Raw genomic sequence first — 120,433 nt, forward strand, 5'->3', positions numbered from 1 at the left:
ACTTCTATCTCACCTATTCATCATTGAGCTAGTTGTTATAGCAACTTTGCTTCCCGTTGCTGCGATAAAACCCTATGACCAAAAGGAGTGTGTGCTTGAGGAAAGGTTTTTTTTTTTTTTTAATTTTATTTTATTTTATATTTTTGGCTTACAGGCCATAGTTAATCTTCAGGAGAAGCCAAGCCAAGAACACAAAGCAGGACTCTAGAGACAATAACTGAGGCAGAGACCATGGAGGAAGGCTGCTTACTGGCTTGCTTTCAGCATTCTTATTTTCTGAACTCCCACAACATCTCGTCCTTTGAGTACTCCACAGCTTTTCCAGCCTGTAGTTCCAGAACTTTCACACAGGGTAAAATGTGTTTGGCACTATGTGGATAGGTAGCGTCAGGGCCCAGATATAATAAAGCACCAGCCAGCACCCAGGCGTTCTAAGGCACCTGCCTCCACATGCAGCGGCTGACCGTCAGTCTCCATTTGGCACAGGGCACCAGAAAATGTTTAAGGATGAATCCGTTCTTAGACAGAAAGTCACAGGAGAACTACAGGTCATTTTGTAAGTCATTAGGAAGCACTCTCACCTTCAGACTCGTGAGCTGTGTACTTGGGTCCTGCGACTGCTATAACACTGTGTATTAAAGGTGAATTATTTAAAGAAAAGAAATTAACTAACCTTTGGACTATTTTCAGCTACCTGAAATAGACAAGTCACGAACATATTTATATTTCTCCTTATAATCCCCTTTTAGCAACTACTTCACACGCCTGAGATCTTCTCTGTGTCCATGAGATCGGGCATGATTAGTCTGCGAGTGGCAGTAGAGCGGAAAGTGAGGACATCAAGATTATGCAGGAAGATCTGAAGAGAGCTAGAACTGTGTTGTGGGCATTCTTACTTTGTTACCAAGGACATCATATGTGTCCTCTGCAAAGATGCCATACATGCCCTTGGCTAACATGACCTAAAGTATTGTATTAGCAAATAGACTAACAGACACAAGGGAGAAAGACTGTTTCCACCACTAGGCAAACTGCAGGAGAGAGACTCATGATGGGCTTGACCTTAGCACTACAGTCTGAGCAACACGGAGTTGGCCTGAGTCCAGAGCATCGTTAACTCACTACAAGACAATTAGAGCTGAAAATCCCCCACATGCCAGGAATGGTGGTCCACCCCGCAATCTCAGCACTTGAGTGGCCCAGGCAAGAGGGTCACATTGGGTCCAAGACTGGCCTGAGCTAAATAGAAAATGCTGTCACAGCCTGGGTTACAGAGTGAGACTGTTTCAAACAATAATAACAGAGTGTATTAAATACGTATATTTGTTTTATAGGTCACGTCTCATTCACCCAATTGTCGGATTTCCCCTAGAAATCTCTTAGTTGCTCTCGACACTGGCAACATCTCCATTTAGTGAAGAATCCTGGATCCTTGTAATTAGTTTAGCATTTCTCATCAGAAATGATGACCTCACTGTCACACCGGATGTTTCCGCAGTCCTCAAGCACCAACTTCCTACTCCCAGCCCCTGTGGTTTTTAAGACTATACCTCATAAATCTATGTCCCTTCTCTCTGCCCACACAGAACAGAGATTATGTCTTTCAAACCTCCACCACAAGATGTATTTGTCTTGCTGATTGTACAGAACCTGAGGCCCAGGGAGGCAGCTCAGTTGGTAAGACGCTTGCCATGCAAGGGCGAGGACTGTGGACTTAGGATTCCCAGAGCACACGTAAACTGGCAGCCAGGGCAGCCTCCGAGGTAGGGAATCACAGGGTCAGGCTGGATAGCTGAATGGGCACTGTCCAGTTTCATTGAGAGACCCCAGCCTCAAGACACATGCTGGGGAGAGATTGAGGAAGATGCCTGATGTCAACCTTGGGTGTCCACATGTACACATACACATGTAACAACACACGTATGTGCCCTTACATGTGAAAATGCATGCATCACACATACCACACTAAAGCCAAACTCAGCTGTCCTTTGTCAGGAGCCGTCTGCTTCCCTTTGAAACAGGATCTCTGATTGGATGTCTGAGGCTCACCAAGTAGGCGAGGCCAGCTGGCTAGTGAACCTCAGGGATCCCCCTGTCTCCACCTCCCAGTGCTACAGCTACCATGTTACTGCTGTGCCTGGGTTGTGTCACAGTGCTAGGGATTGAACCCGGGTCCCTGTGTGTACGTCGCAAGCCACCTCCTTAGCTCCGGCTTCACTTTTGATGTGTGAGGTGGTCATTACCGCAAACAGGGTCTCCTACTCTGCTTCCTGTTGCTGGAAACATTTTTCTTTTTAAACTAGAAAAAAAAATCAAACTTGCTTTGATCTAATGAGAGAACCACAATTAACCATCAAAAAAAAAAAAAAAAAGAGAAATATGTCATATCCGTATGTCTAAAACACATGGGTACCACATAGGTGACTTTCTCACTAACAAGTTCACTTTCAATTCTGAATTAAATAAAATTATTAAATAACAAAAAATGGCTATTCCTCAGTAAGCACCTAGCTTGGCAAAGAGAGACAGTTGTGAGGTTCGATTTGGTCTTCTCTGACGGATGGAGCATGTACTCCACCGACAGCTGTGGGATAAGTCCAGTCAGGCCTCCTCTGACCTCCGGCTTCTATCCATGTGCCACCATTACCTAGCCAGTGCTATGTACACAGAGAGCAAGACCTGCTGAGTTCTAATCAGTGCTTTCATTTTTTGTCACACAGAAAAGTTTGAGGAACCTTTTACACAGTGATGACTTTAAAAAAAATTATTTCTTCACTTTACATCCCCTCCTCCCAGTTCCCCTCTCACACTCCTTTCCCTGTCCCCCCCTCCCCTTCACCTGAAAGAGGGTGGTCCCTCCCGGGGAACCAACCCACCCTGGTACCTCAAGTCACTGCAGTACTAGGCACTCGTCTCTCCCACTGAGGCCAGACAAGGCAGCCCAGTTAGGAGAGCAGGATCCACAGGCAGGCAGCAGAATCAGGGTAAGTCCTTGCTCCAGCTGTTGGGGGACTCCTACAAAGACCAAGTCACACATCTGCTACACATGTGTAGGAGGCCTCAGTCCAGGAGGGCTATTTTTATAAAAGAATATCAAGAACTTTAAGAGTACACACCACATACATAAGCATATATACATACATATATGCACATATATACATATGCACCTGTGCACACATATATAAGCACATGTACCCACATGCATACATTCACACACACATACATATACATGCACACACATGTACATTTGGACACATACACATATATACACACACATATATACATATACACATGGACACACACATACACCCTTCTGGTTTTAGATCCAGCACAGTGACTTGCATAGCTGAGCCCTTAATGGTTTCCACAGGTGACAGCAAAGGTCCTAATGTAAGCCAAAGAAGCATTTCCGTCAGCTTCTTTTCTGGTGCCTGTTTCTACTTCATATCAAATGCACAGAAGGGGAGTCCTGCAGGAGGCCTCTTCTTTCTGAGAGACTTATTGCCAGTCCTTGAGGCAAGAGTCGAAATGTTACTTCTGACTCAACAAAGCTACCCAGGGGACTAGATGAGGGGCCAAGCCAGCAGGGACAGCTGCCACCCTTGACCTTTCTGCCTGAGCTGCTGTCTTTGCTTGCATTAGGTGGGGACTTGTCTCCTCCAGCACCATTCCGTGCTCTCAGGAGAGGAAACCCATTGCTTAGCCCTGGCATGCTGCTGGGGGTGCCAGCCCAGGGCATCCTGACAGCTTCCACCAGACGCTGTCACCACCCTGGGAGGACAAAGTTCCTCCTGTGGCATGCGAGGGGACCAGCCCAGCGAGGAACTGAGTTGCAGTCTTGCTCTTTGGAACACAAGGCCTGCTCTTCTTTTTTATACCAATCTCCCACACTGTCCTTGTCTCAGGCAGGGCTGATGGAAGGCCAGGCCCCAGAGGTAGGAGGCTGATGCTCAGGCCTCCTAATGGAGCTTGACAGCGGCAAGATTAAAAAGCAGGAGCGCAGCACCCCAAGCAGCGCAGGAAAGCACCCACTCACCTCACCCCTCTCTGCTACCAGCACTTTCCTTCAGAGAGCTGAACCATAAAGATTAATCTTTTCATAGAAACGGAGGTTGGAAGAAAATGCTCTGAGAACAGGGAAGGAGCACAAAGGTGAACTTTGCTGGGCACTTCCAGAAGCTGTGAGCTCAGATTGTCTCTGCAGCAAATCCCTGTTGGAGGCAGAGATCTCTGCATGCAGTGGCAGTGGTGTTATGACACCAGTCAGACCCATCTGTTAAACCAGGCCAGCTCAGGAAGAAGCTACTGGCTTATGTTCTATGACAAGAAACAAACGTTAAAGGCGGGAAGACACCTCAGACTGGCTCAGCCTGGTGACCCTCTCTCCATTGATGTCCTCAGCCCAGTGGCCCCCACCTCCCCATGCCCACTGCTTGCATGACACTGGATTATGACTACTTTGTCTTTTGTACTGAGTGACCTTTCACCTGGCTGACTCTTGTGACCCATGCAGTGATGGATGAGGATGAAACCAGAATGTCTACATCCCATACCCAACGGATGGGAATTTGGAGAAGATATGAGTGTGGAGATCCAAATGCAGTTGGCTGAGTAAGCCACACCCACTTGAAACAACTACGTATCAATGCAAAGCAGTGACAGATGGGAAGGTGTATTGAACACACACACTAGTGCACACAGACACACACCTTAGAGCATTCCATTAGCAAAGATCACAGGAGGGGTTTGAGGATCAAATATATTTCAAGGATGAGAAACCTCTGGATCGCAGGATGCTGGCAGGAAGAAAAACAGAGACTCCACCCCCTCCCCCATGCCAGCCCTCGTACCCTGGAGATGAGAAGGAATGTCCTGGAACTACAGCTGGCCAACTGTACACAAACATGCATTTATTGGTAAGCATCTGAGAGGACTTGTTAGTGTGCCTTGTGTTTTGAGACGGGGCCTAACTGTGTCCCAGACTGCCTGAGAACTTGGAATCCTCCAGCCTCATTCATCTATCAGGAGTACTGGGATTACGGATATAAACCCATATGGCTGGCATTCTAATTCAAGTCTCCAACAGATCTTCCATACTACACAAAAGTCCAGGTCTTGAAACACCAGTGACTTGAAGACAAAAGTCATTTAACTCTGCCCTCCACTGGAGCAGCTGACCTCAACTGTAAGTTACCCTGACTATTTTGTCATTCTGTCCTTGTGGCAAATATTTGGCCACCTATGTGCTCACAGGTAGTGACATCTCGCAGACAAAGGAGCAAAAGCAAACAACTACACAAGTTTGTCTCTCTAAAATTGTCACAGGATGGATAGAAATGCAAAAAAACAAAACAAAACAAAAAAACAAACAAAAAACCAAAAAACAAAAATACCAAAAAACCTGTCTGGACACCAGGAATCCCCTGAGTGCTCTCACGTGGGTCCTGAGATGGCCTGAAGATGGGTCAGATGCAGCAGAGAGAAGAGAGGCTGGGTCCTGCCGGGAATCTGGTCCACGGCAGCCACCTCCAAAGCATTCTTCAGGCTAAAGAAGCTTTATCCAACCTCATCTTGTCAGCAACAGATACATCTGATAGGGCTCTCCAGTAGTAATTCCTGGAAGAGAAACAGTCTATCTTGGCTAAAGGTACCACGGGAAGTGTGAATGTGTGGCACTGTACACTTGTAGAATAGTATGGCAGGCACTGGGCTCAGGAGTTCTCTGTGCTATTTCAGCAGACCTGCATAGCAACACTCCAGCACCTGTCTCGTTGTCTTATCTACCCCTGGGAAAAGCTGTGGAGTCAGTTCCTTGACACCATGTCATTTCCAATCCCTTATTCTAACTCTCACCCTCCAGTTCCTATCTCCACCTTCCGTCCCAGGTCCCCAGTATTTTTCATGCAGGGTTCACATGTCACACTGCCGTGTATCATTTAGTCTGAATTTCACATTTTGTAAAGGGTTTGATGAAGTTGGTTGTGGTCTCTGTTCTAGATGGCCTAGAGAGTGACAAATGATAGCCATTTATCTTAAGTTTCTATTGATAAAACACCATGTCCTGTTGGGGAGGAAAGAGAGTATTTCTTTTATAACTCTCTCAGGCCATAATCCATCACTGAGGGAAATCAGGCAGGAACTCAAGGAGAGAAGGAACATGGAGGCAGGGACTGACATGGAGGTGTGCTGCATACTGGCTTCCTCCCCAAGGCTTGCTCAGCCTGCTTTCTTACATACCTCAGTGAGCTAAGTACTTCCACGCCATGCACTAGTTATGAAAAGGTACCATAGGCTTGCCCACTGGCTGATCTGGTGGGGAATCTTCTAAGTTGAGATGATTCTCTCTTCCCAAATGATTCTAAGTTGTGTCAAGTTGACACAATTTCACAACTGTTTTATTAGAAATTGTCATTCAAGAATCCAAAAAATGTTTTTCTTGTAAAACCTGATGTTTTCCAACAATTCTATAGTCTTGGAGAAATCCAGGTTTTATTATACCTACCCCCAGTTCCTGGCCACAGATGCAAACCTCTTTTCTACAATTAAGCAGATGAAAACTTTGCAGGGAAGAAAGATGATTTGTGATCCCTGTGTTCTGTTTGAGCCCAAGACAGACTGTGGAAGGTAATTTGCCACATGCCTCTGCTGAGGTGCCTTGTGAGCCTGGACCAAATACTGGGAGTCATTACAGAGGAAAGGAGACCATAAATCATGGGAGCAAATTGAGGCTCTCCTCAGAGTTCCTGTCACAAGTCATTATTCTGTTTCTGGGACCCACTGTTCTTGAGACAACTCTGGAGATTCGTTTTCTAGTTCTTGCCAAGACTTATGCTGTGCTGTGAGCACCAGACTTACATAATGCTTTTTGGGGCGGGAGAGTTCTAGGGTTCACTGGGATTCACGGTCATTTGTAGATGAACATTTTTAGTCTTTTCCTCTCTGATGTGTGTGTTTCAAATCAGAGAAAGCCATGCATCCTTGGTTAGGGGGCTCAGGCATAATTGATTGATACAGTAAAGGGAGATAGAACAACATTTATGAATCAGCTCTGTGTGCCTGACACAGTCAAGTGTTGGCTGACATGAGTCTGTGGGAAAGTATCAATAATCAACAACTTGTGAACGTTCTTCATGAGACATGAAGGCTGCTTTGCAGCTTTTGGTAAACATACCTTAGTCATTTCCCTTACATTTGCTCCTGTTTCGTTTTTCTTGATGTTATGGCAAATGGATTTTTTTCTAAATTTATTTTCATATAAAATTTTCCTAGCATGTAGGAATGCAATTGACATTTGTGTATTGTGGTTTGAATAGGTATAACTCCCATAGATTCATGTGTTTCAATGCTTGGCCCACAGGGAGTGGCACTGTTAGGAGGTGTGGCCTTGTTGGAAGAAGTGTGTCACTGTGGGGGTGGGCTTGGAGGTGTCTAATGCTCGGGTTTCACCCAGTGCAGAACAGGAGAACCTCAGCTCCTCTAGCACCGTGTTTGCCTGCAGGCTGTCATGCTTCCCACCACGATGATGGACTGAACCTCTGAAACTGTAAATCAGCTCCAATTAAATGTTTGCCTTTATAAGAGTCACTGTGGTCAGGTGTCTCTGCACAGCAATTAAACCCTAACTAAGACATATGATAATTTTGAGCCCTCAACTCTATATAGTTGCATGCCTTTTATATCCTATTTGGAGCCATCAGCATAATGCTGAGTATAAGCTACACAGATGTATACCTCTGCCTTGTTGCTGGTCTTAGGAGGTGAGTATCAGCCCTTCACATTACTCACAATAAAACATTACTAGTGATTTTTAATCAGTTTATGAAGTTTTTCCTTCTATTAGTTTGTTGATGTAGTTTGTTTTGTTTTGTTTGTAGTGAAAGGGTGCTGGATTTTTGTCAAATACATTTTTAAATATCTATGGGGATAGTTATATTGTTTCTGAGTTATTGCTTTAATGGTTACTATTGGGGTTAAAAATGACATCTTAAGCCAGGATAGTCCAGATTAGTGCCAATTTAGCTTCAGTCCCAGGATGGTTAATGCTATGTGTAAATTCCCTGGGACATCGGGTGCTGTGATAGTCATTTTCTGTTGTTTTCAAAAGTTACACTTTATTTTGGCTTCCACTTTACTTTGGCTTCCAGCTCCAGAGAGCCAGGTATCCATGGCAGCAGGGAGGGCATGTAAGACGGAGCGGAGATGAGAGAACACATCTCTACCACGCACAGCAAACAGAGGAAGCAGGCAGTGGTGAGGTCATGAATCCTCAAAGCTCGACGGGACTTCCTTCAGCAGGACCACACCTCCTAAAGGTTCCAAACCTCCCCAGTGCTGCCACATATTCAAAAACATGAACCTATAGGAACATTTCTTAAATCACCACAGGTGCTTAGACATTTAGGCCAATATTCTGGGTGTTTCTATGAGGATACTTTTGGGTGGCTTCAACTTTTTTATAAACTACCAAATTATTATTACTATTAATAATAATAGTAACAATTATTAATTATTATTAATAGTAATAATTAATAATAGTAATAATACTGATGCATGACACTATGATTATATCATTGTTTGATTCTTCCTTTTAATATATTCAATTCTAAGTTAAAGCGCATAGAGGAAATCTCCACAAGCTGTAACTACTACACATCACTACTGGGTTCCACTGATGTCAGACATACACACCTGAAAGCAGACTACGTAAGAACAACTGCCAGGGCTGTAAATAAGGAGCACACGTGAGCACAGCTGTACCAAAGCCTTGGGACATATGTGATGGCACAGAAACACACCTGACACTTCTCTCTGTAAGCCGCCTTCCACCAGTTTATGAAGCTGTAGCTTGACAATTCTTTTGGAAAGGAAATGTTTTCCATTCCTTTGTGTTTGAAAAAAATACTTAAAATCTTTCTTTTACTTATTTTTCTTTTATGGTTTGCTTGTATGGATGTCGGTATACCATATGCATGCCTGCTTTCCCCAGAGGCCTGAAGAAGGTGTTGGATCTCCAGATCTGAAATTACAGATGCTTGTGAGCTGTCCTGTGGGTACTGGGAATTAAGCCCAGGTCCCAGGAGAAGCGTCCCCAGTTCCCCTAACCACTGAGCTATCTGCCCAGGCCCCAGTAAGCACTTTCTTCACTACAATGTTTGTCATGTCTTATCAGGACTCTAGAAAATCTGTCTGTCATGTCTTCTTCAGCCTTTACTGCTTCAGCAGCTCTGTAAAGCTCTTTAGTAATCAGCGACAAAGCTGCTGGGTTAACTCATTGTTCCCAAAGATGCACACACATTTCACTGCAAAACTCATAGTCAGAATTCTTGAAATCTTAAGCAGAGCTTTCATGGTCCCCTTCATCACCTTCAGAGTCACGGCTACAACAGCAGCCAGTGCTACTTCCCAGAAATCTCCAACCTTGTATTGCTGAGAGTGGTCAATGGAGGTGGGAGAAGAGCTTGATCCTGAACTTGGCGTTAGCCTTAAATCAATAGATTGAGAACAGTACATTGCCCTCCCTAAGGGAGGTATGGCTCATTCCAAAGACTAACACTTTTCTAGCTAAAAGGGAATCTGTCCAAATCAGCCAAGGGAACCCGAACACTCAGAAGATTCTCCTCATTAAGTAGGCACACTGCTGGAAACTAGAGCAGTTGGACAGAAGTACTAGTGTTCCATGAGAAAGAACTTTTGAAGGCACAGGGAAGAGGTCTCAGTGACCCCAGAAGGTCTCGAGTACCACGAGAAAGCTCTATAAGAAAAGAAGCCACATCTAGGGTCAGCCACTGACACAGGCCTGGATTCTACTTCCTTAGCACAATCCGGTGCTAGCAAGTGGGGAGGGCTTGTGAGGGACAGGGTCATGCTGGCTGTGACCTTCCTGCCACAGACCTCTTGGATGAAGAAGGAGGAAAGTTTTCAATAAAACGACATTTGAAGTTTCTAGCTGACCCTGGATAAGACTCACTGCTACCTAGAATAGAGAGACTATTTTAAAAGTACTGATAAGAATAAAAATGATAAGACCCAGGAGAGCCTGGGAAAGCTGCAAATTTTATCCAAATCTAGGGAAGAATATCTCATGATAGCTGGTTTGTGGAACCATGTGTGAGAAATTGAAGGTTGCATCTATGTCCCCTTGGCTGTGTACTCTGGTGCTCGAGTCACTCAGCTCAGGCTATGGCTGTTTGAATTGATGAGGGGAGACATTCCCTCAGAAGAGGTTTATCATTTTATCATAACATATACTGGACTGGGTTTGAAAATGATTATTACTATTATTTGTGTGGGGGAGGGGTGTTATTTGAGCCTATTCTTGAATGTGGAGGCCAGAAGAAGACATTGTGTATCCTCCATCACTCTCCGCATTTCCCTTTGAGGCACAGTCTCTCCCTGCACCTGGGACGTACATTTTTGTGGCTAGGCTGGTAGACATCAATTCTTAACCATCTTCATGTCCCAGCGCCCCTCAGAGCTGAGGTAATAGACATGCATGGGATACCCAGCTTGTTGGACGGGTGCTGGGATCTGACCTGCCCAAGGAAATGCTCTCAGCCACCGAGCCATCTTTCCAGCCCTAGACTGGACTTCTTACAAACAAAACACTGGCATTTCCTGAGAAAGCTGGGTCAACCACCTCCAATTTTTAGCTGGAGAGGAAGAAATCCCTGGGATGCTTGCAGTGTAACTGAGAGAAGGAATGTTGTCTCAGTCAGGGTTTTTATCACCATGATGAAACACCATGACCAAAATCAACTTGGGAAGGAAAGGAAATGGTTTATTTGGCTTAACTTCCATATTACAGTTCATCACTGAAGGCAGTCAGGCAGGAACTCAAACAGTACAGGAACCTGGAGGTAGGAGCTGATGCGGAGGCCATGGAGGGGTGCTGCTTTCTGGCTTGCTCTCCATGGTTTGCTCAGCCTGCTTTCTTATAAAACCCAGGATCCCAGCCCAGGGGTGGCCCCACCCATAATGGGCTGGGCTCTCCCACATTAATCACTAATTAAGAAACTGCTCCACAGGCCTGCCTACAGCCCAGTCTTACAGAAGCGTGTGTGAAGTTGAAATAGAAAGTAGCCATTGTAAATCCTCTGTGTACTTACAGCTAACAGACCAGTCTGTTAATAGTCATATTTCCCCTGAGCATCGTATCCTTCAGATTAAATGACCTCATCAGTGAGATTGCTTCAGTTAAGAGACCTTAGCTGGTCGTTGTTGCTCACACCTGTGGTTTCAAGGCTTGGGAGGCTGAAGCAAGAGACTCTCCAAGACTTGGAGGCAAGCCTGAGCAACAAAGTGAGTCTAGGCCACCCTGGGCTATAGAGTGACACCCTGTTTAAAAAACTAAAATTAACGAATTGAAAAGCAGAACTCTGATTCATTGTGGAAACTGCTACATGTTGGGGAATAGCCACAAAGTTCTCACCCACAGAGTCGACCAGGGTAAAATTGCCTGGTTTTCTCCCCCCCCCCCACACACCCCACCCCGAGACAAACATTGATTGATCCTTCCTTTGCTGATGCAGAGTGGTCTGGGCAGCCAGCCTTTACCTTTACCTCTTTGTAGGCCATGGAACATTCACAGGAAGAAAAACTCTAGAAACTTCATTCCTCACATTCTCTGCCTTCAGCGTCCTGGATGTGATTCTTTCTGCCCGTCTCCAGTGGGAAGGCAAGGCCGAGTTCTTGTCTGCTTGGCAGCACCTGGTCAAGGTGGAGGGTGTGGTAGACTTAACATGGTCTCTAAGCTGTGAACCCAGCTCTCCTCCCTCCAATGTCAGGGCTGCCGAGTTCACCCAGAAGACGGCCTGTGGTTTTCTGCCTTGGGTAACAGAAAGCAACCAAGCTCCTACACTTCTACATGATATGTGACAGAAGATGTCCCCTAGTCCTTACTCCAGCAGTCCTCTGACAGCATCCTGGGTATCGAAGTCCGTATTTAGCTCCTTCCTGCCTCAGAGGTCTGTGGTGGGAAATGAACATACTTAGTGGGGTTTTTGTTTTTGTTTTTTTCAGTTAAAGGGGTTCTTTTCCAACTATAAATGAGATATTAACTGCCATTTTATTTTATTATTATTTCTATTTATTTGTATGCTTGTATGCATGAATGCACAGAACTCCGGAACACTCGTGGAGGTCAGAGGACCACTTGTAGGAGACCCTTTTCTTCTCACATTATGTGGGTTGTGCTAATTGAACATAGGCTGTTGGGCTTTGTGGCAAGTACCTTTACCCTCTGGCCACCTCGGCACTCACTTGCATCTCTCTTGTTAAACATTTTTCTTTTTCTTTTGCACACATGGATACAATGAAGTATGATCCTAGAGCTGGCATTGCAGCCACTGGGTCATCTCTCCAGCAGTAACTTTAAAAGAAACTTAGGAAGAAATTTGAAAATGGATGTTGAGGTCCATTTTAAATCACATAAGGATCTATGTGATTTAAAATGTTCATACAAATTCCCACGTGTTAGACATTCTCTTATAGCTATCATGGTCTGAAGAAAAGGGAAGCCTGTGTCAAACAGAGACACCTTAGAACTCCCAGCCCTAAAGTTCCAAAGAGAACTCTTGCTCTCTAGTTCCAATGAGAACTCTCGCTCTCTCCTACGTTTTCCATGAGTTGGAAGATGACCTCCAAGTTTCTGACTAGTCCATCTGGAGCCCATCTGGAATTTGAGGGCCATTTAGATGAGAAAAGACCTCTGTAAACACCTGACTCCAAAGGTCTGTTCTCTACTCTCTGTGTTTTAGCTGTCTTCTGCAAACTGCAATTATGTATCAAGATGGGAATCTCTCTAATCTTACTTCAGAAACATACAATGATGCAGATAAGGTGCGTTAAGAATTCAAACAAAGCTTTTGAGTAAACAATTATCCCAGCTGGAATGGCTTCCTGGACCTCTTGGGACTTTTGGAGGGTGGGAAATGACTGTCAGCCGCAAATCTGCTTCTGAGCTCCTCCTTCCTGCTGGCGTCACTGGAGACTGACGCCAATGGCTTCATCGCCTTAATTCATCTCCCCAGCTACGGCACCAGGGTCACACAGAGGTTAGAGCAGATGCGCTTCTTGCTGCTCCTGCTTAGTATTCAGGTTGCTTTTCTCTTGGGGGTTACCAAAGTAGGAAATAACCGAGAGGGAGATTATAGGATATAGAGGATTGTGGCTTGTACAGAGAATTCTAAATTTTATCAGACCAGACAAGAGCCTTGCCTCACTGTAAAGTCCTTCCGTGTAGAAATTATCCCTGGCTCCTTAGCCTTGAAGTTCAGTGCGGGGTCTGGAACCAAGAAGATAAAAATGAGGTTTGTTGTCATTCTTGCTGTCCGTGCTTGCTGATTTTATGTCAACTTGACACAAGCTAGAGTCATCTGAGAGGAGGGAACCCCGACTGATAAAATGCCTCTATAAGACTGGGCTGTAGGCAAACCTGTAAGGCATTTTCTTAATTAGTGATTGATGGGGGTGGGCCTAACCCATGTGGGTGGTACCATCTTTAGGCACCTGGGTTCTATAAGAGAGCAGGCTGGACAAGCCGTGGGGAGCGAGCCAGTAAGCAGCACTGCTCTGTGACCTCTGTATCAGCTTCTGCCTCCAGGTTCCCGTCCTGTTTAAGTTCCTGTCCTACCTCCCTTCAGTGATGGATACTGACATGGAAACACAAGGTAAATAAATCCTTTCCTCCCCAACTTGCTTTCGGTCATGGTGTTTCAATAGAAACCCTAACTATGACAAATTGGTACCAAGATAGTGGGATATGACTGTGACAGGCCTGGCCATGCCGCTTTGGGGAGGATCATGAGGGACTTTGGAACTTTGGGCTGGAAAAGCCATGAGTGTTGAGAGTTCAGTAGGCTTGGACGGAGCTTGGAAGATGAGAGTGGTAAGGGCAGTGCAGAAAACCGAGCCTGGCTTGTGAGGTTTCAGCCAGAGGCAAAGACTCTACTGGGATCTTTGTGTGAGGGCTCTGTGGTTCTGGTCAGCAGGAGATGAAGAATCAGCTGTGATAACAAGAGACCAGAACCACTAAAGGAAAACCTCTCCTGGCACAATGGATGCTAGTCAGCTGGGGTTGAAGAATCAGCGGTGATTAAGAAAAGTCCAGCATCACAGTCTCACACACACACACACACACACACATGCACACATACACTCCTTCTCAGACACTGGACATTGAGTTATTTACACTGTCGGAGTTGGAGTTGCTCTGTTCAGATGGGTCCGACTCTTCCCTCTTGCAGTAAGAAAGCATTTAGCTTATTTTTGAGTTTATAGGAGCCCACAATTGAGAGACTTTGAATTTTTGAGATTTTGGATTTTACTTTTTCTCTTATGAAAGGTATATTTCCACATTATATTTCTGGATTATTGTTTCCCTTTCCTCTGCCCCTGCCCAAGTTCCTCTCCTCCTTCCCCTCCCATTTGGTACACTCTCTTACTCTCTCCCACTAGAAAACAACAGGCTTCTACGGGATAGTGATATGATATGATAGATATATGATATAACAAAAGTTAACATGACAGAATTGGACAAAACAAACAGAAGGAAAAGAGCCCAAGAAAAGACATAAGAGTCAGAGACCCATTTGTTCCCAAACATAGGAATCCCATCTAAACATGAAGGTTGAAGCTGTAATACACATAGACCCTGCAGAGCCCGGTAAGCCCTGTGTGTGCTGCACAGTCTCTGTGATTACATATGAGGCTGGGCCGTGTTGATCTAGAGGGCCTCATTTTTTTTTTTTTTTTTTTTTTGGTGTTTCTTGTCTTCTCTGGCTCTTTCAATCTTTCTACTCCTCTTTGGCGAGGTTTTCTGAGCCCCGAGGGAAGGCATTTGGTGGAGACATCCCCTTTAGGGCTGGGAGTTCTCAGGTCTCTCGCTCTCTGCACACTGTCTGGCTGTGGTTCTCTGTGTTTGTCCCCATCTGCTGCGGGAGGAAGCTTCTTTGATGATGGCTGATCAAGGTGCTGATGCATGATGGTGGCAGAGTGTCATTAGGAGTCATTTTATTACAACTTTTTTTTAAAGGAGCAGTAGTGTTTGGTTTTACCCTAGGTCCCTCTGAACTATCCAATTCTCAGCCACTCAAGCAGTCCAGTATGGGTTCTATCTTGTGGAGTTGTCTTGAGCCAAACCAGACATTGGTTGGTCACTCCCACAAGCTTTGTGCCACCATTGTCCCAGCATACCTTACAGGCAGGGACAGGTAGAGCAAAGAGTATGTGGCTAAGTTGGTGTTCTCTTTCTGTCTTGTAGTGTGCAGAGTGCCTTCCTGCACCAAAGACTCTAGAGCGTAGGGGTGAAGGCTCATGTAGGTTCAGTTCATTATCATTAAGGTAGGAACATGGCAGCATCCAGGCAGGCATGGTGCAGGAGGAGCTGAGAGTTCTACATCTTCATCTGAAGGCTGCTAGCAAAAGACTGGCTTCCAGGCAGCTAGGATGAGGGTCCTAAATCCCATGCCTACAAGGCCACACCGTCTAACAGTGCCACTCTCTGGGCTAAGCATATACAAACCATCACAGTTAGCTTACATTTATGTATTTACATATGCTGAACCATCCCTAGATCTCTGAGATGAAGCCTACTTGATCATGGTGGATGATCTTTTTGATGTGTTTGTAGGATTTGGTTTGCAAGTGTTTTATTGAGTATTTTTGCATTTTTGTTCTTAAGGGAAATTGGTCTACAATTTTCTTTGTTCATTGGTTCTTTATGTAGTTTGGGTATCAAGGTAATTATGGCCTTATAATGAGAAGTCTTCAAGGAATGTTGGCTTTAGCTCTTTAAAAGTTTGGTAGAATTCCGCACTAAAACCATTTGGTCCTGGCTTTGTTTGTTTGTTTTGTTGTTGTTGGAAATTTTTAAAGTCCTCTTCTTTTTTTTTTTTTTTTTTTTTACTAGAACTTATAGGTCTGTTTAAATAGCTTTTCTTTTCTTGATCTTTGGGAGGTGGTATCTACTGAAAAAAATTATCCACTTATTTTAGATTTTCCAATTTGGTGGAGAACAGGTTTTTAAAGTATGTCAGGATTCTCTGGATTTCCTTGGTATCTGCAGTTATGTCCCCCTTTCACTTCTGATTTTGTTATTTTTAGATATTTTCCCTGCCTTTTAGTTAATTTGAATACGGGTTTTTCAATCTGAGTTATTTATTAATTGTATTGATTTTTTATTTCTATTTTGTTGTTGTTGTTAGCCCTGAGTTTGATTACTTCTTACCATCTACTCCTTTTGGAAGTATTGTCTTCTCTTTATTTTAGAACTTTCTTGTGCTCTGTATGAGATCTCTATTTTTTTAAGATTTATTTTATGTATATGAGTACATTATAGCTATCTTCAGACATCCCAGAAAAGGGCATCAGATCTCATTATAGATGGTTGTGAGCCACCATGTGGTTACTGGGATTTGAACTCATGACCTTTGGAAGAGCAGTCAGTGCTCTTACCGCTGAGCCATCTCTTTAGCCCAACTCAGGCCCTTTTTTTTTTTTTTTTTTTTTTTTTTTTTTTTTTTTTTAAATGCAGGCACTTAGCGCTGTGACCTGGCCTCTTAGAATCACCTTCGTGTGTCCCATGAATTTGGGTATGCTGCATGTTCATATGCATGTCAATTCAATTTTAGAAAAACATTTTATTTCTTTCTTAATTTCTGTCTTGACCCATTTTTTATTTAAAGAGAGTCGTTCAGCTTTCATAAGTTTGTAAGCTTTCTGTTGTTTCTGCTGCTGATGCTATCCAGCTTTAATCCGGGTTGGTCAGATAGTGTGCAGGGTGCTATTTCAATTTTCTCGTATCTGTTGAGACTTGCTTTGTGTTGAGTATGTGGTCAGTTTGGGGGAACGTTCTACAAGGTGCCGAGCAGAAGGTATATTCTTTTGTGTTTGGGTGAAATGTTCTGTTAAGTATCTGTTAGTTCTAGCATTTCTCTGTTTAGTTTTTGTCTGGATGATCTATTGGTTAAATCAGGTATTAAACTTTCCCCTGTCCGTGTGTAAGAGTCAACATGCGATTAAAACCTGTAGTAGTTTTTCTTTTACAAACTTGGGTGCTGTGGTGGTTTGGATAGGAATGGCCCCCAGAGATTCATGTGTTTCAATGCTTGGCCACAGGGAGTGGCACTGTTAGGAGGTGTGGGCTTTGTTGGAGGAAGTCTGTCACTATGGGGCAAGTGTTGAGGTCTTAAATGCTCAGGCTATGCCTAGTGTAAAACATATGCAGTCTCCTTGGCTGCCTTCAGAAGAAGATGTAGACCACTCTGCTCCTCCAGTGCCATGTCTACCTGGATACTGCCATGCTTCCCACCATAATGATAAGGGACTGAATCTTTAAGCCAGCCTCAACTAAATGTTTTCTTTTATAATAGTTGTCTTGGTCATGGTGCCTCTTCAAAGCAATGAAACCCTAACTAGGACAGGTGCCCTTGTATTTGGGACATGGCTGTTAAGAATTGCAATATCCTCTTGGTAGATTTTTTCTTTAAATATGTAGGGTCCTTATTATTATTATTATTATTATTAACATGAATTGGCATTTTTGCATGCACATACACATATTTGTATGAGTATCAGATCCACTGAAACTATAGTTACAGACAGCCGTGCGCTGCCATGTGGGTGGTAGGAATTGAACTTGAGTGTTCTATAAAAGCAATCAGTGCTCTTAACCACTGAGCCATCTCTCCAGCCCTAGGGTTCTTTTTTACACTGAGATTATTTCAAGTAAATGGACCTAAGAAGCAAGCTGGTATAGCTGTTATAATATCTGACTAAATATACTTCAGATCAAACCTAATCTAAAGGAGTAGGCAAGGGACAACATACTGACTCTCAGGCACTGATGGTGGTTCCAGGTAAAAGACATTTCTAGGTACTGGGATCTGAGACAGGAATAGGGATGGGCTTGGAGGGAGGCTGAGGGCTTCCACAGGAGGGAAGAAAGAGGACCTTCTTCATCTCCTGGGCTTGAGGTCAAGGAGTCAGCAGAGGCCACACAGAAGGTCTACGACACAGCTGGAGATGGTGGTGGGGAACTGGGCTCCGAGGAATGGAGAGATAGGTAAGGATGTGCAGGTAGCCTGCTTTGCTGGCCAAAGTGGCCTGCGGCTTCCAGGGACTGCCTGCTGGCTTAGGGGCTGACAAAAGGGAAGGGAGTTTGGAGGGGTTCTGTGTGATCCACTGGAGATATAGGGGGAGGGAGCTGCAGCAGGAGCTGCTCAGAGCTGGAGGTGAGACTGGGGACTGGATCTGGAGGCACTGAGGGAGAGGTGAAGACTGCAGTCAGTCAGTCCATTTGCTTCCCTGGCCAGAGTGGCCTGTGGGCTCCCAGGGAGTGCCTGAGAGTTGGGATTTTAAAAGAGACTTTTTTTTTTTAAACAGAACTTTTGAATCTTTTTTTTTTTTTTTTTTTTTTTTTTTTTTTGAGACAGGGTTTCTCTGTGTAGCCCTGGCTGTCCTGGAACTCACTCTGTAGATCAGGCTGGCCTCGAACTCAGAAATCCGCCTGCCTCTGCCTCCCAAGTGCTGGGATTAAAAGTGTGTGCCACCACTGCCCGGCGAGACTGAACTTTTAAAGTGTGTGAATCAGTAAAAACTGTGGGGCCTTTAAGGTTTTTAAAAAATATTTATCTTTATGTGCATTGGTGTTCTGCCTGCAAGGGCGCCAGATCCTCTGGAGCAGGAGTTACAGACTGCTGTGAGTCACCATATGTTACTGGGATTAGAACTCAGGACCTCTGGAAGAACAGCCAGTGCTCTTAACCACTGAGACATCTCCCCAGGCCCAACTTTTAAGTTTTTAATATGTTTTATATTTGTGATATTTATTAATCTGAGATCTTGGGAATGATCCAAAAAAGGAAAGGTTATGATTTTAAAAGTGTTGTGTGTCAAGCTGACAAGGGGTCAGTTGTGCTGGCTGATTTTATGTCAGCCTGACACAGGCTGGAGTCATCTGAGAAGAGGGAACCCAGCTGGGAAATGCCTCCAATCTAGTGATGATTGACTGCCCATCGTGGTGGGAAGTGGCCATATCGGGTCTGTTTCTAAGCTGTAGCCAGTAGGAGTTGCCATCGGATTGGGTGTTAGGAGTGGAAGTAAAGACCCTGGGATGAGCCACAGGGGTTTGGTGGCAGAAGGAAGAGGGTTATAGTCTAGGGGGTTACAGAAAACTCTGCATGGTATAGTTAGGGATGCAGACAGGATGGCTATCATGATTTTAGATTTGCTAAGTTTGAGGTGTTTGGATGTTAGTGAAGAGATCAGCAGGCATTTAAGTCAATTTGGGAGAGCGATCTTGGCTGGGGTTTTTACAAAGGCAGGAGTCAGTTTAGGGACTACAGTTAAAGCCAGAGCCTGGAGAATCTTACTAAGTCACCCTCAAGCCTTAAGGAGAGGAAAAGAGGACTTTGAAAGATGCTAGGACTCAAGCAAGAGAAGAAATTCTAAAGGTGGAAGGGAGGTCCTGGAAAAGAAGGGTGTCAGGAGGAAGTGCGGTCAAGCAGGTCACATGGACGGGTAGGGCAGGGTGACTGGGGCGGGGCCAGGGGCAGGGGGCTGACTGATGGCTTGGGTGATGTGGCAATCTCCAGAGACCTTGGCAGACATAGCTTTGGTTGTATCGTGGGTGGAACTAGAAGGGTGAGAAGACGGTTCAAGCGACTGGCTGGAGAAATACCACCTATTTGGGTCCTGTCACTACTTTCTGAATGTGACTCCTGGGTAAGAGAGTACTTACCTTTCTGATGTTCAAGTCACCTTAAAAGATGGAACTGTGGTAGAAGTGTTGGGAAGATGGAAAACATAGAAAGGATGTCAGTGGTGACGGTTCAGGTCCGCCAACATGGCAAGATCTAGAATCCCCTGAAACAAACCTCTGGGCACATCTGCCTGGGGTTATCTAGCTGAGTACTGGGCATGCCTGCAGGGGCGGCCCTTGATTATAGCACCTGAAGTAAGAAGTCCTGGCTCTAAATGCAGGGCCACCTTTCAGCAGCAGCCTAGACACAAGGTCTGATGGGTAGACTTTGTGGGGTTTTCCTTCTTGCCTCCCCATTGCCCATTATCTATGGTTTCAGCCAGCACTGCTGCCTCCATTCTCCTTGGACAACAAAGCCCTGCTTCTTCAGCCCTCTGCTGTAGTCTGAAGACCTGCTGGCTCCCAGGAAACCATCCTCATAGAGCAAGTGGTTACCAGATTCTCATTCTCTCCAATGTGAAGACAGCCACTGCTGAGATACCCAGACCATACAGGTAAGCATAAGCCAGCGAATCTTCCCTTTCTGGATATACTCATTCTATTGGCTATGTTCCTCTGGACAACTCTGATAAAGTTATGTAATAAGTGCCTAGTAAAGAGATATTAACCTCATTATGATACAGAATTAATTTCTGCCACATTTGGGCAAGATACTTAACTCTTGTGCCTCGGCTGTCTTACCCTGTAACATATTGTAACATGCAGTCATTGTCTGCCTTATACTGTAACGTGTGGTCATTGTCTGCCTTATTCTGTAACATAATGCAACATGTCATTGCTGGAACTGGGTTTTGCCTTTCTCTTGCTGTTAGGTAGCACTTGAGGAGAAGCGCTAGATCCTGTCACATAATAGAGTTCCTACAGGTTCTCCTAGCCATTCTGAGAAAAACTTTCCCCAAGAACTGTACAAATACACACCATGAAGTAGGAACTCCCCTTCCCCTGAGACCCTCAGCTACTTCATATATGCAAAGTATGTGCTCTGCATGTAGCAGTATTCTCAGTCTAAGAAAATCCTTTGGGAGATTCACAGCCATATCTCAATTGTAAGAAATTTATGTTCTTTTTTTTTCTTTTTTTATGCTTAGTCATTTTTATTGGATAGTTTATTTATTTACATTTCAAATGTTATTCCCTTTCCTGATACCCCCCAGAAACCCCCTATCCCATTCCTCCTCCTCCTGCTTCTATGAGGGTGTGTCCCCATCCACCTACCCACTCTGCTCCCCTGCCTTCGCATTCCCATACACTGAGGCATTGAGCCCAATAGGACTCACTGGACCAAGAGCCTCTTCTCCCATTGATGCCTGACAAGGCCATCCTCTGCTACATACTGTTGTATTCTGTTGTTATTGGGGGACTGGTTCCTGGAAGAGAAACTTAGGGATGGATGGGGAAGCGGTGAAAAGAGAAATGAGTCAAGACAACATTGTGCTGATCTCAGCAGGTCGCCAGCTGAGATCAGAGCACTTCAAGTCTAGCAGATCCACAATACTTCTATGTGAGGCTGCCCTGAGGCTGCCCATGGCTCCTAGGTGAGAGCAGAGAGCTGTGTTGTTCTAAAAACGAAGGCCTTGGGTATTCAGGGCTTCTGGGCTAATTAATATCCACTTATCAGAGATTGCATTCCATACGTATTCTTTTGTGATTGGGTTGCCTCACTTAGGATGATATTTTCCAGATCCAACCATTTGCCTAAAAATTTCATAAATTCATTGTTTTTAATTGCTGAGTAGTATTCCATTGTGTAAATATACCACATTTTCTGTATCCATTCCTCCTTTGAGGGGCATCTGGGTTCTTTCCAGCTTCTGGCTATTATAAATAAGGCTGCTATGAACATAATGGAGCATGTGCCCTTATTGCATGCCGGGGAATCCTTTGGGTATATGTCCAGGAGAGGTATAGCAGAGTCCTCTGGAAGTGTCATGTCAAGGCACAATTAGCATAACGAATGACTCCCATGAAGAAGTAAGGCGAGGGTCCTGATCCTGGAAAGGCTTGATCTAGCATTGGAGGGGAGTATCAGGACAGAGAAAAAGGAGAGAGGTGATTGGAGAATGAGTGGAGAGAAGAAGGTTTATGGGACATATGGGGAGGGGGGAACTGGGAAAGGGGAAATCATTTGGAATGTAAACAAAGAATATAGAAAATAAAAATATATAATTAATAAAAAAACTTAAAAAACTAAAAACGAAGGCCAGGAATTTCACAGGCTGATAACTGATGATCAGAGCAGAGGCTGGAAAGGAAAGCCCAGCTCAAACACTAGACAGGGGAAGGGACAACATATGTGGCTGGAGCCATGGGTCCCTCTATGTGAATTCCTTGGTTGGTGGTTTAGATCCTGGGAACTCTGGTTGGTTAATATTGATGTTCTTCCCATGGGGTTGCAAACCCCTTCAGCTCCTTCAGTCCTTTCCCTAACCCCTCCACTGGGGACCCTGTGATCAGTTCAATGGTTGACTGTGAGCATCCACCTCTGTATTTGTCAGGCTCTGGCAGAGCCTCTCAGGACACAGCTGTATCAGGCTCCTGTCAGCATGCACTTCTTGACATCAGCAATAGTGTCTGCATTTGGTGACTGTATATGGGAGGGATCCCCAGGTGGGGCAGTCTCTGGATGGCCTTTCCTTCAATCTCTGCTCCACGCTTTGTCTCCGTATTTGCTCCCATGAATATTTTGTTCCCCCTAGAAACTGAAAAGATCCCAGATGTCCTTCAACAGAGAAATGGATACAGAAAATGTGGTACATTTACACAATAGAGTACTACTCGGCTATTAAATGAATGAATTCATGAAATTCTTAGGCAAATGGATGGAACTAGAAAATTTCATTCTGAGTGAGGTAACCCAGTCACAAAAGAACACACATAGTATGCACTCACTGATAAGTGGATATTAAAAAGCTCTGAGTACCGAAGATACAATTCACAGACCACATGAAGCTCAAGAAGGAAGACCAAAGTGTGGGTGCTTTGGTCCTTCTTAGAAGGGGTAGCAAAATACTCACAGGAGCAAATACAGAGAAATTTATGTTCTTCTGTGTTAGAATTCTACAACGTACCACCCTGAGTCCTAATGGAAGATGGCCACAGATTTTCTTTTCCTCAGAACTGTTCGACTGAGTTATCTTGGTCAGTGTTTACAATTTCAAATGTAATTAGAGCCTTGTTAGGGTTTTCCTACTTCTTCCAAGGAATAGACTCACAGGTTTAATGCCGATTTCTGTAAAAGGGGGATGCTCTGGCTATTTTGCACAGGGTAAAAATCAGAAAATAAATGGGATCCGTGGGAAGATCACCCTATGAGAATTACCCTAATTGCCACAGAACTCACTTGAAAGTTGCTTTAACTATTTTTTCAAGGTTAAAAACGAATGGTTGGAGCAGACAGCTCCAAGCCGCATGCTTAACTTGAATTTCTACAGAGCAATGCAACAATGGGAGTTCAAGGTGAGGCGCCACACTTGCTGGCGCGGCCGCAAAGCCTGTCCTCGAGCGCCACCTAGCAGCAGGGAACGGCAAACGCAGCCTCGAAAAGGCTCCCCTTGACCTTCAAGGGGAAAGGAGCCATAATTTGGTTAGTACACTCACAGAGTCTGCTCTCAGGAGGAATTCAGTGAACTCCTGGGCTTACAATCGCCTCTCTGAAGATCAGTGAGGTCCTTAGAAGCTGCTTCTCCCCTTCTCTGTCATTGAACAGCTGCTCCAGAAGGAGTAGAGCTTCTCCCACGGGCGCAAAGAGGGACAGCACACACTGGGCAGTGCTACCAAGGCTCCTTGGACTTTTGACAGGCCACCTGATGCTCTACTGGTGCCTTTCAAATACAACAGGAAGTCCACTGTGCTAAGGTTCCAATGGATATCCATTTTTCTTGTCCAGCTTCTGTCCTGTGAACAAACGTGGAGAACAGCTCCTAGCGTCTGGGGATATTGTTGCCACACTGCCCAGGGCCAACATTAGGTCCCTGTTTTGAGAAGCCCCAAAAGCTATGCGGATTCAGGTAAAAGGCGCACATCAAATCTGGTCAGCTCACAGTGGGAAGATGTTAGCAGGGGAGATACAGAATATAGGATTTCAACGTTAATCAGTCAAACCCAGGTCGCAGTCCTTGTTGCAACTTATTTCAAATGAAGCTGACTTCACAGCGCTGTAGTTTTCAATGTACACCCAGGACAGCAGGCCTGAGGGCTAGCTAAGCCTTCATCTGGCACAGTGGCTTACTGCATTGAGGTGCTTGAGAGGAAAGAGGCCCCCAGGAGCAGGTAGGAGAGGGGATGCCAGCAGGGAGTGGCAAGGGGAGTTAGGGAGCCTCTGACTTAAGGGCTGAGCCTGCTCTTCCTTCCCTGAGATTTGCCATTCTTAAGTGAAGGTTTCCTGACAAGCACAGGGAGGTATGGCTATGGCTGCCTTGTGTGTATCTTCAGCATTCCGCACAGTAGCTGTCAGTCTGGTGCTCATTAGAACTACACGGAACCAGTTAAATCCGAATCTCTGTGAGATGTGGTCCGAGCGGAGAAGTATATTACTCACAAGATGTGGAAGGTATTTGAAAGTTCCCCGAGTGACGCATATGCAAGGCGAGGCTTACAAACTGCTGCTGTGCCTGCCACTCGAATAACAGTTTTTAAAATTTGTTAATCTATAAAATGTAAAAGGCATGCTTATTAGTGGGGGGTACTTCCCAGATAAACTTCAGTACAAGTATATGTGTAATGTTTACCTGAGGCCTAATGTATCTCCTCAAATACTTGCCTCAATCCTGCTCCTGGAGCCCCCCTTTCCTCTCAAGCACCTCAAATATTTGAGGAGATACATTTGAGCTCCTCATGGTCTTGAACTTGTGAGTGTAAGCTATCCTGCCACTTCAGCCCTTGACTACAGCCACAAGCCACCATACCCGGCCAGTTTCATTTATTGCATATATGCACCGCATTTGCCGATCGATACCTTGCTTCTATTTCCTGGTTAATGTGAAGGACCCTTCGATGAATGCACAGTGCTGAAGTCTCTCCCACATCATATTGATTCTATCTCCTCTGAATTCTCATGCAGTGGGGAATTGCTCATTTATACTGGAGTTCTTTTTTTTTAACCTTTTGAGGACTTTCAGTATTTCCATGACCACACTAACTCATACCCAACAGTGTGCAATGCCTCCGTTTCTGCTGCATCTTCGCTGGTACCAAGTTTTAGTCTTTTTGGAGTAAGCTGATAACGTTGGGGTTGATTTCATTTCTCTGATGATCACTGATAATGTGATGTTTTATTTATAAAGAAAATATCACCCATTCTTTTGAAAACTGTCTATTTAGATCCATTGCCCAATTTTGAAATCGGGCTCTTCTTGCTATTGAGTTTTTTTTTAATTCCTTTGATTTCTGGATATCAAATGAATAATCTGCAAATGTCTTTTTTTCTCCCATCCTATAGGATACTACTGCACCTGCTGATTTTTTTGAGAAATGAGAATTTCTTAGTCTCATTATGTGTATTTGCCTTTATTCCCTATTCTTTGGGAGTCTCGCCTTGCATATTCCGACAGCGAGCAGCTGTAATTGGAGCCTGCCCCATGGGAGCTCCTGCCTGCTTCCCCTCTGAGCACTGAGGTCCCATCTGGCTTAACCTGTGCAGGTCCTGTCCATACACGCTTCAGTTCCCTCAAATCTAGAAGATGGTTTCCTTGGGGTCTTCTGACTTTTAGAATCTTTCTGCCCCCTCTTCTGCATAGCTGATTTCATTGGAATCTGTTCTAACAGATTCCAATATAACAACACTTCTCACTTCCAATTTTATCATTTTTTTAAAAAGATTTGTTTTATGTATATGAGTACACTGTAGTTGTCTTCAGACACACCAGAAGAGGGCATCAGATCCCATTATAGATGGCTGTGAGCCACCATGTGGTTGCTGGGAATTGGACTCAGGACCTCTGGAAGAGCAGCCACAATTTTATCCCTTTTTTTTTTTAAATTTAGTTAGTTTAGCTAGGGACTAGAAATTAGATAAATCTTTTCACAGCACCAACTCTTTGGTTTTGTGTCTTGTTCCTTTAAACTCCGATTTCTGCTTTGATCTTTATTATTTTCTGCCATCTGTTGTATTTGGGTTTGTGGCCTCTTGGTTGTTTCTAGACTTGAGGTGCACCGGTAGGTTATTTCTGTGGGATTTTTCTCATACGTGGGTACTTATAGCTGTAATCATTTCTCTTCTGGTGGCCTTGGCAGCGTCCCAGAATTTCTGCCTTCATTTCTGCTTGGTTCCCTTACCCTTTGGAAGTTTGGTGTCTCAAATGTATTTCAGACATCTCTCTGGTTTCGTTCATTAATGTTCTTTTTACATATATCCAAATATGTCTCGTTGCCCTGACTTTGCTCTGCACCCCTGAAATCTGGTCTTACGCTTGGTCTACTCCTTTGCTCGTGCTTTCAGACATGCTTTTTTATATGATCTTTTCATTTCCAGAATTTTTGATTCTTTCCGTTTTCTTGCTGTATTTTTCTTCCATGTTTAATTTTTTCTACTCAAACTTGTTATTTAACTTGCCTTGGTGGCTTTCTTGACTAGGTTCTTGTTGTGGGGGATGTACCAATGAAGACTGGTCAGCTATGGATTTAAGCCAATAGGAAGTGTCTGTTAGCAACTGGTGAGTACATGGGGTGTTTGGGATCCCAGTGTAGCCCTGAGTCTCCTCATGGAGTCAGCTGTGCTAAGGTCAGGGGCCTGTTATAGTCCTGAATTCATTAGTAATTCTCTTGTCCAGGTCTTGACTAATACAAATTAACTCAGTTTCCCTTGAGTTAACTTATATAAGGTTTCTATGGTCATTCCAGAGTCCTTTTAAAAAGTAGAACTGTGGAATCTTTCCCTGGTACCTCCTTGGTCTCATCATCTTTGTTTCCTGGCTCCTTTCTGGGGAGCTGTCAGATTGTGGGAGAATCGCAGTGGACTGGTTTCATATTTTATGTTCTTTGCTGTGTTTTGAATCTCTCTTGGCATGTACGTGCCTTCCAGCTCAGCAGATGCTCCCCTTTCGCCCACTGTATTTGTTTATTTTATGTAAGTCATTCTGGCAGGTTATCATTTGGATTTAGGTTCAGATGCAAGGCCAACTGCAACAACAACTGTGGCAGCGTGATGCGACAGCTGTCCCTGGGTTAGCTTCAACTTGATATTTGTGATCTGCATTTAGTCAGACAATAGCTGTCCTCCAACAGGGGCTCCAAGAACGCAGTATTTGTCCAGTCCTTGAGGCTGGATGTCTCAGCTGGTCTTATTGAAATCTTAAAGTAGCCAGCTTTAATGCTAGTGAAGGAACGCTTCAGTATCGGGACAGATAAACTGGCCAGCGAGAGTGAGGGCGAGCAGGCAAAGAGCAAAAGCTTCTCTCTTCCACGTCCTTTTTGTCAGCTGCCATGAGGAGGCGCGGCCCGGAGTTAGGATGGGTCTTCCCACCTCAAATAATCCAGTCAAGGAAAAACCGCCCTCACAGGTGTGCCCAACTTGGGGTTTTAATTCATGCCAGATGTAGTTAAGCTTCCAACCAAGACCACCTCCTCTCCCCTAAACTCCTCCCATATGCGCCCTCGCTTTCATTCTCTCCGATCCCACTTCCCCTGCCCCCGCTGACTACACCCTGTGCTGCCCAGCTACTATTGGGAGCAGGAAGTACTGTGGAATGTAGTCAACCTACCATGGTCCCACCATTTTAAAAAGCTGACTTCCCATCTCCTAGCAGCTATTAGAGGCCAAAAAGCTCTGTGATGGTTTGTATATGCTTGGCCTGAGAGTGGCACTATTAGAGGAGGTATGGCCTTGTTGGAGTAGGTGTGTCACTGTGGGTATGGGCTTGAGACCCTCATCCTAGCTGCCTGGAAGCTTCTCCTGGCAATCTTCAGATGAAGATGTAGCTCAGCTCTTCCTGCACCATGCCTGCCTGGACGCTGCCATGCTCCCATCTTGATGATAATGGATTGAACCTCTGAACCTGTAAGCCATCCCTAGTTAAATGTTGTCCTTATCAGAGTTACTTTGGTCATGGCACACATGTTCACATCACTAAAACTCTTAAGACAAGCGCCTAAACTTGTGATGGGACTTCATGTCCAGTGTCCCTCCCCAGCCCCAGTGGCTCTGCTAGGACTTTGGCTCCATCTTGTGCAGGACTGTGCTCCTTGTCACTGCTGTGGCTTCATATGAGCAACTTCTCTTCTGTGCTGTACTTGACTCTTTGCCCCAGCGCTGGCTCTGAGAATCTCCCACTCTCACCTTCCGGGAAGACCCCTGAGCCTTGTGTGAGGGGCGTGATGTGTGTGTCCTGTGTGGAGCTGAGCCCGCCACAGTCTTACCCTCTGCACAGTGACCAGCTGAGGCTCTCTGCTGAGAGCTGCTCTGTTCTGTGGGCGTGGCTCTAAGTCATTAGCGATTGTTTTGACGCTATATCCATTTAACCCTAAACAACACTAGGTTCTCCTGTAGGCCCGATAGCCTATCACCACAGTTCCTTGGCCTTGAATTGATGATTCTTTTTTGATGAAGTGTTACCTTTATAATATGTGGTGGCCTTTTAAAATCTCTTCTAATTTTGATTTTGCCCAGTAGCTAGGTCAGCTTGTTTTGACCCTCCAGCTGCTTGGTAGGCTGCGTTCTTAGACTGTCTGTGAGTGCCCTTGCTAGTGAAGTGGGTTTCTTGCAACAAAGATAAGTGACTGGTGTTTTGTAATTAAGACAGCTAGTCTGCATCTTTTTTATTGGTAAGTTGAGTCCATCTGCATTTACTATTGGGATATTTTAATTCCCATAATTTTGTGATTTTTCTTATTGGATTATCATCTGATCTTTTCTTCCTTTCCCATTAGTATTAATAGTCTTCAGGTTTCCTGGGTCAGGCATGATGGCTTTCTTTCTGCCCTTTGTATGTGTAGTCTCCTCATAAACATTGGCCTTTGCTGTGCTCCTGTGATCAGGCTTGTCATGCCTCTGTCCACAGTATTTAAGCATCTTCTATTGTACAGATGTGGTCATGAACTGCCTCCGTTTTTCCTCGTTTGGAAATGTACTTATTTATCACATTTTTCTTTCTTTCTTTCTTTCTTTCTTTCTTTCTTTCTTTCTTTCTTTCTTTCTCTCTCTTCTTTCTCTCTTTCTCTCTCTCTCTCTCTCTCTCTCTCTCTCTCTCTCTCTCTCTCTCTCTCTCTCTCTCTCTTTCTTTCCTGGCTAGAGGGATGGCTCAGTGGTCACGGTATCTGCTTCCTTGGGGACCTTAACTCACATGCACAAACCCATGCACAAACACACACAGTAAAAAAATAAAATTTAAAAAAGATTTGTTTGTGGAAATACACCTCCTTTGTTCAGGATGCCTGTGGAGGCCTGGTCCTGGATTTATAGGCAGCTGAGAGCTGCCCTGTGGACCGAAAGCAGAGAGTGTTTTTAAACACTGAGCTGTATTTCCAGCTGTTCTCTGTGAAAGATTGCTTTGCTGGCTCTCACACGCTCGGTTGATAGTTGTTACAGTCATTTTCTTTGAGGGCTTGAAGTAGATCATCCCATGGTTTCCGAGGTTTTAAACCTGATCTGACGCAATTCTGATGTGTCTGCATTTGCACGTAAGTTCCCTCACAGCTTTGAATAGTTTTCTCTGCTTGAGCCACGGAGAGACGCTCTGCTCACGTCTGTTTGCAGGCCTCAATGCCTCTGAAATTTGGATGACCTAATTTTTCAATATTTGGTGGTTTTCTGCTATCGTTTCCCTGAATGGAGTGGGATGATTTTAATTCTCACCCCACAAGTTTTTAGGTGTGATTTCTTCTTCACAGCCAGGGCCTGTCATTCCCACAATGTATTTCCTTGGCCTTGTCTGTCCCTGCTACTTTTTTTTTTTTTTTTTAATTTCTGCTCTTCCATCTTCTGTTGGCTGAGACCATTGGTGATGGTTACATTGTATTTTTAAGTTGGTTCACTGAGTCTTTCTCCAATATTTCTATTTATCAACACACACCCCTGCTTCCCCTCCCCTTACCTCCTGCCCCCTTCCCCTGCACACTGCCAGTCTTAACTTCTTTGCTGAAGCTTCTTCCATGCCATTGACTTTTCTTTTAATCCATATTTATATTTTCTCACCCATTTTACTGACTTTTCCAGACCCCAGACTAAATTCCTCTGCATGCTTTACACCTCGGAAGGGTCGCCAATCATCTTTACAAGAAACATTAGCGATCACCAGCTAGCCATCTGATCTTTTCAGTATCTTTGAGTTCAGTAGTTGAGTTACGATCTTTTGGGACTCCTGTTGCATCCCTCTGTTGGCTCGGACACCTCTTCCGGTTTTAGGTGAGGATCTTATTGAGAAACCTGATGTGCCTGGAGTACTTCAGTACCAACCAGGGAGGATAAAACAAACTGCTGTTGAGGCTAAAGAGATGGCTCTGGTCAAAAGCATTGTCTGTTCTTCCAAGGGACTCAGGTTCAATTCCTAGCACCCTCACAAAAGACCATGACCATCTGTAATATTCCAGAGGACCTAACACCTCCTTCTGGCTTCTGGCTACCAGGTATCACATGGTATATAGGCATACATGTAAACAAAACACCCATATGCAAAAAATAAATAAAAAATAAAAAAATAAATTTAGAAAATTGTTGAAATAGAAACATCAAACTGAACTAACCATAGAACTGGGTTAACTAGACTAAAGCCTGCTACTGAGAATAGGATGGTCATCCATTGATGAGAATGGGGACTGACGTCATTCTATCTTGACCTAACTGAACCTTTATGTCAGAGTTTGTAAGATACACCTGTAATCATTATATCTCTGTGAAGAAACATTTCTTCTATTAATATGTAGAGACCTTCATTTCTTATTTTTTAAAAGATTTATTTTATATGTGAGTACACTGTAGCTGTCTTCAGACACACCAGAAGAAGGCATCAGATCCCATTACAGATGGTTGTGAGCCACTATGTGGTTGCTGGGAATTGAACTCAGGACCTCTGGAAGAACAGTCAGTGCTCTTAACCACTGAGCCATCTCTCCAACCCCCCCTTTTTTTTATTTTATATTTTATTTTTCTACTCCTGATTCTGGCCCACATTGTATATGCTTAAGTTTTCAATACTGTCAGGGAAACATGGGCATCCAGGAGAAAGAAGGTATCCTGTAGAGCAGGTAATTTCCTACTGGCTGTTCTTTGCCTTTTAAAATAATCAAAATGGCATACACAAGCTTATTACACTGTTTTAATTCATGTAGAATGACAAGAGAGATTCCATTAGAGACCAGACTGTACGGAGGGGGGAAAAAGCCTCGTCAAGGACTAATTTGTTTTAGTTAAGAAATGAGAGGGACCTGGACTTCGGCTTCTACGTATGGTCCTCTGGGGTGACAGATAAAGGAAAAGTTTTGGAATTTGAGACCATCTGGAAACAATCTGTTCCAGGTAGAACTGGATTGTGGGATCAGTGTGGAACAAAGGAAGAATACTGAATGGCAGCCCAAAGATTAGCTTGCTTGTTTGTAGGATGGCATCAAAGCGGGATTTTAAAGCCTTGATGATTACTTACAGGGGCTTGACATATTGCCATAAGTAGATGAGTCTGTCAACAGCTACCAGGAACTTCAGCATGCTAACAGCAAATGAATTTCCAGTTTCATGGAATAAGATTATAACACAACAAAAGTTGCAAAGGTCAGGCCCAAAATGAGGACAAGCAGTTTAGACAAAAAGAAGGCCAGGTCTACTTTCTAACTACACGAAGTCTGTATTTTATTCAACTAAGTTATCTGGGCCACACACTCAAGTCAGCATTTCATCCCTACAGAATCAATATAAAAAGTAAGCATCTAGACACTTTTGATGAAACAAACACAAATTCCATAAATACTTAAAGAAAATGCTATAATAAGCGCCGAAGAGCTTAAGCTAATCTTCCTTCTTTTATCATACTAATATATAACCAAAGTTGAAAACAGATCATTAAGATACAATCAGTTTTATTTATATCCATTTCCCATAGATTAAAAATATTTATTTTAACAGAAAGCAAGATTTATATCCAATAGAAAGATGTCATTGTTGTCAGAAGACAAGGTCTCACCAAGTAGCTCAGGCTTGGCTTGAGCTCACCATATGGCCCAGGCTAGTTTTGAACCCTCTGTGAACTTCCCCCAAGGGCTGGGATTACAGGCACTGCCCTACCACTCTAGGCCTAGAAAGCTTCTCAGATGAATCTGATGAAAGGCCAAGAATTTAGCTGCTCATGGAAAGAGGCACATTCCGTCAGTGGTTCACGGTTTCTGTGTACATGGTTCAGGTAACCCAACGGTATTAAAACTTTGTCAAGCTGATTGGTGAGTCAATGGAACGAAAGACACGTGCCAGGAATGGTGCCGGAGTGGAAGTATACGGGCAGATCTGGTGATACAGCTGCATGATCGATGACAAACGTCAGGATCTGAGATGTGGGCAAGGAACTGTTTTCAGTGAGTTGGGGATGATGCCTGATTATGAATAAGAGTCCATGCCCCTCTCATGCCGCTACACTGGAGTTTGATTCCGAAAAGATGTAAAATGTTAGAAAATACAAATGCTAAGAGACAGCTCTAGAAAGATTTCTCTGTGAGGTGTTGGTTTTCCATTTCTTATGACCCCCCCCTTTGAGATACTTCGACTGTGCAATTGACTCAATTGTTATTTGTCTATGCTCACTGTGTTCTGTACACCTGTTAATCTCAAAGGTATTCTCTGTCTATCGAAGTCACTCATCTACTATACCAGTGTCTTCTGGCACAGATCATTTAAGGTTCACGAAAGGGACTTGCAAGCTTTAGCTCCGGAAAGGCACCAAGGAGCTGGAAGTTATAAGCTGCAGACAGGCATTTATGCTCTGCAGCTCTAGAGAAGCCAGTCTGGCCAGGCCTCACATTTCCTCACCCAGGGGTCTTCCTAGACAAAAATGCATCTCTAGCTTAGACAAAGTAAATATAGGCAGACATTTCTAGTCGCCACCAGGTCTTAAGGAGAACACGGACATCTCAGAAGTGTGATGTTCAGAGACATAGCTCATCTCTTAAAACCGCATGGAACGTCTTTAGATGGGAGAGGGGTAGCCTTGACTACTGTTACTAGTGTAAAAGCCACTCTGCTTGCATCTCTGAGGAGTCAAGAACTAGGAATTTCCTGGTCTTACTGGGTTCCTTCTCATACACCTAAGCTTCTACTTCCTAGTCATCTTCTCATAGGGACTTCCAATTCTGCTACTAGAAGCTCTTTAATATCACAAGTGTTTTCCATACATATGCCAAGCCATTTGTTGACAATAAAATGAACTTTAAACCAAAGAACATTCTCATCTTTTGTACACTTCTTTGCTCTCTTCCCTTTCTCCCCTACCTGGTTACAGAGACAGGGTCTTGCTGTAGTTGGCCAGCTTCCCAGTGTTAGGATTACGGACCATGCCACCAGACTGAGCTCTTTTATAGATGTTCTTATTGTTGTCCCTGGTCATATACAGAAACATATTTGTTCTTTTTCAAATGATTTATCAAGTATGCTTCTCTGACTATTTAACTACCTAACAAAACCCACGTTTGGGGACAGGGAGGCCAAGAGATTGACATATGGCTGTTCTAGCCAACGCCCAGTAGTCAAAAGGAACATACCTTTTAAAGGTCTATTCTTCACCCTAACTTAGTTAACTACTAATTTCCTCCATGGGCTTCTTTCAAAGTGTGATGATACTCACCAGTCTGACCTGGTACTAAGGGTCTAGCTGTCCATTTTCAAAAGGATGAGTAACTACAACGTTTTAGTGCACTTAATTCTAGATTGCAAGGTATAGCAGTTGATTTCAACTTATAAACCTGTTAGACTTAAAAAGTAGAGCTCTTCCTGGAAGCCGGTTGCTAATATGGAGGGGGGCAGTTTCACTGACTAAATGTTGAATTTCAGACTTCCTCTGACAGAATGTTTCTATGTCCTGAGATTTATCCTGTTCCAAATTCAGAACAGCTCACTGAGCATCTGAAGAATATTGCTCAGACTTGCAGTTTTAAAGGAATAAACTCAGTGTGGTGGTTTGAATAAGAAAGGCCCCGTAGGCTCATATATCTGAATAGTCACCAGGGAGTAGAACTGTTTGAGAAGGATTAGGTGTGGCCTTGTTGGAGGAAGTGTGCTGCTGGGGATGGGCCTTGACGGTTCAAAAGCTCATACCAGGCCATCTGTCTGTTGCTCTGCTCTGCTTCTGTCATCATGAGGATGAAACTAAGCCTCTGCAACTGTAAGCAAGCCCTCAAGTAAGAGTTGCCATCTCATGGTGTCTCCTTACAACCACAAAATAGTAACAAAGACAGAAGTTGGTGCTAGTGACTCGTGTATTGCTGTGATAGGCCTGACCAAGCTATTTGTTGAAGGGGTATGAAAGACTTTGATTTAGAAAAGTCTCTAGAGTTAACATTCTACATGGGGTTAATGGCCATCCTAGTAGGACCATGGAAGGCAGCGGTGCTGAGGGTGGTGTGGCCTATGCAGGCCCAGCTCAGGAGGTTCAGAGGGAAAGAGTATTACTGGCTGGTTTAGAAACCATTCTTGTTATAGTTGGGTAAAGAACGTGGCTGCTTTTTGCTCTGTCCTAAGAATTTTCCTGAGGTCAAATGAAAGAGCTATTAAGACAGCATAGAATAGTCTTGCTTGTGTGGTTTTATTTATTAGTAAAGGAACAAGTGGATCAAGAGAAATACAAAAAGTACAGTTTGAGGGGAGAAAGAGCACCAGGAAATGTGATGTAGAAGACAGAAGTCTCTGTTCAAGGAGATGAGTTTAAGAAAAGCCTCAGGACAGTGGTGGCGCGCACCTTTGATCCCAGCACTTGGGAGGCAGAGGCAGGCGGATTCAAGTTTGAGGCTAGCCTGGTCTACAGAGCGAGTTCCAGGACAGCCAGAGCTACACAGAGAAACCCTGTCTCGAAAAACAAAAATAAAAAAGCCTCCTGCTAAGTGGAATAAAGGGGGTGGCACTCTCTTAGGCAAGCCCCAGTTAGCCAATCCAGCCACCTAGGAACTGAGAAGGCCCTAGGATCTCCTAGGCTTAAAAGAACAATGGAAAGTCTATGCAAAGGTAAATCAAGGAGGGGCCAGCAAGCTGGAGAATTGGCAGCTTTGACCATGTGGTTCTGCACTGTTCAGGATGCTGTGGCCAGGCTTGTAGCAGGATTCTTGCCTGGAGGCCTGGAGAGGTCATTGTGTGTGAAAGTACATTTTGTCTTGTTAAATATAGATCACAAAACATCAGTTTTTCAGTTTTCATTTATCAGTCATGATATGTACAAGAAAAACACTCACAGAAACATATACACAAACAGCTTTAAAGTACTTCATTAAAACAAATGTGAACCAAACCATTCAGTATGCTGTAAAATCATGAACAAAAATAAGAATTAACATATCAATACTTACACATCAAAGCGGCCATTGAGCAAAACAAAGCCAGCACCTGGTAGCACAGAAAGACCCAGAGCCCCACCCACCCACGTTACTTCACTCCATCTCTCTCTGCCTCCTGCCCCTCAAGCTTCCCTCCTGTCACACTGGGGTACCAGTGCAGGAGGCTCCTGGACGTGGCTAACCGCGCAGCAGCTCCCAAGACAGCCGTGGCTGTACTTCGAGGAATGTAGAGCTTCTGAGAAATCTGGTGCTGGGGGGACAAAATGAAAGAGAGCTGGTCCATGGCTCCTTGACTCTTGTCCTTGACCACTGAGTCAGCATGGCCATCGGAAAAATCTTCATTCTTTAGGCTCCCTGGAGAGCTTTCCACTAAAAGAGAGAAAAAACAAGAGTCCTTTCAAGAAGTCCTCCAACTCACTGCCTGCCTCTCTCCCAGTCCAGTCCTTACCAACATGTACTGTGGCCTTTTCTGACTCAGGGCAATCACCAGTCAGAGGGGATTACTCAGAAAACAGCCATGGGTAGGAAAGCCTGGAACTTGGGGATCCCACATTAGTGTAAAACTGAATACTTAGAGGCTGAGGGCCACGAGAGGGCCACCTGAGTGAGGAAAGGGATGTCAGAAGAATGAACTGGGTGAAGCTCAAACCCCAGAGAGGTGCCCTTGAACACCCTGCTTGCTTTCCAGCACAAAGGAAAATGAGACTCCGTAGGTATCCTCTATTGCCGACTGGTTCTAATTCCAAGTCTGAGCCAGAGTAGGAACTAAGCTGTGAAGGACCACCTGTTAACAAGACTCATATAAGACGTAACCATGGGAACAAAGTGAGATCCTGGAGCTTGAACACCCCAGATAGCAACCACGACACGATGGATGGCAGACACTCTGACGTGGGCAGGCTAGACCAGTGCTAACTCCTTCCCACTGAAGACGTTTCTCTGCCTGAGAAACTTTATAGGAGCCTGGTGTACAAATCATGCATATACATTAAATGTTTACTGGTAATTTTACTGTTATTAAAGATACAATCAAATTTGCATACTAATATGATGAATTTATTTTTTACACGAAAGGATCGAATCTTAGCTGAGTCTTTGATACTACTAGGACAAAGAACATCTTCAATGTTTTTCTTTTATCAGTATTTTCATTTTATTATCCACACTGAGAATACTGTTTCACTAAAATGTATTATAAAATGACAAGAATTATGTTTTAGATCATTTCAGAAATTGTTGGAAATTCTATCCTAATCTTAAAGGCAAAAATTCTTTCAATTTTTAAAAAATGAAAACTCATCAATAACATTTGAATGCAATTCAATCCAAAGAGACACTAATTTGATACTTCAACGGTAAGGAAGGAAACTGGAAAATAGGAAATTTAAGTCTTTTAAGTCTTTGTTTTCTATAACTGAACCATTATGCCGTATTGGCTTTTGTTTGTTTGAATACAGGGTATTACATGGTAAATTCTACCCTCTGGCACTCACTCTGTAGACCTTGGATCCTTCTGCCCTATGGCTAAGTGCTGAGATCATGAAGCTATAGATGCTTGGACTGTGGGTACACTGGGCAAGCACTCTATTAACTAGTCACCCAGGTCCTAGCCCCCACCTTTTTGGGAAGCCATTATGTTTCTTCTATAGGAGCAGAAAGCATTGTGATTCATGACAACCTCACCTCAAGTCTGAGCCAGGGTGTTTCAGACAGCGTTTGTTGGCCGGGTCATGTCAGCATGCACAGTGTTGAGTGCCCATCTTAAGTGCACGGGGACAAAGGCTGATGTTTAGCACTGTGAGGCAGCATGTGGGAGCCCACCACAAGAAGCCTGGGTTCACTAGGAGTTTGAATTGAGGGGCTGGAGAGATGGCTCAGTACATAAGAGCACTGGCTGCTCTCTCAGAGGTCCTGAGTTCAATTACTAATGCCCACAGGGCAGCGTATACAACCACGGTCTCATGGGATCCAGTGTCCTCTTCAGGTGTGTAGATAAAACACTCATACACATCAAGTACATAAATTAATAAATCTTTAAGAGGTTTGAGTTTTGGTGGTTGCATGTTCAAAGCCTTTTACTATTGTACATTTTCATTCCTCACAGTTTTAAGAAGCTGATTCCTTGTCCAGTGCTACAGTAGGTAGCATCTTACTGTAAGAGAAGATCTGTCATGTTCTGGGGCAGAGTAAACTAACAGCTTTATTCCACAAAGTCCTGCTTTAGTGGGGCATACTGGGCATGCACTTGGGAGAGTAAGGAGGGAAGTAACTTCTAGGCCAGTCTCAACTATATAGCAAGGTTCAGTCCAGCATGGGCCACAGAGCACGGGAAAACCAAACATCAAGCCAACCAACCTGCTTTAAAAATGTCAGGTGAATTTAAATCTGTTCAGCAGTACTGCCAGGTTTCACATCCTGACCGTCTACCACTGAAAGCAACTGATAGATGGACACTGCTATCTTCAAAACATTAAATTTAATAGCTTCAGAGAAAAACAAGTACAATCCCTTATATCTTTGCATGTTAAGCACATAATGCATGCTTTTTCCTGATACATGTGATAAGTTTTATCACAGAAGATTTGATAGCGTGTTTTAAAAAGTAATATTCTGACCACAAAATTATGAGTCACTTGAGGGAAAAAAGACATTAAATATAAATACAACGGTTATGTGGCTGCATAGAGAACTGTGGTAGATCAGGAATCATATTTACTCTCCATCTACCTTGCATGATTAGAAAACTGGATAAACATCTGGAACAGCAGCTTCTGCTGGGAACTGGGCTGTGGGAGAGGAGCTCCTAAGAAAACACACTAGAGGTGTGTGAAACCAGTGCTGTGTGTGAAACCAGTGCTGAGAAATGCAATTACTGCCTCCCATGCCTAAAAAAGACAGAAGGGAGTTATCCAGACAACATAAATCCAGTGTCTGATATCCAAGGATGGGGAGTGGTTCTGATGATTTGATTTAATCAGGAATCTGCATGTCCAGACACTGAAGGTCCTTGTCCCCAGCTGTTTTTTGATCTATTAATACAGATGCCAGCAGCTAATGGTTTGGCCTGTGGTGGGCCGCTTACTGTTGCATGGGTAGGACACAAGGAGGTACAGGAGGAGATCACCATACATGGGGGAAGAGTGAACAGAACAAACTCAGAGCTTCAGAGGAGATCATCCAAAATGTAGCTGGAAAGGGAAAGTGGCCCACAGAAGGTAACTGGGCAGCACAGTTAAAGGGAGATGTGGAAGGTGTTTAGTCAGGAGTACTGGAGAGAAGGGTGCGCACGCACACATGTACGCCACAGGAGGCTTGGAAGTGTCTAGCCACTGAGCCAGTAAGGCATGTTAAAAACAAGCTTGTGTGTGTGTGTGTATGTGTGTGAGACCCTGGGTTGGGGGCTGGTAGTGTGGTCTGCCCAGAGCATAAAGTGGGGTAGATAAAACTACATGCAACAAAGTCTGACTTGGAATCAAGAGACAAAAACAAACAAATCAAGACAGGACCCAGACGGTAAATTTCAGAAAAAAATCACAAGATAAATATATCGAGTTAGGTGCTGGGACCCTATATAGTCAAGAGGAAAGAGAAACAACTAAAAAACAAAAAGACTCCAAAACTAGAGATAAAGAACAGAGCATCTGTAATAACAAAAAATGCAGGATAGCAAAAACTATCCTCAACAATAAAAGAATCAGCATCCTGGACCTCAAGCTATACTATAGAGCAATAGTGATTAAAACTGCCTGGTATTGGTACAGGGACAGGCAGGTAGATCAACTGAATAGAATTGAAGACCCAGAAATGAACCCACACACCTATGGTTACTTGATCTTTGACAAAGGAGCTAAAACCATCCAGTGGAAAACAGACAGCATTTCAACAAATGGTGCTGGTTCAACTAGAGGTCAACATGTAGAAGAATGCAAATTGATTCATTCTTATCTACTTGTAGAAAGCTCAAGTCCAAGCGGATCAAGGACCACCACATAAAACCAGATACACTGATACTAACAGAAAAGAAAGTGGGGGAGAACCTCAAAGAACACATGGGCACAGAGGGAAATTTCCTGAACAGAACACCAATGGCTTATGCTCTAAGATCAACAATAGAAAAATGGGACCTCATAAAATTGCAAAGCTTCTGTAAGGCAAATGACACTGTCAATAGGACAAAGATCTGTTGAATGCTGTAACAAACCATCCTCCAGCTGTGACCCAGACCTATTTTGACTCTTTACAGAAAAAAATTGGTGGTGGGGGGGGGGCTCATTTAAACTTGGAAATAAAAGGTACTGGAGAAGATAAAAATATAAGCAAACCAAAATAAAATGCTTTCTTATTTTTTTTAATATCTTTAAAGAACTGACTATAAAAGAAAAATGAGAATGGATTATGGGCATATAACAAGTAAAATACTTAACAGGCTATGAAAGAAACAAAGCAGTGTAAGACTTTACTAGAATAGCATAGCAATCTGGAGAGGACACAGTGGCAAACAAGCACAGAGAGGATGGCTAATATGGGAAACAGAAAGATTCCCATTCAAGTTACCACGGCTTTTCACATTCCACGAGATTGGAAAACAAAACATTCAAAACAGCACCTAGTGGCTAGAATGTGGAGTATTTGCAAATCTCACACCTCGATGGTGGGCGCATCAACAATCCATCTGCTTTGGAACACATTTTGGTAGCTTAAAAAGTTATACACGCAGTGAACATAAGCCCTAGCAAAGTCACATCCAAATAAATAGCCCAACAGAAACAAAAACTTTACAACATGTTGATAAAGGAAAGAAGCCAGACATGGAAACTACGTACTATGTAAGAGGCACAGTGACATGCCAGAGTCCAGCTAGCTGATGTCAGGACTAACTGCAAAGAGGCACAAGGAACCTCTCAGGCTAATGGAAACACCATGCCTGAATGTGTTTGCCAAAACTCAAAGAACCATGTACTTGAGACTTAAGTCCCTGCGAAAGCTGAAAGAAAGTGGGAGCTTTAAAGGAACCTGAGCTCACACCAAGATCTTCTTGGAGTGAATGGCAGCGCCGGCCATCTTTCAAGGTTATGCTCTCAAAGAGATGAAGGTTTTACCAACCCAACAAGTTTCCTACTTGTCAACTAGGCACGCACAAGGACACACAAACCTACCAGAGCCGGAGTGGTTGTCTGGAGAGTCGCCCACTGCAGGGGTTGAACTGGGTGACACTGAGGATGTCTGCCCAGGCTTAGGCGGAGTCTGAATGTTGTCAGATCCAGACTGGCTCCCTTCTGCTGACTGCTGAGACTTGATCAGAGAGATGTAGAACTCTTCCAGTTTGGGCAGTGTGGAAGAATCCAAAGGGTACTGTAAATCTGGCTTCTGCAAAATGGGAGAAACAGGGCAAAAGTGTGAAAGGTAACACGCCCTTTATGTTTCCTTATTTAGATTACAACTCAAAAGTAAAACTCTAGAAAAAGCAACCTCGTCTATGTTTTAATGAGTATCAAAATTCAACCTAAGAGGTCTTTACTGATATTTCTATTAACAAGTGTGGTACTGACTGCTACCCCCCTTCCTGCCCTGTGCCCAGTGTTAATACACACAGCATAGCAACTCAGGGCCATATCATCTGATATTAAGTAACATCAACATGGCTAATATGAACACAGATGAACTGAAGCACTCAAATTGCTGGCAAAAATGCAAAAAGATGCAGCTTCGGTGGAAAATAGCCTGGCGGTTTTTCAAATGTTAAACATAGTTATTACATATTTATCAGATTATCTGCATAAGATACATGAAAACCTCAGCAAGGAGTAAAAGGGCAGGACAGAACTCTACAGACAGACAGCCTAGAGATTATGCTACATATTAGGGGGAAAAAAGTGGTATCACATACTCCAAAGAAAGATCGGGATTTAACAAGTAACTGGGTAAGATAACATGCACCAAAATTAGCAGCTAGGCAGGGGAAAGGCAGGAGCCCTTCTTTCCCAGTACCACAGAGGAAAGCCTGGATACTTTCAACAGTTTGAACCTTTCTGGAATCTGCAATGCACAGGTCCCAGGATGAGATGCAGGGAGTCTGTCAGGCGCAGGTAGAGCAGGACTACGGAGCTCTGGACTGAACCTGACTGGCAACTTCAAAGGAGAAAAGAAGAGCATGCTTTTGGTGCCACCCTAAGCTTACTGTTTTCTACCACTCTGGGTCAGCACCATCCATGCTAGGGTTTCTCCCTCCATTAGGGTGCTTTTCTTTCAGTAGGTGTAAGTGTAAGAAGACCTCTGTTACTCAAGCTGGAAGACAGGCTACTAAAGCAGTAAGATATGTAAAGTTGAACAAATCACATATATATGCTATACATACAATTGTATAGTAGTGACCTCCTGACCTAATTACATCATATATCCCAGTCCTCAGCATTTTAGTGCTGCTGTGCCAGAGGCCACACCCAACACACAATGTGATCCACAGCAATGGGGCATTGTTCCTTCTGCCAGCAGCCCCTAAGTTAATGCTGAGCTAGGAGTCAAAGTCCGGCATCTAATTTTCTCTCATCCACCCTGTCCACAAGAGTAGGCAATGTTTTCAAAGATTCTGTAAAGTGACTATATGTTCTCCTAACATATTGCTGATATTTATTTTTAATAAATATCCTCCAATATTAGAAAGTACAGTCATGATTTTCCTTGTAGAGTTTCGGTAACTGACCTGTAGAGGAACTCTAAATCACAGATCTGACTATGTAACCCTAATTATCACTCAGAAACACTTCAGAGTTGCTGCTCTTTAATAGTCAGCCCTATTTTCAAATTCTCAAATTTCTTAAATTTAAAGAAATTGTTATAATTTCTTAAAAACAAATTACAATTAAGACTTTCCCCAGTATACATAGTTCCTAGCCTATGGGTTTATTAATAATATTGCCATCACTACTGCCACTGTTGCTACTTTTATAATCCAGTGTCTACTTACTATCTGACAGACACACCCTATGGGACACTCTAACTGCTCTGGGGCTGGACTAAGAAAGGCCACATTGCGTGCTTGATCCCCGGGTGATGGGCTGTCCAGGAAGAATTAAGGATGGCATTGTTGGCATTGTTGAAAGAGGTGTGTCACTAGTAATGGGCTTTGGATTTCAAAAGCCCACACCAGGCCAAGTGTGCCTCTCTCTGCCTGCAAATCAGGATGGTGCCCTCTGCAACTTCCCCAGTACCATGGCTACCTTGTGCCTCCATGTTCCCTGCCATGATCTTAAGTACTAACACTCTCAAACTGTAAGCCAAACCCTAGTCAAAGGTTCTCTCTTATAAGGACTGACTCACTGAGCAACAGAACAGTGCCTGAGACAAATGCTTAATATAAGCCTTTGGCAGCTTAATCTATGTCTCTATTTATTCATCCAAAATGGCAATAGCAGTACTTCTTAAGAAAGATTAAACAGATTGGCAGGGATGCACATAAGGCTTACAGCCGTGGCAGTGAGTTCTGAAGCACTGAGAGCAGGGCTCTCTTTTTTACTAGTAAATGACATCATGGAGATAGCAAATCACAGATCAAGGCTCAGACATCTGACCGTAGAGCCTGAGCTCCTAACTACCATGACATTCACAACTCCTTACAGACTAGCAATAGGTAAAGGAACTGTCATTAATAGAAAAGTCTCGGAATACAGTTTCTAAAAGCCCGAGGAGACCCAGATACAGTTGGTTTACAAATCCTGGTTCCCTGATGCGAAGATACAAGCTATGAAAATGTTAGTAAGGCTTCCAGTTCAGGCCATGGTACTCCTCAGCCTCACTGCACTGTAAGCGTTGGACAAAGTAGATTTTACAGTATTTGAAGGTCCAGGGGAACAAGCAGTCAGGTAAATTTTCAGAAAATGAAGTAAGTTCCATAGTCATATCTCAGCATTTTTGCAGTCCCTGGTCAGGAATGGAGTTGAGGTCCTAACAGAAGCTAAGAGGAGATGAGACAGATACTCCCAGAGAAAGGGACTAGAAACTGTCTAACATCCGCCCATAAGTCTTTCAACTTATCTGCCTGCCAGCTCTACAAGTTACCAATTCACCAAGTGAGCGTCTGTGAAAACCCACGGAGAACAGCAGCTGGCAGGCTGAAAGGCAGACAGACAGACAGACAGACAGGAGTCTGAGTCTGCCAAGGTGGAAAGCAAACTCAACCCACTTTCAGTTTAGTCGAATGTCTTGAGGATGGAAGTCCAGAGAGGAACATGGAGCAAGAATGAATGTGAGCTAAAACCGTCAGAGTCAGCTTTGTCAACTGACACAGCCTGGAGTCATAGTGTCCACAGCCTTGACTGAAGAACAGCTATGGGTATGTCTGTGGGTGGCTGTCTTGATTAACTGATGCAGAAGGGCATACATTAACTATAATTTCTAAGAATCAAAGTGATAAATCATGTAACTGGTTATAATAACTTGAACTGGGCTCTACCTTTCGAATTCGGATTGTGCTGCTATTTTTGTCTTGAGCAATGGGCCCTTCTGGTATGTGAATTCCTCCTTTCCCATCATTTGCAAGGCCCAAAGGCTGCCAGGAATCATCCCAGATATCATTAGATGTAGAAAAACACCAGTCCTATAAAGAAAAAAGTCCAACAGTTAATCATAATACAGTGCTACAAGATCTCAAGGCAAGATATGTAAGGTGCAGCGAGGAAGCAGTGTCTTGTAGACAACAAGAGGGGTGTGCTGACTTCCATCAGGACGAGGAAGCAGTGTGTTTTAAGTAACAAGAGGGGTGTGCTGATTTCCATCAGAGTGACATCTTTCCTCAAAGTCTGTAGTAAACACCTTCAACACCTGGGACTCCTGACGTAAACACAGACTGTAGCACACATGCCACTCTCCTAGCCAGTGGTCCCTGAGAACTTTAGTTTTCTAAAGTACTTACCTACTTAGAAATCACAAATCCTTTGCAACCATAGCCTGACAAATCCTTTTGAATTCCAGCATTTATAACTTTCTAGAAGCCTGGTCTACTGGGTTTAAAGTTCCTTTGCCAACAGTGATTTGTTGTTTGTTACCACAAGACTCTAACCTTTTGTGTCATTTCTCCACGAATCTGACACTGTTTCTTCCCAACAAGGCTTGAAGTAAACAGATGGGCAGCAGGACTTCCTGCCGCCCCTATTTTGGCCTGTAGAGGGAGCCAGTTCTCATCCCAAACATCGTCACCTATGGTCACTGACTCCAGGCATGGCATTCCAGTAGGGACCTCATCCTGAAATATGTCACAAGATAAACAGTACTGTTATTTTTATTTCCCAACATAAACACATTTTTAAAACTTAAATGCACGATTTTTTTTCCAGGCTCTGAGTGAATACAAGTTTAATAATTTACTACTATTTTGCTCCTGAAATGCCAAAGAAATAAAGGCAAAGACATTTAAGGGCATATCTGTGATAGAGAGACTGGGAGGAGGCAATGCCATCTTCTCTCTGAGTGAAGGAAAGCACTCTGTAACTGACAGAGGGTCCTAACCGATCACAGGCCTCAGTGTACAGTGGGAAAACTGGAGGCAACCACATATACATAACATAGGAGCCTTTAAAGCTTTTACAGAGTAAAGTGCAGAAACAAAGTGCTTTGGGTAGGAGGGCAGAAGCGGGATGGAAAGTGGAGCTTGAGATCACAGTCGGGAGTGGAGAAGCAGCCACATCTGGGACGCCCACCCTGTGCCAGGACTCAGACAGCTGCTCTCTTCATCGGCTCAAGGGACTTTTGGAAAGTTAAACATGTGGAAGAATGAAGGGGTTGTGTTAGTCAGCTCCCCATTACTCAGACGAAACTTCTAAGAGAATTCAAAAGGAAGAAAATTTTATCTTGACTCGTGGTTTCAGAGTTTCAGAACATGGTCAATTGCCTCTCCAGATGTGGACCTGAGAAGACAGGTTATCACACCCGCGAAGCATGTGACAGAGGAGACTGTTCACTCCTGGTGGAAGAAAGCAGCTGGTGGGGGAGAGCAAGACAGCCTGCCTCCTGAGGTCTCTACTACCTTACAATACCACATGGGAGCAACCACACCTTTAGCACATGGCCTGTGAGGGACAATTTAGATCCAAATCTCCTGTCTATACCACACCTAGTCTGCCTTCAAGAGTCCCCAAAGCCTTAACTGTTCTCATGCTGCTCTAAAGTACAAGCTGAAAGGGAGGGAGAGTCACCAACCCTAGAAACAGACTCCGGACACCAGCACCAAGGTGCTGGTCTACCTTACTGCACAGCAGCAGGGCTATTTTTTTCCCATACAGCCTTTGGACCAATGGGAATTGACAGAGGTCTGGAGTAGCCAACTCTCCCACTGTCACTATGGGGAGGTGCGGGATGAGGGGGAAGCAGCCACCGCCCTGTTCTGGGCCCATTCTGAGGTTTCATTAATTTGCTAGGATCCTCTATTTTGTGTCACACAGTATGCCAGCAGACATGGGCACTCAGTATGGAAGCCACCCAGGGGAAAGCATCTACATCTCAAAAATTCTCAGCTGTGAACCCTGAAAAAAAATTAAGTTAGGGTGCCAGAGACAGGTGCATCTCTGTGAGTTCCAGGCCAGCCAGAGGTATATAGTGAGATCCTGTTTCAAAAAAGCAAAAACCAACCAAACAAAAAAAATATATACACTTTATAATAACACAGGAGTATTCTCTGTGCTCTATTCTATATGAGAAATAGGAGAATACCGAGACTGAATACTGAAACAGTAGCAAAACCAACCAGGCCAACAGCAAACTCTGTATGCAGGAAACAAGGAGGTGGGAGAGGGCTCTGCTGACCCTGCCCCACTCCTGTCTAGCTGCAACCCACGTGGCAGCTTGCTCGCATGTTGCCTGGTGCCTATAGCTCCTCTCTGCAGGGTTTCCATGTTCCTGTCACCGCTAACTTCCCAGGTTTCCACTGTGATGTTGGCTTCACTCAGGCTAAGGTGCTGCACTGTGGGGAGCTTCCCACAGGGGCTCTGCCACACTGCCTACTTTCTTGGGCTATCCTTTAAAACCAGAGAAAGCCTCCTCGGCTCTGTGATTCTACATTCTGTATGCTTGAAAAGACAATACGTGGGAGATGCTAGAATCTGATGCCAAGTTCTGTCCCCAGGGGAGCAGTATAGCCAGAGCCACTGAGTTCCTGGATGGCTGAACAATGAGAAATGCCACAAGGCACAGGTTTGGTTTTGTTTCCAAGTGAAGTCTTTCTGAGGCCCTCAGAACATCTACTGTCCTAATGTAAGTACTTAACTACTTAAAAAATTGTATGCATATGAGTGCTTTGCCTGTATGTATGTATGTGTGTGTACTCTGTGTTATGTCTGGTGTCCAGGGGCCAGAAGATTAGAGGTAAATCTTCCCACCTCCAAAGATGTGGATTAAAGGGATGTCTGTCATCCCATCTCAAACATCTGCATCAGAAGTGGGTTTTCACACCTCAAGTTCACACAAGAACAGCCACCACCCCACTAAGCACAGCCTTTACTGTGCTTGGTTACCAGTGTCTGATGGTCTACGCTTTCATCATAATCAACCATTAAGCTTGGCTTGCAGCATTCTGGTCTTTCTCTAGCTTCCTTCTCCAAATGTTTCCAACTTCCTCCTATAAAACAGTGATTCCAAAAGCTTCTAAACCACAATTTCACAGAACCACAGCATCAACCTCATAGGCAGCATCTGTTTTCTGTCTCGTTTCCATTACTTTGACAAAAAATCCAAGGCAGAACCACTTAAAGGGGCAATGGTTCCATTACTGAAGCACACGGTGAGGCAGGGCCGTCATGGTAGACGGGTGCAGCAGAAAAGTCCCTTAGCTATTAGGAATCGTTTAATTCTATGTCCATTTAACAGAGAACAGCATTAGGTTCTCCCTTAGGCTATTACCAAAGGTTCTTAGCTCTGAATTAGTAATTCTTTTTGATGGATTGTTACTGTCTTGATCAGCTTTTTGTTGCTGTGAAGAGACATCACGATCTTGGCAACTCTTATAAAGGAAAACATTTAACTAGGGCTGGCTTATAGATTCAGAGGTTTAGTCCATTACAGTCATGGAGGTGTGCAGGCAGACATGATGCTGGAGAAGCAACTTAGAGTTTCTATATTCTCACCTGTACTGGCCATAGAAGGGAAGGGAGAGACCCTGTTTCTACTCATAGTGTTTCCAAACAAACAAGGAACTATGTTTAAAAACTCCCAAACTTCAGTAAAAGGGAAATGTACAAGATCAGTAATCTTGAGGCAGTCTGAACCTACAGAAAGCTATGCCTGGACAGACCATAGTCAGCCTGCTAAAGACGAAGAAACTGCAGAATACAGCCAGATAAATATGGCATATTGCCCATAGAAAAACTAGTTCATGACTATGAATTTTGCATCAGAAACCACAAGGACTGAAAACAAGTGGAACAAAAAGCTTAAAGACATGAATGAAAGGAAACCGTGTGCAATTTCTGTCTGGTGAATACATCTTTTAAGTCCGTGATAGCCTTCACAATGAAGGAAGCTATTCTCAGCAAGGACATGAGAATTATCAGCAGACCGCTGAAGCATTCTTCAGACAGAAAGGAAATGAAACTGGAAACTTGAATTTTTGAAAAAAAAAATAATGAAATAGGTAAATATATTGCACTGCTCTCTTAACCCTTTCAGAATATGTTTGAGAGAAAAAAAAGAAATATAATGTATTTACATGAGTATGAAAGAGGTACACGGAGTAAATGATTTATTTGATGGTAAGACAGACACATACTGAGTAATAATAGCTACATGCAATTCTGTGGTAAATTACTTTATGAGTCCAGTGTAAAAATCAGAGCCTAAACCAAGCACTTAAAATTATACAAACAGGGGAGGGACAGCAGGGATGGCCTGAGAGCCAGAGAATGAATAGAAATCTGCAACTTACAGGGGTGAGGAGGTAGGGGGCATCTTCAGGATGAGACAGATCTGAATAGGGAAGCTCCCAAGAATCAAGGGGGGTGTCCTTGGTGGTGACTCACAGCAGGGGTGATATGGAACCTGGAGAGGCCCCCTCCTGTTGCCAAGCAAGAAGCCCAATGGAGCAATAGGGACACCAGCCCACCCATAAAACACACACACACACACACACACACACATTCTCTCTCTTTCTCTCTCTCTCTCTCTCTCTCTCTCTCTCTCTCTCTCTCTCTCACACACACACACACACACACACACACACAAGATTTTTTTTCAAGATTTATTTATTTATTTTATGCATGCATGAGAGTACATTGTCACTCTCTTCAGATACACCAGAAGGCATCAGATCCAACTACAGATGGTTTGGGAACCACCGTGTGGCTGCTGGGAATTGAACTCAGGACCTCTGGAAGAGCAGTCAGTGCTCTTAACTGCTGAGCCATTTCGCCAGCCCTCCCTATAAAACTTTTGATCCAAAACATATCCTGTCTACAAGAAATGCAGGGATGGGGATGGAGCAGAGACTGAGGGAATGTCCAACCAATGACTGGCCCAACTTGAGACCCATCCCATGGGCAAGCACCAATCCCTGACACTATCAATGATACTCTGTTACGCTTGCAAACAGGAACATGTTGTCCTCTGAGAGGCTCACCCAGCAGCTGACTCAGAGGGACACAGACAGTGGATGGAGTTTAGGGACTCTAATGGAAGAACAGGAGGAAGGATTGCAAGCCCAGAGGGACAGAAACTCCACAGGATGGTCAAAAACAGAGTCAGCTAACCTGGGCCCTTGGGGCTCTCAGAGACTGAACCACCAATCAAAGAGCACACTCAGACTGCACCTAGCCCTTCCCACACATATGTAGCAGATGTGCAGCTTGGTCTTCATGTCAGTTCTGAACAACTGGGGCTGTCCCAAAAGCTGCTGCCTGTCTTGTAATGTGCTCTTCAAGCTAGGCTTCCCTGTCTGGTCTCAGGGAGAGGAAGCACTTAGCCTTGCATAGACTTAAATGCCAGGGTAGGAGGATACCCAGCAGGGGCCACCACTTGCTCTAAGGAGAAGCAGGGGGGGGATGGGAGGAAGGATTGTGAGAGGGTGTGACAGGGAGGGGGCAGTGAGCAAGATGTAAAGTGAGTAAGTAAAATAAATAAGTAAATAAAATTATAGAAACAACTACAATAGAAACATTAAAAAAAAAAAGGTAAATTCCTTAAATGTAAGCAGCAGCAGGGAAGGGAGAGCAGAGTCATCAGAGTCAGGAATAGCTAATGAAAACATAACACCAATCCAAAACACAGTAATCACAAAGAATAAAGTCTAAAGATAACCAGTGGGCTTTTAAAAATGAGTAAATGACATTCTGTCTCAAGAAACTTCAATATGATCACTGAGTAGGCTAGAAGTAAAAGGAGGGAAAAAGATAACTCTTGGCAGACACACATAGAGGAATGAGGTGCAGGTTCCTGTACCAGACAATCACTGTAAACATAGACATTTCCTACGGATAAGCATTAGTGAGAAAACATAATCCTAGATCATAGACAACACCTGAACAAACAGAGGCTTAAAATACAACAGAAAAAGGAGAAACAGAGTAGACTTGGACATTCTTTCCAGTAATCAATACTGTAGCCAATCATACAGGAGAGCCGAAAGCAACTTCCAAATATCCACAGAACTTTCCACCCAAAGTAGAATATACATTCTTTCCAAAGGTACAAGGACATTAGACAAAAGACTACATCCTGTGTTGACAAAACCACACTTAGCAATGTAAAGACTTGAAATTATACAAAATATGCTCCCAGATCATGATATACTACATAGAAAATAACAAAAGAAAACAAGAAAATCTCAAAATACTTGTAAATTAAATAATCCTAAATAATCCCATAGTTCAAAAGAAATGTAAAAAACTACTAGCTGAAAATAATAAAACATTCAAATTTGTACAGTGTGGCTTAACTGTACACAGATACTACAGCTGTGGATATTACTAAAAAGGTCTCAACAATCTAAACTTCCACCTTAACAATTAGAAGAAAAGAAAACTAAATGCAAATCAAGCAAATTAATTACAACATAAATTTGAACAAAGAATGACAGCAGGCAAAATTAAGACCCAGACACAATGATTCTAAAGGTTAAAAGAATATTCAAAATAATTTAAAAATGATAAAATCTGAGTACTCACACTTCCTGGTTCTCTTTTCATTTGTATGTGTGAGTACCTTACATGCATATATACACACCACATGTATGCCTGTGAAGGCTAGGGAGGGCATCGGATCCCATGGAACCAGAGTTACAGACCACTGTGAGCCACTGGGTGTTGGAAGCCAAACCTGGGTCCTCTGCAAGAGCAGCTAGTGCTCCCGGCTGATGAGCTGTCTCTCCAGCCCCACATTGCTTGATTTAAAGAGGTTTTATAAACCCAAGCAAGGTAATCAAGACAGTGTGATAATGAAAAAGTACAGACCACAGATCAATGGCTCAGAATTCAGAGTAGTTATTGAGTCATACAAACCAACAACTGACTTCTTTTTTTTTTTTTTTGTGAAGCTTTAAAGGCAATTCTGTAGAAACAGGAGTTTTCTGGACAAAATGGTGCTAATGCAACTGTGAATTCTATCCTCACACCTGTGCTAAAAAGTCACTAGACACAAATAAGGAAAAAATAGCTGTTGGGTTGGACTTTCTAAAGTGAAAGCTTCTGCTGCTGTGTGAGAGGCACTGAGGGGACAAGTTACAGAGGACAGCATGTGTGGACACCACCACCTGGCCAAGGTCGCACACCTGGGACATGGACAAAAACTCAAAACAGTGGAGGAAATGAAGGATGTGCTAAAGAAATGGGCAAAAGAGTAACAGACATTGACCAAGTCAGCACATGAAAGGACATTCAGCACCATTAGGGAAACACGTCAAAAGCACTCTGTGATGTTACTGTATGTTTCTCAGAGGAGCTCAAAAAAAATTCTTGGCTACTAACAGCAAGTGCTGGGAAGAACATACAACACCCAGAACACACACACTACTGCTGGGGACACAAAATTATAGAGCAGTCTGCCAAACACTGCCACGTAACCCCCCAGGCCTACGTATAAATGAAATTTAGGTACACACGCACATAAGCGTACATACATACACACACACAAAAAAACCCAACATGCCAACAAAAATGTGTATGAACACTTCTAATAGCTCTATTCATAATTACTTGAACCAGGAAACAATTCAAATAAACATTGGCTGAGGATGGATACGCAAACTATGATAAAGCTAATACAATCAATACCACTCAGAACACAAAAGTTTTGATCTATCAACAACTTGGATACACGTGAAGTACTCAAAGGTATTAGGCTGCATTACAAGGCCACTCCTAGCATTCTCTTATATGCTAGTCTTGAAAGGGACCAGAGTGACAAAACTGTGAGAAACTGTGACTAAAACCAGGGAGGCACCAGGGTATTCCGGGTGCTGGAGCTATTCTGCACCCTGACTGTAGTGTTGAATACATAAAGCTATACAGGTATTAAAACTGACAGACAAATACTCCAAAATAAAGTCAATGTTACTGTAGTTAATTTAAAAATAAAAAAATATCAATATAAAGCTCATGATAGCATGCATAAGACCTGCACAAACTCAAACTAGACCATCTTACCATGGGAGAGGGAACCTGGGCACAAATCCCACTTCTACCAAGAAGCTACCTCAACTGACAGCTGATGGGAGAGGGAGAGGTCACTTCAGTGGAATGACACACATCCCAGGGCAGGCCCTATGCTCAGGAGCAGCCGGCCAACACTAAGTGAACTCCATTTTCTTTTAGAAAAAGAGCATGAAGCTGCTTAGATAGGGAGGGGGGATCTGAGAGGAGTTAGGGGAAGAGAAAGAATACAATAAAAACATGCTATCAAATTTTCAAAGAACAAACAAAAGATCACTTAAAATTATACATGAAACGTGTCCTAGCATACTATTTGGGTCAGCAGAAATAGCACTGATACCGAATGGTTTAATTAAAGTTCAATATACTGTAGTAAGACAGATGGTGGGGGAGGGGAAGGAAGGTTAAGTTTATGTGTGGTGAAGGGATGAAAATTTTCTTGCATGCCAAGAAATCCAAAGACACTTAAACTGTAAAATCAGGAAATAATAAAGATGTTATTTAATGAAATAAATTTCAAAACAACAGCAAAACAAGATGTTTTAGAAAATGATTGTTTTAGAAAACCAAAAATGCAGGTGTCATGAGGGACATATAAACACTTGATTAAAACAAAAATATGTTCTCCAAGAAATAGAAATACATTTTCTGCTGAGTTTTCGTACTATTGCTTCTCAAGGCCTCTGATAAGGGCATTCTGACTCAGTTTTGGGATAGGAACCTGCACATCTGGCCCCGCAGTGCTCTGCTTTGCTGGGACCAGCTGCAGTCTTGGGGACTGTTAAGGAGATCATCTGTAATTCAGTGTCATAGAGTAGCACTCACAGATGAAAGCGGTAGAGCCTGCAGACCGCTGATTTCCAGGCGCTGTCATTTATGAATTAACTGAATTTAAAGCCCACCTTCTTCTCTTACCTCATTTTCTTCCTTCGGATCCTTAGGCTGCAGGATGGACCACTGTGAATCCTCTTCACAGCTCTTATGTGTTTTCAATGAACTCAATTTACAATCCTTTAATAATTCCTTGGGTGCAGATTTAAGGTGACTTATAGACTTTTCATCATTAATATCTTGCTAGTAGATATAAGAGAGAAATCATTTTCTACATTAATGCTGTTTCCAAAATCTGCATTCCTATAAACTTTGGTGGAAATTTTACTCTATAGTTCATGCACACAGATGTTCTCTGTCTCTCTCTCTTTAATTTTACCCATTTTCCTGTCTTTTCATTCTGTTCAACTGTATCAGAAAACTACCATTGTTGGGCATGTTAGCAAGTGTCTACAAGATACCCTGTAGCTACAAAAGAACTCAAAGGTTCCAGAACTGAAGAACTAAAACTCCAGGAGACACATGGTCAGGTAAAGGCAGTGCGGTCTTCCCAGTACAGCCATCATAGAGAGGTGGCGTGCAGATGACAGGAAGGAGACCATGTGAGGGGATGCAGTGAGGATGCTGCGTGCACAGTCAGGACACTCAAATGCAGCAGCAATGGGCAAGCGTGGGTTCACAGTGGGTGTGCATGTGCACAGCACACAGAGCTTGGCTGCACCAAAACACAAACTCAATCAGGAGAGTTTACACTTTTTTTTCTTTTGCACAAAAGATGGTATTTTATTTCTAGATCCAAACTATTATTTGAAGATAGCAGATAATAAGATATTCTAAAAAGGTTAAACAGTGAATTAAATTCACTATTCAAGAATGATGAAAGACAATTCTTCCAATGCATTAATAATGATTAAGAAAGATTCAGGCTTGTTGTAGACCAAACAAACCAAATTAATTACAAACAATTTTAGAGAGCTGGAGAGATGGCCAGTGGTTAAAGGCACTTGTTGCTCTTGCAGAGGACTCGTGTTTGATTCCCAGAACCCACAAGGTGGCTCAGGACCATCCATGCATAGCTCCGTTTCCCAGGGCTCCGATGCTCTCTTTGACTTCCATGGGCATCGGATGCACTGTGGTACATTACTTATATGCAGGCAAAACATTCATAAAATAAATACGTCATTTAAAATTTTTAATGATTTTAATTTTATGTATATGAATGATTTGACTCTATGTGTACTACATGTGTGCATTTTTCCCAAGGAGCCAGAAGAGAGAACTGGATCCCCCGGAACTAAAGTTACAAGCAGTTTTGAGCCACCAGCTGGGTGCTGGGCACCAACACAGGTCCTCTGCAAAAGGAGCAAGTGGTCTGTCTTAACCACTGAGCCATTTATCTGGTCCCCGGGCCAATCTACTACTTTTTGAAATGCAGCAGGAGCCATTCATATTTTTGTGTGTTTGTCTGAGACAAAATCTAGCTATGTTGCTTAGGCAGGTCTCACACTTGTGACCTTCTTGCTCAGGGCTCCTGCGTGCTGGCCCTAGAGGGGGTCACTGGGGTTAGAGGGGGTGCTGGGGTTAGAGGGGGTCGCTAGAGTTAGAGGGGGTGCTGGGGTTAGAGGGGGTCGCTGGAGTTAGAGGGGTCGCTGGGGTTAGAGGGGGCACTGGGGTTAGAGGGGACACTGGGGTTAGAGGGGACACTGGGGTTAGAGGGGACACTGGGGTTAGAGGGGTCGCTGGGGTTAGAGGGGGCGCTGGGGTTAGAGGGGGCGCTGCTGCACAGTCTGCATAACAAGTTAAAAGCATAGTCAAAATGGCCTTGCCTTTCAATCTTTTTAATAATCAGTAAATGCTTAAAAAAAAAAGGCTTTACCATCTCTAAAATGCAAAGATGTGCCTACTAAACATTTATATTCCATTACATGCAAAGAAAATAAAACACCTTGTGTCATCAAGCAAAACACTTTTGAGCCTTAAATTTAAAACATCAACCACTCTTAGCGCAGTATCCACTGCCATGGCTGTCAGACTCAGGATATGTCTTTGTTCAAGAAGCACTGACTTCTTGCTGTGGGCCTCACCTTCCCTTTGTGCTCTGAAGACTAAGTTAGCTATGGGAGCACCTCTGGGTGCCTGGGATACAATACCAGTTCAAGAACTGTTTCTATTTGGGGGGTGAAGTAATACACGTTAATGGAAATTTATTATAATACTGTCATTACCATGGTGGGAGAGCCGGCCAATTTTATAGAGTATAAAAGCTAAGAACACTCAATAAGCTGAGTGGTACAATGAGTAGTAAGATGGTTAGTGGGTGAAAGCACTTGTCACGAGTCTGTCAGCCCGAGCTTGACCCCTGTAGAAAGAGAGAACCAACTTCTACAAGTTTTCTTCTGACCTCCAAACGTGCACTGAGGCATGCACAGGCTATACACACACACACAATCCGTGAATGCAATCAACATGCCTAAACACACACACAATCCGTGAATGCAATCAGAATATTTTTAAAAGGCTAGCGTCAGTGTTGGGCATCGGTGAGCTTAGCTCAACGCCCCCAGCTGAGCTTTTGCACAGGTTTCCTGAGAGCAGAACATCCGGCTCAGCTTGATTCCTGTTTTCCCACCCGGTGTGGTAGGGACTTCCCAGGTGCCTGACCTATGGCTAGGATTGTTTTCTCCTGTTGTTTTCCCTGGCCTCTAGTATATATTGCTGGCCCCTCAGTAAAGCTTTGGTATTCTCCTTACAGAATGAGCCATGCTTGTGTCTTCTGTCAATCCCCCAGGCCTAGGCCGGATACTTGGTACCATGGCAGCACAGGCGCTGTCCAGTGGAGGTCCCACTGAGATGGAAAGAAAGAGGAGCTCCTAATGAGATTGGTCCAAAAGAAGTCGGCCAACAAAAGGAGAAAAACATTTTAAAAAAATTTGACACAACAAACAAAGTAAAAGTAAAAACTACATCAAACAAGTAAATACAAGATCTCGCAATAGAGACAAGTTCCACCTTACAATTAATAAATCAACTAATAAATTTGCTTAAACAACAGAGCACTGAGATTAAGGTTAAAACAGCTAAAAAATTTATTAAGATTTTAAAAAAACCTAGTTTATTCATAGCGGTGACTTAAATATCCTAGATTGAGACCAGGTTAAAACAGATTTACCAAAGACATTTCAAAAAGAGGAGCCAAAAAGCATTCCTGTGACTACCTTCTCCTTATAGAAACTAGTCAGAGATGCTCTCTTAAATACTAATGCTAAGGTTAAGAAACAGATGTTTAAGGTTTAAAGAACGTTCAAAACAACATAAGATGATGCCTCAAAGAAATCTTTAAGGACATCCAAATCAGAGAGTGAGTCAAAATTAGCTAAAAAGGAGAAAGAGATTTTAGGAAAAAAGATAAAAAAAAAATTAAAACTAAAATAAAAAAAATACAAAGAACAAAGAGTGTCTGCTTCTCAACCACCTAGGAAAAAATCCACCTAGTAAAAATCCTTTTCTTAAAGAAGGGGGGGGGGGCTTCCGCTCTTCCAACATATAAACCTTATCCAACCTTTAATTGGTGTTATAAAAAAATGAACACCAAAAAAGTAATTTATTTTCTAAATCTATTTCTTGCACCTTTGAGTTTTAAAGAGTTAAAGAGCCTTTAAAAAAAGCTGTTTCTTCCTACAGACCTTTGGCCCCTTTTACCTCAGCCATTTTTATTTTATTTTTTTTTCAGTTGCTTAAGGTTTATTTTTATATGCTCATAAAGAAAGAAAATGTCAAGCTATAGAACATAATGTAACAAATCAAACAATTCAAAATCAAAGTGTACACAACAGTACAAAGAACACATATATGACATTATGCATTTTTTGAGGTTTCAAAAAACAGTGTTTTTGGTTTTGAGATCCTGCAACTACTACCATATTGTTCAAGTAATACATATTTCAAAAGTTAGATTTTTAAAATACCTAATTGGCATACAACTCTAAGACAACCTGCCTTTACCCCGGTCTTCAAAGTAGTACTGTTCAATTCTTCTACAGAAAGCAAGGAGGTTGCTATAGTTTTTCACCTTCTCAGAAAGTTCATCACTGGTCAACTGTGTGGTAAGAATGGTGTACAAATGGCCAAAAACCAGAGCGTCAAGTTCAGTAGGTTGCTTATTGAAGAAGTATGGTTGTGTTCCCAGTCTTTGGGAAAGGGCTTGGCAGCACTGGTCTACATCTTCCAAGACCTGGTCCAGAGTCTTGTTACCCCATCCAATAGCTTTCATCTTACGCTTGATTTCCCACTGCTTCTGATAGGCCAAAATGTGGTTCAGAGGCCAAGGGTAAGGAGAGCCATACCTAGCAATAGTGATCTCCCCGACTGTAGCTTCATCACACCACTGGAGATACAACTCTGCAGTCAGCAGCATATTGTTGACCAATTCCATGTAGGCTTTCATTTCTGCATTTTGGACTTCATCCAACCCATCACTAAGAGAATGGCCCTTGGCTTTAACAAACTGGACTATTGGGCCAAGTTCTGACACTACTTGATTTCCCACATGAATAAAAGGTACTTTTCCAGATGGAGACATATATTCCGCATTTGCCCTACACACCACTTTGACAGGCAGATTACACATCTGCAAAAATGGCTGCGATCTGGGAGACGAACGCTTCCGCCACCAGAGACATGTCTGCTGCGAGGTCCTGCGCGCTCCGAGCTCCGCGGCCCTCAGCGCCCTCCCGCACGACCTCGGCGGCCCCCCGCAGCTAACGAGCTTCGCTGGGGCCAACGCTCAGACAGGCAGCGCTCACCTCGGCAGCGGTGGCCAGGCCCGCATGGTTACCGCCAGCACCTCAGCCATTTTTAAACCATATGCTACTTCTAATTTGACTCCTAGAGATTGACAACAATTATGCTGAACAATACTGAGTGAGAGAGAGTATTTACTTTAGAAAAGAGAGTTCCAAAAACAATATGTTCAGTTGGCCAAAATAAATAGAAATACAAGAGTCAAAATATAAAATATATAAAATATAAAAATGTTAACAGACTAGACCCTATGCTGGGCTTCCTAATCAGATTCCATATGATCCTACTGTATATACTTAAATTTCAGCTACTACTACCATTAGGGCTTAGAAAACTTTACCTAACAAAACAACTAAAAATCAATTGTCTAAAGTAAAGTAACTCAAGGGTCTTCTATACCTTTTCAAGAGTTTATAAATAGGTTGTTACAACTTATTAAAAAATTATTTAGAGATACAGATACAACAATGCCTATACACAAACAAAAAAAAACCCAGTCCAAAACAATAACTAGACAAGTACTTATGTCTTTGACACAAGATAATCCATCTACTCAAATTTGGCTGAGCCTATATCACAAATAGTCTATGACAAACAACTCCTCTACAGTCCACACCAACCTAAGACAGAGACTCTGAGACTGACAGAGATTCCCAGAGACAGATAATAAGGGTTAGACAAAAAGTGATCTAAGATAGACGCTATTCCTTCTTATAAAATAAAAAAAGGGGACCTGTTGGGCATCGGTGAGCTTGGCTCAACGCCCCCAGCTGAGCCGTTTGCACAGGTTTCCTGAGAGCAGAACATCCTGTGGCTTAGCTTGATTCCTGTTTTCCCACCCGGTGTGGCAGGGACTTCCCAGGTGCCTGACCTATGGCTATAATTGTTTTTTCCTGTTGTTTTCCCTGGCCTCTAGTATATATTGCTGGTCCTTCAGTAAAGCTTTGGCATTCTCCTTACTAAATGACCTGTGTCTGTGTCTTCTGTCAATCCCCCAGGCCTACGCTGGATACTTGGTACCGTGGCAGCTCGGGCGCTGTCAGCTGGCATCCTCAGTGTAGGGGAGCCACAGCCACACAAAGAGAGCAAGAGAATCTGGTGCGTAAGAGGAGTGTTTGGGAGGAAGCAGGACCAACGCACAGAGACGAAGCCACTGTTACACGCACTGCCCAGCGATTCCCAGCTTTTCCATCTGGAAAGCTGCGTCTCACTCACCTACAACGAGGGCGAGGGCATAGCTACAGTGAGGGTGACTCTTTACAGGCTGCGCAGGGCACTCACCTGGGGCTGCTGCAGTATCTCCCCATCTTCATTCAAATAGTGCTGCTGAGCAGGGTGCCCCAGCTCTGTCAGGACCATGTCACCGGGCGCCGAGCTGGAGTTTGTGTACAGTGCTGGTGGGTTTAGGTCCCTGAAGCCCTAGAATGAAGTGTTTCATTATATACACGACAGAAAAGGACAACAAGCTGGCAGCTCCAGCTGGCACTGGAGCAAGCATATTTCTTAACCTTGGTAAGGTGAAAATTTCCATATTGTTGCTTCTTTAGTTACAAAAATAGCAGCAAGCCGAGAAAGCGTGTGGATGTGTTATCACTAATGTCAAAGTAAGAGAATGTTTTCCTTCTCTAGGAAAACACTAGATAATTAAATACTTCAGGGTTAGAGGGATTGATTAGATGATTTGTTTTAAGCAGAAGTTTTTACCGGACAACAAAGAACCACTGGAAAACTATGGAGTTGTTTGTTATTGGTGGCAGTAATGGCCTGGTTTCCACCTGGAAATGAAGAGGGTGTCTGCATTAAGAATCCTGAGAGCTTAACAGACATTCCTACGACTGAAGAGTAAATCAGTAACGACCCATACTAAATAGTTTTCTATCCTAAAGGGCGGCATTTAAACACAGCACGTTGAACAAAATAAGCACTCTACCTTGGACGGGGCGTTTTCTCGGCATACGATAGCATGGCCTTCTGTCCTCAAGACGTGATGAAAATACACATCTTCATGTGAGGACGTGTCACAAAGAAAGATATTAAGGATTCCATCTATATACTCATCCACCACTCCCACCAACGGCTTCAAACCACACAGCTTCTGGAAGTGCAAGATAGCTCTGGATGTCCAGTGTTCCTAGAAACAACAGAGATATTTTTATGATAAGATTTAGACATGAGTTATAGTCATCATATACAATAATTAATTGCGAGTGAACCAGAGTTTTAAGTGAAAAAAACAAAATTCCCCAAATCCAGAGTAACACATAAACTATGTATAATTTTAGGGTGAGAGACATCAAAAGAAAAGTATGGTTAAATAAAATGACTACAAATCATCTGATGAAAAACTCATTTTCAGAAATATAATATTTATTTGTAATAAATAAAAAGACCAGTCATCAAGAAAATGCAAATCAAAAGCACTCAGAGATTCCACCTCAACTCAATAAACACAGCTATCACCAGGAAAACCACAACAAATGCTGGCGAAGGCACAGGAAAGAAGTCTGTGTAGCTGTTGGGCTTGTATTAGTCCAGTTACCATGGAAACCAGCGTGGAGATTCCTCAAAGAGTGAAAATAATAACTGTACATGAGCCAACTGCACTGCTTCTAGGTATACATTCAGAAGAGGCCTGTTTACCACAGGACAGCTGCTCACGTGTTCACCACAGCAGCGGTATAGCACGGAGGTTATGGACTCAGTGGTGGTGCTTACAGCAGACGAGAGATGAGGGGATAAAGCAGACGTGTACATGCACAACAGAGTTTTACTCAGCATCAAGAACAATGAAATTATGTCCTCTGCAGGAAAATGAATGGATGTAGAAATCGTCACATTATGTGAATTAGAACAATCGCAAACACAAGTATGCCGTTTGTCTCTAAAAGTGGTAATAGAGATATAGAAGGTAAAAAGAAAACCTCATAATAAAAAAGTAATGGGGCAAATATGATCAATATGCATTACACATATGCATGAGAATATAATGAAACTATATACTACATGCTAATTTTAAAAGAAAAATATTAAAACGTTTTGGAAAAAATTAATTATTCACTGAGAAACTCTCATTTAAAAAGAAAGAGAAAGAAAGAAAGAAAGAAAGAAAGAAAGAAAGAAAGAAAGAAAGAAAGAAAGAAAGAAGTTAGTTAGTTAAAGCCAGGCAGTTATAGCACATGCTTTTATCCCAGCACTCGGGAAGCAGACTCAGAATCTCTGAGTTTGAAGTCAGCCTTGCCTACAAAATAATTTCTAGGACAGTCAGGGCCACACAGAAAAACCTTTGTCTTGAGAAAACAAAACAAAAGTCAGTTAAAGATTATTAGGCTAACCTCAGAGGGAAAACATTTTTAATTCTAGATACATTATTTTAATATATCACAAAAGACCAAAGAACTTTTAAACTAATGACAAACTGTGACACCAAAATGAAGGATGGTGGATCTACTTCTGTCTTCAGCATGCCTGCTATCTGTGCAAGTCTCAGCCACAGCTCTGATTGTCCTGACAGGTCAAAGGGCCAAATATCAAAGCCAGCCTCCAGTGGTTGCGAGCTTATTCCCAGAAAAGAGGGAGGCAAATGCACTAAGCTTCCCATGGATTTATAGCTCCATTTTCACACTTCCAGAGTCAGCCACCAATCTTCAAGTTGTCCATTTACACAACACACAGTAGCAGGAGTTCTAGGCATTTGGTGAGAGCAAAGTGAATGCCTCTGTGGAGACAAGCATCATCCAGCACACATCATCCCAACACACAGTCTCCAGACAGCTGCAGTCCAAAGGAAAGGAGACACAGGGAGGACACCTGAGACCTCTGCCCCAAAGGCTCACCAACCTGAGCTCGATGCTCAGGGCCAAAGGATGAAGGAGAGACCCAAGTGCAGTCAGATGTCCTCTAGCATCCATGCATGCACGCATGCGTGCATGAGTGCACACCACACACTCGCATGCGCACGCACTTTCTCATTTAAAAATGGATACAACTGGACTAAATTTTGGAAAGTAAAAATACAATAAACAAAAACTAAAACCTTCACAGGTTAATTCAGTAGCAGATTAGACAGGATTAAAGAGAGAACTAGTAAATGGAAGATAATTTAGAAAAATAGTTGCCCACCATGTAAAGACCTGGACATAAAAATACAGAAGACAGCTAAAAGATCTAGGAGGAAAACTTACCTTTGATACTTTTCATTTTTTGTTCCAGAAAGAGAGACAGAAACAGAGAGAATAAAAATATGAATATGGGGCATAGGCAATAGTCAAAGAATAACTTCAAATTCACAAGGTTTAATGAAAACTAGTAACCCACAGATTTGAAAATGTTCAGTGAACAAAGCAGGTTAAGTAATAAACTCACACAGGCAAGTAAACATATCATATTATACATAAACATATCCTGACACTGAAGTAAGAGACAAATGGAGTTTGAAACAGCTAAAGACCAAGAGGACAGAGCACTGGTCAAGGATTTTCAAGGACAAGCTGCTGTCCCCCGAGGGGACGAGACCAGAGCTAGCCTAGGCAACAGCCTCAGTGCACTGAGGCTGAGCCCAGCCTACCCCTGGCAAAGCACAGCGGGTGGGGCTGAGTCAGCAGGCAGGCAGCCTGTGCACTGCACGCCATCCCTAGCACGGTGACAGAGCAGTACAGACAGAGGTGTGGTGGGTCCTGGTAAACACTAGTAAATGTTTACCACCACCACATGACCCTGATGAGAGAATCCTAAATAATACATAATACAGCTCAAGGAGAAGAAAAGTGTCCCAGGTAGTGGGATAGGTGGCATGTTGAAAATATGTAACTAGACCCAAACAGACACTATTATAGTTTTGTAACCAACTTTTTTTTTTAAGCTCTTAGGAACTTTATTTTCCTTCTGCCTTTTTCCTCTTTGCTCGGCTGTGTGCAGAGCAGCTCAGGACCACTCAGTGCTGGCTCCGACCCACTCGGAGCCGCTGGGCAGTCCTCAGTGGCTGGCTGTGCACTCCAGTCTTTCGTGGGGAACTGCTGGATGGGCACAGAGGGCACCTGCACACCCTCAGACCAGCCGGCCTCCTCAGGCTGGGCAGCAGTGACCTCAGGAGCTGGTGCTGTCCATTCTCCCTGGAATTCCTCCTTGGTCACAGCCTTCCCGGCAGCAGCCTGCTCCTCCTCCTCAGTCTCCTCTGGGCCTCTGTGAAGATCAGGCATAGCCTCCCATGGGTGCTCACGGGAGATAGTACCTCACCTGCGGAGTACTTCCCGGGCCAGCATCCACATCAGCCCCACCGAGTGAGCTCCCTTGTTGTGGCATGGGATGGCAGTGTCCACAGAGAGCAGGAGAGCTTCTGTGCTACACAGAGCAATGGTGGGCAGGTTGACATAAGAGGCCTCTGTGAGTGGCTGGTGGTTCGCCCTGGGATCTGTCACCACTTGAAGCTGTGGCTCCTTGAAGGCGCTTGGATCTGGTTAGTGAAGGTCCCAGGTGTGAAGCGGCCAGCAATGGGAGTGGCTCCTGTGGCAGCAGCAAACTTCAGCACAGATCAGCCAGTGTTCCTAGGGGAGAGGACGCTGACGTCAGCAGGGTTCTCAATGGCAACCAGCTTCTGCTGCGAGCACCAGCTTCTGCTGCGAGCACCAGCTTCTGCTGCGAGCACCAGCTTCTCCCAGGTTCTCCTCAGGTTTATGATGACGATACGGTCACATTTCCTTCTGTAGATGTACCGTTCCATCTGAAAGTGGAGGTTGGTGCCACCTAATTGGGTTCTTACAGCAAGGAATTTGAGGACATCCTCCTCCTTCGTCTGCAGGACGTCAAGGGCTCCGGATATTGTGTAAGTTTTCCTTTACATTACGATGGGAACCAAGAACGACGCCATATGGACCCATCCCCAGGTAGCACAGAAAGCCTTATTTTTTGATTAAAAACAATTTTTCTGAAAAAGAATAAAAATTCTAACAAAACAAAACAATCATCCTCAAATGTTAATGTTTCATTTTCTTGCATTCCTTTAAGAACACCGTTTACTGTGATTGTATATTATATATATTTGATCATATAGAGCCTAGATATTCTTTGAATATTCCCTTTACCATTGTGTTAATTTTCATTATACTGTATAGCATAAATTATATTTTGTTTAAGAGCAATGTATATGATTTATCATATTATACACATTACATTACTTGAAAATTACAGCTTTATGTAAGGCATTTACACAAAATATTTTGATAAAAATATAACATACTACTGAATGTGAGACCCTGTGAAATAACTGTTTATAAAGCGGTTAATGAAGCCTGACATAAGGGCATGTCGCCATCAGAAGGTCTGCAGATACTGAGGGGCGTGTCACGGTCCTTATGCTCTGTTCCAGTAACTGAAAAGGTCACAAGGAGGTAACCCAAGAGAAATGAGGACCTCAGCAGCTTCCAAATGATAGCACTTCGATATGTGCAGTTTAATCCATTTGGGTAGATCTAACAAAATGCCAGAAAATTATATAGCTTAAACATATGAACATTAGTTTTTCATGAATCTGCAGTCTTAAAATTTTAACTCAAGGTTTGAAAAGTTCCATTTCACGGGGCAGTGGGGCAGTGGTGGTGCACGCCTTTAATACCAGCACTCGGGAGGCAGAGGCAGGCCAGCCTGGTCTACAGACTGAGTTCCAGGACAGTTAAGACTACACAGAGAAACCCTGTCTCAAAAACAAAACAAAACAAAAATAAAACAAAAGAACAACAACAACAAAAAGGAGCAAAGAAAAGTTCCATTTCCTAGTGAGATCATATTTCCTGGCTAGTAGACAGCCTTTCTTTTTGCTGTGGACTCACACACAGAGTGAAAGAAAGAAGAGACAGAGAGGGAGGGGAGAGAAGGGAAAGGAGAGAAAGAGGGAGAGGAAGAAGAGAGGAGGGGAGGGGGGGAGGGGGAGAAGAGGGGAGGGGGAGGGGGGAGAGGGAGGGAGAGGGATTAGGCACTCGAATGAGGACAAGTAAAGGAAGCAGAGACCAAGTCGTAAGAGGCGAAGACACAGACAGAATAACGGGCCCATCCCAAGGATTCTCATTCTTACTTACTTTATTATTTAATGTTTTATTTCAAGAATATAATTCTAAGATAAGAGAGTTTGTATATACTTTGCTTAATACAATAAATACATTCATGCTCAATGCTTTGCCAGTATACACATATATACACAGAACATGCACATAGGCACGCACATACATGAATCCATCAGTCATGACCTATGAGGTAACCTGAGCTAGCTCAATGAGGAAAAAAATGAACTGATTTCTGGTTTTGTCTAAAAGAAGTTCTAACAATTTATCTTAGTAGATATTAATTTTCTAACCAATAATTTTGGTATTACAATTATTGGTTCATAATTATTATCAAAACACAGTATCACAAAGACAAAATAACTCACCTATACCGAGACACAAATCCAAGGCTGGAGAGAAGGCTCAGTGGTTAGGAGCACTTGCTCCTCCTGCAGAGGACCTGGCTCCTTTCCCAGCGCCTTCAGGGAGGCTAAAATCACCTGTAACTACACTTCTTGGGGTTCCCATGCCCTGTTCTGGACTCTGTGAGAACTGGATATACTTTTTACATATAAATACATTGTTACACATACATACACTGTCACACATACATACACTGTCACACATACATACACTGTCACACACACATTCACTGTCACACATACATACACTGTCACACATATATACAGTTACACATATATACACTGTTACACATACATACATTGTCACACATACATACACTGTCACACATACATACACTGTCACACATATATACACTGTCACACACACATTCACTGTCACACATACATACACTGTCACACATACATACACTGTCACACATACATACACTGCCACACATACATACACTGTTACACATACATACATTGTTACACATACATACATTGTTACACATACATACACTGTCACACATACATACACTGTCACACATATATACACTGTCACACACACATTCACTGTCACACATTCATACACTGTCACACATACATACACTGTCACACATACATACACTGCCACACATACATACACTGTTACATATACATACATTGCTACACATACATTCATTCAGATGAAGCATCCATACATATATAACTAAGAAGGAATGATGGCAACTCAGATCTCTGAGAACATTAACTTCATCAACGGTAAGAGAGAAAGCACTAAGGCTGTCTGTCCGTCAGTCAGGAAGGTGGGTTCAAAGGGGAGGCATACCCTATGATTATGTTTAAAAATTTCATTCTAATTAATGCATAGTAGTTTATTAAATTAACCTTAAGTTCTTCTTGATGTTAAGTTATTTCCATTAGAATCTCTTTGAATAACACCCTCCAGAGTCAGCGTTACTGTTTGTCACAGGTGCTTCCTTTTCTTATAAGATCCGTCCAACATGAGAGGCTAAACCATCTTGTCTAACATACGAAGCAGGTGTCATGTTAGTACAACATATGACTAGTAACTAGACAAGAAAAGAAAAGCACCTTGAATTATGGTTTATTTCCATGGCACCCAGTTCTACCGCCATGAAGGGGTCCACGCTGTAAGCGTGTAGCCTCTGTGATGCTGACACAGGCCCTCCACTGAGGGCATGCAGCCTCGGTGATGCTGAGACAGCCCCTCCACTCCTACTCCAGAATTTTTTTTTACAAAGTCATGTTGGATTTTGTCAAAGGCCTTGTCTGTATCTCCTGAGATGACCACATGATTTTGTCTGTAAGTTCATTTATAAGATTGATTATATTTATGCTGAGCTGTTCCCTTTATCTCCAGGATTGAGCCAACTCCAGCCAATACCACCCTAACTGGAGAGACTCAAAGGCACCATTAATATAGTAAGGAGAGAGGGCTGTGCACCTCCGGCCCTTCTCAACATAGTTCTTACACCCATCCCAGCTAGAGAAATAAACAAGGGAAGAAAGTCAAGAACACAAATAGTCAAAGTTGGATTTGAAGATGATATGAATTTATATATAGAAAGCCCCAAAATTCCATTAGAAAACTTTTAGAGCTGGGTGGTAGTGGTGCACGCCTTTAATCCCAGCACTTGGGAGGCAGAAGCAGGTGGATTTCTGAGTTTGAGGCCAGCCTGGTCTACAGAGTGAGTTCCAGGACAGCCAGGGCTATACAGAGGAATCCTGTCTCGGGGGCAAAAAAAAAAGGAAGAAAACTTTTAGAACTGATCACCATCAACAAAGTGGAATGATACAAAATCAACTTAAAAAATTCAGTAGTCATTTTATGTAATAACAACAGATATGCTAAAGGCTATTGCTCCACTGCAATTCTTTTAATCAGTGTTAAAAACATTTCTAAAAATGGAGAGAAGCATTCCTACCTGCTTTAATTTTAATTAAGATCATCTTTGCAAATTCAGTGCCCAGAGTAACCAAAGGGACAGAGACATAGACATCATTAGACAGATGCAGCTGCCCACATGTCTGTCTCTCACACAACACACAATCAACACGTGTCACCTGTGTGCCCTGAAAACTCAGAACCACTACTGATACTGAGGACGTGCCTACGTCTTTGCTGACTAATGAGAAATAAGCCAACATACCTCTGCTGGCCTCACCCACGCCAAAGAGCAAGGGATAGCCTGAGCTGGAAGCTTCGTGTAGCAGGATCTGCAGAAAGCCAAATACATGACTGTTTAATCATGTATGTACACTGCTTTTTATTGACTGTCTGATCTATTTGTTTTGCTATTCACACAATTTCAACTAGTTTGTGACACTTGAAATTAATGCTTTGTACTTTAAAAATAATTTAAAAATAAATTAAAAAACATAGTAAGTTTTCCAAGAGAGCCATGTAAAGGAAAGCCCAGAAGGAGCCATTCAACCCCCGGCATGTAAGTATCCCTCCCACAGTCAAGCCGAGTAATTTTCTTAATAAAAGATGGAATTGTATTCTCATGGTTCATTCAAATTAATAATCAAGTGAAAGACCAGAGAGGATGGTCCACTTGAGAGCCAGTGATGGGGCTGGGGTGGGGCTCAGTGACGGACAGTGCACTGTGGTTGCAGAGGACGCTGTGGTTGCAGAGGACGGAGTTCATTTCCCAGCTCTGACATCAGGCAGCTCATGACCGCCTGTAACTGCAGCACCAGGGAACCCTGCAGCTTTGGCTCTTGTGTGCACCTGATCACGTATGTACACAGACCATTTATAAAAGTAACTATCGTAAAAAGATAGGAAAGGACCATCTGCCTTGCAATAAGGGCCGTAAAGTAGAATAAATGGAAGATGGCAGAAGACCAAAGATCCCAGTCCCAAAGTTCCATGATTCAGTCTCCTTTTTCCGGCATTCCTGTTAAATTCAACTCACTTGAGGAACCTCAGCGAGGACTTCTGGACAGTTCCTATATTTCCGAAATCTGGGTAGAACACTTCAACTTCCTTTTTCCCAAGGATCCGATGGATAATAACCCGGTACCACCACTTGTCCTCAGAGATCCTTACACAGCAGAGATGTCCTGGTTGGATAAAATAGTCTGGCATAATGTACCGATCAGAGACCAGCTGGTTGGAGTAGCAGCGTCTGTAGATTTCGCAATACAGAAAACCATGAAGTAAGAGGGGGAAAAAAAGACCATTTTTACTGATGTATCAAGAACAAGAAAGTCTTAGCAAAGAGCAAAGAAAAACTGTAATTTTCTGATTTGTTAATGCCTATCAATGCCAATTTCATTATCCAAAGTCTTTTCATCAACAAACTCCTTCTACATATGAAAATTACACACTTGTTTTGTTATCTTACATTCCCTGAATATAATCCAACTTCATTCCACAGAAATTCCTGAAACGGATACTTTCCTATGTTTACGACTCACAGATCTGGGGAGTGGGGACAGAAAGGCTGTAAGAACCAGAGGACCAGGAAACCTGCTGTGCAAGTGACACACAGCACAGACAAGACCAGAATAATGGCAGTATCAAGGGACATAGTGATGTGGATGGGGGGGATTTTTGTGGGGTCTCACGCCTATACAAAGAACTACAGGTCACCAATAACTTCTAGAAGGAAATCTGGCCTCTCCCTGGAATCAGCCCCAGTACTGGTTATCTAGTGTAGAGTGGTCAGCCCTAAAACAACATACACATACATACACCAAGTTGTGATACACATACATGTATGTGCATGTAACAGTAACCAAAGAAAAAGAGGTTATCAACTTGAAAGGGTCTTTGGGTGGGTGGGTGGGTGGGAGGGGTTCCATGGAGGATGCAGGGGGTGGTAGGGGGCAAGTGATTATAGTTAAATTAAAAACATTTTTTTAAAAAAGCATCAGTGGCTCACTAATCCCCAAAAGTCTCTCTCCAGCCTATCTTCCTCCGTGCTCTTGGATACTCCATCTCCACAATTCCCTCCTATTCCTTTCTTACCGATGTGTTTAAGAGGCTCTGTGCTGCCGTAACCATCTGGGTTCTTTGGAGTGTTTAAACCAGAAACCCAGGTTCGATTCCCGACTCCCTCGTTTACAAGATGGGTGGCTGGATCAGCTGTGTTTGAGGACAGTGGCTTCAGAAGCCTTCCACTCCTGTCACTTTCTCTCTGACATGTTCCCTGCTTTCATATCTCATTTCACTACAGATGACTCCCTGGAAGACCCGGCATCCCAAGCTGCAAAGCTTGTTCTTCCCACTGTCTGGCAGCCATTCTAATGTCCTCTCCTCCTCCCCATTCTCAGCTCCTTTCCTCTTAGTGAGAAGATGCCCCTACCTTAACTAGCCATAAAGACTTCCTAGAATTTAGCTATTTGAATAAAAAGTTCTAGTTAATAGGAACTAAGGAAAAGTATACAAAGTGTGCAGAAATATATAAATTACTGTATACTTCATCACAATTTTTAAAATGTTAAAATTGTGAGGACTTCAAGTTGTGTTTTTCACAACAATGAATGGTATGGCCACAGCCTCTACCTTTCTTTTCTCCTTCTCACTGGCTAAGAGAGGACCTAGCAGATGGTGGCAAGCTACATCCAAAGAGGCAACATGTGATCTGTAACAAAAGACAGGACCCATCAATGTCCGTCACACCATGGAGCACCCACGCCTGCACCAAAGCTGCAGCTGGAACTACCTCAGGAAGAGGTGAGCCATATCTTCTCTATGTGACCATGCTACACAGAATCCCGGCTGCCAAGTCTTCACTTCTGACGCTCACCCGAGGCAGTGAGTGGAAACGTCTAGTCTCTCTCCCCAGAAATCCAGCTTCTCATACCTAGTCCATCTCTGAGCCAACACTCTTCATGCTGGGAATGCTTCACATTCTCTCCCCAATTCTTTCTATTCCATTTCTTATCAACTGAAAAGGTTTACTTTCTTAATTTCTCTCTAGTTTGTTCCTTTCTGTTTAATCTCCCCTTCCCTCCGCCTCTGTCACTGGGAACACATACCCAGCACACACACCTGAGGACAGTTTCTGGGTCGTCAGCCCGTGATTACGTCTTCACTGTGGTGAAGCAGACCAGGGGAGGGGCATGTGCCACTGAGCCAGAGCTGCTACGATCTCACTGCAGGGCAGCCAGTAGGCGAGGAGCAGTGGCTTCTGTCTGAAAGGACGCTTCCCTGCAGTGCGCACAATTCAACTTTTATATCTTCCAATTGCAGCTCCAGTCCGGCCCTGCCAACATCACCTGTGCTATCACCAATATATTGCTATTTGTTCCTAAGGCATATTGTCCAATCCTTCATTAATAGCTGACGTTAGCGCCAGAATATACCTATTCTCATCTCAACCAGCAAAGCCTTGCCTTTGACACCTTGCTCAAATATCAGCTATGAGGAAGCTTTCCCAGACAGATCTACTGCCCACTCACCCCATATCCTGTTTGTCCCCCTGGCTATTTCCCCTGCTTTAGTCTGCTCACGCAGACAAAGACCATGTCTTACATAGGTGTCCCTGTAGCACCAGGGCCTCAACAAGCAGACTGAACAGTTACAGTGTAGCAACAGCACCAGGCTGGGGCGGGGGCTGGGTTGGGGGCTGGGTTGGTACGGTGCTTGCCTGCACAAGCATGAAGGCCTGAGTCTGATCTTCTGAACCCACACTACAAAAACAAATGCTGGGTATGGCAGCAAGTGCGTCTACTGTGGATGTGAGGCTGGAGGCTGTGGGGCTCACCAGCCAGCCTGCCTAACCTGGTTAACAAACCTCAGTCTAGTGAGAGCCTGTCTCGAAGAACTCTTCTTACATTTTCCAAATTCATATGCATTTATGGACAGTTCCTAAGAAATAGCAACCCTAGGTTGGCCTCTGGTCCCCATATGCGCACACGTGTGTACTTACACACATGAATACACATATATACACAAACAGTAGCCAACTCTGAACTAGAGTCTACTGCTTTACTTTCTACAGCTCTGTAGCTACTAGATTACCCCAATCTGGAGATCAGGTTAGACCAAAAGAAGTTGAATAATGTACAGATCTCAGAGAAGATAAGAACACTTTAAAATATGTACTAAGTCTTACAACATAGTAGAATAGAATATAATTTTTCTAATGTGAGTCTGTGTGCGTGCATGCATGCGTGCGTGCATGTGCCTGAGCACTAATGTAATGTAGAGGCCAGAAAGACAACCTCAGGCATCACTGTCCACAATGCTGCCTACATCCTTTGAGACAAGGCCTGTGATTGGTCTAGAGCTCATCAACTATGCTAGACCAGCTGGACAGTGAGTGCTTGGATTACAGGAGTTTGCCACCATGTCTGGAATTTTTACATGAGTTTTAAAGATAAAAGTCAGGTCTTCATGTTCACACAGCAAGCACTTTATAAGCTATCAATCAAGCCAGGATAGTGTTTCTTTCTAAGGTATTATTATTATTCAGCTTATGCCAGGTAACTTGTCATCATAAATATATAATCTGGCAAAATAAGAAAAATACAGGATGCTTTGGTAAATACAAAAAACTATTATTTTATATGACACAACGTAATCAGAAATTGTTTACAAATGAATTTATAGTGACTGAATGTATTCACATCTTATATAGTGTTTATAATATAGACCAGAGTTTTTCAGTAGACAAAAAAACTAAATAACAGTCTACAAACTGTTGGGGCCTTGACAGCCTTCTTATAAGCCCACACAAGTCAAGCTATTTTCATAATATGACTAAAATCTTGCTCCTTGACACTGCATTGATGCTTTAAAAGCAACCACAGGTAAAATGCCAGATGCCTTAGCTGAATCAAGGCACTGTCAAAACTGTTGCCATTTGTTGTCACACAGTTCAGTTAAGAAACAAACAAACAACAACCAACAAACCAGTATCACTTAACTCAGTATCACTTAAGAATGCCCTTGAAGCCAAAGCCAAGATTGGTGACACACACCTTCAGTTCCAGCACTCAGGAAGTCTCAGAGGCAAGGCAGGAAAATCTCTGAGTTCAAGGCCAGCCTAGTCTACAGAGAGAGTCCAAGATATCTAGGGCTATACAGAGAAAGCCTGTCTCAAAGAAACAGTCCTTGATAAGGCAGTACAATTCAATTATTATTTTCAAAAGACCTGCAGTACATACACAGTATTTCCCATGAATCTTAAGGAAAAACACTTTGTATTTGAATTATGGCCTAAATTAGCCTTTGGCGGGGATCCAATGTCACTTGTAGGAACTGGAATGATGGCTCAGTGGTTAAGGACATGCACTCTGTTTGCAGAGGACCCAGGTTCTGTCCCAGTGCCCGCATCACAACCACTGGTACCTACAGCCCCCGGGTTTCTGGTATCTTCTGACTTCCACGGGCATGCGTGTTCACATGCACATACACCCACACAGACACATAACCGAATAATCTAAAAATAATAACTAAGCCAAGCGTGGTAGCACACACCTTAAATCCCAATACTTGGAAGGCATTGGTAAGAGGATATCTGTGAGCCTGAGGGCAGCCTGGTCTACAAGGTGAGACCCCGTCTCAAAAAACAAAACAACAACAACAGTTAAAAAAAAAAAAGAAAGAAAAAATGATAACACCATTTGCATTAAAAACTACTAATGTGGTGGTAAAGATTATACTTGAGAAAACTATAAAATAAACAAAATGCCTCTAACGTATAAACTCTACTTGCCCAAGGACAGATAACTTCCTGGAATGCTGGAGAGGTAACAAGCCGCGTGCTTCTGCTTCTCTAAACAAGCTTGCTTGCCCTGGCTACACACAGGAAAGAGCTGTGTGTGACTGCACATTGGCTGCTGTGTGCTCTATTACAAGTAGGCGGGAAGTACACTACTATGTGTTCTTGCCCTTGATTACACAAAGGCAGGAAGTCACATACACATACAGATATATAGAGTGTGGTATAATTCATAGTTTGAGTATCTACAAAGGGATTTGGAATATACTCAGTATATAGATACGAAGGGCTATTGCACATGCTTGGATTAGAAAAATATAGCTATTTCTCATGAAAATGTTATTTATCATACCACACATGGACTTTTTAAAACAGATATTTTAGCTTCTGCAATTTAAGTTTCTGTCTGATAAGCATCAGTAAGCCAAAGCTTTTTGTCAGCTTAGGAGTCCTGAGACTTACATGCCTGACAACTCCTGATTAAAGCTAACCCGGAACAGGGAAGGCAGGAGGTGCTTACCGCATCTCAATCATCATGTCTTCAAGTAATTCTGATGAGTCTCTGCTGTAGATCCGGATGTAGAACTGACTAGGAGAGATTATATATTCCACGAAGACCCCCACAAGGGTGCTGGTATCCAGTGGAGGCAGTCTGCACAGTTTCTTGGCACGCACGGCATCTGGTGGGATGTCATGGTTTGCCACTGACAAGCTGAGCTGGGGTTTGCTTGCTTCTACTTGCTACGGGAAGGTGGGAAGGCGGGAAGGTGGGGAGAGAAAGACACCACGGAAAAACATTAAAGGGACGGCTCAATCCCTCAAACTATTTCACCAATCATCCTTATTGCAATCACTGGGCTCAAGCCAGAATTATGACTCAGAATGCTTTAGAATGCTACCATTTACAGCCACCATTTAAAAACATCCTTCAAGTACTCTATTATGTAAATATTGGCCAAAAAATTAAGAGTATTAAGCAAATTCCCCAACAAATCAGGGAGACATTCAGGTGGAGTCCGGGCAGGTCCTCCTACCTAACCCTACCTGAAGTCAACAATAACTTTAATAGATGGATCAGTTCAGACTTTTCCCATCAAAAGGTTTTCCAAGCACTTTCATCCTAACATCTGCTCTTTCCTCTAGGCCTTCCTATTGTCCTGAAGAAAACACAGCAGGCTCTCAAACTGCTCATCCCACTGAAGAGCCTCTGAAGTGAGGAATAACTACTAATCCTCAGCAACAGCACAGTCAGAAGCAGAGATGCAAATGTGAGAGGCTGTAATGAAGGAGAAAAATTAAATGAACCAAGTAAGTGAGACCGGGTATCTGCCATCTGTGGCCACTGCAGAGGCTGGGACCGAGCAGGCTCTGCATTCTCTAAGGCCCCAGGCCTTCCAGCCTCAACCCCAAGGCTCAGGAATAGAGAAATTAACAGCACTGTCATGAAATTTACATTTCAACCACCTGAAACCACCATTAACATCAGGTATGTGGGAAGTGAAAATCAAAATGCCACACAAAAGAAGGACCGGTGCAGAAAATGCCACATAAAAGAAGGACCGGTGTCCCTAAATTTATTTTTCTAAAGAGCACTTGGTTTAAAGAGGCATTCATTCACAATGGGTGCCTCCTATACAATGTGGCACACTACCCACTCACCAGCTGTAAAGGCTTCACCACCAGATTAGGCTTCTTGTACATCTTCTGTTCTGGCTCCTTGTGGTTCTTCAAAGGGCAATCCCATGTGGTCTTCTTAACCGCTACAGGGGACAGTGAATTTCTGGAGAGACTGGAGGCCCAAGCGTTAGCTTCTGTTTTCTTGTCTGGTTGAACTAAACACGAATTTCTGACTGATGAAAGCGGTCCACCTAAAACAGCCAGAGAGTGGTCACAGTGTGGGACCACTGCCTCTAAATGGCCCCCACTTCCCTCGTATGCCAGCCACTAGGGAGAGAGACACTGGCACTAGGAACTTGTCCCTGCAGACCTTGCAGATGGAGAGACACAAGGGACAACAGACTAAAGGAGAAACAAACTATAAAATTCTCACACTGGGAAGACAGGAGCTAATATAATTTCTCAAACTCTGGTGAGTGACTGTGTCAACATCTGATTGCCAATTTCTTCTTCTAACTAACCGACAAACAGGTATTAACATACATACTCTTTAATATTCAATAATACAGTGCCTTAACTCTTAGAGAATTCCTCAATCAACCTCATATTTTACTGACATTTATGCATACGTGAGTACCTGAGCCTGGGACATTATGGATTCCTGAGATCTATGACTAACCACAGTGACTCCTAAAGAAACAAACTCACAAGCACATTAAGAGGTAGGTAGGCACAAAAATATTAATCATATTTGCCTAGAATGAATGAAGGCTAGAGTTTCATTCCCTAAACAGCAAAATAAATAAAAAAGTTAAAAATACTAATCGCCTTGCATTTACCATGGTAAAAATGGAAACAATCTCAATGTCCACCAACAGGACACTGGTTAAATGAAATAAATATATAGGAAATGTACTAAGGTAAAAATGAAAAAAATACTAATATGAAAAACAATGTATTAAACATAAGAAGATACAATATTTATATAATAATGCTTTGCATAAGAAAATTATGCTATAATTAAGTATATAACTTGCAAGAGGTTGTAAAATATACTCATTAAAGCTACAAGTATTAACTACCTTTGTGTTGTTGGAATGGTTTAAAGAGCTTTTGTGGTTAAAAGAAGTTCTATGACTTCAGTCAGATAAGGTCTTGCTCAAATCTTCCAAGTCCTGTACTCAAAGTATGTGGTATCTTGAGCAGCAGGGACTTGTCCTAGGGCTCTGTGAGGAAGCTAAACTCTATTGTTTTGGGTCATCTCTATGCCTACTCGAACCATGCGTGTAAGGGAGGATTCTCATGTCTGGTACTGGGGTTTTAAACTGCCAAGGGACAGAAACAATCAACAGTCCTACAGAGCTGTGACACCCGAGCCATGACAATGACCAGCACGAGGCACCCTCAAAGGTGCAACAGCAGCACTCATCTTGGCCATAAATCAAAGACAGAACATGGGCAGGTAGATGGCCACCATAGCCACTCTTTTTAAAAACGTACAGAATGGACTGGGAAGGGAAACAACTCAGTGGTGAATACAGGCCTTGCAAATAGAAGGATCTCAGTCTGACCCTGCAGAATCCACATTTTAAAAACAAAACAAAACTGGGCCTGGGGTATATGAGCTTGTAATCCCAGTGCTGGAGATGCAAGGCCAGCACGATTCCTGTGTCTTCCTGGGTAACCAGTAATCCTACTTCAAAATTAAGTAAGTAAAGAACAAGGTGGACAGCTCCCGAGGAACACCACCCAAGGTTATACTCTGGTTTCCCAGGACACACACACACACACACACACACACACACACACATGTGCACGCACCTCTTTTATACACATTTTATAAAATAAAAGTCATGCCTTTGCATATGTTACCATTGAGGGCACATGGCACATGGGAATCTTCCTACATGATCATAAAAAGTTATCTCAATAAAAACTCTAAGAGAAAACCAAACTGGGCTAAAAGCAAAACAGAAAAACAAAAACATACTGCCCTAGATCCAATGTGGTTTCCTAAAGTAAATACGGAAACAGGCAGTGGTAGCGCATAGGCAGAGGCAGGTGAATCTATGCGTTCAAGGCCAGCCTGGTCTATAGAGCAAGTTCCAGAACAGCCAGAGCTACACAGAGAAACCCTGTTTTGAAAATGTAGGGGGGGGGGGAGAACACTTGGGAGTTTATTTATTGTAAAAGTATAAATTTACATTCCTTCTACATATGTCATATATTCTGACTCTCTATATATTTGTAAGAAGCTTTTGCTGCATAGCCTGATAAGCATTACCTATCAAAAACCCAATCTGGAATTATTCCTTCAGAACTGCTAATAACTGGACAATAAAGAAATTAACAGGCTGGGGAGATGCTCAGGGGCTAAAGCACTGGCTGCCCTTTCAGAAGACCTGGGTTTAACCCCCAGCACCCACGTGTCAGCTTAGAACTGTCTATCACTCCAGTCCCTGGAGCTCTGACCCTCTTCTGGCCTCTGTAGTCACTGCTCACTGCTTATAATGGTGCACACATGCAGACAAAACATCCATGCACATAAAATAAAAATAATTTAAAAAAAAGACGAAAACAGTAGCTCAGGAGTATAATCTCAGCACATAGGAGGCTGAGACAAGAGAGTGCCATGAGTTTAAGATCTGCTGGGTTATACAGTGAATTTCAAGCCAGCCTGGGCTACATAATAAAAACCTGTCTCAATAAATAAATAAGTTAAATTGTAAAAATTTAAAAATTGAAACTAATAATACAGGTTAACTTTACTACAATTCTCATTAAAACCAAGGTCATTATTCAAACATTTTGTGGCTAATATGGCAGGTGTTTGGGTCACGTGATTCTCCTGGTGACTCTTAATGATTTCTTCAATAGAAAATGAGGTCCGCATTATGCCGTTTAACTCACCAGGCGGCAGAGGCTTCAGGTCAGCATCAAACACGAGCAAGTCTTGCTTTTCTTCACTGAACTCAACTCGGAGAATGTCACTAAGAGCGCCAACAAGTTCTGTCACATTTAAGAACCCTAATTGTTTTGGTGAAAGTTGCTCTTTAAAAATTAGCTGTCATTAAAAAAAAATGGAAAGGCATGAAAACTCTGGCTATATGTTAGGCAAGGCTTTAATTTGGATTTTGTCAACCTAAATACTTAAGGCTCTGAACTCAAGTGTAAAAGCCTGTTTCACTGGCAGCCAATCGTGCCTAACAACGAACCGGCAGTCCTAGAGAGACCCTTTCTCAAGACACGAAGTAGACAGCTGCTAAGAACAACACTGAAAGCCAACCTCTAGGTGCCACATACTCATGCACACACACACACAGACATGCACACACGTTGCACATGCATCTGTGCTAATCCTAATGCCAACAGTTCCTCCCTCCTGCCTAGGCTTTAAGGATGTGAAGACTTGCTTCTGAACTGCCTTCTGTGACAGCTTTGTGATGGACTGGCCCCTCACAGAACTACAGCTGTGACACAGACTGTGGCACACGACGCTCCAATACCACACTCAATTCTTTCTGACTCCTCCCACAGAACACTCAGAAGAGTGGGGGTCCAGGACCAGGCAGATCACTGTTCAGAAGGTCTTATTACCGCCAGCCCATCAGCACACCAAAAGAAACAGTTGGCAGAGGGCGGGGCTGTAGCAAATTATTCCTGTTTCTGCTTCCTCAGATGGTGCATATTAGAGCTGCTTCTCTTTGTATGTCTATCAGTCTCTAATAGTTTCTCAGACAATTGTGTTGTATTAACTGTGAAGACAGTTTAACTGAACAGAAAGCTAGGATAAGCAGGATTAAAATACATAGGAGTCACTGTTTTGTTTTTTAGGGTTTTTTAAATCGTGTCTGCATGTGGGTCTGTGGGTCCCCTGAGAAGCTCCTGTAGAGCTGGACCTCCAAGCCCCTGGGAGCCACCTGGCATGGTGCTGGAAACTGAACTCCTGTCCTCTGAGCCATCTCTCCAGACTCCAAGTCAGTCACTTTTAATAGTATATTTCGAATATCCAAGAAAATATTCAGCAAAAACAAATCTCAGGAGGGAGAAGATGATAAAAAGGATGTTTAAGATTCTCCAAGTTATACATATGAAACAAATTGTCAAAGAAAAAGCAATTGTATAAAGCAAATTATAGTGAAAACTCTAACAAATTAAAGCTTGATTATTTATTAAATAATCAAGTTTCTACTCACCCCAAATGTCATCTAGTATCAGTCACCTAGTAATCACCTCCCTAGAAATAACTATTAATGATTTTTGGGTAACTTTGCAGAACTTGTCAAAACGTAAGTGGGCTTCAATATAAGAGTGTATAAACTCTACATCTTGCTTTTTCAGGTGCTATAAAGGTAACCCCACATTGTTACTATATGAAACCCAGCTCATGCATATTCTGAGATGCTGGCGTGCGTTCTGCTCTCCGGCCCCCCACAATGGACAGTAAGAAGGCTGGCTTGGCTCTACTCCCACACCCCTTCTTTCCTTACTTTCTTCCCAGAGCCCCACCCACTCGCTTTTATACAGATTTTTTCAGAGTTTAGATTCTGCTTTCTCATAGTAGTAGGTATGTGGACATACCCTACTGCATCATTTTTATTTTTGCCAACCTCCTACATTTTCCAGATGATAAACAGTTCGTCCTGTAGACACAACTTCCTGCCAGTTGGCAAGTGAATCAGCCTGTTTGCTCTGACAAGGCTACAATGAGTCTGTGTGTTCTACAGCACATAGCTGTTTCTTTTAAAGTGTTAACAGTGTTGTTCCATCACTGTTGGTTACTGGACCAAAGGGCTCATTTAGGCACATCAGGGCAATGGCTGACCAGCTGTCCGGGCTGGGACTGACCTGGGTACTTGTACATGCCATCTCAGTGTTCTGCCCACAGCTCATCTCCAGCCCTAATACCAACCTTTAGTTGCTATTCTTCAAAGATACACAGATCCTTAGGTCTTCTGAGTTGTTTAAGTAGTTTTGTAACTATATGCACTGACAGAACTGAATGTCCCTGATGAGCTTCTAGCCCTTACAATTAAAGCCTGAAACTTATCAGTACATTTGTAAGTCCTTTAGATATGAACCTCGTCTTCAGCCTTTCCTTACTGATCTGTTGACATGTTCCAGGCTCAACTCACCCAATTAGAATAAATATTCTTGTATGTATTATAATTATCTCACAATTTTCCCTGCTGTCATGCCACATTACATAACAATAATTTCAGAATAACAATAGTATCATCACCAGTACAACAACAATAAAACCTGTGGCTATGTTCACCCTTTCCTCTAACCCTTTGTGTAATTGTACTTCTTCAGAGCAGACACTAATCCTCTTCCTTCGAACTGTCATTTGGCTTCATTCTGTAATATTTCCTTCTGGCAATGTTAACTGTCTGTCTCCCTAGGGAACGGACCCTGCCATTGTGGAATGTCTCTTGTCCTGACATCAGCCTTCTCCTGAGCCACTGTGGCTACTGCACGCCCAGCGCTTGCAGAGACATGTATCTTTTCCATCGTTTTCAGTGGACAGACCTGCCCTCATATTATGTGTTTGGGGTCATTATGTTAACTACGTAAAATAATTTGGGACAAAGTCTGTCTTACTCCCTCCTTTCCTTCACTGTCTGCACTTTTTTTCTATCATCAAGGTTTTTCTAAAACAACTTTTTGAGAATTTAACACTGAGAACAGTATTTATACAAGCAGCAATGGTTGGGTCTTGCCTCTCATCCTGTATCACAGGCTGTCTTTCATGGCCTTGGCTGTCTTGAAACTCACTCTATAGAACAACTTGGCCTCAAACTCACAGAGATCTTCCTGCCTCTGGCTCCCGAGAGCTGGGATTGAAGGCATGTGCCACCTCTACCAGGCTGTCTTAATTACAGCAGTTCGTCCATTTACGTAAATGAAAGCAGTATATCTAGATGTAGAGCTACCATGCTCCATAGGCCAACCCATATATATCCTGTTCTCCCTCCCACCATTTTTAAGTTCAGCTGACCCCATGCATATCTCCCCATCTGTATCTTCCCACCTGTATCTTCCCATCTGTATCTTGCATTCCATATCTTGTTCCTCTGTTCTCTTTGCCCACCTTCCTGAGTTTACTGCATACATTTATACAAATGGTTTTATGTGTTGGCTTTGTCTATCACACCATCTCTAATGGCTGTTCTGGGTATTACAATACATACTCTTAACTTCTTAGTGTTACTCTCCATTCCACAGAAAGCCTAACAAGATTGTAAAAGTTTGTACAGTCTGTTATGCTATAGTTTTTATATGCATTACATCAGCTTCATGTTATAAACCCAGCTAGAGGCTATATTTTAGCTTTAAATAGCAGCACATTGCAACTGGTGAAAATGAACAGTATTTCAGACAGTTACACCTTTACTTCATCCTTTGTTCTTCAGCCCTAGGTGAAAACTCAAGTTCTAATCTGGCATCATTTCAGTTAGCTTAAAATATATTGATTATTTTTTATTACCATGCAGGTCTATTTATACTTCTCTATTTTTTGACTATTTTAAGTGTCTTTATAGTACCTTCATTCTTACTATCATTGTTGGATATAAAATCAAGAATGTATATGAGGGATTCTATTTTTCCACATCTCTTCTTGGTACTATCACACTTAAAAATATGTTAATCATTATTTCAATGATGTTATAATGGTAAGTAGTAAAAACATTCTTCCTATCCATAGCCAGATATTTGTTACTTCCTATCCATAGCCAGATTCTTCACTAGCCTTATCATAATAAAGAAAAAGCCACTACACTATAAAACAAGGTGGTTTAAGTGTTAATAACACAGACTTAGAGGATCCAGTAGTAATGGCAAAATTTGTGTACCATAAGAAATATAAGCAATGTAAAGAGTAAGAAAACACCTACCTCAAATTCTCCAAGCAGTTTAGAAATAAACAAACCTTGTGGAAACTTAGATACGACCTAATCAACAGAAATGAAACAAGGGTATAATTGAGAGGCTAAGAGCCACATGATAACCCCTAGTTTAATAAATGAATACTTTTAGTTTACCAATTTTTTGATCATTAATGAATGTTTCCTCTGTTTTTGGTGCTGTATTATGAACAATTGTCAGACACATGTTCAAGTTTCAAAAACAAGAGAAGGCTGCCCAAGTGTGCCGGTTTTTGCTGACCGAGTATGTTGGTTTTTGCTGCCCCAGTGTGTAGGTTTTCTCCTGTCTCCCACCCAAGTCACAGCACCTAAAGTGGGATAATTCAGGGCAGAGGGACTCTGATGACATTTCCTTACTCAGATCAGGACCAAAATCCTCAAGGCAGACTACAATGGCCCATTACAGAACAACCAAAGGTTTTCATATGCTAATAATACAAAACAATAGAACAGTCCAATCAACAAATATGGAAACCAGTACGAAGGATATAAAAAAGCAGCTAATGTAAAATTGTTATCATTTAAAATGTGGCTGGGAGCAAAGCTGTTAGCAGAAATGTCCATTTGTTCAATTCTTTCAGAGGGTAATAGAGTGAATTTTATCATCAACAAATCAAATGTTCAGTGGCTCTGATGGCAACCTGTATTACATAAATGTTCAAGGGACTTCACTGCAGGATTTTTTTTTAATAGCCAAGGTCCAAAGCAACTCAAACTTTAATCCCTCACAGTTCCTCCTAATTGAAACATGGGACAGTAACCTTTTGGACTACACTAACCATGTGCAATAGCATTACATTTGCAGGATAGACAATTAAACTGGAAAGATCTTTAACTGTTTGTCAACAATGATTTGTTGGGCAAGGGAAGAAAAAGAGGGAAGAGAACATTTATTGGAAGAATCATTCTCTAAACAATTTCACATAAAATTTTAGTATACATTTATTACTTTTTATATAAAAATTAATGTTCATATATCAATATTTTAGAAACAATGAGATAAAAGCACAAAACTAATAATTACTTCAGGCAATTAAATTAAACTACATATGAAAACCAATTATTTTTGTTTCCAAGAAACTGAAAATACTTACAAATTTTATCTTGTGTTTTAGATCTGGATCTACAGTCCCTCCAGGTCCAATTTGTGCAATTACTGATTTGAATGTGCTTTCCAACTGTGAATAAAAGAAAAAGTCAAATCTCTTAAATGCCAAAGATAAATGTATGCAACCTATAAAACAGAATATATTTCAGCCAAATGGGTCAAATTCTGCTCAGTGGTTAAGAGTACTTACTGCTTTTGCAAAGGACCTTAGTTCGGTTCCCAGTCTTTGACCTCTGTGGGCATCTGCATTCATAGAAATATACTCACACACAGACAACAAGTATATATATATATATATACACACACACACATAGTAGATGTGTACACACAGTTAAGTAATTAAAAAACTTAAGTAGCATTAAGATGTTTTATACTGTATCAAACATATAAAAGACATTTTGTATGAAACTAGACCCTGAGGAATATTCCAAGATAAATAGCATTATCTATAATAGGCTCTACAGTCTCCAGTTAGTTGGATACTTTTGTCCAGAAAGGATACTTGCCAGTTCATTTTCTAAAGTTACTTAGTATTATTAAATACTTAGTGACTGCCTAATGCCGGCACAGCAGGGCTGTTAGAAGGTTCCTGAAAGGGAGGACCAGGTGTGAGTTAGGGCGCCAGTGAAATGAATGGCCTTTAAAAGAGCAGGAGGGAGAGCGCCTTTATGTGATATGAGCAAAGGGTGAAAGAAATGGGGGCAGGGAGGTGGGCGCAGTGGCAGAGAGTCACTATAACAGTTTCCTGTTCTGGGAATTTGGAAGCAAAGTCCTCTCCTAAAAACATAGGAGTGGAGAAGGGTGGGCAGATATTTGAGAACCTGAATTTGGGAAGTGGAGAGTCATTGAGGAAGATAGCCATCATCAGCCCCAGGTACACACACACTGTCGGGAGCCGCCCGAACGCTCCTATGATCTCCATTACAAGATGGCGCCTACATCCTGTTCTTGCTGAGCCGTAAACAGGCCGAGTACGCATGCCCGAGCGGAATTTCCCGCCACTGAGTCTCTGCCTACCTCATGGCGTCATGTGGAGCCGCAGCCAACCAGGGTACACCACGTCCAAGGCGGGAGGACTTGCCTATATAAGACTTGGGTTCGCGCTTCCTCGAGGTCTCCGCCCTGTAAGCTTATGCTCTCCCTCTCAAGATGCATTAAAGCTTTCTACAGAAGGATCCTAAGTGTGCCGCTTTGTTCTTGCTGGTGAGACGGAAGCGCGGGACACACACACACACACACACACACACACACACACACACGAACTCTTTGCCTATAGGCATGAGTAGATAACCCTGGATTAGTAGATGGAAGTTGTATTGTAAAACAATCTAACCTCTAAGCGAAGGAGTTTCCTTGGTTACATAGATAGCAGAGACACACAATATCAGAACTATATCCTAATGACAGATAATTAGGTTGGAAGGGTAGATGATCAAGACACCATGAAACTCTCTGGGTAATGATGATTCATGCTAATCTTTTCTGAATTTTAAAACAAAGATTTAATAAACATGTTGGTCTGCTGAGCTATAAGAGTAGATACACAGGTTAGTCTCTGGATTGTCTAGCAGAAGAAATGCCAAGAGAAATGAAAATAGGGCTAGCAAGGAGCTCAACAGGTGAGGATGCTTGCTGCAAATCCTGACTGCTGAGTTCATTCCCTGTGATTCATGTGGTAGAGACTTAACTGACTAGAGAGGGACGGAGGGAGGGAGGGGGGGATGGGCACTTTCACCATTTCATCAAACTCTATTTCCCAAAGGCCTTATCTCTGAAAGAGAGCTTTAGCATAAGCATTTTTGGGGGGGGGGGGAATATATAGCAATTCAGTCCACAGCAGCTACTGTAACTATTCAAGTAACTTTGTTAAACTTGGCAATGAAAAGTTTACACTGATTACTGCCCAATAAACAACTGTAATATAAAAAAAAGATCAGTGACTCTGAAGGCAGCCAGAGAAAATACTCAAAATGAAACACAAGAGGTAGGGATGGGGGGGGGGGGGGAAGTTGGGTTTAAAAGAAAACTAACAAAAGAATGGAAACCCTGTAAAACAAAACAAAAACAACCAACCAACCCAGCAAGCCCCTAGAACCCCGCCACCCTTTGTAATTCTAGAAGGGAAGGGGAGAAAAATGAGGACAAACACTTTCAGACTTCTGAAACTTGTATGTAGGTAAAGGAACAAGTCAGCTACTGTGACAGGCAGAGTGGCTTGTAAGTCATGTGTTACACATGCATGCGGCCAGAAGAGGCTCATGATAGCCAAAGAAAAAAGTGTCCAAATTGAAAGGTAAGGCAGACAAGTCCACAGTTATATTTGAAGATTTCAATATCCCTCCCTCAGTAATTCATGGGAAAGTCAGAAAACTAGGAAAAAACTTAGAAATTCTGAATGATGTGAGTTAAACTGACTTAGCACAGACTGCTCTACTCAAATATAGTTATGCCTTCTTTGGAATTATAAAACATCTACCAAAATAAGCATAGACCTATATAGTAAATCTCATTAATTTTGTAAGAAATGAAGCCTAAGTTTTTTAACCATAATAGAATTCAAGTACAACATAAATACTAATTTCTGGAAAAACATATTCAATTGTTTAAAAATTAAACAGCACTATCTGTGAGACAAAACAGAAACCACAACAGAATCAGAAAAACAAAAATATATCAAAATTTATGAGATGTTGTTAAAGCAGTATTAGAAAAAAATCATGGCCTTACATGTTTAATTAGGAAAGGGGCAGAGTCCATTAGCAAGCTTAAGAAGCCACCAGGGCTGACTGAGGAGGCTCTGATGGGGAGCACTTGCTGCTCCTGCAGAGTACTGAGGTCAGCTCCCAGCTCCCAGCACCCACGTGGAGGCTCACAATCATTCATAATTCCAGTTCCAAGGGCTCTGCACCCCCTTTCCTCTTTGTATTCCTTCCCAGCATCAACATATACACATGCAGGCCAAACACTCACACAAACTAAAACTTAAAAAAGAGACAAAGAAACCAATCCAAAGTAAACAAGAAATATCAGAAAGAAGAAAATCCCATACAAAGCCCCAAAGCTGGATCTTTTTAACAAGACCGGGGTGGGATGTGTTTGTGTGCATATTCCCGGGGTGGGATGTATTTGTGTGCATATTCCCTCGTTCGTTCGTGTAAGAGAGAATATCACCATATAGACCCTCAAAACTGAGTAATAAACACTCTGAACTTTTTCCTAATATACGCTGAGCTAGAGGAAAAGGACAAAGCCTGATTTACTTTTTTAAAGGAAAACAGAAAACCTCTACATCTAAGAAATTAAATGTCCACTTTAAAAGCATTTCCACCAAGATAATTCCAGATGCAACCTGTTGCACTAATAAATTTGTGAAATCGTTTTTAAAAGATCAATACAATGCTATAGAAACTTTTATAATAACTAAATAGGAAAGTTTTCTCATTTCTTGAGGCCTATATGCTACTCCAGAATCAAAGGCATTATAAGAAAACTCTAGAACCATATACCTCATGAGCATGAGGGTAAGCGTCTGTAACAAATCAGAAGAGGGACACAGCAACGCGTGAAAAGGACACGACATGTAACTAAGCAGGGGTCATCTAGCAATGCGTGCTCACATTTTTTTAAATGTGATTTGTAAAGTTTCGTAATCGTCTCAACAAATGGAGGGGAGACACGCCACATAGCATTCAGCCATGGAAAAGTTCTCAGGGAGTAGGATTAAGAATGAATCTCCCCAATTCAGTAAGGAGAATCCACATGTGTAAAACAGGCACAGCAAGTGGGGTGTGGTGCCACACACCTCTAATCCCAGCACTCAGGAGGCAGAGGCAGGTGGATCTCTGAGTCTACAGAGTTCCAAGACAGCCAGGGCTACACAGAGAAACCCTGTATCAAAACAACAACACAAAAAGTCAGAGCTTATATCAGAGAACTGTTCAAAGACTGAACACAAACACACCCTAGTGGCAGGAACAAGACAGGGTAGAGAACCTAGGCCAGGTGCAAGGGGAGAAAAGGTAGATATAGTAAAAGAAGCAAACTATCATTATGACCTTGGAGAACAGCCATCACTGGGGCCAGCTGCAGACCAATGGGACTAGTCAAACCGAGCTTCTAAGAACCTTGACTCAAGGGCCAAGACACAGGTATATTAACAATGATTAATTTAAAAATTTCTCTTATACAATAAAAATATGAAAGGAGTAAGGAATAAGTTTAATAAAATGCACGTGTGAGCCACATACACTGGAAACTACCGTGTGCTATTGAGAGAATTGAAAGGTGAAAATAATGAAGAGACATGCTATTTTCTTGAACTCTGGGACTTAATATTAGAAGAGAATTTTTTTTTCTCAAACTCATCTATACAATCCAATGCAATTCTAATCAAAATCATGAGACAGTTTTGATTAAAAAGTAATCAGATTTACATACAATACAATATAAATATGGAAATGCAAAAATGTAGAACAGCCAAAATGATTATAAATCAGAACAAGACTGTAGGACTTAATTTTATAATTCCAAGCTACTATAAAGTGATAGTGATGAAAAGCCCCAGGGGTGGGGCAGTCCATTCGATACGGAAAGGATGCCTGCCCAGCAGACAGCACCGCCGCCAGCACTGCCGCCCCCGCTCAGAAAACTGCAGTTCATACCTGGCATATTATACAAAAGGTAGTTTGAAACTGGCAGTGGATTTAACTATATAATTTAAATCTCAAAAATTCTAGAAAAAATATAGAAGAAATTTTTGTTATTTTGCACTGGGCAAAGATCTATTAGGTAAACAGGAACCATATGAGAAAACTCTGAGAAAAATTAGATTGCCAGAATCAAGGACTTCGATTTTACAAAAGACAAGGTTAAGAAGAGAAACGGTGGGGCTGGAGAAAAGGTCCCAAGCATTTGCTCTTGCAGAAGACCCAGGTTCATTTCCCAGCATCCACCTGCTGGCTCACAACCATTTGCTAACTCCAGTCCCAGGGGATCCAATGCCCTCTTCCGGCCTCCAAAGCCACCAGGCTTGCACGTGGTACACAGCTATAAATATAATAAAACACTCATGCACATAGAATAAAATCTAAAAAAATAAGGGTCAAACCATAAATGTCTGCATTGTATGTTCATGTTAAAAGACTTACACTCAGACTGTACTGAATTCCTCCATTTCAAGAAAATGACAAAACCCAATTTTGTAAGAACCAAATTACTCTGATATTTCAAAGACAATATACAAATGGCAACAATGTACATAAAAAGATACCTAACATGGTCATTAGATATATTCTCCAGCATTAAATCAAATTCCATAATTCTAAACAGGAGCTGGACGTGGAGGTCCATACACGATACAAGGAGGTATCTGCTGAGAAACACCAGAAGCCGTGGAACTGATCAAACTGCCACCTCTCGCCCCTCCCTAAATCACTACAACCAGACAAGAGGCTTAGTCACATCTGCAATCAACGAATGGATAAAAAGAAACTTTTGTTTTTATTATTTTATGTGTATAGGTGAATGTCTGTGGCCTGGTGCCAGCAGAGGCCGGCGAAAGCCGGCAGAGGCCAGCAGATCCCCTGGAATTGGAGTTACCACGTGCTGGGAATTGAGCCCAAGTCCTCTGCAAGAGCAGCCAGTGCCTCTAATGACTGCACCTCATCTCCAGCCTCAGGTTTCAACTGTTCCAAGGCCAGCCTTCCCATCACATCTAAATCATAACAACTAGAAAGCATATTTTCAGTATTGCTTTGTCCCTAAACTTGGGCCCCTTACCTGGTTTAGTTTTTCAGTGTGGTTCAGCCTTGAAGCCTCCACTGCATTAAATGTGGGTGTCTTCCCCATGCCCAGTACTTGTTTGGGGGTCTCCATATTTGAAGTTGGTTGTGAAAAGCGTGCCTTCGTTACTGGGAATCCTGCAGAATAGGACCCCTGTTGTTTCATTCTAAATGGCTGAGTAAAAATTTTACCTTTTGTTAAGAAAGAAGAAAAAACAGTGAATAGCAATTTCCCTGAGGTTTTATAGAAAAAGACTACTGTATACTAACTGCCCCTCAGTTTAGAAGGGAACATGTATATATATATATATACATTCAATCAAACTTACATACTATGTAAGTGATTAGTCATTCATTAAAAATAATACTAAGAAACCATGTTACTGAAAAATTGCTGCTCTCTAAAACTCCACATAAGGTCACCGGATATAACTGGGAAGAAGCATTTTATAGGCAAAAACCTTAAAAACTGCATTTCATTTCAAAGAGCAAAGCGTGCCCAACTTCTCATAGCAAGTGTAAGGAAAAGCGAGGAGGAAATCCTACAAGGGCCACAGTCCTAAAATGTGAGTTCTCATTGGGAACTGTGTTCCATAGTACCATATTCCCTGAAAATCATCACGGTCTGTGTTTCCTTTACCCCAGTGTTGATTTTGTTAAATATACCAGTTACCTGTGAGATATCCGAAGGTATGGGAAATGAGCTGTGGATAAGATTTGTGAACAAGCCAACCACTGGGAAGAATATCCACGCCACTATTTAGTAAAAGCTGGCAAATTGCTTTACGTAATAGTTTTTCCGTCTTCTTCTTCGAGTGCTGAAACAAAGCCAGGGCTGGCACGCGCTAGGCAAGTGCTCTAGCAGTGAGCTGGTTACACGCCCAGCCCTGCTGGAGGCCCAGCAGCACAGCTGAGCCCTCCTAATCTGAGTCCCAGAAGAACACTGCCAGGGCTGAAAGGCCTCCCTCTAGCACACACTGGCATCCAGACCTTTCTCAGAGACAAGATATCCTCATATCTTTATGACACCCACGGGCTTAACACCGCTTTGTAAATTCATGACACATTCCTGGGACTCACCTACTTTAATCTAAATGCAGACTTTGGCAGTGGTGGCGCACACCTGTAATCCCAGCACTCTGGGAGGCAGAGGCAGGCAGATTTCTGAATTCAAGGCCAGCCTGGACAGCCAGGGCTATACAGAGAATCCTGTCTCGAAAAAACCAAATCCAAAAAAAAAAAAAAAAAAAAAAAAAAAAAAAAAAGTACTATTAAATGCAGACTTTGGAGGAAAAGGTCAGCTAAACAGTCATAAAATTCTCGGAAACAAGCTCCCCTTCCCTGATTAGTGTATACATTCTGCCCAGGGTCTGGGATGATGGCTGCTTTAGTCTTGAGCCTCATCTACCACATAGTATGAACTTACTAAACGCCAGGTTCTCCTCTGCTCTTGTCTCATGTGAGGTCCTCAGTACATCAAATCCCATGTACTGCATCTACAGCAGAGACCTGGACCAAGACTTAATGCAGACTGACTTGCCTACGATTATTCAACTTGCAAGTGGCAGACATGATTTTACTGTAACAAACTCACGAGGTTTAACCCTCCAGTTAAACCCTTCCCAGGGCTGCTCTAACATCTGCTCACCCATACAACAATCATTCTAAAAAATAGTTTATGTGTTGTGTGTGTTTTGCCTGAATATGCCCGTGTAACATAGGCATGTTCAGTGCCCACATAGGCTAGAAGAAGAGGTCAGATCCTCTGGAACTGGAGTTAGAGATAACTGTGAGCTGGCCTGTGGGTGGTGGGTACTGAGTTCTCTGGAGAGGCCATCTCTCCAGTCCCACAATTATTGTTTCTAATTCAATTTTTTTTGAGAATTTCATACATGAGTGCTGTATTTATAGCATTTCCACTTCTGTCTGCCCTCCAACTCTTTCCATGTCCCTCAACTCTCTCAAATTTGTGACTTCAATTACTGTTACACACACACACACACACACACACACACACACCCTGCTGAGTTTATTTGGTGTTGCTCACATGTCAATATATTTAGGGCTGACTGCTTGGGACTAGAAAACCCATCACAGGGCTCATCCTTAGACTGATTTTTCTCTCTGCAGCCATTAACTCCCCATAGCTGTGCACCTTGGTGGAGATGGAGCCTTCTGAGATGTCCCCCCAGGCTGACGTATCGACCTCTGCCATCTTTGTGCAGGGTCTTGCTTAGGCAACCACACTTTCCAGAGTTTGTGGGCGTGACACAATGGTTCGTGCTGACGGGCTTACCTGCTGGCCATCCTCTCTGCTTTGCCTCTGACACACTCTTTTTTAGAGTCAACAGAGAACCTGCTCTGGTCTGCTCTACAGAAATGACATCCGAAGCTGCATTCAGCACTTCAAACAGAGAGAGGAATCCATACTGCATATATTGAAACGATCGTCCAAAACGCTTGGCAAACGCCTTTTCAAAGTCAGAAAGGAGAACAGGAGACAATGCCAAAAGGTCTTTTAACTCACTCTTCACTACTGCTGGAAGAATAGGGGGCACCCTTCCACGGTAAGGCACCCGGCCGGAGCAAACACTGGCTCTTCCCTTTTGCACGGAGTTTCGGACCTTATGGCTCCTTCTTTGCTTTGCAACCAAACTTGCTATTCCTTTGGTGGATTCATCTGGAATGGCTAAGGAGATATGGTGGTGGAGAAATCACTGTCAGGTAAAAAACATACTCCATTTGTCCTTTGTATCTGCAATTACACAGGAAGTTCTTAACTCTCCAAAGAGCTGTTTATGTAGGTAGAGTAACACAAAGCTCTTGGTATCATCATTTCTTACATTCTGACTGACAATAGCTTCCTAACTCCTCTACCAGCTGGAAAATGTTCTATTACTGCTAATTAGTATCTGAAAGTGTCACTAATTTGTGCCTAATAAAATTTAAAATGAGTATGAGGAACTTAAATATCAGTAATCTGAAACTGTACAAATACAGTTTTGTGAATATCCATTCTTCAAGAGAATGGGGATTTGGGAAGTTGTTTTGGCTTTCCTATGCTCGCACTTCCCTAACAAACTCAAAGGCACCCATGACCCACCAGTCAAGATCCACAGACCTCTGAAACAGGATAACTGCAGAGCTAGAACAATTCTGTACTGAGTGGTACGTTTTCATTATAAAGGCTTATATAGACCTTCCAAAGTCTTAAACCTACCTTTCAATATTACGGTACCATCCCCACAGGGGCAGACACTAACCACATCAGGCATATCCAACACCAGTTCCATAGTGGACCGATATCCAAGGATTCGGAGGGGTAGATGGCTGCCAACCATCAAAAGGTACTCCTTCTCCAGCTGTTGTGGAGTCAAACCATCTTTAGTGGAAATAAGAAGGGACCGTATCTCTTTCCTCAGACAGTCCTGTATACGCTCTTGTTCAGACATTGTGCTACAGGATTTAAGGGGGAAAATACTTTTGAGAGAAAGTGGTTAAACCATGGCAGAACAAAACCCAAAAGCAAGCAAGCACACAAAACAAAAACCCCTTTAACGACCATCCGTGGAATATAAAAACTCAGATGTGAGTTTTATAGGCCATAAGGCTGAAGCAATACTCTGAGTGTTCCAAGGCTCGTGCAACACAAGCCCTCCTGCCACACACCCTACAAACTCCAAAGTAGAGCTTGTAAGGATGGGCCCTCCCAACCCTCGTGGCTGGCTGGTATTAAGTCCCAACTGGGCCCGGCTGATAAGGATGCTTAAAGGATGATATCAAGCTACTCAGAAGGTGGCATTCCCCACTGCTGCTCAGTATCAGCTGGAGTTTCTCAAACACTCTTTAGGAACCAAGGGTCGCGGTGCAGAAGTGACCGGGAGAAGCGTGAACCGATCGATCGCAGGCCACCCGGTCGCCTCGCTCGGCTCGGGAAGGGGCGGAAGGGGGCGGGGGTCCCCTCCCTCAGCCAGTCCTCCCGTCTGCCCCGTGCTCTTCCCGTGTCCTGAGTCAGGAAGTCATGCTGAGGACGGCGGTAGCGCATCCCTCTGCGGCCTGCCACTACCTGGCTGCGGCTCGCCGGCCTCGCTCCCTCGCACCCGCGCTGCCGTTGCGCGCCGCAAGTCCGGGGCGCTCCGGGAGGGCCGCGGAGAAGCCGAGCCGGCGAGGGTCTCGCGCGCCTGCGCACCGCGGACCGTCCGGTCCCGTGCGCCACGTTCCACGCGAGGGGGCGCGGCCGGTGTGACGGTTAGCGGAGACCCGCCGTGTGGGTGCGGGTGAGGCCGAGGCCCGTCTCCCACTCCGCGGCGGCGCTGCTACCTGCCCCGCTTACCTCCGCCCGAGGCGGCGTGAAGACTCAGGTGCCGCTAGACGCCCCTCCTCCCGCGCCCAGCGGCCCCGCCCCGCCCCGCCCCCAGGCACCTGCGGGAGGCGGGGACCGCGGCGCAGCCACCTGCGGATCCGGCCGAGCCAGGACCCAGGACGGGTGCCCTCCACATCTTCCCATCAAACGCTAACCTGTCCTCGCCCCGTAGGTCTGCGCTTATCTGGAGGACAAATTAAGAGCGAGTCTGGTTCTGGCTTGAGAATTACTGCTGAGCTAGAAGCGACTTTGACTCCTAGAAGAGAGGAATGGATGGATGGACGGACTTTTGGAATGAAGAACATCCCAGGGGCAATGGAAAGAAGAGAAGTGGGAGACTATGGAAGATAATTTCATTTGGATATGTTTGTTGGATTTGTAGAGGATACTAGATTGACAAGAGTCCTCAAAAACTAGCAAGTAGAAACACAGGATATGAATACCTTTCCCTTAACAATATGCAAGATACTCAAAGGATTCAACCTAAGAGGCCGGAAACTAGGTGGGATGATGCGCACCCCTGTTGAGCTCTGGAGGTGGAGAGAGGAAAAGCCCCAGCTAGAGACCCATGGGTTTGCATAAAAGGGGCAGGATCCCTAAGAACACTCTTCTGCTAAAACCCATAAGTGAATATTCCAAGAGAACAAAATGTTCCATCAATGAATGAAGAATATTAAAGAATCTCTTAAAAACGGAAACTAGAAAGGATTTATATGTTCGGGTGATAGTAGAGCAGGAGTAGCTGATAAGTATTTTAACAAAAAAGGACATCCTATAATGAAAAATGGACCCAAATATTGCAACATTTCAATGACAAGTTTTAGGAGGTACATGTATGTCTTCATATTTTTAAGGATCCATTGAGTTCTCAGAATTAACTAAAACAAAAGTCCCTTCTTTACACAAAGCCTAGGAGAAAAGGAATTGAGGTTTTAGGTATAAACAGCTATCTCTAAAACTAAATTAGCCTGCCATTCAGGGAAAATCTACCCAGCTGAATCTTTTTACTTTAGCAAGCCAACATTAAGAGAGTGGAGTTAATATGTTTAAAGAAAACATCTCACTGGATGACTCCCTTAAAAAGGATATCACCTCAGATTCTCATACCCAATGATCAGCGATAACAAAAGGTTAGCATCAAGAAGTTTGTGTAGATTAATTTTATATTTTACTCCTACTGAGAAAGTTAACTTCCCCTTTTTTTTTTGAGAAAGAGTCTTGTGTTGCTCAGGCTGTCCTCAAACTTAATGAGATCTCCTGCCTCTACTATGGACAGATTATGGTGTAGACCAACATGTCTGGCTTTGATGCAGGCTGTACTGGAAAAATTGATGAATAATATTCTAGGGTTTTTTTTTTCTGTTGCTGTGATAAAATACCCTGACAAAAAACAACCAGGGTAAAGGGTTTATTTTAGCTCAAGTTACAGTGGATCACTGGGAAAGTCAAGGAAGGAACCTTAGGCAGCTTGTAACATCTGCAGTTAGGAGCAGAGAAAAATGCATGCTCAGTGAGCAACTCAATTTCTTTTTTCTTATATGATCCAGGCCTCAAAAGCAGGGGGTGGTGACATTCACATTCAAGATGGGTCATCACAGCTTAATTCACCAAATCAGTAAAGTATCCCACAGGCCAACCTGACATAGACAGTCCTTCACTGAGATGTTCTTCCTGCACAAATCTAGGTTGTGTGGAGTTGATAAACCATAACAGGTAGTAGAAACAAAGTTTGAATTTTAAGGTTATTGGGGAGGGGATAGAGAAAGAGCACACAGCAGGGCTTTGCTCCATTAAGGAGTAGCATCCTCTGGTTGGAAAGAGATATAACTGGGAACAGCCTGGGAACCATCTCAGCGGTTCTTTTCTGTGGTGACGATACCTCTGCAGATCTCCAGGGATACTTTCTCCACACAAAATTTCTCTTGAAATTTTCTATCACAAAAATACCTCACTCAGCAATCGAATATGGTGATACAGGAATTCTATCCACTGCTAAAATTACTTATTCCAACAATTCACTTGGTAACTAAGACTCATAAGCAGGTGATAAATTCAGTCCCACTAGCCCTATGCAAAGGCAAACCTGGACCAAAATGTCACTTATCTCCTAAGCCACATAAGCTTAAAACAGTGACAGGATACAGTGGATGCAATTGTTATTAGAATTGGCAAATGGTGGTCACCGCAAAGTTTGAGGATTTTCTCTAGAACAGCTATCCATAAGAGGTCTAAAGTCTTTTGAAGAAAGCCCAAGATGATTGCCATCATTGTGTGACAAAACCTTTTCTAGGGAGATGTCACACACATTGGCACTCTCTCCCATAGGAATCCGATCACAGACATAGTCACCCCCAAGTCCAGCTTGATGAACCAATGAGTTTTATTGGGGTTACCTACAGGAACAGAAAAGACTCAAATACAGCTAGCTGCACCACCCAAGCCCACCCCAACGTGGGTGATTCCTCACAAAAGCTGGGAACCTGGAGCATAACACCCAGCCTACAGGCAGCTCAACAGGTTGGAGCAGGTTCTTTTAGAGTGACTCGGTTGGTCTAAACCTCTTGCAGGCAGCTCTGCTGATTTCTGCTTCCTCCCGGCAGCGGGTCTGGTCTCGGTCTTCTTGACTGTTTGGCTTAGTTAAGATGGACTCTCAGCCTTTGTTGCTTACTCTGGCAGGGAGGGGCCCAGTGAATCTGGTCAGTTTCAGGTCTTGAAGCTGTTTGAGTTGTTTACCTTCCTGTTTAAAGAGCTTTGCTACAAGATGGAATGTTTCAATCTTGGAATTCATTTAAGGGCTGTGGATCTGGAATCCGCATTTAGTGCTTAGAATAGTATGAGTCTTTGTAGGTCTTAGGACAGGACAGGAGAAGTCTCCATTCTCAAAACATAAAGCCTGTGCTTTGCTGGTTTGATTTTGTTGCTACACACACAAAATCCTAAGTGGGTTGTTTGTGGAGTTCATTCCTTGGGCCCTGCATTTAATATCACCAGAGAACCCTGGAAGTCAGGACACAACTTGTTTTCCCTGTCATGATGGCCAATGGTCTATTTGTTGTCTGGTAATTAACAGCCTCCACCTGGTCTCCTCACAGCACCAACTCGCTTGCAATCTTGGAGTGACACCCAATTGCAGCTGCTCCTACACACATTCTTGCCTTAGGGAGGTCAGAAAAGGTTTCTGGGAGTTTTTGACAGCACTGCAGGTGAGCCCAGGGGCTTTGTGCATGCTAAGTAAGCACAGGACTCTGAATTGTTGTGGGGTCCACTTAAATCCACCATAATTCAAATATCAAGTCAAATCAGATGACACAATGTATTGTAATCTAATATGGACTGATCAGGGCCGAAGAACAGACTTGGGAGTTGAGCCAGGACCCTGAAGAAACCCTGCATAGCATATCTAAAGGATAAAACCATGAAGCAAGGGGTAAGTGGGGTAGGCTATAGCATTGTCCAATCATATTTTGACATAAGGGGATGAGCAAGGGAGTTTTCATCAATCAGAATAGGACCGGGTGCCTGGGTCTGGGAACATGAGTTTAGTTTGACCCTCCCTGCCAGCAAGGTGGCAAAGTCTTTAATATGTCTGGATTCAGACAACTGTTCCTTTACAAGTTATCCCTGAGACATCTGAGCTCTTTCCTTATAATAGAAGATGTTCTACTGGGAAGTCCCCAACTCCCCTTGAATCTGATTTCGACTTACGATTACATGGAGTTTAAAAGGGAAACGGTAGTACTTAGAATAAGTTGGTTTTTTGGGAGGGTTGTTTTGGGTTTTTTGTTTTGTTTTTGAGACAGGGTTTCTCTGTGTAGCCCTGGCTGTCCTGGAACTCACTCTGTAGACCAGGCTGGCCTCAAACTCAGAAATGTGCCTGCCTCTGCCTCCCAAGTGCTGGGATTAAAGGGGTGTGCCACCACCACCTGGCAAGTTTCTTTTGTTTGTTCCCAACAGAGCTAAATCTCAGCCTTAGAGAGCATTTTGAAGGGGATAGTAAAGGAATGGTTAATTAGAAGCCCATGATAGAATCAGTATACAATATTCCTACCTTCCAAGGCTTTGAACATTATTGCCCAGTTTTGGCCATCTGGTATCAGGGATCAAGTCTTGTTGACAGTTATTCTTAATTGACATCCATCTTAGATATCTTAACCCACTATTACCCCACCACTGGAGGACAAATTTGCTCCAGCCCCCATTAAAATGTAAATTTTTATATATAAACCTCAGCTCTAGCCCAGGTCTCTGTTCTAGCTTCCCCACATCTTTCCTTCAGGTCTTGTGTGTGTGTGCGCGCGCGCGCATGCTGGAGTGAGGGGTCTGTTTCCCAGTCCCATAGCACCTGTAGGATTATGAGCAGATTACTCTTGGTTATCATTATACACGTCTGTGTTTCCATCTCTTTATAGATTCCTACAACATAAGAGTATGTTCTGATTCACTTTATCTTGCATAGGAAGGGATAGCAAGCCAGGAAGGGGAGAAAAAAAGACCAAGGCTCTTCCCTTGCCCTGCATCCCTTTCTTGTTTCTCCTTTACGGCCCAGTCCCTGAATGAAGAGCCCACTTCAGACTTTTTTCCTACAATTTCCTCCTCCATTCACCACTTAATATAAGGCAATCTGCCTTTCCGTCATCCAGGAACAAGTTAAAAACGCAGAGTTTCAGCCAGGCTAAAACTTTAATCCCAGCACTTGGGAGGCAAAGGCAGGCAGATCTCTAAGTTCAAGGCCAGCCTGGTCTACAGAGTGAGTTCTAGGACAGGACAGGGCTACACAGAAAAACCCTGACTCAAAAAACCAAACAGTCTCAGACTCTACCCAACTGCACTGAATCAAAACGAGGCAGTCCACTCCAGTAGTGAGGGAACAAACCCTCTTCTGGAAGGTGGGTCTTTCAGAGAAGCTGCAATTAAGTCCAACTGCTCACCTCACTAAGTCTCTCGAAACCTTTACCAAGTTCCATAATATCAAGAGGTTGCCAGGCTGCCCTTGTCATTCATAATGGAACCAAGTTGTTGTGAGTAGGTGCTTAAGGTGGATCCAGAATATCGTCTTTCGTTCCCCTGAGCTATTTTCTAAATCCGCCCCGCCCCGGTTCCGGAGCTTTGGGTCGGTTTTCCTCAGCCTCACTTCCCTGGACTCTGCCTCTCTCCCTTAGCTGCTCAATCTGACATCTGAAAACGGGGAAAGTCGGATTTAACACAACTTTGCATCTGCCGGGTCCCAGATGGTAACATTTGAACTTTTTAATTTTTTTATTTTTAATGCCAATAAACTATGTTCTATGAATGGAATAATCTGTATACTTGTACGCCCACTCTTTCTTTTAAATGGATATCATATTTGAAGGCACTAAACGGGAATGAGTACAACACCTTAAAGTCTCCCTGACTCTTTCGTCCTGCACACAAGTCAACAGTGAGTTCCTCCTTCTAGTTGCCCTGTTCTTACAGACGTCAGTCTCAACAAAGCCAAACAAGGAGTGAAGTATTAAAAGCTTATGAGTGTATAGAATCGTGTCAGCAAAGGTCTGAGCAACTTTTTCAATTAAAAAGGAATCTGAAGGAAAACATTAGCACCGTAGTCATCCCGCCCAGCTCCCTCTGACTCGGAACAGCTCCTCCACCTTCCGGAACGCTGAATTGGCCATTTTATTGTGGACCTTCATGCTTTTCTTTCAGATGCCTTTCATCCTTAACCCCAACCAACTTGTAAGCAGGCCCTTATGTTGCTTTAGATATGGAGAAGGAAATCATAATCCTTCTCTGTGAACCAAGAGATAGCTACAGAGCGTCTCTCGCTGTGTTGTTCTAGATGGGAAGTATTAACTGAATCACTGTAAGAAGAGGGTATCAGATCTGTCGTCACCGATGGTTGTGAGCCACCATGTAGTTTCTGGGATTTGAACTCAGGACCTTCAGGAGAGCAGTCAGTGCTCTTAACCGCTGAGCCATCTCTCCAGCCCCTGAACCAGACTTCTCAAATGTTTGCCCTCTCCTGTAGCTTATGGCAGACTCAGTGTCAAGAGCTGGACAGATGTCTCAGCAGTTAAGAGCACAGTTGTTCCAGAGGAGCCAGGTTTGATTCCAGCATCCACATGGCAGTCTGTAATGTCTATTCTAGGACATCTAATGCCCCTTGGCCTCTATAGGCACCAGGTATGCACAAGGTACACAAACATATGCAGACCAAACACCCATGCATAAAATAATTTTAAAAAATTAAAATTCAGGGTCAGAATTGTATTTACTTTCAAGTTACTTGGTTACTAAATTTTTATTGTATTCCCTTGGCTATCTAGAACACATAAGAGAAAACTAGTTTTCAAGATCAATTTATTTCAGGGTCTCATCACTAAAGTTTTCTACATATGGTTTTTGAGAGGAGAGGCAGCATGTATGGAATCAATATCGAAACTAAAGAGTAAATGAACCTATCACCCTGGACTCCAACTATTGGAGTGAAATTGTGAACTTTGCTTTAAAAGTTACCCAGACACACTTCTGTTTCAAACAGAAACAGTGGAATACAAAAGAAATCCATGGACATACCAAGTTTCCCCAGAAAAGGGTGAGGCAGCCCCTGGGTTTGCAACTGGATGAACTTTGAAAATCCTGAACTCCAGCTTTTAAGAAAGCATGGGAACAGGACCTGGGAAAGAAAAGCCAACCTTTCTAAACACAAAGCAGATAGATCCCCTTGTGTTCTATTTCACACACCGTTAGTCACCTAAGCAGAGCCTGCTGAGGTCTTTCTCAAAGCATCCGGGTTCACTGGCACCAGGAATCTCCCACCCAGGTCCTCTGAGAGCATTGCACCCTGTCTGTTTTAGGAGTCTGTTGGCTCTATCCAGACCTTAGAAGGAACAGCAGTTGGGTTAGGCGTGGGTATGGCCACCTCAGGCCCCGCCCTCCGTACCTCCCTCATCAGCAAGGTCCTTAAGGGTCCTGGGGTCGCTCCCCAGCCGCTCAGAAAGCTGGGGCTGAGACTGCTAGCAGCTGGCTCCTCCGGGTCGCGCCCGCTGCGTTGAGAATGGACAGCAGGGCACGGAGCTCTTCCAGAGAGTCCCACGGGAGAGGTGGCAGGTCCTCTTCTAAGGATGACAAAAAGGCAAAGGCCGGGAGGGGCAGCAGAGGCCGCTCACGCCCGGATGCTGGGGCAGAGCGGCAGAGCGCCCGGCAGACAGGGACCCGAGGGGAGCCCCGAGCTCCTGCCGCCACCGTAGTGGACGTGGACGAGGTTCGGGGCCCCGGTGAGGAGGGCACAGAAGTGGTGGCGCTGCTGGAGAGCGAGAGACCAGAGGAAGGTATGGAAGGGTAGATCAGATGAAAAGAAGGTATGGAGGGTAGGCGAGAGATGTCAGACAAATGCAGTGAGTTGCCCCACTGTGACAAAGCCAGACAAATGGGTTGCGCGAAGGGGTTGGGGGTCAGGGGAGGGGAAGGCGTGAGTTAGGCAGTTACCTAGTGATGGAGACCAAAGTGCCCCAAATGAAATACAAATAGCAACATCAGCTAATACTTTGTCCCTAGCCACCAATGAAGCCGGGAGAGAGAGTTGTCCAGGACCGGGTCCGATCAATGTGCGATTACGGTCATGAGCCTGTGAACTCGGCATTTTATATCATAGCTCTGCGCAAAAACCGTGTGTCTCTTCCCCTCATCCCCACCCTTCAGTCTTAAGTCTAAGAGTATTTTAACCTTTCTTTGGAATGATTTCCCCCGACCAGCCCCACCCGCTCCCCAAACCTCAAAGGCAGCAGAGCCAAGTCAAAGGGCCAGACCTGAGTTTACATTGGAGCCTGGCCACTTGCCTGCAGTGTGACCACAGAAGGAGCCATCACTGTCGACCACAATGTATGTTTCATTGTGTAGATATGGGAATAAAATAATCTTTGCACAATCTCAGTTAAATCCTTGCAAGCTAAGAGAGAACACTCTTATATCACAGTAGAGGATGGGAAAAAAGGTGTCCCTTTAACCTCCTTGGGTGCCACAACACTTATGAGGAAAAGGTCCTTTTCATAACAAGTGCAAGAAAAAAGTCATTATGCCCAAATTAAAGGCTAGCAGATGCTTGAGGAAAGTAAGGAACATCGTATTCTGCTGCTGTCTGCTGGCCACACGGAGAGTTAGCATTCCCTAGTTCCCGGCAATGCAATATCTGCCAGATCATAGCCTCTCTGTGGACACCTGCAGTTGGGCTATAGAAATGTGCGGTTCATACTTTTTGCTGGCTACCCCTCTGGTCCTTGGGAGAGGTCATTGGGTTCAGTGCTATAGACATTTGAGTTGGTATGTGCCAGATAACAGCAGGGAAGTAGGCAGGGGCAGGACGTTTGTGGCACCCTTTCTGTGTGGCAGACACACACTGGGTGTTTTGTTTTTTGAGTTATTTAGTTACATATCACAGATGAGAGAAAATGGCTTGAGAAATTAAGTAGCCTGCTTGCATTATGCAGAACTTACTAGAGGAACTGGATTAACAGTAGGGGGGTGGGCTTACATGATGGTCTGGTTAATGCTAGAAAGATAGAAAAGCAGGTTCCCAACCTAAACAGTGGGTCACCTTAACTGTCCCAACTCCACCCTGAAAGTCCAGATGCTCTCTGAAGAGTCTGGTATTGAATCGAAGCATCATGGATATGAAGCGCCCCAGTTCCATGTCACCTTTTTCCAGATACAGCCTCATATGCTAAAGAGGTGACTTCCAAAGACTGCAAAACACCTTAACCCATTAAAGGGACTCTAAAGGAAGAAAGTCAGACATGGCAGGCAGTACTGGAAACTTGTAGACACTTCACACAGTAAGAACTCAGACGCGTCAAGCATGAGCTGGCATCTTTATATGACTATGCCATTTCACCCTTGAACTGATGTATCAGACAGTTCTGAGCTAGCTGCTAAGAGATTGTAATCAGCCAGCATCCAATCATACAGGTGAGGAAACTGGGTTTTCAAAAGGTCCTGAGCCCTGCCTAAAAGTCATCCATGGACTTTTGAAATGAGTGGAACTAGAACTGGAGTCAGTTGGTCTCCCTGGCCTTCCTGTCCCCCAGACCCCAGCCTGTCCCACCTCCCATTGGCCCACACAATCCTTCACACAGACACTACCCCAGGCCTGGGAACTCTGATCATTTGGATCATTCCAGTTTTTCCAGACATGTCTCCAAACAGCTCTGACTCTAATACTAAGCATTAGACTGACAAATGCTGCTCAGTACATACGATGTTTCAACATCATTGTTTCCCTAGGGATCAAGCCCTCTGGATTAGGGGCCTGCGAGTGGCTTCTTGTCCTGGCCTCCCTGATCTTCGTCATCATCACGTTCCCCTTTTCCATCTGGTTCTGCATAAAGGTGAGTTCCTACATGAACCCACGAGATGGTTTTCTGTTGTCTCTCATGGACCAAACCAAGCCATTCTCAGCCTGTTTGACATTTACCTACCTCCCAAGAGAGCTCTTCTTCCTTCAAGACCTGGCCCAATGGAACCATGAAGCCTTTTTCATTCTCCCAACCTGCCATTCTCTGCCAGGCTCCTAGGTACTCTGCTTTCACTTTCACACTTCCTGCGGGCAGAATGTTGTGTCTTCTGTCACGGCTAGAATGATATGTTAGCAAGTCGTGAGTGTGTGTGTGTGTGTGTGTGTCTTTCTGTTTGTCTGTCTTTATATGTAAGGACACACACACATACACACACACACACACACACAGCATCCCTGTTAGACTGAGAGATCCTTCAGAAGCTTCTTAGTTTATCCTTGCCCAATAACACACGTATCTTGGTTCGGATCATCTACTTTGACACCACAGGGAACCCTCTCAAGCAGCTTCTACAGCCCAGGAGAGACAAATAACTTTGGTCCACAAGTGTTTTACATATACTAATCCCAGTAGTGAATGAAGACCTGGATCTGCTCAGGAAGCACATGCTGAAATTAGAAGCCCAAGGGCTTTAGAGGACAGAGAACAAGAATGGACAGGGGACATCTTTAATGACACTTGGGATAGAAGAAGTGGGAACACTGGGAAGAACCCCAGAGTGTGTGATAGTTCTCAAATAGCCATGCCCTGATTGCAAGACAACATGATCAACACAACTCTCATAAAAGAAGACATTTAGTTGGAGCAAAGCTTGCTTCAAAGGACGACCGTAGTGGGCAGAGATGGTCAGACCTCAGCACACTCACCCTTCATCTTTCTACATCGGCTAAAGCTGCTGGGGAGGAGTGAGGTTATGGCCAGACACTACAGATGCAGTTAGGACTGCTGCTGCCCATATCCTTATAGCATCCAGTGGCTTTGACAAACCCCTCCACTAGTTTCCCCACTAGACTTCATTGGCTTGTATCACATGACTTTTCTTTCCCATCGGTTGACTTTTTCACATGGTATCTGGTCTTTATTCTATACTGATAGGATGTACTATTGTTTGTTCATTTTAGGATGTTAAAAATCCAAATGGGGCGGGGATGGTGCTGCTGTGAGAGGTCAGTTACTGAAGAACTTACTGCCCAAGTTTGCAGACCTAAGGTTTACAGAACCCACACTAAAAAACAAACAAACAAACAAAACCAGGCACCATAGTGCACACTTGTACTTCTCCCTAGCCCTAGGAAGGTGTCTTGGTTGGGTTTTCTATGCTATGGTATGCTTGGTTGGGATGCTATGATGAGACATCGGGCTTCCATATCACAGAGCATCTGTGAAGGCAGTCAGGACAGGAACAGAGCAGGAACCTGGAGGCAGGAGCTGATGCAGAGGCCTTGGAGGGGGGCTGCTTACTGGCTTGCTCCTGTAGCTTGCTCAGTCAGCTTTCTTATAGGACTCAAGACCACCAGTCCAGGGGTGGCTGTGCCCACAGTGAGCTGGACCCTCCACTTCGTCAATCAAGCAAAAGTCCCACAAGCTTGTATACAGGCCAATACACAAAGGGCATTTTCTCAGTCAAAGCTTCCTTTTCCCAAATGACCCTGGCTCATATTGAGTAGATAGAAAACTAGCCAGCACGGCCATGAAGACAGGTGACTTCTTCATCTAGCCTAGCTTGGTGAGCTCTGGGCCAATGAGAAACTATTAAAAACAAAATGGATGGTGACTGAATAACAACAGCCAAGGTTGTCCTTTGTCCTATGGCCTCCATGTCCACACTTATTCACACACACACACACACACACACACACACACACACACATTTGGTCATAATGTAAAATCTTTTTATATGTTACTGGATGTAAACTACTGGTTTTGTTTAGGATTGTTTTGCACGTATACTCCTGAGAAAGATGGTTGTAGTTTTCTTGTGGTATCTGCATCTTCACTTGGCTTATCTTGGCTATTGTTATAATGCTGTAATGAACATGCAGCTATCAAGACATCTTGTCAAGACAGTGACTTCCAGCCCAGCTCTCATCAGCAGAGGCAGGAGGATCTCTGTGAGTTCAGGTCACTCTGGTCTAGATAGCAAGTCCTAGACCAGCCAAGACTACATAGTGAGACCCTGTCTCAAAAAAAAAAAAATACTGACTTTATTTACTTTATATATATTTTCAAATGGATTACTGGTGATAGGATTTTATTTTTTGAAAGTACTCATACTGTTTTCCATAAGAGGGAACCAATTTACATCCCTGGTATCAGGAAGTATAAATTAACATAGGATTTGTATGTCTTCAGTTCTCCATCTTCTTGAGTTAGTTTGGGAAGTTTATGTCTCTCTAAGCTAATTTGTTGGCATACAATTGTTTCATATCACAGTTTCATTAACACAGCCAATGTCCTGTTTCACTGGTGTCTACACTTAACTGTGTATAGATTTTAGAGTTAAATGTTAATCTGTTGTCTGTCTGTGTGTGAGCGGGTCAGATGGGGGACCACGCGCCTCAGAGTAGAGTGGAGGTCGGAGGAGAACCTCAGGTATTCTGACCTTCCCCTTGTTTGAGATGGGTCTCTTGTTGTTTGGCTGTGTACGTCAGGCTAGCTGGCCCACAGGCTTCCTGGGCGCCTCTGCCTCCCGGCTCACCTGAGGAGCACTTGCCTTGTAAACAAGCACTGGCATGTCCAGCGTCACATGGCTTCTACGTGTTCAAATCTGGGTTCTTACTACACCATGCATGGGCAGTCTCTCTAGCTCCTGCCCACTTTTTGAGACACAGTCTGGGTAACACTGGCTGTCCTGGAATATGTGATATGGACCACACCACACGGGTGTTCCTCCTGCCTCTGCCTCCCCCAAGTGCTGAGATATTTGGTATGAACCACCATGCCTAGCTTTGTTTTAGTTCTCAAAGGATGTTTTGGTTTTTTTTTTCTTTTGTTTTGCTTTGCTTTGTTTTGTTTTGAGATAAGAGTCTCTCTACAGCCCTGGCTGTCCTGGAACTCACTATGGAGACCAGACTGGCCTCGGACTCACAATGATATACCTGCCTCTGCCTCTATCTCCCAAGTGCTGGCATTGAAGGCATGCACCACCACGCCTAGCTAACAAAAGATTTCTGTAACTTAGAATCACTCTCATCCAAAGGGTCTTTTGAAGCCCTTCCCCTCCCCTCCCTGATTTGAAATCATTTAAAAGCAATGCATTTCCCTTTAGGTTGTGCAAGAGTATGAAAGAGTAATTATATTCCGACTGGGACATCTGCTTCCTGGACGAGCCAAAGGTCCTGGTAAGAATTATCCTCTGTGCTTTTTTTTTTCTTATCCCATCCCATGAGTTGATGATTTCTTTAATCCATGAATGGTTATAATCTATATATTAGACTATATGAAGTTATTTGATTCAATATATTTGTATCTTAATCTGTTAATTATAGGGCAGGTTGTTGTGAAATTATTAGAAAGCATTATTTATAGGTCACAGGTGACTAAGAGAGGTGATGTATAGCGAGAGCCCAGGGCTCTCTAGTTGACACAGCAAGTCAGCTTCAGACCCATAGCTATGGATTGGCCTGAGAACAGTGTTGGTCTGAGTTCAGTGTGTGTGTAGTCTGAATCCTATGGCTTCTCAGAGACAATCCGAGCTAGTTGATCAGATTAAGTCAGAGAGCTCAAAGCAAAATTCATCATCTAGTAACAAATATCTGTTTATTTGGGAGAAGAGGCACAGACTGTATTTAGTATCTACCAGGGACTAGAGGAATAAGGCATTCCTGATCTCTAGGATCTGAAAACCCACAGCAGGTCCAGCCGGACCCCAGGGCAGATAGGTAGGAGTATGGTGAGTCTGTGAAGTCTAGTAGTTTGCACTTTGAGATACGAGACAGCCAAGGAGGCATAAGAAAGAGTGAAATCCAATTATACATATATTGAGAGGGTCTGAGTTCTCAGCTATGCCTGCAAGAGCAAGTTAAAAGTGGAGACCAGTCTAGGAAACTCCTATATCAGAGTGTCAAGATTTAGAACCCAGTATACAAGTCCACACAAAATAAAACCAGACGCTAGAGTTTCAACATGCATTGCATCTTCCTATGGCCCTGGTTTTCAGGAACCTTCTCTTTGGGGGCTGAGAAAAGGTTCTAACTGGCTGTTCCCACATACATTCTTGGTACTGTGAGCTGGCACTAGTTTGCATGAAATTGTGTCTCTTGAAGTGTCCCTGTCTTAGTCACTGTTCTGTTGATGTAAAGAGACACCATGATCAAGGCAACTCTCATAAAAGAAGACATTTAGTTGGAGCTTGCTTATCGTCTTGAGGCTTAGTCCAGTATCATCATGGTGGGGGGCATGGCAGCAGGCAGACACTGGAGCGGTAGACACATTCCCTCCAAAAGGGCCAAACCTCTTAATCCTTCTAATCTTCTCAAATATCGACACTCCCTAGAGACTAAGCATACGCGCTGATGGGGGAGGGGCATTCTTATACAAACTACCACAGTCCTAAATCATCCAGTGGGCTTTAGGAAACTTTCAATGAACCAATCTACAGATGCTGCATATGGTGGCTAATACCATCTGGGGTAAGAGAGGACTGACTGGCCAGCACAGAGGACTGACTGGCCAGCACAAAGCTGCTGCCTCGATATTGCTACTCTGGTGATTCTGGGGCGTTCTCAGAAATAACAAATAGAGGTCATCAGCTCTAAACTGATGAACCTGTACATTCACAGTGTAAAACAATTTCATACAGTAACTAAAAGACTCTTAAGACACATTAAGACTAATATGCATGCATATGAACTTACAGAGATTGAATCTAGATATGTAAGAGAAAGATATGTAAGAGGTCTGGAAGGGTCAATATGATCCTAAAGTGACCAAGTGGTCTAGTTTCCTGGAATAATCTCCGTTTATACCTGATATGCTGCACTTAGTTTTAACAGTGTATCCCCCTCATAACCATCCACAGTTGAATAATGAATTACAGGACAATACTTTAGTTACAAGGAAGCTACCCAGTGGTCTCTGGGTAACTTAGGTTAAGCCAGCAATGTAGCCTGGCTCTGAAAAGGTGACATCCAGCAGTCTTCACACTTCCTGGTCACATGTCCCTTCCCTCATACCCTTTTGTAGGCCTGTTCTTTTTTTTACCCTGCCTGGACACCTATCACAAGGTTGACCTCCGTCTCCAGACCTTGGAAATACCTTTCCATGAGGTAAGTTAACATAGTGCATCTCCTTTTTCTTGACATTTCCATGGTCTGTCGTCCAAGTCAATCCCAAGGCAAAGCAACTATGCTCAACAGTAGAGATGGGGACTGTATCAGAATAAAAGCATAATTACCAAAGTAGACAACCAACAGAGTGAAAGGTTGCTATGCAGTAGGAAGACATATTTTCAAATAGCTCACAAGAGGTTAATATATAGGACATAGAGGGTGTTCATTCAGGTCAACACACACAGCAAAAGCCACAATCTAACTTAAACAAATGAACACAGGAATTAATAATAGTTAATTTTGTGGAGTAACTAGGCTAAGCTAGATCTCGGTTATTTGGCCTGTACTTAGTTAAACAAATCTGTATACTGTGTAGATATCTAGGGGATTAGATTAATATTTAAATCAGCAAACTTTTAATAAATCAGCTTACCCTTGCGAATGTGGGTATGCTTTATAAAGGCAGTCAGTTGAAGGTTTTAAAGAACTAACTTTGACTTGAAGATGAGGGAGTTTTCTTCCAGGAGGCAATATAAACGCTTTCCTGGGTCTCTAGACTCAAAATTTTGGCCTTACCAACTTCCATAATCACTTGAGCTAATCCTTTAAAAATCATCTAGCTCTACTACGCACATGCACACTATTGGTTCTGTTGTTCAGGAGAACACAGGCTACTGCAGGCTAGATTAGACATCTCTCTGCATAATGTATATGACAAACTTGAAGATATGCACATGGTCAACACATGAAAATGTTTGCCGGGCAGTGGTGAGGCACACCTTTAGTCCTAGCACTTGGGAGGCAGAGGCGAGCCCAGTCTACAGAGTGAGTTCCAGGAGAGCTAGGGCTACACGGAGAAACCCTATCTTGAAAAAAGAAATAAAAAAAGAAAGAAAATGTTTCTTTTTAAGTTTGGGGGAGTCGCCCTGTTGGGCAGCTGTATCCTACAGTGCTGCACCATCCCACATCCTACAGTGCTGCACCATCCCACATCCTACAGTGCTGCACCATCCCACATCTACAGTGCTGCATCATCCCACACCCTACAGTGCTGCACCATCCCACACCCTACAGTGCTACACCATCCCACATCTACAGTGCTGCACCATCCCACACCCTACAGTGCTGCACCATCCCACATCTACAGTGCTGCACCATCCCACACCCTACAGTGCTGCACCATCCCACACCCTACAGTGCTGCACCATCCCACATCCTACAGTGCTGCACCATCCCACACCCTACAGTGCTACACCATCCCACACCCTACAGTGCTACACCATCCCACACCCTACAGTGCTGCACCATCCCACACCCTACAGTGCTGCACCATCCCACATCTACAGTGCTGCACCATCCCACATCTACAGTGCTGCACCATCCCACACCCTACAGTGCTGCATCATCCCACACCCTACAGTGCTGCACCATCCCACATCTACAGTGCTGCACCATCCTACATCTACAGTGCTGCACCATCCCACATCCTACAGTGCTGTACCATCCCACATCCTACAGTGCTGCACCATCCCACACCCTACAGTGCTGCATCATCCCACACCCTACAGTGCTGCACCATCCCACATCTACAGTGCTGCACCATCCCACACCCTACAGTGCTGCACCATCCCACACCCTACAGTGCTGCACCATCCCGCATCCTACAGTGCTGCACCATCCCACATCTACAGTGCTGCACCATCCCACATCTACAGTGCTGCACCATCCCACATCTACAGTGCTGCACCATCCCACATCCTACAGTGCTGCACCATCCCACATCTACAGTGCTACACCATCCCACAGCTACAGTGCTGCACCATCCCACACCCTACAGTGCTGCACCATCCCACACCCTACAGTGCTGCATCATCCCACACCCTACAGTGCTGCACCATCCCACATCCTACAGTGCTGCACCATCCTACACCCTACAGTGCTGCACCATCCCACACCCTACAGTGCTGCACCATCCCACACCCTACAGTGCTGCACCATCCCACATCTACAGTGCTGCACCATCCCACATCTACAGTGCTGCACCATCCCACATCCTACAGTGCTGCACCATCCCACATCTACAGTGCTGCACCATCCCACACCCTACAGTGCTGCACCATCCCACATCCTACAGTGCTGCACCATCCCACATCTACAGTGCTGCACCATCCCACATCTACAGTGCTACACCATCCCACAGCTACAGTGCTGCACCATCCCACACCCTACAGTGCTGCACCATCCCACACCCTACAGTGCTGCACCATCCCACATCTACAGTGCTGCACCATCCCACATCTACAGTGCTACACCATCCCACAGCTACAGTGCTGCACCATCCCACACCCTACAGTGCTGCACCATCCCACACCCTACAGTGCTGCATCATCCCACACCCTACAGTGCTGCACCATCCCACATCCTACAGTGCTGCACCATCCCACACCCTACAGTGCTGCACCATCCCACACCCTACAGTGCTGCACCATCCCACACCCTACAGTGCTGCACCATCCCACATCTACAGTGCTGCACCATCCCACACCCTACAGTGCTGCACCATCCCACATCTACAGTGCTGCACCATCCCACATCTACAGTGCTGCACCATCCCACACCCTACAGTGCTGCACCATCCCACATCTACAGTGCTGCACCATCCCACATCTACAGTGCTGCACCATCCCACATCCTACAGTGCTGCACCATCCCACATCTACAGTGCTGCACCATCCCACATCCTACAGTGCTGCACAATCCCACACCCTACAGTGCTGCACCATCCCACATCCTACAGTGCTGCACCATCCCACATCCTACAGTGCTGCACCATCCCACATCTACAGTGCTGCACCATCCCACATCCTACAGTGCTGCACCATCCCACACCCTACAGTGCTACACCATCCCACACCCTACAGTGCTGCACCATCCCACACCCTACAGTGCTGCACCATCCCACATCTACAGTGCTGCACCATCCCACATCTACAGTGCTGCACCATCCCACATCTACAGTGCTGCACCATCCCACATCTACAGTGCTGCACCATCCCACATCCCACCAGCAGTGATGGATTCCAACTTCTCCACGTTTTCTTCAGAATCTGCCACTGTCTTTCTCCACTTCTGTTATATTTTCCTGCATTTTGGTTGTGAGCCTAAGCTTTAAAGACTGCACCATCTCTCCAGCCCCTGTTACATTTCCTTAATGGCGGTCTTCCTAACAGGTGTAAGGTGATTGGCATGTCCCTAACGCTCAGTGATGCTGAGCGACATCCACAGTTCTTTGTCAGACATAAGGATTCATATGCCTTTTCCACCGCTCTCACCTTGTTTAAAGTTCTTTCCCTTCTTTCTTTTAGTAAGTATAAGTGGATCCCCTTAAAGAATGCTTAATTTTCCTCCCTCTTTCTCTTCTCCTAGAGGCAATCACCACTATGCCTGACTCTTTGCTATGCTTGATAAAATCTCCAAGCATCAAAAAAATATCTATTTTGAATACAGAACCAATCTTTCATTACTCCTTAGATTTAAATGCATTTAGTTCACCTCTCCCACATAAGAATCCAGCCTGCATTCAAATTTTTTTCCACTTAGGTGGTAACCAAAGATATGTTTATAATGGAGATAGACGCTGTCTGCTACTACCGCATGGAAAACGCCTCTCTTCTTCTAAGCAGTCTAGCCCATGCATCCAAAGCTATCCAGTTCCTGGTGCAAACCACCATGAAGCGCCTCTTGGCACATCGATCCCTCACTGAAATTCTCCTGGAAAGGAAGAGCATTGCCCAAGATGTAAAGGTACCGAGATGAGTTTACTGATGGATGGTCATTTGTTAAACACGCCGTGTACAAGGCATTCAGCCATTTGAGATGCCATTCCTTGGGGGATCAGACAGTCAATGACATCATTGGCTGGGGTACAGAGTTTGCTTCCAACCCTTCCCCAAGGTCACTCCCCAGTGACCTTCAGCACACTGTGGAATACCAGCTTAGTACCGGGTGTCAGAAGCAGTCATGGGTGGGAGGGGCAGGACTGGTGGGGAACTAGGATGGTTCCCAGATGCTGAGTCTAGCTGGAGAGATAAGCCTGAAAGTAACGAGTGGTGAGTTCAGGTAAGACTTTCAGAGGCCAGACAGCACCTACCCTTTCATCATTAGCAGCCCAGCTGTTCATACTTAATTGATTTGGAATTAAAGGAGATAACAAAAGTAAAAGCTGCCACTGGAGGAATGGCCCAGTGAGTAAAGCACTTGCTGTGGAAGTGTGAAGACCTGAGTCTGGATCCTCAGAAACCAGCTAAAAAGCTGGGTGTGACAATACAACCCAGCATGGGAAGGCAGAGCCAGGAAGATCCCACCCGGGCTCTCTGGCCAATTAGTCGGTTGATGGTTCCAGGTTAGTGGGAGACCCTGTCTCAGGAGATAAGGTGGAGAACAACAGAGAAAGGCACTAAGCGTAGACCTTGGGCTTTCATATTCACAAACATGGGCACAAGCGTGTACACACACACATACATACACACACACACACACACACACACACACACTGAAAAAGGAAAATCCCTTCTAAGCAGCCTTACTGAGTCCCCAGGCCGTCAGCTCTGCAGTCTCATCTACAGCCCTGGGTAGATGCCTCCATTAGCAGGGTAGTGGCAAGAGATACTAAGGCAAAGAGCAAAGCAGGCAGCTGGCCAATCAGGTGGCAGTTACCATGAGGGACCCAACCCAGCACTGAAGTCACTGGGACACCAAACTTGGCTTGGAAGGCAGCTAGGAAGAAGGATGTGAAATGGAGGAGCCACAAGGACCAAAGCACCAACAGTGACTGCTTTATAGAACCCAAGCAGCCACTAACCCCAGAAAACAAAATGCAGTGGCCAGTGTTTGTGGTTTGTCCTGGAGCTGCCGATCACTAGTGCTCGTGTGCTGACGACGGGTGAAGGAGCTGGGACGCACACAGAACTGGAAAGATACAAAGATGAGTGGCGGGCAGGAGCCCCGCACTGACACGGCCACTTGGCATGCTCCCCACTGTCCCCTGCAGTCTCTTCCTCGTTCATCCCTCACCTCTGAGGGATCAAGGCCAGGCCACTGATGTCCAAGCTCAATTTTGTTGCAATGTTATATTTTAAACACTTACACATCTGTCTCCCCAGACTGTGTATTCCATGGACTTGGCATAGTGCAGAATATTTGATGAATCAAGAAATGGCCCACCTGCTGTAGCCTCGACCCTACTACCCTTTCTTTATTCTCACACTCCCTCCTGCTTAGCACTTACCCAGCATGCAACAGTGCTTTCTCTCCCTCCGATTTCCTCTTGAGCTATTTTCTCAGCCTGGAGTTCTTTCCTTCTTGATACAGGACAAATCTCAGCTGTTCTTCACCATGTCACCTCATCTGTGATGTGTCTCTCAATATGTCTTACTCACACCTGCTCCCCCTCAAACTGGTTGATCCTTCTTAAGATTTGCAATTCATTGAGATTAGTATTTAGCCACTGAGAAATTATTAGGAGCTTAGTTTGAAAGGAGTCTGGGCCAACATGGAGGGCTCTAAGGCCTGCCCTGCCCTTCACCCATTTCTAGATCCCACGTAGCTTTTCCCTAGTTCCGTTTCCAACATCAATCATGTAGGGCATAGAGGACTAAGAAGCAGGAGGAACCTGATCCCATCAGCATTACAGAAGTGAGAGTATCCCAGAAATGACAGCCACGTGGCAGAGTCTGAGCCTAGCGGTGTGGGTTATTTAAGGGGTGCATTTTAAAACAAGCTGAAAAAAAATAGACCATCTGTACTAATTCCCTATCACTCACGTAACAAATTTCCCCAAGCTTGGAGGCTCAAAACAGCGCGAGCTTACTGTGCTCTTCTGTAGTCCTGAAGATCAGAGTGCAGAATCATCTTCACTGGGCATGAGCTTGGCAGATCCCTTGTGGAGGCTGAGATAGAATCCACAACCTTCGGAGCCTCTAGGTTACCTGCATTCCTCCTCTGCCTTCCAGCTCCGGCCTTCACAGAGCACCAGCTCTCCATCACATCACCTTGTCTTCCGGAGTCTGTGATTTTGTCCCTCAAGAACCTTGGATTTAATTGCATCCTAAAATCACATCCTAAAAGTTCTCCCGGAAATAGTCACAGGTCCGAGGGACATGAGCATCTTAGGGAGCCGTTATTCAGGCTCCTACATCTTCTTTAGATTCACGGTGGTTATTTAATAGCACTGGGCAAGTTAAGCATCTCTGTCCCAGGCACTGTGACATTGAAAAGCAGTGTCCTATGAAAGGACATGTCCCGAGGACAGAACAATGGCCCGTGATGCATTGTGGGGGATTGTCTTACTCCCTGGCGGAGGCAGGTCTCACTGGCATCTCCACTCTTTCCTCCACAGGTTGCCTTGGACTCAGTGACCTGCATTTGGGGCATCAAAGTGGAGAGAACTGAAATGTAGGTAGGAAAATAACCAGCAAGAATGATTTAAAAAAAAAAAAACATTTCAAATACTTGCGGCCACATTGATAGGAGAGAAAAATGACCTGTCATCTCACAGCCAAGATGCGATGCCACTACGCGATCTAAGCAAATTATCCTTGTGGTTTCTAATTATGTAGTAAGGGGTCTTTTTACTGTCAAACTTAGCGTTTTAAGCATGGGTTTTTATTAGCTTAGTGGTTTTGTCCTGAATGTCAAACTTCATACTTACATCATGCCCCAAAACCCATGAGCAAGAACTCCCCAACCCCCTCACCTCAGCCCCGAGTTTCCCTTCAGTGATGTGCCTGTTACTCTGGACATTCCATGGAGTCAGAGCACAAAGACTGGTCTGGTTTCCTTGCACTTAGCATAAATTATCACGGGTTCGCCCGTGGCGTGGCCCGCACCAGTATGTCAATCCATTTTATACTCAAATATTAGTCCATTGTATGACCATGCAAAACTGTATTTCTACATACCGCATGTGAAAACGACTTTGGGATTGTTATGGAAAGTGCCATAAAGAAATTTTATTTGTTTTTTAATGCAGAATATGAGAATTGTTCTCATTTGTTCCAATCCTTCTCTTAAAATTAATATTCTCTTATAAACTTAGATGGATTCTTCTGATCTTTGTTTTTAATCATATGCCTCTTCAAAGTCATTTTTCATAATCAAAATTTAATAGCTTGGATTTATGTGAGATCTTTAGTGAGAAAGATGACCACAAATTTTGAACATAAAATATGGCCTGTGTAATTAAGTAGCATAGCCCCACGCAGACTCCATAGTGGCCCCACCTGCATTTTGGGTACTGGCCCCAGTTGTGCTCCTCCTGACTATCTCCCATGTCTGAACTCTAGGGACAGCTTTATCTGTTCATTCAGAATTTGCTTTTCAAAGCAGGAGGGATGGCTCAATGATTTTGGAAAAAAAAGGAGTCTACTCTTCCAGAGGATCCTGGGTTCGATTCTTAGCACCCATCAGTCAGCTCGCAGCCATCTATCACCCCAGTTGCCCTCTTCTGGCCTCTGAGGGTGATAGGCATGTATGTGGTGCACAGAAAGGTGTGTAGGCAAAATTCCCATGCCTTTAAGACTATAAGTCTTTATATTAAAAATTGCTGTTTGTGACTCAGCCGTAGACAGGAGCAAGTCTGTGAGAGCGCCGTGGCTGCTGAGGTCAGCACACCTATACTGACTGTCTTCTTTCCTAGTAAGGATGTGAGGCTGCCGGCTGGGCTTCAGCACTCTCTGGCTGTGGAAGCTGAGGCACAAAGACAGGCCAAAGTGCGGGTGAGCCATTCCTGAGCACTCCATCCTCTGCCTGGGCCTCTGAAGAGCATCCAAGAATCCAGTGGTCCACACTGGTCCAGGAACTGAGTGGCATCTGGCTATGTTCCCACCACTGTTGAGAGCATGTTCACAGGACTGACCGTGTAGTACCTCACCCTCTCCCCAAGTTTTCTGCTAACATGCCCCCCTCCTCTTCTGCTTTTACCCTCTCTCCTTAAAAATCTCCTCTTGCTATCCTTCCTCTCTGGTCCTGGGATTGTCCCTGGATAACCAAGGCTCCTGTCATCCCTAATAAAGGGATGGAGAGAGGCATATTCCTCTCAAATAATTGAGTTGATGAAGAAAAAGACTGTAACCACATAGAAGAATCAATAACAAAAACCCTTAAGAGGGAGGGAGGAAGCTGGCCTTCAAGGCACACTTACATCTTACCTGTACTGAGATAGCTCTGAACCAGCTATCTGTGCCCAATGTTGAGTGGCATCTGTGTGGGTGCTGAGACTCTTCTGATCTGAAATGCTTTACCCATTCTTTTTGACCAAGTTATAATTCCATGTCTGTCCCTGGGACTCTGACACTTATCCTTTCGTCGGCAAGCAGGTTCCCCTAAGTTTTCAAGCCCACCACATGTTAACAGCACCCCTAAACTCCACCTATGCTCTTCAGGACTCAGATCTAAACCCACCTTACATTTTGATTGCTAGTGTGAACTGTTCCCGTTGCCTCACAGTCCATCAGGGAGAGACTGAGTCTACTGCCTCAAGTTGTCTCAGCCTGACACTGAGTAGGTGTGTAGTACCTGCTTGCAGGGTCACTCTGAAAGTCAAGCACTTTAGGCCCCTGTGCAAGCAATCAGCATGATCATGTCGTTTTCTCATGCGCGTTCTGTAGGTGATTGCTGCAGAAGGGGAAAAGGCTGCTTCTGAGTCCCTGAGGATGGCGGCTGAGATCCTGTCCGGCACCCCAGCTGCTGTCCAGCTTCGGTACCTGCACACTCTTCAGTCGCTGTCCACAGAGAAGCCGTCCACCGTGGTTTTGCCTTTGCCATTTGACATGCTAAGCCTTTTGTCCTCTCCCAGCAACAGAGCACAAGGAAGCATCAGTTACCCAAATTCTTCCAAACCTGTTGAGCCACTAAATCCCAAAAAGAAGGACTCTCCTATGTTATAGGTGAATGGGCAAAAGCAGTGTGAGTCTGCCATACAAAGCCAGATCCCTGCGTGAGGCACTTGGTGTCCCCGCCCCCACCCTGCACTTGTTTGGTTGCCAAATAGAATGGCTATTGAATGCATAATGTCACAAAATGGCCACATGCATGAGAACACAATGAAATGACAGTGGCAGAGAAGATAGCCAACCACACAAGTGGGTTGTCTCATCATATTAATTACTGGAAAGATATTTAGAATTTTGAATTGACATGTGGTCCAATTATGATTTCTGGAGACTTAGTTCAGATACCTTCCACTGCATGTTTCCTGACTCTGTCAGCTGTAGGCCTTTGCAGCTCCTACAGCCTTTTCTGCCAGTGCCTATCAGTGTGTTTATCACACCGAGTGGAAAGCCCGGGCTTGAGATACAGGCCTCTCCCCTTCCTGTCTCTTCCAGACTCCCTCTGAAACAGCCCACTAAGCACTACTGCTGGCTTTTAACTTTTCCAGCCTAAAATCCCAAACTCTCAAAAAGTAATCCCAAGGCTTATAGTCAGACATGTGGCAACAACCCCGATTCCTCAGTACCAATTCTGATCTATTTTCATTTCTGTTTTTATGATTAAAATATTCCAGCAACGAGAAACTTAAAGGAGAAAGAGTTTATTTTAGGGCACGATTCTAGGTTACAGCCTAGAATCACTGTAGAGAAGTTAAGGCAGGAACTTGAAGCAACTCTTAGTCACTTCATATGTGGAAGTGCAGACAAGAACCTGAAGCAACTGGTCATGTCACATCAAGTGCAGGGAGCAATGAAGGCGTGATTCTTAATTGAGTTCAGCTCAGTTTATCTGCTCATCCAGTTCTGGCCTCCCCTGCCTAGGGAGTGCTGCCGCCCACCCTGGGCTGGACCTTCCCACACTGATTAACTTAAAAATAGTCCCTTTACAGACAGGCCCCTAGACAATCTAATGTAGACAATCCCTCATTAGTCTCTTCTGGGGTTATTCTAGGTTGTATCTAGTTGGTAAACAAAACTAACCTTCACATCTACATAGCAATACCCTGTCTCAAAGCCAACACCAAAAATAGAGTCACTTGTGCCAGTGCTCTGAAAAGTAAGGAAAGCCTAGACCAGTGGTTCTCAAGCTCCCCGAGGCTGTGACCCTTTTATAGCTCCTCATGTTGTGGTGACCCCAACCATAAAGTTGTTTTCATTGCTACTTCATAACTGATTTTGCAGAATTTTTCATACCAAGTCCTAATTGCTTGCTGTCATGTACAATGTACTACAATGTATACAACTAGGTGCCAGAGAATTCTCTTAAAAGAAGTTATGCTGATAATCAACCAGGGACATGTGTCTGGATCCTATCCTGTATGTGATAGAGAGCTCATGGACAGAGGAGTTACTACTGACAGTAGGGAATGATAGGGCACAGGAAGGACAGATATGGGCAGTGTCATACAAAGACACATTCCGTTCTCAATATTGTCCAAAGAGCTCTTCACATGCATAGCACTGATAGCTTAGTATACACTGCTAATGGTTGGTTCCAAGTTAACCACCTTCCACGGCTTAGGTACTCCTGGATGCAAACACTGTTGATAACAACAGAAAGTAACTTGACTTAGAGTTTCAATAGTAAATGGGCCAAATCTACACAAAGAGGAGAGAATACAAGGAATGATAGGAAGAGAAGACAGACATCATCACATGTCTCAAAAACGTGGCTGACTTCTTGACCGGGGGCAAGATTGAGTCTGGTATGACTGGCTGGCTGCCTCTGTCCCTACCGTCGCCACCTTTCCCTGTATCATCTGTTGGAGATCGAGACGGTGATGGTCTGAGAGGATAATCAGCTGTCATCACTGGTTGCTTGCTCACTGAATAAAGCACAGTTTTATGATTCATCCTGTTTCTGCATTTGACTTCTGTGACAGGTAGCACGATCCAGCTTCCGTTTCTACCGGAAGTGATGAACTGGGGAAGGCTAAGCCTACCCGGAGAAGTGGGGAGAGGAAATCTCTGGCTCCTTCCAGTTATTCTCTGCTCCCTCTTCACCACAAGAGGGACAGTTTCTAGCTTATACTCCCACCACCACGATAGTCTGTCTTAAGCCCAGATAGATCAGCCAGCCTTGCATTGAAATCATGAGGAAAAAAAAAATCTTCCTGAGATGCTGTTTTTCTCAATTATTTGTCATAACCACAAGGCAGCCAATCAGTTCCTTCTTTCCTAGAGATGAGGTCGCATGCCTGTCTGTCCATCTGACTGTCTACTTTTACACTATGGCCTCAATAGCCTGATGCCAGAGATGGAAAACAAAGAGTTCTCTCAACATTGCTTAAGAGACTCAAGAAAGTACAGTAAGGTCTGAAAGACTGTAAAACTTCCCACAAAACATCTGTCTTGTTAATGTTAGCTGTCAACTTTACATATTCAAGAGTTAGCCAAGAGGGAGTCTGAACTGAGGGATTGCCCAGATCAGATTGGCGGTGTGCGTCTGTGGGAGACTGACTTGATTGCGCTGTCTGCTGTGGGCGGCACTATTCCCTGGGCAGGTGGTCCTTAGCTATTTAAGAAAGCTAGCTGATCGTAAGCTAATAAGCAAGCCAGCAAGCGGCACTACTCCGTGGTCTCTGCTTCAAGTTCTTGCTTGGCTTACTGCCCTAATTTCTCTCAAGGATGGACTCTAAAACAGGCTTGTAAGTTGAAATTAGCCTACTCTACCATCCCCCACATAAGTTGCTTTTGGTCTGTGTTCTATCACAACAGAAAAGACACCAGAACAGCATCCTTAGTATATCCATGGCGTGACCTATGACCATGAGACAGACTTTCAGTCTCTTGGGAGCCTGGCACCTTGGCAGAATAAGACAAAGATGAAAGAAATGCTTGGATTTTGTTTCATAGTAATACTGCAGTGACATGGTAAAGCAATCATTACATAGAAGAAATCTTCCAAAGGTACTTGGTCACTATCTAGTCCCAGCTTGGCTTTTAAAATTTTCAATACTCTGAGCTCCCCCAAATTCTTCCAATAAATTATCCTGTAAAAGTGGGTTTCTGCCGGGTGGTGGTGGTGCATACCTGTAATCCCAGCACTCTGAGAGGCAGAGGCAGGCGGATTTCTGAGTTCAAGGCCAGCCTGGTCTACAGAGTGAGCTCCGGGACAGCCAGGGCTATACAGAGAAACCATGTCTCGGAAAAAAAAAAAAAAAACAAATCTAAAAAAAAAAAAAAAACAACAAAAAAAGTGGGTTTCTGTGACTTACAACCAACTAGCAAAGTTCTGGATACCAAACATGCCATTATAATCAGGATAGCAGTAGACATGGAAGTTAGAGACACAACCTCCTACCTGATGTAGTTTGACATATTCTGATACATATGATGTGACACATTCTGCAGGACAAGGCTCTTGTGCTCACCGATGGGATATGCTAATTTGTATGAGGATGGTATATGTTAATTTGTATGAGGATGTCCACTCATTTCTATGGAGTAGGAAATCAATAAAAAGTATTCTACAATTGTATGAAAATAAAAAGCCCCTAGGTTTGCCAGTGTCATAGGGGAGTGCCTTTGGGAAGCAGGAAAGCAGGGCTATGACCTAGCAGGCAGGCAGAAGCTTAGCCGTGGCTGCCAGTTGGGCATGAGCATACCCACCACCTGAAGAATTCCATGTTTTCTTTCCTATAAATACAAAGTGTGATTGACTCTGTCCAGTTGGCATAGGTAACTTGTGAGCAATGTTGAACCCATCCCTCAAGACTGACCAGAGATTCAACATAAATAAAACTGGGAACTCTGGAGTTCGTGGCTTTCTGACCTGAAAGATCAACCAAAGGTCTAAAGTGTAGGAGAGAAAATCAAAGCAACACTAGCCATGTGGAACCCAAATAAATGTAGCAATCTTTCCAGTGACCAGGGGAGCCAGAGAGATACACAACCCCAAGCAGGTCAGAGGCAGTAACAACCACAACATCCATTTGTCATTCCCAGCTTGTTCTTATAGGACAGACCATCTTCCATGCCTGGACAGAGTCAGGGACATGAAAAGGGCAGATGAATGAGGTCGTCAAAGAAAGGAAACAGATTCTGGTGAGTCTCCAACAACACACTGTTGTGCTGAGGAAGTCGTGAGAGCCACGGCTGGGAACACAATACACACAAAATACAGCCAGCTAGGGATCCCGCCACCCGTCAGGTCTGTGGACTCGGGAGGACAGATACCCTACTGGGCCTCAGTCTCATTTTCTAAGAAATGGGATTAATAGTATTTCCCCTACCTAGTTAGAGGATTATCATGAAGGTCAGAGAGATCAGAAGTGTGCCTACAATCAGAAAACTCAGACCTGTGGCTGAAATGGAAGCAATGGAACAGAATCCTCTCTGCTGAGTCAGGACCTAAAGCTTCTGGTTCCCTTCCTTCCTGAGCTGAGTCTACAGCATTATTTTCTTCCTAGAAACGAACGCTTTTAACAGAGCTCTCAGGAAAGCAACCGCA

The 120,433-nt window shown here is 43.7% G+C and overlaps 3 protein-coding genes across 5 annotated transcripts; 1 reads left to right on the top strand and 2 right to left on the bottom strand.

The window, feature by feature from the left end:
* Positions 1-35,297: 35,297 nt before the first annotated feature.
* On the bottom strand, positions 35,298-91,486 carry Tdrd5 (tudor domain containing 5). Of its 2 annotated transcripts, none has more exons than XM_052200976.1 (17): positions 91,255-91,486; positions 90,562-90,723; positions 88,033-88,172; positions 82,241-82,324; positions 81,117-81,173; positions 77,128-77,281; positions 74,260-74,468; positions 73,121-73,341; positions 67,840-68,052; positions 67,069-67,135; positions 59,393-59,593; positions 58,744-58,881; positions 52,747-52,905; positions 44,265-44,447; positions 43,659-43,802; positions 40,366-40,576; positions 35,298-35,578 (listed from the first exon to the last, which is right to left on the bottom strand). In XM_052200976.1, exons 1-17 carry the CDS (start codon positions 91,484-91,486, stop codon positions 35,298-35,300), a joined length of 2,856 nt encoding a protein of 951 aa, XP_052056936.1. The 2 variants fall into 2 exon arrangements, with proteins under 2 accessions (XP_052056936.1, XP_052056935.1); XM_052200975.1 differs by having other exon boundaries at positions 88,033-88,226; positions 90,331-90,723.
* On the bottom strand, positions 56,530-58,512 carry LOC127697720 (metaxin-2-like). Its single transcript, XM_052201027.1, has 2 exons — positions 58,467-58,512; positions 56,530-57,432 (listed from the first exon to the last, which is right to left on the bottom strand). The coding sequence occupies exons 1-2, from the start codon at positions 58,510-58,512 to the stop codon at positions 56,645-56,647; spliced, it is 834 nt and encodes a 277-aa protein (XP_052056987.1). The 3' UTR covers positions 56,530-56,644.
* A 7,944-nt stretch (positions 91,487-99,430) lies between the features above and the next one.
* On the top strand, positions 99,431-115,938 carry Nphs2 (NPHS2 stomatin family member, podocin). 2 transcript variants are annotated; one of them, XM_052200957.1, is made up of 8 exons: positions 99,431-99,704; positions 101,653-101,756; positions 104,992-105,064; positions 106,908-106,990; positions 110,594-110,797; positions 113,391-113,446; positions 114,690-114,768; positions 115,660-115,938. In XM_052200957.1, the coding sequence occupies exons 1-8, from the start codon at positions 99,431-99,433 to the stop codon at positions 115,936-115,938; spliced, it is 1,152 nt and encodes a 383-aa protein (XP_052056917.1). The 2 variants fall into 2 exon arrangements, with proteins under 2 accessions (XP_052056917.1, XP_052056918.1); XM_052200958.1 differs by lacking the exon at positions 110,594-110,797.
* The last annotated feature ends 4,495 nt before the right edge of the window (positions 115,939-120,433 follow it).

The sequence above is a fragment of the Apodemus sylvaticus genome, chromosome 12 (assembly GCF_947179515.1).
Source record: "Apodemus sylvaticus chromosome 12, mApoSyl1.1, whole genome shotgun sequence".
NCBI lineage: Eukaryota > Metazoa > Chordata > Mammalia > Rodentia > Muridae > Apodemus > Apodemus sylvaticus.

Coding starts and splice junctions, on each gene's coding strand:
- LOC127697720 (XM_052201027.1), bottom strand. CDS start 58,512: ATGCCAGCTGACAGCGCCCGAGCTGCCACGGTACCAAGTATCCAGC. Junction 57,433..58,466: donor CACGGTACCAAGTATCCAGC/GTAGGCCTGGGG, acceptor CGTTGGCCCCAG/CGAAGCTCGTTAGCTGCGGG.
- Tdrd5 (XM_052200975.1), bottom strand. CDS start 91,486: ATGTCTGAACAAGAGCGTATACAGGACTGTCTGAGGAAAGAGATACGG. Junction 81,174..82,240: donor TAAAACACAAGATAAAATTT/GTAAGTATTTTC, acceptor TCTGTTGATTAG/GTCGTATCTAAGTTTCCACA. Junction 43,803..44,264: donor GTGGAGAAATGACACAAAAG/GTTAGAGTCTTG, acceptor TTTTCTTTATAG/GACTGGTGTTTTTCTACATC.
- Nphs2 (XM_052200957.1), top strand. CDS start 99,431: ATGGACAGCAGGGCACGGAGCTCTTCCAGAGAGTCCCACGGGAGAGGT. Junction 99,705..101,652: donor GAGCGAGAGACCAGAGGAAG/GTATGGAAGGGT, acceptor TTGTTTCCCTAG/GGATCAAGCCCTCTGGATTA. Junction 106,991..110,593: donor TGGAAATACCTTTCCATGAG/GTAAGTTAACAT, acceptor TTTTCCACTTAG/GTGGTAACCAAAGATATGTT.